General features: G+C 40.6%; 2 protein-coding genes across 12 annotated transcripts; both read left to right on the top strand.

Annotated features, from left to right (window-relative positions):
- Positions 1 to 22,383: 22,383 nt before the first annotated feature.
- LOC143511746 (interferon-induced protein 44-like) lies at positions 22,384 to 47,511 on the top strand. Of its 10 annotated transcripts, XM_077001347.1 has the most exons (12): positions 22,433 to 22,450; positions 33,816 to 33,894; positions 34,283 to 34,439; positions 35,146 to 35,178; positions 35,539 to 35,571; positions 36,733 to 36,999; positions 37,368 to 37,398; positions 43,396 to 43,591; positions 43,747 to 43,890; positions 44,369 to 44,540; positions 46,506 to 46,606; positions 46,708 to 47,511. In XM_077001347.1, the coding sequence occupies exons 4-12, from the start codon at positions 35,163 to 35,165 to the stop codon at positions 46,882 to 46,884; spliced, it is 1,137 nt and encodes a 378-aa protein (XP_076857462.1). In that variant the 5' UTR covers positions 22,433 to 22,450; positions 33,816 to 33,894; positions 34,283 to 34,439; positions 35,146 to 35,162; the 3' UTR covers positions 46,885 to 47,511. The 10 variants fall into 10 exon arrangements, with proteins under 10 accessions (XP_076857465.1, XP_076857471.1, XP_076857472.1 ...); XM_077001356.1 differs by lacking the exons at positions 33,816 to 33,894; positions 34,283 to 34,439; positions 35,146 to 35,178 and having other exon boundaries at positions 22,394 to 22,450; positions 36,733 to 36,761; positions 36,861 to 36,999; XM_077001355.1 differs by lacking the exons at positions 22,433 to 22,450; positions 33,816 to 33,894; positions 34,283 to 34,439; positions 35,146 to 35,178 and adding an exon at positions 25,861 to 26,643 and having other exon boundaries at positions 36,733 to 36,761; positions 36,861 to 36,999.
- An 18,992-nt stretch (positions 47,512 to 66,503) lies between these two features.
- On the top strand, positions 66,504 to 79,371 carry LOC143511557 (interferon-induced protein 44-like). 2 transcript variants are annotated; one of them, XM_077001159.1, is made up of 7 exons: positions 66,504 to 66,793; positions 67,152 to 67,182; positions 75,535 to 75,730; positions 75,874 to 76,017; positions 76,262 to 76,433; positions 78,948 to 79,048; positions 79,158 to 79,371. In XM_077001159.1, exons 1-7 carry the CDS (start codon positions 66,676 to 66,678, stop codon positions 79,329 to 79,331), a joined length of 936 nt encoding a protein of 311 aa, XP_076857274.1. In that variant the 5' UTR covers positions 66,504 to 66,675; the 3' UTR covers positions 79,332 to 79,371. The 2 variants fall into 2 exon arrangements, with proteins under 2 accessions (XP_076857274.1, XP_076857273.1); XM_077001158.1 differs by having other exon boundaries at positions 66,508 to 66,826.
- The last annotated feature ends 51,876 nt before the right edge of the window (positions 79,372 to 131,247 follow it).

Genomic DNA, 131,247 nt, shown 5'->3' on the forward strand with positions numbered 1-131,247 from the left:
CCAGACAAAAATAAATAAAAACTGCTCAACATCTCTGCTTTTGTAAAACAAAATAAAATGTGTTCAAAACTAAAAGGCACTCACCCCTACAATGCACAATGAGACCAAACTAGGGGTGGGCATAGATAAATTTTTTTAATCTAGATTAATCTCACTGAAATCTTGAAATTAATCTAGATCAGGGGTACTCAACTGGCGGACCGCGGTCCGGATCCGGACCCGAACGCAGTCCTGTCCGGACCCAATCTCATTCCTGATTAACCGGATACGGACCAAAACAAAACCGGAGCATTTATTTCAGGGCTTCACGAGCGGCACGAGGGTCCGCGCGGCGAAAATGACGTAAGCGCTGTGGCTCCGCACGCTGTGCCTCGCACGCTGTCGGTTCGCGAGGTAGTGCACCTCTCACGTTCACCCCCCCCCGCTCAACAACTTACGTTCGCCACCCCCGCCGCACCGGACCTCAGGTCACAGGTATCTGCCAAAATTGGACCGCGGACAAATTTAGTTGAGTACGCCTGATCTAGATTAATCTATATTAATCTATATTAAAATGGCTCATATGCGTGCTACCCAAGTAATGACTAAAAGTCAGTTTTTGAGATAGGGTTTCTTAATACAGAGGGTGCATTAGACCAGGGGCTCATCTCCTGTTTCCAAAATGCATCAATGACTGCTTGAGGAAGCTGTTCTACTTTGATACTTGAAGAAAAAAACATGCTCAATAAAATGTAGGCTACTCGTTTATTCGGTTAAACATGAATTTGTAAGCCTACATACTGTACATTAAAAGGGGTTGATAACATGTTTATTCAGCTAAACATGATATTTAAAATGTAAGCTAACATTTAGTACATTTAACCTCACGGACGTAATTTGGGGGGGACTTTTTCAAAAGCCGGTTTTGGTCCTCTGCAGTTTTAACGGTTAAAAAGAAATATTTAACGGAGTGTCTATTTGCACCCGGGTACAAGTAGCATTTGCCACACAGCGAGGCTATTTTCACCCCTTAATAAAAAAAAAGCGAACCCATCTGCGCATGTCTACCAATGAATGCGCGGGAGCGAAAAGGCGCAAATTCAAAGGAACCGAAACGGAGACAGTAGGAAACGGTAAGCAGAATTTGGTTAATAGTTATGTATAAAGGTCCATCACTCAATTTAACTTTACATTTTAAGATATATATTTAAGAAATAGTGTGAGAATTATTATCCAACGAACACTGATATATTTTTGAGCTAATAGGAGCATAATAGTGGCGAACGTAAAGTGTTACCGGGTGGGGGGTGTAAAATGGACACAGCGAGAAAAAAAAGACAGATTTCAAGTGTGCAGAAACAGTCTAAATAGTCGTTTGAACTAACCTAGTGAAAACCGGGACATTAAATAATTTTTATTTTTTGCCGCGACCGAATATTAAAAAGAAGGAAAACCGGGACAAACCGGGACAGCGACGTGAAAACCGGGACAGGTGGCAACACTAACTGGCGCTACAGAGCTTGGAGGCGGACACAAACGCTGAGGAGAGCGAGATTTATTAAGAGGAATGATCATGATCAAAGTCGTTCAAACAGGCAGGGGTCATAACGGGCGAGCCATCCAGGTTTGACAAATAAACAGGCATGACGATACTAAGAATTAAACTAAGACACCGTACGAACACTTTAAACCAAACACGGGGTAAACGCATACAAACTAGAAAATCAGGCTACAGAAAACACAGACGACTGAGCAACGAAATGAGTAGAACTCACAGACCAGGAAGCGTAGAACACTGAACAAAGAGCATGAATAACGAGCACAACACGACCAAAGAGCATGAATAACAAGAGCACAACACGACCAAAGAGCATGAATAACAAGAGCACAAACTAACCAAATAGAACAAAACAACCAATAACCGATAAGTGAAACACTGGGACTATAAATACACAGAACTAAACTAGACACACACAGAACTAAACTAGACACACAGGTGAAGACACTGATGACACGGGCGTGTCAGACGAGGGGAAACCATGGAGACAGACACGCAGGGAACAACACAGACACAAGGACAGGAACAAGTGACAGAGAGGGGGGTGTAGCCCTACGTGACAGTCGCATTGCTATCTTACAAAAACAATTTTGTCCAGTCTATTTTTTGAGTTTTGTGTAAAATTATATAATTTTGTCTTTTTGTTCTCTATTTTTGTGTTGTTTCAGTACACACAAAGGACATGAATGTGTATAACAAAAGATGTACAGTCCTTTTGAATTAAGGTTTTTGCATGACAGAGTCAATATGCCAGACTTATAATGTAATGACTATTTTATATAAGCTAATATTTGTGTTTTCTCCCAAGAAGGAAGAAAAGCTAAAGAACATTTGTGAAGGATACTCCTTCGACAGTTGTGAGGAATTCCAGAGAGCACTGAGATTATGGAGTGAAGAGGGCTACCATCCAATGCACAAAATTAAAATTTATTTAAACATGATGTAAATAATAAAAACCCCAATTTATTTCTTTAAAAAATGTACAAACCATCCAGAAAAAATGAATTAAAAAATCAAATCTGTCTTCTGCATTCTGTGAAATTAAATAAAATGAAAGAGGCTGATAATGTACTGGCAGGAAGAATATTTGTATACATCATACTGTAACGCTGGCGACTGGGTGAAGGACGAGACACAGAATCCTGTTCGCTACAGACGTTACTTTATTTGTCTTTACACATATAGCGCAGACAGTGCACGTTTAACACTCATATAGAGACACGTAGACTCAATCAACGACGAGCACAAGACACTGCGCGAACGCACATTAAATAGACAAACTACATAAACCCCACATGATGACGAGACGAGCCACAGGTAAAACGAATTATCACAGGACGCAACCGCACCCACGGAGATCCACTGACGCAGACGACATAAACACACGCCCAAAGGGAGGGGTCGGGGACCATAACGTGACACATACAATGTGGTGTACATATCAGGGTGCTACAGACAGATATTAACTTGTTACATTTTGTTTTAACATTATTTATCACTGGCAGTGTATATTACATGTAGTATTTACCATGTGATTACTGCCATTAGCGGTAAGCGACTTAGGATAATTAAATTGCTATTTAAATTCTAAGCATGGTAAAGAAAAAGACTCACAAGTGAAAAACAAAATTCAAACAGGTCTACCCCATAACCCCAAATAAAAGTATCTTCACTTCTTGTAAAATAATTTGTAAGTAAAATGGAACACAAAAGAATAGTACTAATCTTTGATAAATCAAAATGTTGGGTGCAAATAGCACACACTGCTGCATATACCCGGGTGCAAATAGCACACACTGCTATGTACACCCGGGTGCAAATAGCACACATTGCTGCATATACCCGGGTGCAAATAGCACACACTGCTATGTACACCCGGGTGCAAATAACACATACTGCTGCATATACCCGGGTGCAAATAACACATACTGCTGCATATACCCGGGTGCAAATAGCATCTGCCAATATTTAAATAGCGACGAATCTATCACTAGGACCATGCAGAAAACGACCGCTCCGAGCTCCGCTCCGGTAACACTTTACGTTCCTAAAAATGAATTTTCCATGAAGCAAACCTGGCGACTTCGTGGCCGTATCCATGTAAACACACGAACGATTTGTAATTCACAGGTTTGAAAACTCGTTCTCGCCTCTACTGTGCAATTTGGTTAGGAATACAGCCAAACTAAACTATCAAGTTGAAAGTCCCATTTTGACCCATTTCCCAACCCAACTTTAAGAATAGATTAACAGCGATAATTTTTATATCGCCCGATAAGAGTATCAAATTAACGAACGCCGTTAACAGCCCACCACTAGACCAAACACACATCACATACACACAAAGCTGAACGTATGTGTCAAGTCTGATGTTATTTCCTCTCACTATCAGAGAACCCTGTCTCCAGACTTCTAGAGACTTCCACTCCTCAGCTGTTCGGCATTCCCATATTTCTAGTAACCTCTCTTTTGCTTACCTGTGTATCATTTATTCTTTGCCTGTCTTCTGGTTTTTGCCTCTGGCCAGAATACTCGCATAGCTCATAAGAGAAAAAATACAATCAATGAAATGAACAGTTAAACAGGCAGCAAAAGAAAACAAACAAACAAAAACGAAGGCAAACCAGTGGCAAGGAAACTCCGGTATCAGTAAGACTCCACCTGGTAATCCACCATTAACATGAATATTTCGTTAAGACATGATACATGTCCCACCGAACTACCACCAGCCTCTGCCGAATTACAAAACAAATATCCATTAAGCCATACCAACCCCCAAAATCATAAAACCCCTCCTATATACCTTTTGTACCGAACCAGTGCTCTAGCCAACAATTTATTATCTGACCACCGACAGCCTCAAACCAAGGCACACAATGATAGATCCCGAGCTGCACCTAGCTGTCAAACTCAGTGAGCTTTTGTTCTTACGACCAAATTGGTAAATTCTGTAATTACTCACAGCTGTACACTGACAGCTACCATAACAGCTATGTCCAAGTAATGTAGATTAGTTGCAAACAAACCCCATTATGAATGGCAGAGACAATCTGCTGGTTAGACCTAGTTTGCTGGATTACTCTACTGTTACCAACCATGGACTCTTGTTTAGTATTTTTGCCTCCTGTCTTGCCCCACTTGTGCCTGTCTATTTAATGGATTGCTCTCCTGTTGCTGACCTTGACTGTCTTGGTGTTTTTGTCTTTTGCCTTTGCCCTAGCATGTTACTATTATCTGCATATGGATCCTCATTCTCGTTCTGAGCACACCTTGTTACAGTAGGCAAGCATTACCACTAGCATGGTTGCCAACTTTTCAAGATCACTTGGAGTGAGATTTTAACCTGGAGGGGGTGGCAAACATAATTTGTTGACGGGGGGGGGGGGGCGTAAATTGTTACACCGGGCGGGGTGTAAAATGGACACAAATTAAGTATTAAATCGCGATTGATTAATCGCCAGTGGATGGCGCCAGAGCAAACTAGTAACTCATTGAATCATAGATGTGGATCAGAGGTAAATAAACTAGATTTTTTTCCGGCGTGAGATATCGGAAGTGTGGCGTGAGAGCGTGTGAAGACGGTCAAAGCAGTACAACAAATCACTCAGTACAAGTTGCACACACAGTGCATTCACTACAAGACTTCCAATAGTCGTTGGCTTTAGTGTTCCTAATGTTCACAGTCTTTGTGTTGTGTTGCCACCACCATGGCTGTCTGAATGCAGCCATTGATTCCCTGGGCTTTGACTTTCAGTTTCATATTGATCAGCCCACCCCCACCCCACCTCCGCTTAGGCATACAGTGTAGAGCTGAACATAAATGAGAAGAAACATTTAGAGACAGACAGAGAGGTACAGACACAGAGCAGCCGAGGAAGGAACAGTTCACTCTTCTTACAAAGGTAAGAGATGCTGTGTGTTGGGTTGGAATTAAGACTTCACAAGTGGACTAACGAAATGGGTAATACATGTGATACAGGTCCCTGAAGCTAAATCCTGTAATAAAAAGATATGTCATTGATGGGACATTAGAGTTGAAGAGGATTTCTGATGCTGATTATTAGAATCCAGATTCCACAGAGGTCCGTGCATAGCACCATGTTTTGCAGCAATGTTAGCCAGAAAATTCTCAGCCACTTCAGGGCTAGAATTAGTGTTCTCCTGATCCTTGACATTAATAATATCCAAGCTAGATGGCAATGCACATGCCATATGAAAAAGCTTTAGGAAATCTCAACAATGAGATATTGTTATCAATGTAGTTACTGAATGGTTGTGAAATAACCGGTTTGGCTGCTTGAGCAGAGTGATAAGGGAGATAAAGGAGTGGTAACACAGCATAGCTGCATGGAAAGAGAAACAAACAAACAAACAAACATTATGCAGTTTTGGGCAAGAGGCATCTAGAATCCCATGTTTGGTTGTTGAGCCTCTTGTACTAGTACCTTTCACACTAGTTATCTCAAGTTGTACATCTACAAAAATGATCATTCAGGACTCAAACTGAAGTAGACAGTTTTGCCAAAATACTGATTCACCTCCATGCTTATATTTCTATAATTTTGGTTCTATTTGAAAGCCACTAATACAGAAGAAAATGTCCAAAAAAGCAGTTTTGACTTTGGGGATGTACAGTGTGTACATTGTATGTACATTGGTGATGTGGATCATCTCTGATTCAATAGGATCTTGTCTGATAAAATAAAAAATATTGAGCACATGCAAGTATTGAAGAGTTACACAATTAAATGTCCCAAGGAATGTCCATAGTACCACACCCTTGCCCAATAATGGCACACCTTGATCCAAGACACTGGTAAAATGTGTCTTGTGTACTCACAGTTTCAGTCTACTGTGAATGTGTTGGACACATCTCGACCATTCTCGCAGTCCAGTAGCAGTTATTTTGCGGCTTTTGGTGCTGTGGATCAGCAGTTGGTTGCAAAGCTTATGACGACCTCTAGGGCAACGACATGTCAACTGGATCCCATGCCAACACAATGGGTGAAAGCTTGTTCTCCGTCTGTCTGTCCTCTTATTACCATAGTCATTAATGCTTCACTTAGCTCAGGAATGGTTCCGGCATGTTTGAAGCTGGCAGCCATCACTCCAGTTCTCAAAAGACCTGGCTTAGATCCCGAGAATTTGGATAATTATAGGCCCATTTCGAATCTCCCATTTCTCAATAAACTGTTGGAGCAAGCAGTAGCTGTGCAGTTAAAGGAACATATTGAATCCTGTGATCTGTTTGAAGTCTTTCAGTCTGGTTTTAGGAGAAACCACAGTACTGAAACTGCTCTTGTTAGGGTGGTGAATGATTTGTTGATGGCGGCTGACCAGGGACTGGTTAGCTTGCTTATTTTACTGGACCTGACTGCAGCATTTGACACAGTGTGCCATAGCCTATTGCTATCTCGGCTTAAAAATATGATTGGCATAACTGGAACTGCGTTAGCATGGTTCACTTCCTATCTCTCTGACAGGCAGCAGTTTGTTTCTATTGGAGGTTTTAAATCTGAAATTTGTTCTGTGTTACATGGAGTCCCCCAGGGCTCAGTCCTTGGACCTTTGCTGTTCATTTTGTACCTGCTTCCTCTTGGTGACATCATTAGGCAGCATGGGCTGCAGTTTCACTGCTATGCTGATGATGTGCAGATTTATATCTACACAAAACCTGCCCATAGCTTGCCTCCTATTGCCTTGTTGAGCTGCTTAACGGATGTTAAGGCATGGATGATGGAGAACTTCCTGAGTTTGAACCATAGAAAGTCTGAGGCCATCATAATTGCTTCTCCTGCTACAGTTAGGAGACTTGGGGACACCCATGTCAGTATTCCGGGTTTGGTTGTTTCTACCTCTGCTGAGGTAAGAAATCTCGGAGTCACGTTTGACTCTACGTTATCCTTTGAGTCACACATTAAAAATACATGTAGGGCAGCCTTTTTCCATCTTAGGAATATATCTAGGATTCGCCCTTTCCTTTCTTTTGCTGCTGCTGAGACCTTAATTCATGCATTCGTCACTTGTCGACTGGATTACTCCAATGCTCTGTTGTATGGCCTCCCTGCGCGGGCTTTGAGCAAGCTGCAGTATGTGCAGAATTCAGCTGCAAGGGTGCTTACCCATAAAAGATCTTGGGAGCATATTACTCCGGTACTGTGTCACCTTCATTGGCTTCCAGTGCAGTATCGCATCCAGTACAAACTGCTAGTGTTGGTTTTTAAATCCCTGCATGACCTTGCTCCTTCCTACTTAAGTAGGTTACTCCAGCCATACTCCCCGATACGTACGCTTAGATCCTCAAGCCAACACTTGCTTGTGGTTCCGCCCTATAAGTTAAATTCCACGGGGAAAAGAGCGTTCTGTGTCGCGGGTCCGATGCTGTGGAATGGGCTCCCTGATGAAATGCGGGCTTGTTCATCTTTAGATATTTTTAAAGCTGGTCTTAAAACTCATCTTTTTAAAGTGGCTTATGGGTGAGATTTGAAAATTGTAGTGTTATTCTATTTTTATGCATATTTATTTGTATTTATATTGTATTTTATTTTTCCTGTGTGTACAGTGTCCTTGGGTGTCCAGAAAGGCGCTTTACAAATAAAATGTTATTATTATTATTATTATTATAAAATGATAACACATGATAAAAATCATGCAACATTTTTTTTTTTTGCTAAAACAAAACAACATTGGACGTCTTACACAAATACCAGAAAATTCCAAATTATAACATGAAAGTAGCAGACATCCCAAGTCTCCCGGAAGCTGCGGGAGTCTCCCGCATTTCGGTAGTGTCTCCCTGATACCCGCGAGTCACATATAATCTCCTGGAATTCAGAACGAGTGACCCACACAAACGCGCACACAGGCGACAGACTTTTTTTCTCTAATCGCGAGTGGGAAGGAGAGAGAGGGAGTTCTGATTGGCCTGTTCTCCACTCAACAACTTACTTACATATTACTTACATAATAAATAATAGGACAAGAGATGTCCTGGAGTCCAAGATGCTAACTAGCTAAGTTTATCATCTAATATTTAGGTGATATTTAGTATGAATTATCTTATGCACAATTGTTTATTTATACACAAACGAGTCCTTCATAGATCTTCGTAGCTGTTGTTCATGCTAACTTCCGGTTGTCACGTTACGGTCCCCGACCCCTCCCCTCGTCTGCGTCAGTGGATCTCCGTGGGTGCGTTTACGTCTTGTGATAATCCGTCGCACCTGTGGCTCGTCTCGTCATCACTTGGGGTTTATGTGGTTTGTCTATTTAACATGCGTTCGCACAGTGTCTTGTGCTCGTCATTGGTTGAGTCTGCACGTTGTGTGTGTGTGCAAAGTGTTTTTCGTGCGCTATATGCCAGACGTGTGGACTCGAGTCACATGACTTGGACTCGAGTCCGACTCGAGTCACTAAACTGATGACTTGTGACTTGACTCGACAACATCACTGAAGACTTGCGACTTGACTTAGACTTTACCTTTACCTTTACTGACTTGGACTTGAATCGGACTTGAGCTTTAAGACTTGAAAAGACTTGAAATCCTTATTTTACCATAATAAATAAGTAATATAGAATCACATAACTGGAGCATTTTTATTAAATGGTGCTGTAAAATGTGAACTGCTCAGCTCAGTTTATCCATAACCTAGCTACAGGTGAAGTTCTGCAGCTGATCGGGGGAGGGGGGGCAGCAGCATTGAATTTGTGCAGAGGACAACCAAAATGCTCCCAAAAATTATCCTGTTCAATTATAAAGATTATGCTGTTGTGAATAAAAGAACTGCGACCTGCAAGACATGTGGAGTCAGGATAAGAGATGGAGATGCAACCACTTGTTCACATGTCTGCTATATGCGCTTCATGTTAAATAAAAAGCAGTACGTCAGTGCCAGTCGGAGTGGTATTGTGCCTCGTCCTTCCAGCAGCACCGAACGTCACACCGGTAGGACGCTGTTCCCAAACAACTCGACATGAACTCCTGTCAAAGTAAACCTTTTCTTTTCTATAATGTTCAAAAATATATATATTCATAATATAAACTAAGAAAAAAAAATAGTTATTTTAACTTTCTTTATTATCCATGCACAAAACAAGACACATTGTGGACCTGCTTTTGCAGTAGTTAGAATGTATAAGAGTGCAGGACAAAGTGAAATGAATGAAAGAATGAACTGCTAAACATCTGTGTAAAAACGTGCCTAAAAGGCATAAATGTCTCAGCTGACCGTCCTGTCCAAAACACAAGAGCAAAGGCAGTAAAAGAATCCTTTTTTGTGATTGTTGCTGGCTAAAATGTTTGATGTTGGTGTTTTTCAGAAAAATTGCGATGCAAGTTGCGGTGTGTTTTTGGGTTTTTGTGATTACATTGCAATAGGGAGTAAATGTTGTATGGTTTCCTCTATTTAGAAGTCCATTTTAATTATCTATTTACCTATTTATTTCAGGGTTGCCAACTTTTCAAGATCACTTGGAGTGAGATTTGAACCTGGAGGAGGTGGCGAGTGTAAATTGCTGACCGGGGTGGGGGGGTGTTGGTGAACACAAAAAAAAAAACACAAGACTTTTGTAAGTCGCTCTGGATAAGAGCGTCTGCTAAATGCCGTAAATGTAAATGTAAATTGTTGACGGGCGGGTGTAAAATGGACACAAATTAAGTTTCATATCGCGATCGATATAACCCAGTGGTTGGCGCCAGAGCGAACTAGTAACTCCATGAAACATAGATGTGGATCAGAGGAAAATAAACTAATTTTTTTTTTCGCCATGTGTCACGTATGGCTACGCCCCCTCTCCCCACTGTCACTCCAACGTCTCTGTTCCTCGTGGTTTTGTTATTCCCTGCCTGTTTATCCCGCCCAGCTCGTTGTCTCTGATTCCTCGTTGTTACCACGCCCCTGTCGTCATTGTTTGCACCTGATCCTTGTTTGGTGTTCTGTGTATATATAATCCCTGAGTGTCCCTTGTCGGTTGTTTTGGATGTTTGGATGTTGGTGTTTATTCCATTTGGATTGCCGTTCGCCTGTGGTTCGTGTTCTCTGTGTTTCCCTGCCTTGCTCGTGTTTGCCTTGTTTTCGTTATGCCCGTGTATTTATGTTATTCGGACTGCCCCCCCGTTATGACCCCTGACTGCTTTAGTGACGATGAATATGGAATGTCCTGCAATAAATCTCGCTCTTCTCAGCGTTTGTGTCCGTCCCCTCGCTCCGTGGCGCGAGCCACGTTACATAACAACCGACCTAACAAGGACACAGCGAGAGAGCGAGACTCTGGTAAGTTCAACCGCTGTAATGAGATGTTGACTGGTTTAATTCGGTTCGACTCTCTGGTATTACAGCGCGAACAAACCAGAGACAGGAATTCCCCTTGCGCTGTGGGTACAGGGGAGTCTCGTCGCTGTAAAAACAAAGCGAAATCACTTTCGGTTTCTGGCTTTAGCGACGAGCTCCCTGATAAGCGCTATGTGTCTGCCCGACTCGATACACGCTATAGGGAGGAGCAACCTGTAGCGCGAGATTCGGGCAGACGGAATGAATGTGCAGACGAGCGTTGGCTTGGCTGTCGGTTGGCTTTCTAAAGCCATTGTGAGCTCCCGATACCTCCGACGAGGCGGAGTCACAATGAAAGCCACCGAGAGGCAGTTGTGTCTGTATGTTCTTCCAGGCGCAGACCAGACCGGGGAAGGAGGAAGACCACGCCCCCGGTTCAGAGCCCTGCTGCCACAACGCATGAGGTCGTCGCCTACCCTGAGGAGCTCCTCCCTCCTTCGATCCTGCCGGCCTCTCCCCTAGAGACGCCCAAGAACTTTTTGGGGGGGGGGTAGTGGTCACTCAACCCAAGAGTGGCCGGCTCGGACCCTTGATGACGTCAGTATGGCGGTCCCGCCCCCCGGTGACGTCAGCCTGGTGGTTCCGCCCCCCGAGGACGTCAGCCCGGTGATTCCTGTCTCCACGACCCAGGGGAGGTTGTCCACGCCGGCTCCTGTTCCCGCTGCCCGCCAGCCGGCTCCTGTTCCCGCTGCCCGCCTGCCGGCTCCTGTTCCCGCTGCCCGCCTGCCGGCTCCTGTTCCCACTGCCCGCCAGCGGACCCCGCCTGTTCCCGCTGCCCGCCAGCAGACCCTGCCTGTTCCCTCTGAGACTGTGCTGCCCTCTGTTGGGCATGGACTTTGTATGCCTCCTGCTCCACCCCATGCCTCTTATGTTTCGCTGCCCATGTTCCCTTTGCTCCCTGGTCCTGTCCCTGGTTTTGTTTTGGTCCCTGTCCCCGTGGTTGTGTCTGTCAAGGTCTGTGTTCCTGTTCCCGTGTGTGTTTCTTGTGGTGTCGTCTCTGTCCCAGTCCCCATGTCGGTTCCCCAAGTCCTGACCCACTTTGTTCCTGTGCCGGTCTCAGTCGTCCACGCCGTGTTTGCCTCTGTCTTTGTCTCTTCCCTGTCCCCTGGCCCCACTCCCGAGTCTGTTCCTGGTCCTGTCCCGTCCTGTCCTGCTCCTGTACCTCACCCTGGCCCTGTCCGGTCTCCTGATGTTCCCCGTCATGCCGTGTCCCAGTCCAGCTCCTGGCCAGTCTCTGCTTCCCCTGTCTCTGCCGTGTCCCGGTCTTCTTGTCCTGTCTTGTCTCATCCTGTCCCTCTGGTTGGTCCGGTAATGTCCTGTCCCGTGTCCCCTGTCCCTCACCGTGCCCCATGGTTCCCCGTCCTGTCCGAGTCTGGTTCCTGTCCTGTCTGCCGAGGGGGGGTACTGTCACGTATGGCTACGCCCCCTCTCCCCGCTGTCACTCCAACGTCTCTGTTCCTCGTGGTTTTGTTATTCCCTGCCTGTTTATCCCGCCCAGCTCGTTGTCTCTGATTCCTCGTTGTTACCACGCCCCTGTCGTCATTGTTTGCACCTGATCCTTGTTTAGTGTTCTGTGTATATATAATCCCTGAGTGTCCCTTGTCGGTTGTTTTGGATGTTGGTGTTGCTCGTGTTTGCCTTGTTTTCGTTATGCCCGTGTATTTATGTTATTCGGACTGCCCCCCCGTTATGACCCCTGACTGCTTTAGTGACGATGAATATGAAATGTCCTGCAATAAATCTCGCTCTTCTCAGCGTTTGTGTCCGTCCCCTCGCTCCGTGGCGCGAGCCACGTTACACCGTGAGAAATCAGATGTGTGGCATGAGAGCGCGTAAAGACGGTCAAATGCGTGTGTCTCACGCTCAATGTGTGAGAGTTGGCAACCCTGTTATTTACCCATGTAAATGCAATGCAATAGTTACTGATTCGACTATAGTCGACTATACCCCCTAGTCGTCATAGTCGAATGTACCATTCTAACTGCATGGGGGTGCACAAGGATGCTACTAAGAATTGGTTGTTACATGAAATGTCTTTATTTTCATTATATATAGCCCTTTGTCAAATAAAATCATCCTAATTTCTGTTAATAAATATTTTTAAATGATGTGTGCGCATTAACAATAGGCATCTTCCTTACGACACATTAATAAATCACACCCTGCAGTTGCACAGTCCAAATGAGCGGAGCTGAACACACTACAGGATCAGCATCTGCCGAGATTATAATGTCTACTAAAAAACTTCAAAAGTATTTTGAAAAAGATAAAGATTAATCAAACAAAGTAAAGTGCAAGTTATGTCATCAACGTCTTTCATTTCGCACGACAACAACCAACATGGCATACAATTTAAAACGCGTAAGGCGAAAAAAAAACAGTTCAGTTGTTTGTCGTTTCGGTTGTGTCGTCTCGTCGCAGTGCGTCTCGACAAGTAGGCCTATAAAAATTTTTTGTTGTTGTTTGCTTTTTAAACCCCGTTACTTGAACCTTTACTTATAATTTTTTTATGTTGCGTGGCAGTTTTTTTTATATTTTCAAGCAGGCACATTTTATTTAAAATATTTTTGACATTTTGCAATGTGCCTGACTGACAGTTCGATATGCACACTGTGCACTGACGGTTAATGTTCTCTAGCGTTTCATTAAAAAATAAATAAGTAAATAAATAAAAGCTGAATAAAGCCAACCTACCATGTTTATTCATTTATCTGAGTGTTTTAGGTTTTTACTTTGAAGTAGAAAAATGTCCTGAATGAGAACGAGATTCCGTTTAAGGTGCTCAAGATAAAAATAAAAATAAAATCCGATTCGACTATTAGTCGACTAAAGGGAAAATCTAATTTATTGTCCATTTATTTATTTATTTGGATCTCCCTATGGGTATTATGCTTCTTATCCTGTGTTTTACCCCTGGTTTTAACACTTCAAGCAATGATTATTTCTCTTACTCTTGGGCAGGAATGATCCCTCTCAAGTTTTGTATGCCCCGCCCCCTGAAACACAGGTCTTGGGACAGAAAATGCACAATGATCCCTCTCACTTTCTTGAAATGATCCCTCGAAGTGCAACAGCTCCGTGGCACAAATGGACTTTCCATCTCTTAAAAGACTATGAAAAATCACTTGGAGTGGATGGGCTGGTGCTAGAAATGTTAAAAATATTGGAAATACATGAATGCACTGAGAAATTGTGTTGGAAATGTATGAACCCATCATTGTGAAACAATAAAACACTGAAATGAAAAAAAAAAACAGTTTATCCCCGCTTTCATGTAATGTACCGGGATACTGCTTTTCCCGATCTTTTGCCGTTATTTTTGTCGGCAAGTGTGAAACGTTCGCCTCGCTCATGCTGCTTTTAGTCTGCTCCTCTTGAACGTATGCACGGAAGTAAGGTGGGAGTTTGTCGACGTCACATCAAGACGACATCAGTGATCGGTCAAAGTTGCGGAGATTGGCTGAAGTTGCAACACCGCCCTGAATTTGCGGGGTTTGCTTGAATTTGCGATGAAGTTGCAAATCGCAACATCGCGAAAGTCTGTTAAGTGTACAACAAATCACTCTGTACAAGTTACACACATATAGCAAACTGCATGAATAGCAATAATCATTGTCTTTAGTGTTCAAAGCATCCATGGACCCTGTAGTATCAAACGCTATATGCTGTGACTAGATCACTCTGTACAAGTTTCATACATTGTAATCTAAACATGAGCACAATATTCAGCAGATAAAGTGTTCCAATTTGTTATGACTTCAAACTTGCCGGCCACTTGCTCTATAGTGTGATTGCTTTTGTGGACATCAGCCAATCACACACAGTGTCAACAATGTCAGGACATGACATGTAAATAGAGAACACCACCACCTTGGCTGTTTGAATGCAGCCATTGATTCACTGAGATTTGACTTTCACTTTCATATTGACTATCCCACCCGTTTACACACACACACACACACACACACAGTGTAGAGCTGAGAGTGAAAGTGGAGCATTTAGAGACAGACAGAGAGGTGCAGACACAGAGCAGCAGAGGAAGGAGTAGCTCACTCTTACAAAGGTAAGAGATGTTGTGTGTTGGGTTGGGATTAAGACTTCACAAGTGTACTAAGGAAATGGGCAATACATGCTCTTAATAGAGAAATACTTGCATGTTGTTACTACATACACAAGTATAAGAACTGGGTTGCATTTTTCCTTTTTGTTCTAAAATGAATGTGCAGTGAACAAATAGGGTGTTCTAGATTGTAATACAGATGAAGATGTTTTGAGGGTGAAAATGAGAAAAACGATGAGCAAGGTTGGTTAACACTGCCAAACTCTTTTGGTTTCAGATTCTCAGAAATTATTTTATTAGACGCATAGAAAATTGTTTCTATTTTTTTTCTAGAAAAAAAGTTTGTCTAAGCTATACACCTAAACTGAATCATAGTTTTAAAATATTTTTCAATTTTAAAATTTGTATATTTAAACAAAAATCAAAGACAGGTTTAACTGTGTTTAAAAAAGTTTACTGTAAAGTTGTGGGAGGGACGAGGGAGGAAATTTTTATGGAAACGCAACCCAAATTGATAGGCAGGTCAGGGCAAGAACTGACAAATACCACTTGATACACAGAGCTAAATTCATGACCATTAACAAGACACGCGCGGCACATAACAAGGACAAGTATAACTTGACAAGTATAAATTACAAGGAGAAACAAAGCAGAGACATGGCAGGACGGAGGGGGCCGAGGATAATCAAAATGTAGACTAACAAAATAATGAATGACTGCATCACTTTTGCCAAATGTAACGGGTGTGTGTGTCGTGAGTCCTGTGACCGTCATACACAGTCCTGACACACCCGTAATACTTCTGCGTTGTGTTCTGCGTGTCCGTAGTAAGTGAAGGGGAAGAATGAACTCTGAGGAGATCAGTGCTGTAACTACTGCTGCTTTACTTTGATGGTCTGTTCACAGAGAAACAATAAACAACAATTGAAGACAATGTGTACAGCGTGTTTTTTCCACACAGGCGAGCCGTCGGCAGACACACTCAAGTACCAAGGTCTACAGCTCCCTCCTCCTCTCAGCTCGTAACCCGCGGACTGAGTTACCATTACTTTAAGGACAGTGTACACAGTTCCCTTCAGATTATGGGAATGAAATAACATTTAAAAACACAAAATATAATTTATGCAAATGCCCAACTAACAGGAATACTTCCTTTAGGGCAAAAAAATACAGTATGAACTAATACAATACACCACTTATGAGACAACACAGAGTTTTAACATACCTGTTGACAGAAACAATAAACAACAATTGAAGACAATGTGTACAGCGTGTTTTTTTCCGCACAGGCGAGCTGTCTGCGGACACACTCAAGTACCGAGGCCTACAGCTCCCTCCTAGCAGATAACGCACATGGAAAATTAGCTCGAGCACATGTCTGACAGAAAAACTAGAAAAGCAGCGCTTTCCCCTCCATTTACTCTTATATGACAAACATAAAATATGTGTCACACAGTATTTCGAATGATTTAACATCAAACTAGTTTTAGAGTAATTTCAGGTCTTACAAAACACCTTTATATGGAGAACATGAAGAAACACTGACCTCCTCTCAGCTCGTAACCCGCGGACTGAGAGGCTAAGCAGAAAAGCCGTTACATCTAGCTTTCTCTTAAAGAGACAGTACAGGTATTGGGCAAACTGGTCTGAAATGAAATTATAATGTTGCAGTGCATTTACCAGGATTTGGTGGAGTTTCATCACATTGTAGTGTTAGTTTTGATTGGGTTACATTCACCCCTCCTGAAATCCACCAATATCCTGATAAATTAAATGCGGCACTGACCACAAACCAGCAAGAGACTAGTGAACATGACAGCACAAGTAAAAGTGAAGACCTAGTTCACGTCGACTTAATAGTCACCCCCTACAAGGGTTAGGAGAATAACGAGATTGATCAGGTCACGAGATCCCCTCAGAACAGTATGATGCCTGTTACACTACACCAGACTTGGCTCTACTAATCATAAGTCACCTTACTAATGGGCAAGAAAAAAAAGAGAATGTTACCTACTTTAGGATAACCCATGTAAACTATCAAAGTCAGATTAATAACTGAACACAAAATGCTTGCTCTTCTGCAAGGGTTTCTGAACCATTGAATCATTTAATCTATTAACAGACTTTACCAGTCTACCTGCACGTGTTCTTACAGAACCCTCTATCTGTGGAACTGAATTAGTGGGAACGGAGTCATCTGGTAAGACTGAAGTGTCCGGGTGTGCATGTATGTTGGCACCTGTATCTGCGGCTACAGCAGAGACTGAGTCTGGACAGGGTCGAGCTCCCACGAGACCAGGTGCTGGATCATCCATGCCCTTTGTAACTGAATGATTTTCAAAAGGTGAAGTGAAAGTCGCAGACGTTCCACATGGCGTCTCACCAGTACCATCGTGTTATGCGTCAGGGTCAGATCGGATGAATCTGATTCAGGACTTGAGAATGAAACATCACCACTCTCTTCCAGGACTGATTCGCCACCAGAGTCATCTTGATCAGCATTCTGAGCATCCTGGAGCTGGACAGGTAAAGGCAAGAAATTAACTTCCAACAGTAAATTCCGGTGTATGACACTCGTTCGTCCAGAAACATCCTTGACCCGGTATACATGTATGTCAGGATTAACTTCAACGACTGTGTACACTCCATCTTCCCATTTATCAGCCAATTTTTTCTTACCACGCTCAGTCTTATTAGCTACCAGGACACGGTCACCTAATTTGAGAGAGAAGCCTCTAACACGCTTGTTGTACTGCTGTGCCTGGTGCTGCTGCTCGACACAGGAGTGCTTCTGTGCTATCTCCATGGCATCCTTCAGAGTTGTGATCAGGTATTTTGCATACGAGTCATAATCAGTCACTCCGCGGTCACGCAAAACCTGCTTGAATAACATGTCTACAGGTAGTCTGGGACTGCGGCCAAACATGAGAAAAAACGGAGCATAACCTGTAGTCTCATGAACCGTGGCATTGTACGCGAATGTACTTGTCTGAATCTGCTGTGGCCACCTGTGCTTTTCCTTTAAGGGCAGGGTGCGGAGCATATTCCCGAGAGTACGGTTAAACCTCTCTGTACCCCCGTTACCCATGGGGTGGTACGCTGTGGTGTGTGATTTTGCGACGCCTGCCAGGCGGAGGAGCTCTGCTATCAGGTTACTCTCAAAGTTCGTGCCCTGATCTGAGTGGATTCTCTCAGGAAACCCATAAACACAGAAAACATTGTCCCATAACTTTTTAGCAACCTGTTTGGCAGTTTGGTTGGTACAAGGAAATGCGTGGGCCATGTTTGCTGAAGTGATTATGGATGACATTATGGATGGGGGGCTCCGCGCTGCTTGGTGGTCACACTGAACCTGGGTCTGGGAGGTGATCTTAAAGACATCCTGCACCGCATGCTCCTGGATTCCACAGGCTTCATTCAAAAGCGTGTAGTAGGGCTCACCCAGTAGCCTCTGACTGATGGGCTTTGAGAATGGATCACGACTCAGAGCATCTGCAACCACATTACTCTTCCCCGGCAGGTGCTTGAGGTCGAATGAATAGGAAGCGAGCTTGGCAACCCAACGGAGTTCACAAGCATCAAGTTTGGGCTTGGTTAGCAGGAAGGTGAGCGGATTGTTATCAGTCCAAACGGTGAACTCATGGCTCTTGAGCCAGTGACTGAACTTCTCGCACACACTCCACTTTAAAGCCAGGAATTCCAGACGGTGAGCTGGGTACTTCCTCTGTGCTGCGTTCAATGTCTTGCTGGCAAAAGCAACTGGTCTGGCTTTGGTCTCTCCTTCCGGTACCTGTGCCAGAACAGCACCGAGTCCGTCCAGAGACGCGTCGACTGAAAGTATGAAAGGCCTATCAAAATTCGGATGTGTGAGTACAGCGCACTCCACTAGTGATTTCTTCAGTTCCTGGAAGGCTTTGAAACAATCATCTGACCAATCTGCGGGGGTAAGTTTGCGGAATCTGCCCTGGAGCTTCTGAGCCCTGCCAGCTTTTCCCCTTCTCTTTTGCCCTCCAGTCAGAGCAAACAAAGGTTTAGCAATGGCGGAACACTGTGGAATAAAGTGCTGATAGTAGAACACCATGCCGAGGAAGGACTTTATCCTGTGGACTAGGGGTGCACGATATGGACTAGAATTGCGATGTGCGATAACGTTGTTGGATATCCCGATATCGATGTGAACCACGATAAATTAAGATTAAAATACAGAAATGTAGTGTCTCTCTGAACAGCAGCACGTTAATTTGTTTTGTTTTTTACTGTGTAATGAATCCAGAATAATTCCAAATATTTTGCAGGTTTATTCAACAATAGATTCAATCTAGGTTTATACTTTCACGAGTGAGCGACTCCGCACACCTCGTTAACCTCCGCGAACGGCGGAAGCGTTTAATCTTGCCGTGTCACATTCTTTGCAGTGTTGTCCGAAACGATATGTAGGCCTAGTAGTATAAAAAAACACCCCTCAAATACAGGGGAATGAACTTTTACCTGACCAATTTTAATGTTGCTTTGTGTTTCAGGTTTGAAAAGTGCTGGAATTTAGGCTAAAGTATTTGAAAAGGCTTGAAATTGTAACTACTTCGTTTCACAACAAATATCTGTCTGACTGAACAATTATCTTGTATTACGTTAACATATACGAGCCTCTTGTAATTCCAGGACGAAACTTGAGAGAACGTGAAGACGTTAAGATTGACCTGTATTTTTGAAATTTTGAAGGGCGTTTTGAAAATAAATATCCATTAAATAATGTGATAAAAAAGCGAATTATTTCGAATCATTTAGAGTATATGTATAAATATTTAATTCAATAACGTGCTGGGAATTATTGAAATGGACCTTGAAAGTGACATACAAGTGCTTGAATTCCACCTTGTATAGTTGTATGAACCCTGCAAACATGACTGTTCTCATTGCGCCGAGATGCGGCACGCGCGAACTTTAAATAAATAATAACATTAAATAATGTGATAAAAAAGCGAATTATTTCGAATCATTTAGAGTATATGTATAAATATTTAATTCAATAACGTGCTGGGAATTATTGAAATGGACCTTGAAAGTGACGTGCAAGTGCTTGAATTCCACCTTGTATAGGTGTATGAACCCTGCAAACATGACTGTTCTCATTGCGCCGAAACGCGGCGCGCGCGAACTTACAAAATTCGAGAGGTGCACGACCTCGTGAATCGACAGCGCGCGAGGCAATTGCACACGGGCGAAGCCACCGCGATTACGTTATTTTCGCCTCCCGGACCCTCGCGCCGCATCAAGTGTAAACCAGGCTTAAACCAAATCACGTGTCTGATGAGCGTGTTCACCCCACTCCAGGGTTGCCAGGTCCTACAAAAGTTTTCCGCACAAAATCTGCGAGTGTAAGTTGTCGGCGGGGGGGGATGTTGCGAGTGTGAACTGGAGACAAATTGAGTATTATATCGCGATCGATTCTTAGTGTTGACTTGTAACTTCCGCAGTAGCCCAACTCAAAAGTAGCCCAAAAAACTGCACCCCGCGGCCCCAGAATTTTTACCCGCGGCTGGATTTTCAAACAAGCCCAATTTGGCGTGAAAACCGCGAACCTGGCAACTCTGCCTCACTCTGCCTCTTGCCTACTTACGTCACGTGATCATAGTCTGCAGCGCGAATAACTCCCTCTATTGCTGGACGAGGATAACGCAATTTGAGTTTGCTGTTATTCAAGGAGTTATCGTGGCTCTTTCGATGTGTTTATCGTGAAACTTCACATCGCGATAACGATAAAAATACGATTAATCGTGCAGCCCTACTGTGGACAGATGGTGTAGATCCGTCATCCTCCATCATATCGTGCACTGCCAGCTTTGTGATGACATCCACTTTCGCAGGGTCGACTGACACACCTCCACTGTTGATAATATGACCAAGGAACCTCACCTGCCTCTGCATGAGATGACACTTTTTGGGTGCCAACTTCAGATTGTTCTCTCTCAGCCGCTCAAACATCATGTGAAGACCATCACCACTTGCACCATATGTCCCGCTTCCTGCCATTGTGACATTTGTAAAGGAAATAAATGCTTACCTATTCAAACAGAGCAAGAAATAGATGAGAAAAAAACAGTGCAAATAAAACCTTGCTTAAAACTTAATAGGACCAGAAAGACATAGAGTGTAAATTGTTTGCGGGGGGTGGCGAACGTAAAATGGGCACAAATTAAGTGTTATATCGCGATTTATCGACCTTGAAGACGAGTCTTTCACACAGATTGCATTCTAAAATCAAACTGCTGCAAAATCCGTGGTCTGATATTAATTTTAAGCCCTGTACCTACACAATGAGGACAAATTAATCCACTAATTAGCTCAAAGGCGCTTTACTGTGCGGTGCATTTTTCCGCCCCGCAATCTAAAGTCTGCTTATTTCAGAAGGACAGCTTACGCATCGATGCACTGTGTGCAAGCATTTCATTATCTAATTATCTAATGACTTTGCATAATTGTTGGGTATCATATGACTTTCGTCTAGTGGTTTTTCCAGCTTAGAGTACCTTGTGTTCAGGACTATCTATACTACCTTGGAGATTCCAAGCAACTACGTAGCACTTTTGTAAGTTGCTCTGGATAAGAGCGTCTGCTAAATGCCATAAATGTAAATGTAATTGATTTATACGTTTTTCCTTGCATCTTCTTGCAAGTGACAATTGTCTTTTCTGAGAAGCTGATAAAAGTACTACTTTCGGCATTTTTTTATTATAAAGATAATGAATAGCGAAACCAGGAAGTGTAAGCGCATGTGACCACGTGACGCATCTGAACGAATCACGTTCTCAGAAATCGACACCAGCCAATGAGATGTCAAGCTTGCGTTTAAATCACCCTTTTTTCTTCCACGATTGGTTTCTGATAGAAAGGAAGTGACCATAATTGGATCAGATATACTTGTGCAGGAGAAAGAGAGAGAGAGAGAGAGAGCTTTACAACAATACCTATGATGACAGGGTACAGATTACAGGAGCGGTGGTTAATGCTCCAACTTTTCATGAATTTAGGAAAAATCTACAGGCGCATCCAGACAAAGTATAGATAAATAAACACCTAAATATTAATTTTGGACATTTTCTTTCCAACAGTTTGAAAGAAGACATGTTACGGAATCAAAATAGCCTAAAACCTCAAAATAGACCAGTGCATGATAAAACGATGTTTTTGCCTGCCGTGTCTCGCCTTAAACACTGCGGGCCACTAGCTCTACAGTGTGGCTGGTCCTTATAGATCGACTCTGTGGTCATCATCCAATTGCACACAGCCTCAACAATGTCAGGACATGATAAGTTCAAGAAAGAACACCAGCACCTTGGCTGTTTGAATGCAGCCATTGATTCCCTGAGATTTGACTTTCAGTTTCATATTCACTACCCCAAGCCCCCCCCCCCCCCCCACCCCTTATACACATAGTGTATAGCTGAATATAAAAGAGGGGCAACAGACAGAGAGGTACAGACACAAAGCAGCAGAGGAAGGAGCAGCTCACTCTTCTTACTAAGGTAAGAGATGCTGTGAGTTGGGTTGGGATTAAGACTTCACAAGTGCACTATGGAAATGGGTAATACATGCTCTTAATAGACAAATACTTGCATGTTGTCACTACATACACAAGTATAAGAACTGGGTTGCATTCACTTCTCTTTTTGATATAAAATGAATGTGCAGTGAACAAATAGTGTGTTCTAGATTGTAATACAGATGCAGATGTTTTGAGGGTCAAAATGAGAAAAACGATGAGCAAGGTTGGTTAACACTGCCAAACTCTTTTGGTTTCAGATTCTCAGAAATTATTCTATTACACACATATAATTTTATCAGTTTTTCTAAGCTTTTTAAAAATTCTAATATTTAAACAAAAATCAAAGACAGTGTGCTAAAGTTTAGAAAAAACAGTTTTTACTGTAAAGTTTACTGTAAAGTTGTGGGAGGGGTGAGGGAGAATACAGAGGCAAGAGTGTTTCTTTTAGGTTAATTTTAGGAAACACGCAACACGAATTGACAGGCAAGTCAGGACAGGAACTGACAAATACCACTCAACACACAAAGCTAAATTCGCATGCAATGCAATATGTGCAAGGCAGAACTTCCCTTCCACACAGCACAACCGCGATGCACAAGCACCTTAAAGGAAGCATGTTGTGGCTGATTGTGAAAATGTCAGTTTTAGTGAGCTGCTAAAATGAGCTTAAACAGTGATAACTTAGTACTTACTCATCTTGATGGCTGTAAAAGTTAACATTAGCGATGGCGATTTGTTTTATTAGCCTTAGCACGCATTCATGTGTTTTCTGTAATGTTATAACAGTGATGTGTTTGAATAGGAATGCTAATGTTTTCTAACATTATGTTTCAGTGCTAAAATAGTACGTTCTTCTTCAATGGACAACATTGTTACAAAATCAGCTACATGCACAGCTCAGCAAGCAAATGTCCTGACTGAGTCCATACTGAACATGTTGGTGACGGATGAGACCATTGTCCTTGGTAGATGATGAAGGGTTTAAAAACATGATTAAACAATTTAACCCGGATTACCATGAAAACTACCTACCAGGCAGATCTCACTTTTTGACAGGCAGTTTCCCCACACTGTCAAAGCTATCTAAATATAAAAAATTGTCCGACACATCACCTGGACAGGCAATTACCCCAGTGATCTCCACAGAGCAGTCATGTCTATGCAAAACAAAGGAAATGGTCTCATATTATTAAAGTGAAATAACCTGCCAACATGTAAATGTAAAATCTTTTCTGCATCCATCACTATAATAGCAGCTTTGCCACCACAAGCCAGAAACCCTTGTGCAACAGTGTCGAGTGTCTTAGACAGATACACCACGGGGCACAGTCCTATCCCACCACTGAACACCCCTCCGTACTCATGAATGTACATTTTAAAAGGCTGATGGTCCAGTAGGATCAGTGCTGCGGTCTTGTCTCTTGCAATTTAAACAGTCAAATAGTCAATACTCTAGCAGTGACACAGGCCATTTCATGGGGAGGCAAAGTGTTGTGTTGTGGGCCACTTCCGTTGAGTTGTGGCTGGATTAGCAACATTTCTGAATTTGCAGCGCGTTTCCAACATGTAGCGTACGTGTTCTCATTTTGATGCATTTGCTTTGCGTATTTGCAGTGTGTTTTTTTTCCCTTTTGTAGCGTAATTGACATTCAGGGCCACCATATTTAATTTAATTTTATGTTTGCCCCAGTACACTATTGAGTATATATACCCTGTGTTCTCAGTTCATGGTCGCTGGTCATTGTTTGAACAGCCCATGTTGTATGTTGCCTCTAGCATCCGTGTGTTTATCACCTCTGTTTTTGTACAGTTGTGATCAAATTTATTCAACCCCCACTGAAATAAAGTGTTTTGGCCAGTTTGACATTGATTTTGATCATTTCAGTCATCTTATTTACAATTATATCAAAGAGGCACTTATAAATTAGACAAACATAACATAATATTTATGATGGAATAACCACAAATGTCTTTACTGTGCTCACATCATTATCAGTTTTATTCAACCCCCTAGTGACATTATTTTTTAGTACTTAGTACAACATCCTTTTCCAGTTATGACAGCTTTCAAGCGTGAAGCATAGCTTGACACAAGTGTCTTGCAGCGACCTATGGGTATCTTAGCCCATTCTTCATGGGCAAAAGCCTCCAGTTCAGTCACATTCTTAGGCTTGCGCACTGCAACTGCCTTCTTTAGGTCCCACCAGAGGTTCTCAATTGGATTTAAGTCTGGTGATTGCGATGGCCACTCTAGAATGTTCCAGCCTTTCATGTTCAACCATGCTCTAGTGGACTTGGATGTGTGCTTCGGATCATTGTCCTGTTGGAAGGTCCAACGTCTCCCAAGCCGCAGGTTTGTGACTGACTCCATCACATTTTCCTCCAAGATCTCCTGGTACTGAAGGGAATTCATGGTACCCTGCACACGTTGAAGCTTTCCTGTACCATTAGAAGCAAAACAGCCCCAAAGCATAATTGACCCCCCGCCATGCTTCACAGTAGGCAAGGTGTTCTTTTGTTCATAAGCCTGGTTCTTCCTTCTCCAAACATAGCGCTGGTCCATTGTCCCAAACAGTTCTAATTTAGTTTCATCTGACCACAGTACACTGTTCCAAAACCTTTGTGGCTTGTCCACATGACTTTTGGCATACTGCAGTCGACTTTTCTTGTTCTTTGGAGTCAGCAAGGGGGTGCGTCTGGGCGTTCTGGCATGGAGGTCTTCGTTATGCAGTGCGCGCCTTATTGTCTGAGCTGAAACTTCAGTGCCCACATCTGACAGGTCTTTTTTCAGTTCCTTAGCAGTCACGCGGGGATTTTTCTCCACATTACGCTTCAGGTAGCGCACAGCAGTCGCGGTCAGGATCTTCTTTCTGCCACGACCAGGTAACGTTTCCACTGTGCCCTTTAACTTGAACTTGCGAATGATACTTCCGATAGTGTCTCTTGGAATATTTAACAACTTCGCAATCTTTTTATATCCATTGCCATTCTTGTGAAGAGCAATAACATCTTCTCTTGTCTTCTGGGACCATTCTCTTGCCTTCACCATGCTTGGAAACACACCAGTAGATGTCTAGAAGGAGCTGAGTATCACAGTCCTTTTAAATCTGCCTAATTGGTGCTTATCATGCTTGATTGCTGCTCGTTGACATCCACAGATGTTTTCAATACCTGATGGAAAACACTGGAATGAACCTCTGTTCTTAGGAGTGGTAGTCGTAAAGGGGTTGAATAATTGTGTCAATGAAGAAATCACAAAAAGGCCATTTAATACTTTATTGACAAAAAAAATTGATGCTATCTTAGTTGCATTTAATTCTTTAACAAGTCCTTGTAAGATTTCATTATGAACACAATTACAAATGTGCACTGAATTCCATAAAACCCTTCGCAGCATTGGGGGTTGAATAAATTTGATCACAACTGTACATAGTTCCGTTTCTTGCCTCCATGTCTGACATACGTAAACCATTCAAAATTCAGGATATTAATGTTTCTACATTTGGCTGGGATGGCGATGACAAACTAGACACAATTCGTTTAATTGTGGTGGGAAAGTGAAAGACAGAGTGTATTCAATTTAGTAATGCAACATGCAGTAATACTCCGTACTGACACTAGTCTGCTGCAAATGTCATTAACAACAGAAGAAGAAATTACAGGAAGTATTTGTGTATCTTGTTGGGGAAAAATAAATTTTCCTTCCGTAGACCCAGACGGGCCCCAACACCGCCCCGATGGACCGATGGGTTGTTGAGTGGACGATTCAAATAAAGTCTTGACACCAAAAGTTCTTTTGTATTCAATTTGTATTGTATAAAACCAAATGCAGATTAATCAGAGTATACGAGTATACGTGGTACAATGTATCTAGTGCACTAGGGCTAGTTGCATAAGTCTACCAAAGCCAAGTAAGTCATATAGCAGAGTCTGAGCAAGAAGCCCCGAGCTGGGCAAACTCTTCCCTTTTATATCTTTCTTTCAGTGGTTATCTGTTTGTTCTTTTCCATGTAACCCAAGGTCGCACAGAGGTTACAGATGTCACCTACCCACGCTTTTTCCTCTGTACTGGTTCAACGCTCACCCTAGCCCGACATCAACGCTTCAGCGACCCTTCACCTCCTAGCACCTCCGTCTTTGGCATGTGCCCAAAATAAACTCGCCCAGAGCCAGGTGCATTGAGTTAACCACAAGTACATCGAAAGGTCAAGTGCACTTGTAGACTGAGGTCTTCCTTTGTTAACACAGGTCACTCATGTTCTCAGAACATATGTCTGTCGGCCCTTTCTTGAAATGTGATGCACAGTTTTAATTGTTAGCTTTATGCTTAGCAGTTGATTAATATAGTAATGCTCTTTTCAAATTATTTTTCCAACAATCTTTGAGTTAGAAATAAAACAATATATAATGTTGTGGGCTTTAAACTTCTATCAACCGCTTTAGCCCAGTGCGTTCATTTACACAGGGGGCAGTCCCCTGAAGATCAGGGGCGCAGATGGCACTGGGGACGGGGGGGGGGGACATGTCCCCCCCAGATTTATATTGACCCCATCCGAAATCTAGCATCTAGATTTCGTGTCCCCCCAGATTAATATTGAGGTCATCAACAGGCGGACCACGGTCCGGATCCGAACAAATTACGTTCGCTCGCCACCCCCCCCGCTCAACAAGTTACGTTCACCCCCCCCCCTTCCCCTCAGCACATTAAATTACGTTCGCCAAGTCGGAGCTATCTGCCAAATTTGGCTTGCGGAAAAATATAGTTGATTACCCCTGATCTACAAGCATAAACGTATATATTGTACAGCTTGGTCTCCCTCACTTCAGAATTTCCATCTGCGCCCCTGCTGAAGATCCTGGTGAGACAAACATTTTATGGCTTCACATTCAAATCAAAATCAAATCAAATCTATTTGTATTGCGCTTTTCACAACATGTTGTCACAAAGCGCTTTACAGGATTTACAAGGTTAACAATACTATGGGTCCAGAACCCTAATGAGCAAGCCAAAGGCGACAGTGGCAAGGAAAAACTCCCTAGATGGTGGGGAATAGGAAGAAACCTTGGGAGGACCAAGACTCAAAAGGGAACCCATCCTCCATTGGTCGGCCCGTTAACATTCTGTTACATAATAATCATCACATTGGTGCCAATTTTAATAATAATGCAGAAACAAACAAAAAACTAATAACAATAAACCAACAATAAACAAAGTCAAATAAACAACGTTAAACTAGGCGTTTGACGTGCCCCAGCTCTAGTGTTATTTTTGACTCGTGGTTTGAGAGCTCCGTATCTCTGCGCGCTCAATGGTTCTGATGGTCGGCACTGGCTGAAGTGATGCCACATTTCTCCTTTGCCCTTCAATTGGATGGCGTGTGATATCTTCTCAATGATTTGGTGACTGGTAGATCTGCTCATGGCGTTGATTCTGACTCATCCTTCCACCTGGACAGAATAAGCTTCACAGACAGCTTTTTAGTGCATTTTACCTTCTTTGTACGACCCCGTGTAACCTGTCAGGTTTCGCAAGCGCATTGGGGGACCCCCACTGTCATGAGCTCATACAGAATGAATCCTGTAACAAAATTCACTGAAGATCTTCTGGCCAACAATACAAACACATACATTTGTGCACATATCTTTTCCTTTATCCTTTGTTACCATTTATCCTTTCCACTTTACCCTGAGATTGAGAATGGTAAACCAACCCATATTTGTGTCTCAAACCCAAATTTTGTTCCACAAATTTTAGCTCCTAGCTAGTGAAGTACATCCCATTATCTGAGTACACTTAATTTAGTAAACAATGGTGCAGTATCCAGTAAGTTTATCAACATTTTGCAGACCAACTCAGAGTCCTCTGGCCTGGTGGGAAATGCTTCTACCCAACATAAGAATTTATCCACAGTCACTAACAAATACCTTAGTCCCCATACTGGTATTAACATGTCAGTGTAGTCAGTCTGGATCTCCTCTCCTGGCTCCTACTGCCCAGGAAACTTGCTTAGACCTGGTCTTAAAACACAAGTTATGTGCATTACAGATATTCACATTTTCAGTCCAGTCTGCTATTAGGTCAGTTAAGTATGGATGTGACCAGTAACACATTTTCCTTCATTTTTGCTGCCCCTTGTGCTTCAGACAACACTGATTTAATCAATTGACTTGGTAAAATCGGTCTCACATTAGGTCCTTTCCAAACATCCTTACCCCATTTACCACCTTTGTTTAACCACAACATTTTTCCTGTAGTTAACGTAGCTCTGAATCCTATGGCAGAGGAGACCACTGTCCTCTGCCCTGCAAACCATCTGATGGGCTCCTGTAACCTGACAGGCAGATGCAAACACTAATAATGCATGAACATCTATCATACTTTCAGTAATAACCAGACATCAAAACAAACTAAGGATAAGGAGGCTAGATGAACCAGTAAAAATCCAATACCGGCAAAGCTTTTAAACATTTACCTAAACAAACTTATGACCCAACTGACCAGAGTAACAGAGGTAAAAAACACAAGATCACAAACACCATGTTAACATTCCCTTACTTATAAATTTCTCTTCCTTGCATAGTCACAGTGGTCCTTCATATTCTTAGTGTTAAAGTGAAGTTACTAGTAACTAGTAACCAGTAAAAATCCAATACCGGCAAAGCTTTTAAACATTTACATAAACAAACTTGTGAAAAACACAAGATCACAAACACCATAACCCACTATCAGAACATATAAAACCAGGAACTAAAACCAGACAATAATGAGATATAAACTAGAAACAGCTGAGATGGCAAATGAAGGCAGAACTATACAATGAATGTATGACAGTGCATCAACGTGCTACCACACCTCTAACGTCTCCCAAAGCCAATATCTTATCAAAACTTATCTAGTTTAATTTGCCAAATACATCACCGTTTCACTCTGGCATGTCTACGTCACTTACTCACTTCGCTTATCCCGGTGTGTGCGCTATCTATAATTATCTCCACCCAGTCCCTTCTAACACGCTGTTAACACTTTACCCCATGGCCTGACTTACTTTTATTGTCTATTTCCCTTTTTCTTGGTCCCTTAACACTAGAAGTCCCAGAGAAGGGTCTTTCAACACTTCTACTATCGGAACCCAGAGAAGGGTCGAAAGAACTGAAGGATTTTAGCTAACACCCTATTATCAGCTGTAAGCAGGCACTTTTGTTCTGTAAATAAGGCCATTACTGGCGCACCACAGGAGGGGGCATGCTTCAGCTCACAACTAATTGTTGTTTTTCATTGAGTTTGGCCATTTAGTTTCTAGTTAGTTCTATTCAGTTTATTGTATTTTATAATATAAAGGTTATATATATTGTATTTAGTTTAGTTTTATCTGAGCAACAAAGCACAAACAATAAATTATTTTTTTATATTTTAAATAGAAAATTAGAAATTTTATAGCCAGGTACATGTGAGTAATGACCAGAAGCATTTGTGTCTAAGTCAGGAGGACTGAAATTTCAGCATGAGAAACATACAAAAGAACAACTGTTATGTTTCCATGCTTTTTTATGTTCCATGCTTTTTATTATTGCCATAAAATTATACAAAAAATACAAGGAATAAAACAATTCCACACATATTTACAATAGGCTGCAGTGCAGGGCTGTGTGTGTGTGTGTGAGTGGCATGTCCTTCTTGTGTGACTAGCACTTTAGCAGTCACTCAGCAGTCTGTCAGAACATGCCTGGCACTGCCAGGGTATCTCCCTGGTACATTTGCCACACGTGTATCTGTAGCAGTCCACACATCTCACATTTGCACAATTGTTCATGAGTGTTCTCATCAGAGCATTCACATACAACTATCTACCCAGTTTGCCAGTCCCTCATTTGGGGAGAAAGCTACAGTATTGTGGCTATTCCCACTTTAGTGACCCCATTTTGTTTCTCTTTCACTCAGACAATAAAATATTCCAATACAGTGAGGACATGCACCTAAGACGAAAATTTCAGACCCCTCCATGATTAAAAATTGTCTAAATTGTCTAAAGTTGGGAATAGCCACAATAGTGTAGGTTTCTCCCCAAATGAGGGAGTGGCAGACTGAGTGGATAATTGTATGTGAGTGCTCTGTTGAGAACATTTCAACTTTATTGTATATATTTCTAAACTTACATCATGTCCTCTGTAGCTTCTGCTCTCAGCCAGGCCCTCTGACTGCCTCTCTCACCTTATGCATGTCCCCTGCACAACAATGCAGCTGGGGGATGGGCAGACACACTCAGGACCAGCTTACACACTTTTGCATGACCTTTTTTGAGGTGGATCAACACAATTAATTTGGTAATTTTTTTCAAAATTGTTATTTTGAACCCACTTATCTTTTTTAGAAGAAAAACATTACTAACATTACTACATTTCTACCTGAGCCTGCCAAAAGCCAGTGCTGAGGTATTTTGGATCATGAGGCCATGAGGCCATCTTTTGTCATGCAGCCACTTCTAGGTAGACGGGGGATGGGTGATAGTGTGAGCTATGTTGATCCATTGACTCAGACGGAGAAGAAAAGACCCTTTCAGAGAAATCTGAACTTTAGCTATTTTGACCAATAATCATGTCACCTTTTGCAGTGAGAAAAAAATCCAAAATTAGTACAAAGGAGGCAGACTTGAGATGTTTTGGAATTATAGTTCAAATAATGTCTGTGTCAGTTTTATAATAAAGAGAAAGATGACTGTAGCCACCTACATGTGGATGAAAATTCATGTCACCACACATTTCACTTACTCTATTGACTGAGAAGCAAGGATAGCAAAGGTACACAGCAGGCTTTGGACATGATCCTGGAGGGGCCGTGGGCGGGTGGGGTTCCCTGGTCTTTCTCTGCCTGCCTCTGGCCTCTGGGGCCTTGCTAATAAGTACATTCTGTACATTTATCCTATGTTGCACTTACATAAACACACACACTCACACACACATACATCAGTCATTTGTGCTGTATGTCTTACTTTCTGCTCTTCATTTAGTAGCAGCAGTTGGTGAATCATTTGAGCTGTTTTTTCTGCTCTTCTGTCTTTTCCCTTTTTAGTTTCTCTCCCCCTCTTTTCTCTCCTGTCCTGTATGGTTCACCTAACCCCAATTGTTTTTATCACTATTGTACTGTATTATACAGAATTGTTTTCTTTTGATCCTTACATGAAAACAAAGTTGTCCTCCAAAGGTGAAAGGGTGGAGGTGGGCCAAAAAAAAAAGTTTGAAAAGCCCATATGAAGCAATTTTCAAGCCTAGGGTCACAAACATCACACACAACACATTGTTAGTTTTCAGAGAGTAGTGAAAATCTGTAGTAGTGATATCTCTTTTGGTAAGATTTCCTAAATTTCCTATTTTCGTTTGCTGGTTATGGCTGTATTTGGAAGAGACACACATGCGAAATCTTGATCTTGAAGTTAAAATTGCTCAATAATATTATTCTATTTCAAGTAGCTGAGGGTTTTTTGTATACATTTATGTAAAAACATTTTTACCTATTAGCAGTTTTTCAAAAGACAAAACTACTTAAAATAAGGTTAAAAATATCAGAGCCATTTTGACTAATCAATATGCCACTTATATGCCATTATAATTCAAATATTATGTTTGTGTCAATTTCACATTATTTCAACCTTTCACAAATCAAATCTCAAACATATGGTTCTGTAGATGAGGAGACTTCTTGCAAGAGATCTTGCACAGTCTCATATGGCAGCCAAGGAGGTGCAAGCTTTCAGCAGCAACCACCCATACCTGACACACGCCTCATTTACATAACACTGGAGGCAAGTTCAGCTCTTCTCCCCCCTGCTGATTCCTCAGGCAATGGGCACTTTTGCAAATGAATGGATGTTAATTGGAGCCACCAGAGGTGTCAGTTTGGACTAAGGTTCTTTGGACCCTCTTTTGGGACTTCAGGGGGGTGGTTGAAATTTCAGGGACTTCTAGTGTTAACTCCCTTCTCTGTCTTTCCTAGTTTAATTCTTTTATCAGGATTAGCACATTCTTTTATTTATTTTATTTGTATTTATTTATTTTATTTTATTTTTTTTTTTACCTCTGCTCGTCTGCCTGTCTTCTGTGTGCAGCGTGTTCTAATGTTGTTCACCACTTCCTCTCTGTCAATCTCTTCAGAGTGCTCAGACTCACTTCCTGAGCTAGCTTCCTGTGAACTGTCCCAGTTCTCCCCCCTCCTTTTTTGCTCTCATCTTGTCGAATGACTGAATTTGCATGGGTTTTTTACACTCTTTATTGGGGGTTTTAACTATTTGGAACATGGGTTTTTTACACTCTTTATTGGGGGTTTTAACTATTTGGAACATGGGTTTTTTACACTCTTTATTGGGGGTTTTAACTATTTGGAACATGGGTTTTTACACTCTTTATTGGGGGTTTTAACTATTTGGAACATGGGTTTTTACACTCTTTATTGGGGGTTTTAACTATTTGGAAAATGGGTTTTTACACTCTTTATTGGGGGTTTTAACTATTTGGAACATGGGTTTTTTACACTCTTTATTGGGGGTTTTAACTATTTGGAACATGGGTTTTTTACACTCTTTATTGGGGGTTTTAACTATTTGGAACATGGGTTTTTTTACACTCTTTATTGGGGGTTTTAACTATTTGGAACATGGGTTTTTTACACTCTTTATTGGGGGTTTTAACTATTTGGAACATGGGTTTTTACACTCTTTATTGGGGGTTTTAACTATTTGGAACATGGGTTTTTTACACTCTTTATTGGGGGTTTTAACTATTTGGAACATGGGTTTTTTACACTCTTTATTGGGGGTTTTAACTATTTGGAACATGGGTTTTTTACACTCTTTATTGGGGGTTTTAACTATTTGGAACATGGGTTTTTTACACTCTTTATTGGGGGTTTTAACTATTTGGAACATGGGTTTTTACACTCTTTATTGGGGGTTTTAACTATTTGGAACATGGGTTTTTTACACTCTTTATTGGGGGTTTTAACTATTTGGAACATGGGTTTTTTACACTCTTTATTGGGGGTTTTAACTATTTGGAACATGGGTTTTTACACTCTTTATTGGGGGTTTTAACTATTTGGAACATGGGTTTTTACACTCTTTATTGGGGGTTTTAACTATTTGGAAAATGGGTTTTTACACTCTTTATTGGGGGTTTTAACTATTTGGAACATGGGCTTTTTACACTCTTTATTGGGGGTTTTAACTATTTGGAACATGGGTTTTTTACACTCTTTATTGGGGGTTTTAACTATTTGGAACATGGGTTTTTTACACTCTTTATTGGGGGTTTTAACTATTTGTACTGTTCTTGTTTCTACATTAACCACTGAATAGATTCCTTTTACTTCTCCCTGAGTTTTGGTGGCACTCTCCTGTGAGGAAGCTGTGGGCATTACCGGGCCTTGATTATAAGGTGGCACATTTTTCTGACTTTCATGTTGCACTTCTCACTTATTCTAATTTGCAGAGAGACTGTGATGATTTATGGTCAATGATGTCACCTAACGACACACGGTCGTCACCTGCCTGTCTTGGTCACCCATACTTTTAATGTCTCATAACATTAGATGTATGAATTACTTTACAAGTCACAGTCATTTGTTCCTATAAAGTTCTCCACTCACATAAACCAACACCGTAAACCAACCATTTTACATAAAACTTTTGCATACATTTCGCATTTCCTCACCAGCCATTGTTGATAAAAAAAACTGGTACTCACCGGAAGTTGTCTTCAACTTTACTTACTAGACTGAGGGTTCTGTTGACACCGTAAGGTTTACCACCCTCCATCAATACAGGTTCTTGGTCCGAAACTGGGCGATTTTGGGGGTACCTCAGGTCCCCGGGACGCCTCCTGACCCAGCTGACTCGAGAACACCGCTCGGACTTACCGTTGCCTCGTCAGGCAAACGGGAGGGTTTGCCACACCCCAGGAAACAAAAAAATCACTTATCGGTACATGTATACTTTACGCGATTTGCCTTATTTTATTCCTTCTTCCTTTTTCTTTTTAAACCATAAATTTTACCTTTATTTCCTTGTTACCTTTTAAACCATATATTTTATCTTTATTTCCTTGTTACCTTTTAAACCATATATTTTACCTTTTAAACCAAACCAAAAAAGATAATAAAAAATTTAAAAATTGCCATTTAATTTAGCATCGACCAAACACCATTAGTTCATCACAATTTGGTATTATACAAATGTGCAGAAATTTTGTTGTAACAGGTATTCTGCTTTACCTTTAATTGAGCCGGCTCGGACGAACTAACGGTATTTTAGAAGACCTGTTCCAAAAATCTATCTCTTCCCATCACGTCGGAAGGTCACCAATTGTTGAGGGCTTTAAACTTCTACCTACCACTTTAGCCCAGCGTGTTCGTTTGATGGGAAAGGAGATAGCAGGAACAACCATACCAAAATTATAGCAATACCAAAAAGGCCTTTATTAAAACAGAGATATCTCTGGGGATCTCACATTCTAACATTTACCTCAGAGAGACCCAACAAGTGTGTGTGCAAGCAGTCTTTATATACGATTTCCCCACACCTAAAACGCTCAGATCTTCTTCTATACCTTACATGGTGTTGTTGTTCGAGCAAACATGATTTTGCTGTTCAAGCAGACATGACTTTTCCATTTGTTTCAACATATTAGAATATCTGTTCAAAGGGATGCTGTCATACACCGGTATGTTGTACTTCTCCTTTATCAGTCTAACACTGTAGTCCTCAACTTCCCGTTGACCGGGTCATCTTCCCTTTGAACTGCCTTTGAACTGTTACACAGCATGACTTGCAAGGCCCTTCTTAGGGTTCACAGCTTAAACACATCTAATGCAGTAGTTATATTTAATTTCTATATTATGTTGATGGTAAGCAAAATATATTGTTGCTAATGCTAGTGCTAAGCAAAAAACCCAAAATCACAACAATAATAAGTAAACTAGTATTCAATGGCCTGCTTTACAAAAACAAACAAACAAAAAAACAAAGCATAACAGCTATTACAAATAACTACATGGCATATAGTTTGTCTTTATTTCCATAGATTCAGTCATGGGATCGGCCCAATCAAAACCAGGTGAGTTTAAATTACATCTTATATGCTTACATTTTAAAGACTTTAAATTAATCTGCGTTTAATATCTAATTTAGTGTCACATTTGAAAAATCTTACAAATGGAAACATTTCACAAAGTATATTGTATACCAGATACAAAATGTAGCTATAGTCTACTTGAAAAGAATGAACAAGTAGGACAACAGAACACTTATAAATATTGCACCATCCCAACTACATGCAAATATAGAAATAGTGTTTGTCTCAAGAAGTTCCCATAGCAATGGGATAAAACTCATTCTTGCAGCATGAGGCAACCTGCACTGGTTGGTATTTCTGTTTAGATATCATCCAGTGTTACTTAATTTAGACTAGTTGTGCTATTGTTTTATATTTTGTTGGATGTTGAATAAATCTAGTTAATTGTGTAGCCATTGTCTTCCTTAGTTATAGCTGTACTGGGACAGATGAGCTCATTATTAGTATCAGGTAAAGGTAATCAATGCTAACACCCATTCTCTATAAAGCTTCCCATTTGCTGCACATGTTTATGTTGAACCTCTGACAAAGCATAATATTGATAATAGCAAGGAACTTTATAAAGTTGTTTAGGTATATTTTATACCCTGGGCTGAGCTATTTCAGAAGAGTTCCTTTCCATTCTTACCAAATATTACTTAACAATTAGTCAAATATTTTATGTTTTTATGCATGTTAATCCTTCTCCTGCACCTATTTCCATCCTTGGTTGTAGGCAAGCAGGTAAGGTAGTTAATATAATGACCCTACACCATTAATAAACAGATCATAATATGGTATTGTACGAGTGCCTGAGTATCATTTTAGCTTGAGAACTATCACACATTCTGTATGCATTCCTGTGGGAAAGGTTATGGACTGTGTTTTCTTTCCAATGCACTGATTTTAACTGGAGTTCAACTGATGGCAAACACAAGGGGTCTCAGCCTCAGGTCCTGAAATCTTTAGTATTTCGGATCTTTGTATTAAAAAAAAAAAAACCACACACCAAACTCATTTCATTAGTGCTGTGGCACTAATGACATGACACTGAGGATCCTGCTTTAGTTGAGGGTCAGTGATATTGCTCTCTATCCCGAACTGCACAGAGAACACGTGAATAAATATTTTTGTGAATTAATATTGTCCTTCTCTTTCCAATAGAATTCATCACAGTTTTGGGTGATAAACAAGTGGGTATTGGGAAAGAAATCAGCCTTTCCTGTGAGACAAACACAGAAGGATTAAAAGTGACATGGGAGAAGGATGGAGAAAAACTGATTTGTGTGCAGGACAAACACATCATGAAACAAGATGGTACAAAGTGTTCCTTGAAAATCCTGAACGCTGATGAGCGAGATGAGGGGAATTATACCATAAAACTGAAGAATAAATTGGGTACTGACTCCTGCTCTGCCATGGTGCTTGTTGGTACGGAGTGACTTTTTCACCCTCTAACATACACATATTCTTTCAACTTATTTTTGATCCCTTTAAATGTATAAAAAAGTATCTTTATGATGATAGTGAGAAGATTATGAAGAAACCATTATTGAATTACCTATATAGATAGAAAAATATAGCTTTCACAGACTTGGAATTAAACAATCACTGTTTAGACCATTACCTTTAATATTATATGCTGCATTCACGAAGCAAAAAGTGTTTCTTAATCGAGGTTGGGAACTCAACAAATTTCATGATTTCATCAGTTTAGAAAAACTCAAAGACAATGTCATCAATGTGCATCCCTTCAAGTGCTTTGCTTGCTCCTGCTACAAATCCTGTGTCTCTTACAGAACTCAAGGAGTGGAGGACAGTACAATGGAAGTAAGTCCACAGTCATTCTGTAATAGGCAGCTGTTTAAGCATTTAAAAACAAACACATCTATCCTCACATCCAGCTCCGCCCGCTTTCCCAGTCTCATGTAGTCTGCCCTAGCCCCGCCTTGTTCCCCCGTTTCCTTGGTTTCCCTTCTGTCTGTCACGCCCCTGTCCTCAGTGTTTCCTGAGACCTGCATCTCATTTCACTTCCCTGTTTCCATTTATTTAATCTCCTCTGTTTTATTCCTTGCTTTGGTCTTTGTGTTTTTGTAAGGTATTTCCTGTGTCATATTACTTGTGTCATATTTCCTGTGAATTGCTGCCTTTATGTTCGTTCGGTTTGACTGTGCTGTTCAAGTTGTATTTGTGTAATGCTTTTGTGGTTGTTAGTATGTCCGTCGTCATAAGTAAAGTAGTCTTTCATGTAGTGTGTTTGCTTGGTTGCCGTGTTGTCACTCCTATTTTCGCTTTAGTGTGTATCCCCTTTTCCCTCCTTTGTTTCATTTGGTGTTGGTTTAATTTAATAAATTATATTGATTCCTGTGTTTGCGTCACACCCGCCCCCTTGATTCGTTACACCTCATAAGGCAGGTTACTAAGACACTAGTTAGAGAGCAATTATATCAGAACTTGTTCTTGTCCAATGTGTGTGAATGATACATATTTACCTCCGTTGCCTCTGCGTTTCACAATCAATAATTTTATTCATCACATAAATTTGTAGTTGGTACAAATCAATAGTGAAATGGAAAAATTATCCATATACTATGCAGAGACACATAAGTAAAAAAGTATAAAAGTAAATAATTTAATATACATACTTTAACATGGCATGGTTGCCACACCCCTGTTACTTTGCTTCATTTGGATTTTACTGACTGTAATGGCCTCTCACTGCCAACGGCCACCTCCAAACAGGGGTCTTGGCCGCTGGATTACTTCTAACGTGGCATCTCCAAATATTATTCCATCTATTTGGTCATACTGTACGCCTGCTTCTCTACGTCGACATCACAAGACATCTGCAAACCTTCGTCCTCTCCTACAGAGCATTATAACTTGAAAATGCATTACAGCATTATAACTTGAAAATGGCTTTACTTAATATTCGGTCACTAAACACTAAAAGCCTTGTCTTAAATGATTTTATATCTGACAGTAAAATTGATTTTCTTAGTCTCACTGAAACATGGCAAAAACCTCTGGACTATTTCCTATTAAACCTGGCAACTCCTATGGGGTATTCATATATGGATAAACCTCGTACGGAATGGCGAGGAGGTGGTGTTGCTGTAATCCATCGGACTGATATTAAAACTATGACAATTTCTATTCCTGCTGCCCTCTCATTTGAACACCTTGCCTTTAAACTGTCCGACCGTACTCCTCTGGTTATTGCTCTTATCTATCGCCCTCCCAAGCCTAACTCTTCCTTTCTAGCTGACTTCTCTGACTTTCTCACTCATCTAAGTGCACTGTCCTCTTCTGTTCTTGTTATGGGTGATTTTAATATTCATATTGATGACCTAGACTGTAAGTTTGCTGTTGAGTTTCTGGATCTCATACAATGTTTTAACTTTACGCAGCATGTTAATTTTCCAACTCACACTAAAGGCCATACTTTAGACCTTGTCTGCTCAACAGGTGTCATAATCAACCAGCTCTCCAACCATCAACTTGGTGTTTTGGATCATCTGACAGTCACATTTGATATCGACATTCCTGCACCTATTATTAAATCTAAACGTAAAATTTCATACCGGAATCTTAAACAAATCTCCCCCTCTGCTCTCTCAGACTCTCTAATCAGTCATATGTCTGTCTCCCCTACCTCATCTAATAATCCATCAGTTCTTGTTGATTATTATAATGACACTCTTTCGTCCTGTCTTGATCAGCTGGCTCCCCTTAAAACCAAAGAGGTTTCATTTACCCACTCTGCACCTTGGTACACACCAGAGCTTCGTCAAATGAAAACTCGAAAGCGCCAGCTTGAGAGACTTTATAAGAAATCTGGCCTAACAGTACATCATCAGGCATACTCTAGTTATCTTAAACTCTATAAAGACGCTCTCAATATAGCCCGGACTACATATTATTCTGACCTTATTCATGCTGATTCTACTAGTCCCAAAGACATTTTTTCTACAATAAACAAACTTCTCAAACCAATAGATAATATCTCAAATACCTTTACAATTGATAAATGCAACTCATTCATGTCATTCTTCCAGACAAGGGTTGAGACTATCTACAGTTCCTTGAACATCCCTTCTGTTCTTCCAGTCCTTCCGTTGATCACACCTCAATCTACCACTCGGTCTCTCTCCCAGTTCTTACCTGTATCTCAGGCTGAGCTGTCTGAGATCATGACGAAAACACAAAGCTCTACCTGTATTCTTGATCCTGCTCCAAAAAAAATAATATAATAAAAATAATATAACTGTTTTCCAGTTATATTATCAGTTGTATCAGATATAATAAACACTTCCCTTTGTTCTGGTTCAGTACCTCAGTCCCTTAAAATTGCTGCTCTCACTCCAGTCCTTAAGAAACCAGGGCTGGATTCAGATAATTTGAGTAATTTTCACCCTATTTCTAATCTTCGATTTCTATCTAAAATACTAGAACGGGTAGTTGCCACTCAGCTTAATGATTACTTAATGTCCCATAGTCTGTTTGAACTATTTCAGTCCAGTTTTCGCTTCCAACACAGCACCGAATCAGCCCTTATCAAGGTTACAGACTACCTTCTTCTTTCCTCTGATTCTGGAAATCTTAGTATTCTCATTCTCCTTGATTTAACTGCGGCCTTTGACACTATTAACCACTCTGTTCTTCTTTCTAGCCTAGAATTGTATACCAACATCTCTGGTCCTGCCCTTGAATGGCTAAGATCATATCTCACAAACCATAAACAGTTTGTATGTATCAAAAACTGCAGATCACACATTGCTCCACTGTCCCAAGGTGTTCCCCAGGGTTCTGTGCTTGGTCCTCTTCTGTTTGTTCTCTACATGCTCCCCTTAAGTGACATCATACGGAAACATGGTCTACATTTCTACTGCTATGCCGATGATATCCAGCTTTATATTTCCACCAAATCAGTCATCACCATATCTCTTGCCACACTGTCAAACTGCCTCACTTAAATAAAATTATGAATGGAAACCAACTTTCTCAAATTAAATTGTGATAAATCTGACATGGTCGTAATAGGTCCCAAATCCCTCACAAAAAACATACAAAATGTCTGCCTGACCATAGACGACTCCATTCTGTACCCTTCCTTGGTGTTATTTTTGACAGTCATTTATCATTTGAACAGCATGTAAAGCAAGTCATTAAAACTGCTTTTTTTCATTTAAAAAATATTGCTCGCCTTCGTCCATCACTCAATTTCTCTGCTGCTGAAACTCTGATCTATGCTTTTATTACATCACGAATTGACTATTGTAATAGCATTCTCTATGGCCTTGGTTCCCAACCTGGGGGCGCTAGAGATCACAGGGGGTCCGCGGAGCTCTAGCTGCTTTGAGGTTATAAAATATTTTTGAGCATTTTTTATACACACATTGAATTCTCTTCTACTGCAATGTTTATCAATTAAATGAAACATTCAGGTCCATAATTAAATAATATTTAGCTATTTATGACAAGCAACTTTTTCACCTCTGAAACTCAGATTTGCTAGCTAAATAAGCTGCTGCGCACCGCATCACGCAGACACGCACTTTCTGCCAGCAGCACTAAATATGGCTGAGAAACGTAAATGTGTACATGAGTCCTCCTCGTCATCAAAAAAGACAAGGCAATACCTTGATGGCCTTATGGAGGGACAGGACAAAACTAAACCAGAATGTGTCATTTGTGGTGAGAAGCTAGGTAATGACAGCATGAAGCCGAGCAAATTAAAACGACATCGTAAACGAGTTTACGCGCCATATGAGCCTTCTGCGAGACGAGATTCAAAGCCGCTTCGCTGACATCGATGAGTATTTATCCAGAGAAGGATGAGTGTTGGACCCATGCAATAAGAAAAGTTATTCTCCCATTTAGCACTATGTACCTGTCGGAGTCAGCTTTCAGTGCTCTGGTAAAAAACAGACTATGTTCACCAGGACTTTAGACTGGCTGTCACAACCATCAAACCAAACATCGCATCCCTGGTCAAAGATATGTAAGCCCAAGGTGCCCATTAGTTTATAAATGAACAAATTTGAAGTGGGGAAATTTTGTACGTAACGAACGTAAGTTGTTGACGGGGGGATATCAAACATAAATTGTTCAAAAATGGACACGAATTAAGTATTATATCGCGATCGATCGATCGCCAGTGGTTGGCGCCAGAGCGAACTAGTAACTCATTAAATCATAGATGTGGATCAGAGGTAAATAAACTAGATTTTTTTCAGCGTGAGAAATTGGATGAATGGCGTGTGAAGACGGTCAAATGCGTGTGTCTCACGCTCAATGCATGAGAGTTGGCAACCCTGTAATGACACAGTTTTGAAGTTCAAATGTTTTTTTTTTCATTGTACGCCTGTTGTAAATGGTACACTTGTTGCCTTTTATTCTTTATTGTTATATAAATAAATGTTAATTTCTAATCCCTTTATTCTTTGACATGTTTATATAGGCTGGGGTTAGGCTGGGGGGGGCTGGCTTTTTTTGGACTTGAGTAGGGGGGGCTCCAAGGAAAAAAGGTTGGGAACCACTGCTCTATGGTACACCAAACAAAATCCTAAATAAACTTCAGTACATTCAGAACTCAGCTGCACGTCTTCTCACCCAGTCACGCTCCCGTGAACACATCACACCTGTTCTTCAACAACTACACTGGCTCCCTGTCACACAACAGGGATATTCAATATATATTCAATACATATTCAATATAAAATTCTTTTATTTACTTATAAAACCCTCCACAATCAGGCACCTCCCTACATCACTGATCTGCTCCATCACTATACTTCCTCTCAGTCGCTTTGCTCCTCTGATGCAAATCTTTTGTCCATACCATATAGGACCAAACGTACCTGGGGTGATGGGGCCTTTTCAGTGACTGCACCCACTCTATGGAACTCTGTCCCCAAACACATCCGTGATTCTTCTGATCTTTCCACTTTTAAATCTCTTTTAAAAACTCACCTCTTCAGATCCGCTTTTAATTTATGATGCTACACATTTCTTTTTCTTATTTGTTTTATCTAATACTAATTCTCTTTGTTTCTTATAATGTTGTTCTATATTGTAATGTATTGTACAGTCATGTCTTTGAGTGTCCTGAAAAGCGCTATACTAAATAAAATGTAATATTATTATTATTATAACAAGAACTAAAACAAACACTATTAAGTACAGCATTGTGTAATGTGTCATGTAAAAAATGAGTATAGTGCAAGTGAAATTTTTCAAAAGTGTCTATGTAAAATGACAGTAAATGTGACTTGAGCAGAATGGTCCATGTGCTTAGGTGTTTAGTAATTTAATGACTGAATGACATGAGAGTAAAAGTAAACACAGGGGCTAGTTGGTCAGCACATATATTGGCACCTCCCAGACATGCCATCAGGACCAGCTGCCTTCCTGCGGTTTACTCGTTTCAGAGCTCGGTTCACGTCAGACTTTGAGATGGTGAGAGGGTCTTTCTCACTGATCGGGCTAAGCTAGCGCTAACTTTCCTAACACTGTTTACATTGACATTAACGGTGCTGACCTTGAAACGTGCATAAAATTTCTCATTTTTCTCAATCTCATTTTATACAACTTCATTTTGTACAGAGTCACTCCAGGGTTACATCAAATTATCAGACTTGCATCCCACCACTTATACGTAATCTCAGATACATTTGCCCTTTCTTTAAACATTGCTGACAGTGTGTTTTTGTCCAATATCCCAATCACTTCATATGTATGGCATAGTTGCTGAATTTGACACTTTTATTACTATGGACTATTACTGCAAATAAAGGGGTTTTTTTTTTGGTTGTTTTTCTTAAGACAAAATGCAATGGTCGATTCTCTAAAGGAATTTAAAATGGATAATGACCAAGTCAGAGAGCTTAACTTCCTCCTGTTTGGACCAGTTGGAGCAGGAAAATCCAGCGTCATAAACACCATCAAAGCCGTTTTTGAAGGTCGTTATTGTGTCATTTGTCCAGTAGCAGCACAGTCTACTAAGAGTAATACTAAAACTGTGAGTACATGTTGTAACCCTGCTAATCTGTTCAGAAATGTTAATATGTGAGATGTCAGTGGCTGTACCATAATTTTTATTAATTTTGGTATTTCTATTGTTTTTGCTGGTGATGTTTTATTATTATTACGTGGTATTTACGTGGTTTTTTTCAGTATGAAAAGTATAGTATTAGGAGGGAAGGTGTGATACCTTTGGTCTTCTATGATACAATGGGTGTAGAAAAACAAGAATCTGCAGGAGTTCGCACTGATGACATCATCAATGCCTTGAAAGGACACATAACAGAGGATTATGCGGTAAGATACAAATAACATTCACACCACTGTACAGTATGCTGTGTAACTGAAATAACATTCATGCAGAAGCTTTGGGGGAAAAAAAGATATAAACAAAAGTGAATGAATGTAGTATGTATACCAGATATCACCAAATGGCGGACCGCAGTCCGGATCCGGACCCGAACGCCGTCCTGTCCGGACCCAATCACATTCCTGATTAACTGGATACGGACCCAAATGCCAAAAAAATTTTAACGGGAGACTATATTTTAAACCGCAGAATTTATTTTCAGACGAGTGTTACGTTCGCTGCCCCCCCAACAACTTTCGTTCGCAACCCCCCCCCGCTCAACAACTTTCGTTCGCCACTGCGGACCCGGACCTAAGGTCTGAGCTATCTGCCAAAAATGGACCGCGGAAAGATTGAATTGATTACCCCTGATGTATACTATCCAAGCCAGTATGCCATGTACTTTACTTTGTTTTTCTCCATTAGTTCAACCCAATACTTCAAATTCTCGAGGGAAACCCACAATACCGCATGAATCCCAGCCTGTGTGATAGGATTCACTGTCTTGTCAATGTGGTGCGAGCGGACAAAATCGCACTGATGGATGAGGAATATATCAACAAAATGAAGAAAGTTAGAGAAGCTGCAAGAACAATGGGTGAGTCTCAAGTTTGTTTTTGATTCAGCTTCCCAGCTATCAGGTTAATAAAATATTTTGTCCTGATATAACTGATTTCACAGCAGTGAACGATATGAACATCGACCACCATTTCCACATTTGAATAAAATCAATGGTCAAGATCTTGTAGGATCTTTGAGGTCTTGTAGAGTACATTTATATTTTACCAGTGTTGCGAATAACGCTGTTAAAAATAACGGTGTTAGTAGTAATTTTGTCAGTAACGGGATAATATAATTAGTTACTTTTCCTCTTGTTACAACGCCGTTGACATTACTGGTCATTAAAAGCGGTGCGTTACTATATATTGATATACTAACAGTAATGCGAGCGGACCGCTGCCCAGGCTAGTGAGGAGTAACAGATCTCGATAGGTCACAGTTCTAGGTGTGACACCTGTTTAACTTAACAAGTCAGTAAGCGATTGGCTAAGGCAGCGTTATGGTATCCAATCAGAGCCAGTGTTTTGCACACACGCCGAAGCACGCCAGTTACACAACACAAACGGAGAAGAGACCGAAATGGCGTCAGGTGCAAGCCGAAGAAAAATTTGCATTTTCAAGGCAATATAAACATTATTTAAGAAAATACTTGAAGTTCCTGAACGTCTACCAGACTGGGTATTTGATTTATTTAATTAAGAATAGAGGTTTTATTGTTAAGTTTACTTCTGTTGTAAACAAACCAGTTGTGTCAGGTTGAGAGAATTTAATTTAATTTGATAGATGTAAATGCACTTTATGCTTTTTTTTTTTTTTTTTTTTTTTTACAAAGATTTGGGATTTTAAAGGATTTTATCCTGCACTGGTCTGTTGATGTACAATATCAAAAGTTAAACACCTTTCTGATCTACTCATTTCAACTGACTGTGAAAACTGCTTTTTCAAAAAAATCCTTATTCATTGGCATATAACCTTTTTTTAATTGTAACGCAAATAGTTACTTTCCCTGGTAACAAGTTACTTTTATTATAGAGTAATTCAGTTACTAACTCGGTTACTTATTTGAACAAGTAGTGTCACTACAACTAATTACTTTTTTAAAGTAACGTTCCCAACACTGTATTTTACAGAGATCAGGAGCCAGACACATTTATTATTCTTCAAAAGTCAATTTCTAAAGTTAATTTACTGAAACTGAAAACAAGACAACACAACAAACAACAGGCTACTGTGACGCGCGGTGCAGGGCGAGGGATGAGACACAGAATCTGAGTGTCACTCACGGTCACTTTTATTTTAGCAACAAGTATCGCAGTATGGGCACAGATAGACACTGACACTTGACACAAACGTGCAGACTCAGACAACAACGAGCACAGGACACTGCGCGAACGACAAACCACATAATCCCCACGTGATGACAAGACGAGCCACAGGTGAGACGAATCAGCACAAGACGTAACTGCACCCACGAGTAGACGCAGACAACGTTAACACACGCCCAAAAGGGAGGGGCCGGGGACCTCACCGTGACAGCTACAAAAGAACTAAACTGCAAGCAAACAAGCAAGCTACATTAAAAAAACAGACCTGAAGATAACATTAATGAGGCTATGTTAAAAAAGAAAACAAAGGCTAACAAATACAAAAATACAAATACAATGAGCTAGTCGTATGGCTGCGTACAAAATGAAACCAAAAAAACAAAGCACGTGAAGAACAAAAACACATGTGCCATATGTGACAAAGATTATTACTTTATTCAACCATTAACAACATTCGTTGCATGTCATTATTTTTTTTACACACAATGCTTTACACAATATTTAAAAATTGTTAGTTTCCTAAATTATTTTAGCATAAACCATATCTGCAAATTCTTTTTCTTCTAATGCCAATTCAGAAGAACGTCGCTCAGTAAATGTGTGTTTGTGCTGCAGGGATGAGTGACCATTAGTCAGTAAATGTATTTAATCTGTGTCTGTCTGTCTGTGTGCTGCAGGGATCCTTCAAGTGGTTTTTATGACTGATGTTGATCTTGCCTGTCCTCTGATAAAAGACAGTTTGCGTTACATCTACAGAAGCAGAAAGATCAAAGAAAATGTGAGTAAAATTGCTACTGGGAGCTTGTGTCCGCACTTATGCAGAGATTGTGTATTATGGTGGTGTTACTAGCAAAACTGTGTGTGTGTGGTTTTGTCCAGATGCAGAAATGCAGTAATTTGCTGGGTGTTCCAGTGAACTGCATCTTCCCCGTGAAGAACTACCATGAAGAGACCGATTTGAATGAGGATACAAACTGCCTGATGCTGGATGCCCTAAAACGTATTATACCCTCGGCTCAGGAATATGTGGTCAAATGCTCCACCAACACAACATGATGAAAATTCACAATGATGAAAAATCTTCAATGCTGTTTAATTCAACTTGGTTAATGCCACTTATAGGCAGAAAATGGATACAAAACATACAATTATGTTGAAATATTGTAGTTTTACAGCATAAAAGTACTTATGATCACATTAAAACCATGCTATAATTGAATGAATGAATGAATGAATGAATGAATGAATTAATTAATTAATTAATGGATATGCCAAGTGATTTTTTATGACATGACAAATTTAGCCACATTTCTGATGAAAGTGTAATGGAAATTTTTTGTCCTTTCTACTAACACACACACACATGGATGTAACAACCATGTGATCTATGAGTTCAATACCATATGATGCCTGTGCTGTTCTTTCCTCATCCTTCTACTCAATGTATGTGGGCACCATTTGTTAAAGTAATCATGTGTAATCATGTAATCGTTGGCAGCCTGTAGAGAAGACATGCATTTCTTATGTATCTAAATGACAAAAAAGCCAGTAGTTTTTAGTATAGGCCTAATGGTTCATGATTACAGAGGGGAGGCAGCTCTCTCGGAGTCGCTTTGAGTGTATGTAACACAGATCTCTGGATCGATCTATCTTTAATAAACTTTATTTTACTTTAATATCTTACTCAAAGGCTTCTGACTTTTCTTGTTCACCACCAAGTTTCAAAATTTCAATGACAAAAGAAACCATTTTGAATTTGTGTGTAGTATTTGTGTATAGCATGTGCAGATGATGTGTGCCACTGACTTCTCCAGCTTTTTCCCACTATTTGTTGTGTGAGTGACTACTACTGTTGTGTTTGTATACTGGCCTTCCTAATGTAGTGGATGGTAAGAACCACGATGTAGGGAAAGCTATATACTGTTACCTCCAGTGAGCAGGGAATTACAGGATCAGGTCCTGTCCCCACTGCCCAACTCAACTTTACCCATAAACTATACTGCAAGCTAGGAATTTGAGCTTCAGGGTTTGTTTTTGATCGTCACGGTTTACCTGAAGGAGGATTGTTTGATGCTACCCACTTCGCAGCAGTATTAAGAGAAAAGCTGTCCCTACCCTGGAGAACAGTCATACATCAGACAACGCAAGTACTGAAAATTCAGTTTACTAATATGCCCCAGATTTATATTTAAAGGAAATAATCATGTATAGTAAACACCCAGATAAGTATTCAAAATAAGATGGATAATTAGGTTATTTAGTATAACTCCCAAATTTAAGTCACATAAACCCGGTCCAGAGGTTGCTGTACTAACAAAAAAAAAAACAAACTAAAACTGCATATACATCTTACAATTACCCAACACACGAGAACAAATCTTTACCAGCCCCTACGTTCACTTAACCCCACATATTTTCATGTTCATCTAACAAAATTATTAAGTTAACCAGTGTTATACCATCACAAGTTAGGAACACAAATAGTGAATAAACATTTACGATTCAGAGTAAGTACCGATATGCAGTCTTAGGGTAGGAATCAACAGACGAATGCACAGTTGGCTAGCGCTTTATGATGAGCTGATGCAGACGGAATCGAATTTAGAAGCGCATGGCGTCCACAGCCATTGCTCACGGGAGAGATGTTTACATTAGTTGTCCTCGGCGATTACGTTGCACAATGTAGAGAGATGGTAGTGGAGAGTCTCAATTGGCAGGTGAAACAGAACGCATTAGCGCAAACAGCTGCTCAGCTGCTGTTTAAGTCAGAGGTGAATGGCAATCCTCTGGTTTAACAGAAGCCCCGGGTACGGCGGCGTCGTGTTATAACTTTGGTAACAAAACGGAAAATAAACCGACTGGCAGTGCCAGGTCATACGTGACCCGCAAACAGAACTCTGATTTACTGCTCTACAAAGAAAAGCGCGAGTTCCACAACCCGCAAAATTATAATAACTAACTCACGCACTAGCAGCTTATCCGTCCCAACTCGGCCCGCTCTCTTCAGACAGTCGTCTCGAATCTTCCTCTTCCTTCAGGAATGGTAGACCACACTCTCCGGCACACGGAAGCCGCTATAACGGACGAATCGCGTTGAAAACGTGTATTATTATTTCTCTCCGAAACAAAAGAAAACCGCCGCCATCATAAGTCTCTCCTTTCTCACCAACTTTTCGCGCTTCTCGCTCCCTCTCGGCTGCTCGCTTGCGCTCATTGGCTGACAGTTCACGTATGTGTACGTAATCCACAAGCAGGGTGAATCAATCAGTCCATTCCTCTTTAGACTGTGCATCCACACTAAGTCCAGAGTTAAACGCTCACTTATTCAAAAAAACTTCCGCAGATCCAGATATCGATGGTTCCTCTGCAACATTTGTTTGTTTTTAGTCTTTCGTTATGAAAATAACTACATGCCTAATTACATAGGTATATGCAGCTATCTGAAATGTAATTCTGTAATGTTGATTTCAACAAGACTGCAAAAATGTGGTTAGAATAAAAATAATAATTTAAAGAACAGTGCAAAAATGTTAGTGACCCCACTGTAATGATGGATTGATGGAAAAATCATGACCATTGCTGGGAAAAGATGATCCCTAATTTAAACTGTTCTTTAAACTTTCTTTATTAGCATTTAACAAAACTAGACCTTTGCAGTAGTTAGAATGTATTTTAGCCCAGTGCAGTTATGAAACTGAGGCGAGTTTCCCGAAAGTGATTGAACTTAGCAATTTACAACTTTAAGAACGACATAACTTTAAGAATGCTGTTCTTAAATTCTTAAATTTTAAAGAAAATAAGTGCCTTTAGTGCATACAAGAGATCTGCAATGGACATACGTAAAAATGGCATGACTTCGCTAGTCATGCAAAAAGAAAGGGAGTGGAACTTAGGAAAGAGAGGGCTAAGAGAGGGTGGGGGTCAATCATCTACAACAGCCCTCACACCAGAAGAGGAAAAAGCCCTGGGAATACTGGGCCCAACTGCAACCCATCACTGGGGGGATAGATGTAGCCTCAAATGAGTTCCCGACTACCCCACCTCAACCTGCATCCCCTGTGCAACCTTCTTCTCCCTCCAACAGTCCTGTCCCATCTCCTGGTCCCTCCTCTGCACCATGTACTGAAAGGCCTTCACATGCTCCTGGAAATGAATGTAGATGCAGCGAGGAATTAATTTCTATTGAAAGCCAAAGGCTGCAGATAGAAAAAGAGCGTCTGCAGCTAAGACGGGAAAAGATGCAACAGAGGGAGAGGCACCGTATGGAACTGGTGGAACTAAAGAGGGCAAAACTTGAGATATTGTCCAAGCAACTCCCAATGGCTGAGTTCCAGTTATCCAGGCCCTCAATTTCTGTGCCAATCATATTGCCAACTGAACAAGGTAAGACACTTTGCCATGTAACCATAGTGAATGTAAATGGAAGTTACTGATCTCTGAAATATAAAGAAAATCTAATCAATCTCTAATAGTTAATTTATTATATCTTATTTTTCAAATCCTTTAGTTTTGTGGCAGTTTCATTAATGTTAATATTTTTCTTTCAGACTTCAGTTCTTTTATTGAATTTCGCCTTCCATATTCCTCCCCCTAATTATTGTTGCATTTAATTAGTGGAGTAATTCTCCCCCAATTCCTGGTAAGATAGCAGGAATGTGTACTACTCTTTCCTCATCTTTCTCATCATCTTCCTCAATGTCCTCATCTGGAACGTGCAGCCTGCACTATAATGTTATGAAGCATAGCACATACAACTATTATGGCAGAGCTTTGTGCTGGTGAATACTGAAGCCCCCCTGATGACATGTGAAGGCACCGAAAATGCATTTTCCAAATGTTCAACGCTCGCTCCACAACACTGTGTGTTCTCCGGTGTCCCATGTTGTTGTTCTCTTCAGCCTCTGTCTGGGGATTCAAGACAGGAGTAAGTAAATAGGTGCGGAGTGGATAACCACCATCACCCAGGACGTGTCCACCAGCAAATGTACCCTCAGTTGCCATCTGAAATACTCCTGAATTTGCCCAAATGAAAGAGTCATAAGTACTTCCAGGCCACTTGGCCACAATGTCTGTGAAGACAACATTTCTTCTGGTGCCTCTTGCTAACTCCTCCTGTATGAGACCAAGGAGAGTCATGATCTCCTCTCTAGGCAGGCGACATTTGTCACACAGTTCATCATCAGGGAGATCAAGTTGACCCACACTTAGACGCCAAACTGCGTTAACGAGCTGAACGAGCTGGCTGTCCACGTTGATTACGGCATCTTCTCAAACAACGTCTTTGATAATGGCATAACCACCATTGTCAGCATTTCTCTTAGTTACTTTTATGTGTAAGTAATTAATGAATGAATTTGATTGGTTAAGAGTTAACAAGCTTAGAAGGCCAATTTGTAACCATTGCTTGGGGAACAATATATTATCTGACTTCTACGACTGTTCCACTGGAAAAAATAGCATTTATGCCATTTATATGTGTATATTAATAAATAGTATGTTGTATTTCGTAAAAACAATTATTTCAATTTAGTATGTATATTTATCCACAGTATTGAACTAAGGACATTGGATCTAATTTATGCAACGCAATTACACTTTCAAAAGTACATTTAACTGCTCGTGGATTGGTACACACAAGCATGCATAGTTTGGAGCATTTTTAAAGGGATAGCTAAAGCTAACCAGGGATAGCTTTAGATAACCAGCGGCCTCTATCGTTTTTCAGACCGAACTGCACATGAACTTCAGGTTAAGAACGATCGTAAGTACAAGGTTACGAAGTACTTAGCGTTAAGAACGTTTTGGGAAACTCACCCCTGCTTAACATTTCTGGAAAACTTTCCTAAAATGAAAGTCATAACAAAGGGACTACAACAAAGCCAACGGTGTTAAAACCTAAAGACACTCACCCCTACAGGGTGAAAAAATCTGAACTTTAGCTATTTTGACCAATCAGCATGTTTGCGAGAAAACAATCCAAAATTAGTACAAAAGAGGCAGACTTGAGATGTTTTGGAATTATAGTTCAAATAATGTATTTGTGTCAGTTTTATAATTAAGAGAAAGATGACTGTAGCCACCTACATGTGAACGAAAATCCATGTCACCACACATATTTCACTCACTCTGTTTACTGAGAAGCAAAGATTGCAAAGATTTACAGTACACAGCAGGTTTTGGACATGATCCTCAACCATGTCAACCCCTGTGACTCCGATGGAGAAGAAATAACTCTTGATCAGAGTAGCGGGGTGATCACCCTTAGTGGGGTGGCTGGTCTCCCCCGCGGGGCTAGGTGGCGGGACCCAGGGCCCAGTGGCTGGGAACACCGACCCCGTGCTGGGGCACTGCACGTGCGGGGGGACCTGCGCCACTGCGGGCGCACCGCTGGGTGGGGTGGGTCGGTCTGCCTTGTGTCGGGCGTCGGGTCTGGGCCTTGGGGCTCTGAGGTGCCTGGGTGGTGGGGGTGGGGCGTTGGCTGTTGGGGGTTATCTGGGGTGGGCTTGGGGGCGCTTGGTTTCGGACTCAGACCAGCTTATCTTCTATCCTGTTGATGTCTGTTGTTGATTGTTGTATGATTGGAATGGTTAAGTATATGAGGGAGATTGTATGTGGGTGTATATGTGTGTGTGTAGATGTATATATGGGTGTAGGTGTATGTGTGGGTATATATATGTGTTGCACATATGGGATGAAGGTGTGTGGGTGTATATGTCTGTGAGGGTGAATATATGGGAGGAATGTGTGTGGGTGTATGTGTGTTTGGGTGAATATGGATGTCCAATGTTGTATGATTGGTATGGCTGAACAGGCTACTCTCTGCAGTGGGGGTGGTGGGGGTCTGGGCTTGGATGTGGTGGGGGCGTGTGGTGTCTCCCTGGTCTCCCCGGGTCGACCTCTTACTGCCTCGAGCTGGGGGGCAGTGAAACGCTGTGCCTAATGAGCCAGCTAGTTCGCTGGCTCTCCTCTTCCAGAGGACTATTTCTTCTGGACCTGCGTATTCCCACCCCACCTCCACCCCCCCACACATACAAACACACACACGCAGGCATGTTACCCAGAGGTTGACGAGGTGGGCCTGCTGTCATGGCCTCACCCATCTCCTCACCACTGTCTGTCCCTCAGTTTTTACTGCACTTTAGACATTGAGGGCTTTTGAGGGGACGGTGTGGACAAACACTGACCAGTGGGAGGGCTTTGCCCACGTTTGTCCCAGCACCTACACACAACCCCGCTGGGGCGGGCATGCGGGGGTCACTGGGACCTGCGGCCCTGGGACTCCACGGCTCCTGGAGGGGCCGCAGACGGGAGGGATTCCCTGGTCTCTCATATGGCAGCCAAGGAGGTGTGTAAGGAAAACTTTCAGCAGCAATAGGCCGTATGGTGAACCAGCAAATGCTGCTTATAGAGTGATTTTCGTTCCCACGTCTGGGCACTACTTTTTAAAAAAGTTATCCGTAAAATATCCTGCAGTTTTTTGTCACAGTGCATAAATGTATATACATGTGAATAAAAAAACCCAAAATTTCTATGCTGCTGGTTTTGCTTGTAAGTTAATTTATCTCCATTTTCACAACCTAAAATATATCTCAAACTGTCCTACACATGTACCTAAACATATAAGTAGTATATTAATGCTTTAGTACACTCAAGTGTGAATTTATATTATGGAATATTGGTATCTCTTTGATCTTATATACAGTGCTGTGTAAATGAAATAACAGTCAGCAAAAAGGCATGAACAAAAGGGAATGAATGTAGGCCGTATGTATACTATCCAAGCCAGAATGTTGTTTGATTTTCTTTGTCTGTTTCTTTTAGTTTGACCCTACATTTCAAATCTCTGAGCAACACAAACAGTACCACAAAAATCCCAGTCTGAGTGACCAGATTCACTGCCTAGTGAGTGTTTTTGCAGCAGACAGAATTGAATTAGCTGTCTAGTCATGTCGGGTGAGTCTAGTCATGTCGGATGAGTCTAGTCATGTCGGGTGAGTCTAGTCATGTCGGGTGAGTCTAGTCATGTCGGGTGAGTCTAGTCATGTCGGGTGAGTCTAGTCATGTCGGGTGAGTCTAGTCATGTCGGGTGAGTCTAGTCATGTCGGGTGAGTCTAGTCATGTCGGATGAGTCTAGTCATGTCGGATGAGTCTAGTCATGTCGGGTGAGTCTAGTCATGTCGGATGAGTCTAGTCATGTCGGGTGAGTCTAGTCATGTCGGGTGAGTCTAGTCATGTCGGGTGAGTCTAGTCATGTCGGGTGAGTCTAGTCATGTCGGGTGAGTCTAGTCATGTCGGATGAGTCTAGTCATGTCAGCTGATAAACTTGTTGCTTTTGCTTGATTCCCAGCTATCAAGTTTGAACACTGAATAAATTATTAACTTGCTGTAAAAACAATTTGACAAAAGAAAATATTTTGTTCTGATATAATTGATTCGATTGCATTTTTATAAGCAAAAGTGAAGCTTTCAATATCAAGTCATTCATTTCACACTTTAATAAAAATCAGTGGTCATGATTAACCCATCTTTTAGAGTATATTTACAATTTACAAAAACAGAAGGGATGTATTAGAAAAGTGTTGTTAGCTCAACAGCATGCAGTGTCATTTAGGGAAATAGAAAATAAAAAGTATAAAAAATAACAAACCATCATTGTTTAAATTGAACAAAAAAGCAATCTCTTCCAGCTATCCTTGCTAGATAACATTAAACTTCTTTCTTTTAGTCTGGTCTATGCAGACAGATTATTATAGTTTATAATGTTTTTTCAACCATTAACAATACACATTGCATGTCATCTCCTTTACACAATACTCAGAAATAGTTTCCTAATGTGCTTCATCTGTCTGTGTGCGTGCGTGCGTGTGTGTGCTTGTATGTCCAGTGGTGGATGGTGCTCTGCCACTAGGGTCTGTCCTCTCTCCTCTTCCTGCACCCCATTCAGTCCCCCAGGGGGCTGTGGATCCCGGTAGAGAGTACGCTGTGCGCAATTGGCTGCCGCTTCTCACCGGTGTGTGTGTGATTGGTTGTCTGTGAATTGTACCTGTGTTAAATTGTAAAGCGACCTTGGGAATTTGGAAAGGCGCTATATAAAATCGAACATTCATTCATTCATTCTTTCATTCATCATAAACCAGATCTGTAGATTATTTTGGTCCAATGCCAATCCTGAAGAACATCACTCAGTAAATGTCTGTGCTGCAGGGATACCGCAAGTGGTTTTGATGACTAACGTTGACCTTGTCTGTCCACTGACGAAACAAAATTTGCAGCACATCTACAGAAGTAAGAAAATCAAGGAAAAGGTAAATAAAATTGTTTGTATTGGCACTTATACGGAGATTAACCATTACGGTGGGGTAACTAACTGGCACTTATACGGAGATTAACCATTACGGTGGGGTAACTGGCACTTATACAGAGATTAACCATTATGATGGGGTAACTGGCAAAAAAACAGTACCATTGTATTTTTTTCCAGATGTAGAAATGCAGTAATTTGCTGGGTGTTCCAGTGAACTGTGAACTATCTTCCCTGTGAAGAACTACAATATAGAGACTGTAATGTACACTGTAAAAAAAAACAGTTTTTTTACAGGTTTTTCCCAATAAATTTTACAGTTTTTTCCTGTATTTTAAAATGACAGGGAAAGTGTATTACAATTACCAGAACAAACTGTTTATTTAAAAATGTCATTGATTTTTAAATTTAACAATTGATTTAACAAGAAAAATCTGTATAAATTAAATACATTATAAATCTGTTTTTTAACAATTCTTAGATAATAATTTTAACTAAACAAACTGTAAAAAGAAAGTAATATTGATTAATCTTAATGAGACAAAGTAATAGAATCTTCTGGAATTAATTTCAAGGAAATATTACAAGACAACATTGATGCATGTTTTAATTTAAGTTTTGACATGTTAAATATGTGATTTTCATGTTATAAAAGTGAGTAAAAAGTAAAATGTTCTTGACTGTGATTTATTTTTATATTTATAACATACATAAAGAGTTAAGGCGTTCCAGATCCATCTCATTTTCAATCCACTATTAAATATGCACTGTATCTGTATCACTGTATCTACACTGTAAACCCGGATTAGGTTTTAATAAATTATTTTAGTAATCATTAATTATTATTTCATGTTTCATAAAAAATATTGCCATTACTAAATAAAACTAGTTGTTATCATTATTGAGCTGAAATAGGCATTGCAATGATCATGTTAAGTAAAGATAACTGAATATGTTAAGTTTATGATTGGTAGGGGTGGGGCCTGTTTGAATCGGACCACTGCACAGTGTGCATGAAGAGTTGTTCTGGTTGTGCATATTGTTTGAAGAACCTTTCGTTATCACCCCGCTGCAGCCCAAATGCATGAGTTTTGAAATCAGTGTTTCTTCAAATGAGTATTTGCAACGTCAGCTTTCAGTGCATGTAACTTATTTAGTTAACGCGTAATATATTCTTATCGGTTCATATAGTGCTAGAACATGTGTCTGGCATTCCTGTCCGATCATAGTTTAACTATAACCGTAGCGTTGAAATGTGTGTTCTGACGGTTCGGAGTTTATGGCTCATTTTAACTATTAATGTTATATATATTTTTATATTGAAGCGTCGGTCCAATGGGGGACGGCTGTAACGTGGCTCGCGCCACGGAGCGAGGAGACGGACACAATCGCTGAGAAGAGCGAGATTTATTGCAGGGCATTCCACAATCGTCATCGTAGTGGCAGGCAGGGGTCATAACAGGAGAGCCATCAAGGTTGGACAGGTACAGGGGCATAACGACACGGAAAGCAACAAACGACAGCAGGGCAACACGAAACTGAGAAACACATAAACGGTCAGACATCCAAAACAACCGACAACCAGACTGGGGAAATACAGGGACTATATGAACACTGAACTAAACTAGGAACAGGTGGGGACGATTATGACAGGGGCGTGGCGGACAATCAGGGAATCTCAGAGACAACGAGCGGGGCAGGGTAAACAGGCACGGAACACAGACACGAGGGAACCCAGAGTGGCAGCCACGAGAGGGGGCGTTGCCCTACGTGACAACGGCGCTACTTCCCATGAGTCTCTGCGACTCCGGTATCGTTATCTGTTAATGTGATGTCTATGCATGTGTTGATTAATTGTGTACTTGATTATGTGCATTACTTGGTTTAAGTCCCCCTTCATCAATTTATGTAGTTGTACTGTGTGAATTATTCTATGCCATGTTTGTGTAGTGTTGTCGTGTTATTGCCGTTCTCTCATGTTTTGTGTCTAAATTAAGTCTCTTCTGCGTGATCGTGGGGTCTGGCGTGATTATGTTGTTGAGGCAGTTTGAATTTAAAAAGCCTTGTGCTGCGGTGGATCTGTTTGCTACCTCTCCTTCCTACACCACACTGCAATATTGTTATAATTGAATGTGAACTAGAGTAAAGACCACATTCAATTTTAGGAATATTTCCTTTAAAATGACAGTGTTGCATGTTAAGTGTTATAATCACCGTTTTTTTACAGTTTATGTATGTTTTTTAATTTACAGTACTTATCTGTTTTTTTACATAAACTGTAAAAAAACGGTAATTTTCTGGAAACGGGGGCGCCAGAAAATTGCCGTTTTTTTACAGTTTATGTATGTTTTTAAATTTACAGTACTTATCTGTTTTTTTACAGTAATTTTCTGGCGCCCCCATTTCCAGAAAATTACCGTTTTTTTACACTTTTTTTTTTTACAGTGTATGGATCCATTTCTAGTGTTAGTCCTGTCCATGTCTTTGGTTTTACCCTGTCTGGATCCGCTCCCCAGTAAGTCCAGTCTGTGTCTTCTGTTGTTCCCTGTCATGCCCCTCTCGTTATTCATTCCCAGCCTTGTCTTGTTTGATTCCCCTGTAGTCAGTGTTTAAAAGCCCCATGTTTGCCCTGTTCCCTGGTCGGTTGTTCTTGGTGTGTTAACCCAGTAAGTCTATGTTATGTTTCTATGCTTCTATGCTCCCTGTGAAAATAGTAGTGATGGGCAAATGAAGCCTCTTGAAGCAATGAAGCTTTCCAACCCTTTGCTTTGCAAAAAGGTTCATTACTCGAGGCTTCATTCATCACTCACTAGTGACATCTGCTGGTGAAACTGTAACAGCCTCGTCATTCAGTTGGATCATACTTTCAAAAAATTGTAAATGCAATATTGTCACAGTTTCTAGTAACAGGAGAATAAATTAAATCATACTTAATTGTCATGTTTTAATTATTAAAATGATTTGTAGCCAATCTAATCCTTGACCATCCGTGGTTGTGTTGGGTTTTTTTGTATGTCATGGACTTATTTGACAATGAAGATATGTTGAACTTTACTATATTGGGAATTGAGTGATTGTTGAGGCAGACTGAATATTTTGAGTTAGAAACTGAGTTAAAAAAAACAGAATGTGTTTAAAATAATTGCTTCTTGGGGGTTCTAGATCTGGTTTTGCAGTCATGGCCTGGTAGTGAGGGAAGGGAAATGGTTAGGGAACTGGTCTTGTGACCGGAGGGTCGTGGGTTCGATCCCCAGACCTGAGGCCATGTCTGAGGTGCCTCTGAGCAAGGCCCTTGACCCTCAATTGCTCACTTGTATAAAAATGAGATAAAATGTAAGTCGCTCTGGATGCCAAAGGTGTCTGCCAAATGCCATAAATGTAAAATGTTTTTAACATTACAAATAAGGTTTGCCTCCTCCAATGGTTTTTGATGTGTGAATCTGATGTACATCCTGATCAAACAAAAAGAATTTAGAAAGTTCCAGATTTTAAATGAAAATTTAAATTTAACCACCTACTACAACCCACGAAGTAACAGGGTTCATTGCGCTTTTATTTTGAAAAACGATACACAAAATGAAGCAATGACGTGGCCGATGTTATGCGAGGCCTCGTTTGTTGCTTATCACGTGATTTTGCTCAATATGACACAAGCTCCGAAGCGAGGCTTCATCGGACATGCCCCCTTTTTACTCGGTACATGCCTCGAAGCCTCGCTTCAGATGTCCCATCACTAGAAAATAGCCTTAGATGTTTTCCTGTTCTGTGTATTTTGGATTTGCCTTTTGTCTGTTTTGTTGATCATTGTTTGCCCTGTCTTAATCTCCACCAAGTGTGTCCTGTACAAATCATAGTTTTTATTAAAAGACTCCAAAGATCCGCGTCTGCGTCCAGCCTCCAGTTCTCAAACGTAACAGTAACAACCGACCAATAACTATGGACGCAGTGGACTCCTCTGACCTCCCTCCACTCATCCCACCAGTGTCTCCTAAAGACCGCAAAGAATTTTTTTGGGGGGAGTAGTGGCGGCTCTCATCAAGAGTGGCCGGCCCAGCCCGAGAACGTCAGTATGGCGGTCTTGCCCCCTGAGGATGTCAGTATGGCGGTACCGCCCCCCGAGGATGTCAGTATGGCAATAATGCCACCTCCTGCGCCTGTCCCCGTGACCCGGAAGGGGTCACCACCTGTCCCCGCGACCCGGAGGGGGTCACTGCTTCTTCCGCCTGTTCTCGCGACCCGGAAGGGGTCACAGTCTGTTCCCGCGACCCAGAAGGAGTTGTCGATGGTTCCTGGTCCTGCTGCCCAATGGCAGACCCTGCCTGTCTCCCTGGAGACTATGCTGCCAACTAGTGGGTGTGGACTGCCTGTACTGTCTGCTACAAAAATTGATCCTGTCTCTTTGCCCGTGTTCCCCTTGATCCCCAGTCCTGTCCCTGGTTTTGTATTGGTTCCCGTCCCCGTGGTTGTGTCTGCCCAGGTCTGTGTACCTGTTCGTTTGTCGGTGTCCGGTGGTGTTGTCTCTGTTCCTGTCCCCATGTCTGTTCCCCAGATTATGACCCGCTTCGTTCCTGTGTCTGTGTCCGTCATCCTGAGTATATTTTCCTCTGTGTTTGCCTCTGCCCTGTTCACTGGCCCCACTCCAGTGCCTCGCCCTGGCCCGGTCCGTTCCCCCTTTGTCTCTTGTCGTGTTGCGTCCACGACCAGCTCCCGGCCTGCCTCCGCGTCCCATGTCTCGGCCGTGCCCCATGTCCCGCATCCTGTTTTGCCCAGTCCTGTCCCTCTAGTCTGTCCTGTGGTGTCCTGTCCCTTCCAAGAGTTCCCCATACTGGTCAGTCCGAGTCTCCCCCAGGGCCCTTTGCCCCATGGCCTTGTGTTGCCTCATGTGGTTGACTGTCCTGTCGTGCTTCCCAGTTCCCCATAGTATGCGCCGTGTCTGCCCCTGTTTTGCACCCTTTGTAGTTGTCCGTGCGTGCCTCGGTGTGGCACGCTTTGAGGGGGAGTAATGTAATGTATGGATCCATTCCTAGTCCTGTCCATGTCTTTGGTTTTACCCTGTCTGGATCCACTCCCCAATCAGTCCTATCCGTGTCTTCTGTTGTTCCCTGTCATGCCCCTCTAGTTATTCGTTCCCAGCCTTGTCTTGTTTGATTCCCCTGTAGTCAGTGTTTAAAAGCCCCATGTTTGCCCTGTTCCCTGGTCGGTTGTTCTTGGTGTGTTAACCCAGTAAGTCCATGTTATGTTTCTATGTTTCTATGCTCCCTGTGCAAATAGCCTTAGATGTTTTTATGTTCTGTATATTTTGGATTTGCCTTTTGTCTGTTTTGTTGATCATTGTTTGCCCTTTCTTAATCCCCACCAAGTGTGTCCTTTAGAAATCGTAGTTTTTATTAAAAGACTCCAAAGGTCTGCGTCTGCGTCCAGCTTCCAGTTCCCAAACGTAACAGAGACCCATGTGAATGAGGATATAAACTGTCTGATGATGCATGCCCTAACACACATTGTACCCTGGGCCCATGACTGTGGTCAAATGTTCCACCAAACTAACACACACAGAATAATCTACAATGACAAACTACAATGCTGATTAATTTGACTTTATTAATTAATAATAATTTGGCATTATTGAGGACAAACGTGCACTCACTAAAGCACGCTCAGCATACCTAGCCTCACTGAGAGAAATAAAAACAATCCTAGATTTCTTTTTAATACTATTTCCAAACTTACAAAAAATCAAGCAGGCACAGAACCTCAGATTCCAGTAAACCTCACTAGTAATGTATTTATAGATTTCTTTGATAATAAAATAGAGAATATTAGACAAAATATAAAACCTTTTATTAGCAATACAACTGGTGTGTCATCTGGTTTGGTTGATATTGATTTAAATTACATACCAGGAGAAAAACTTGATAATAATAATAATAATCTTTATTTGTATAGCACCTTTCATACATACATGCAACTCAAAGTGCTTTACAGTATAAATAAAAGAAACATAAAAAGGAGAAGACAAAAAGAAAATGTAAATAACAAAATGTAAAAAAGTAAAGTAAACAATATAATAAAAAAGTAAAGTAAGTAAAACTAATTAAGATAAGTAAATATAAGAAGATAAAAATAAAATATTTAAATTAAAGATAAAAAGAAATAATTAAATAAAGTGACAAATTATAAAATAATAGACTAGAGTTTCTTAACTAAAAGCAGATCTAAACAGGAAAGTTTTGAGACTGTTCTTGAAACTATTCAGGGATGAAATGCCTCTGAGCTCTTCAGGAAGAGAATTCCAGAGCTTTGGGCCATAGTGGCTAAAAGCACCCTCACCATACCAGTCGGCCATTTTTAAAATTCCTCAGATGTCAGACATAGTCCAATTTAAAAACTAGATATCTCAAGTTGTACATATATATAAATTATCATTCATGGCTCAAACTGAAGTAGACAGTTGGGGGAACATATTGATACCAAGACATATGATATTGAAATGTATTTTTGTTTTTTGAGCCTCTATCGCAGATGCTAATATGCCAAGAATGTCAGAAATGCACACTGGAATTTGAAGTATCACAAGCATGTATATTCACATAGTTATTCAAATCTCTTATTGGAAATTGCAAAAAGTTTCGCTATGGTCTTTTCTAATAACACAGAAAAAATGAAGCAAATCCATGCAAGCATTGCAAAGTTATTCCACTTTGTTCCAAGCAATGTCAAGGTCACCACACCCTGTCCAAATGTGCTAAGTATGTGCCACACCCTGTACACACCCGTAGCCAACCAAGCTAACATGCTAACAAATTCCATACACGAAACCGATGAGCCATTTGAAACAACAACGCTGCACATATTACAGAAAGACCAGAAAATTCCAATGACTAAATTTCATGTCCAAATATGAACGTTATGATATCATTGTCCAATATAGTCCGACAGCATAAGCTAGGTTACCGTAGCCAACTCCGGTAGCATCCGACACGATACAGAGTGCTGCAGCACTCAAATGCTCTAAAACTGTTTATAATCTAACGCTTAGTTAATGTTTAGTATTAGAATATATATATTGTACAATATCGCTTATGAAAAATTATCCATTGTTACTCACAGTACGTAGAATCGCGTCGTAGCCGGTGTACCGTCTCACTTCCGGGTTGGCGAAAATTCCGAAAATTGCCCATATATTCCACACAAAGTAATCCATTTATGTTCAAAAGTAATCCGTTTATGTTCAAAAGTATCCACAATTCGCATAAAAACGAACAAAATAATCCATGGCTGCTTCAGTTTCGCCGAAGAGTGTGTTCTGGGGAGCTTAGCTTAGGTTAGCAAAGGGTTAGCTTATGTTGCTATGCTAGCGGCCGAAATTGGAAATGAAGCGCCAGTTTCCGAGGGCTCAATTTAAAAATATACTTGACCAATCATGTCATATGAGGGCTGGTTAGCTTCGGAAGGAAGTAAACTATTGGTTAGGACAGCTTTCAATCACTTCTGAGGCTCCAGCTTGTCTCTGTGGGCTTATTGGTTCACCCTCCCCCCCTCCCCTTCGCACCTCGCCGGGGGAGAGGTTGTAAAACCTGTCATTCAAAGTCACTACCCCACTTTAGACCAATAAAAACCACTCAAATCAAAGCAGAACCGCTGCAGCTTTGTAATGAGGGGTCAAATCAGCGTTAAGAACGCTTCTGTGACGCTTAGGGGGCAGATTTGTCGGAGTGTCTCATTCAGGAAGCGGATTTCGGAAAATTTTGCAGTGAGGTGAGCAAGCTTTTTAAGGTACTTAACCACAACGGATCTACGCTGTTAAGGTCTTAAATTAAAGCCTTATTAGTAAACGATTTTTAGGTGACAAAACATTAAGAGATTTCACAACATAAATATGTTTTGTAAACGGATATGTCGGGAGACCCCCTCGCGGGGTGCACTTTTGTGGTCAACTTCAAAGCCGGATATCTCGCGATCGGCTGCACGTAGACATCTAAAACTCAGTAGGCATGTAGATGGGATAGGAAATTTTGATTTAAGCGCTTTTGTTCGGAGATTCATTAATGTTTAATATGTTTTATATCGCCGTAAAGGAGCTGGGGGTGCTTCTGCAGAATAGGAATCACCAGTAGATTACTGTTTGAAGACCTCAGAGACCTGAGGTCTCAGAGACCTCAGAGACCTGACTGGATGCTTTTCATCCACTCCCACAGTATTGATCCCACATCAGAATTAGAGAAAATAATTTCTTCCTTAAATTGTACTACCTGCACACTAGACTCAGTTCCCTCAAAGTTATTAAAAGAGGTATTACCAGCTGTAACTGAACCTCTTCTAACTATAGTTAACTCATCCATTACAATAGGTCACATGCCCAAATCATGTAAATTAGCAGTTATTAAACCTCTGATCAAGAAACCAAATCTTGATCCGACTGTCCTATCTAATTATAGACCCATTTCTAACACATCATTTATATTTAAGATCATAGAAAAAGCTGTTGCCCAGCAATTATGCCTATATCAAATCAAATCAAATATATTTGTATAGCGCTTTTCACAACAGATGTTGTCACAAAGCGCTTTACAGGATTTACAAGGTTAACAATACTATGGGTCCAAATCCCTAATGAGCAATCCAAAGGTGCCCGTGGCAAGGAAAAACTCCCTAGATGGTGGGGAATAGGAAGAAACCTTGGGAGGACCAAGACTCAAAAGGGAACCCATCCTCCATTGGGCGGCCCGTTAACACACAAATTACACAAAAACAAATTATACAGATGAATACACAAGTCACAAACAAATCACACAATCAGGCAAAGTATAAGGTAACTAGAATGAAAGTTCTGGGTGTTGATATCATCAATGTAAATGATGTTTAGGAAAAATTGAGGCCTGTGTAAGAGATATTAAATGCTGGATGTCTCTAAACTTCCTCCAACTTAATGAAGACAAAACAGAAGTTCTGCTTCTGGGCCCTAAGGCCTCAAGACAGAAAATACCAGATCTAATGCTTAATCTCGCAGACTACCCCATTACACCTGGTACAGTAGCCAAAAACCTAGGCGTCATACTCGACTCCGACCTATCATTTGATAAATACATAGATAATACTACTAGGATAGCTTTTCTACATCTCCACAACATTGCCAAATTAAAAATTGCATTATCACAGGATGATGCAGAAAAATTGGTGCACGCCTTTGTTAGCTCTAGATTAGACTACTGCAATTCACTACTGTCAGGATTTTCAAATAGGAATCCAAATAAACTTCAAATAGTTCAAAATGTCGCAGCCAGAGTTCTGACCAGAACTAGAAAATTACAGCATATTAGACCAGTCCCATCAACCCTGCATTAGCTCCCAGTTAAATTCCGTATTGATTTTAAAATTCTATTATTAACTTATAAAGCACTGCAAGGGCTTGCTCCTGAATACCTCCAGGAACTTATTTCCTACTATGAACCCCCACGTCCACTAAGATCACAGAGTGCTGGCCTTTTATAAGTTTCACAAATTAACAAGGTAACAGCAGGGGGAAGAGCCTTTTCTTATAAGGCCCCCCAGCTTTGGAACAACCTGAAACAAAGAATGAACAAGTAGGACAATGGGACACTTATAAATATTGCACCATCCCAACTACATGCAAACATAGAAAAATAGTGGTCTATTCATTCTTCAACTCATTCTTCAAGCATGAGGCAACCTGCACTGGTTAGTATTTCTGTTTAGATATCATCCTGTGTTACTTAATTTAGACTACTTGTGCTATTGTTTCATATTTTGTTGGATGTTGAATAAATCTAGTTAATTGTGTAGCCATTGCCTTCCTTATTTATAGCTGTACTGGGACCACTGTTGCGAATAACGTCGTTAAAAATAACGGTGTTGGGTAACGGCGTCATTTTGTCATTAACGGGATAATATAATTAATTAGTTTTCCTGTCGTTACAACGCCATTGACGTTACTGATCATTAAAAGCGGTGCGTTACTATATATTGATATACTAACAGTAATGCGAGCGGACCGCTGTCCAGGCTAGTGAGGAGTAACAGATCTCGATAGGTCACAGTACTCGGTGTAACACCTGTTTAACTTAACAAGTCAATAAGCGATTGGCTAAGGCAGCATTATGGTAGCCAATCAGAGCCAGTGTTTTTACACGCGCGCCGAAGCATGCCAGTGACACGACACAAATGGAGAAGAGGCAGAAATGGCGAGTCAGGAGCAACGAAGCCAAAGAAGAAAGCCAAAGAAAAATTAGCATTTTCAAGGTGGCGATATAAACATTTAAGAAAATACTTGAAGTTCTTAAATGTCTACCAGACTGTGTATTTGATTTATTTAATTAAGAATAGAGGTTTTATTGTTAAGTTTACTTCTGCTGTGAACAAACCAGTTGTCTCGGGTTGAGAGAATTTAATTTGATAGATGTAAATGCACTTTATATAGAGTAACTTTACTTTTGCTTTTTTTTTTTTTTTTTTTTACAAAGATTTGGAATTTTAAAGGATTTTATCCTGCATTGGTCTTTGGATGCGCAATAAATATATCCTTATTAAAGTTAAGGTGACCAGTTAAACACCTTTCTGATCTACTCATTTCAACTGACTATGAAAACTGCTTTTTCAAAAAAATCCTTATTCATTGGCATATAACCATTTTAAACTGTAATGCAAATAGTTACTTTCTCTGGTAACGAGTTACTTTTATTATAGAATAATTCAGTTACTAACTCAGTTACTTTTTTGAACAAGTAGTGAGTAACTATAACTAATAACTTTTTTTAAGTAACGTTCCCAACACTGACTGGGACAGATGAGCTCATTATTAGTATCAGGTAAAGGTAATCAATGCTAACACCCATTCCCTATAAAGCTTCCCATTTGCTGCACATGTTTATAGATGAACCTTTGACAAAGCATGATATTGTTTATAGCAAGGAACTTTTATAAAGTTGTTAAGGTATGTTTAATACCCTGGGCTGAGCTATTTCAGAAGAGTTCCTTTTGATTCTTACCAAATATTTTGTATTTTTGGAGTCAAATATTTTGGTTTTTATGCATGTTAATCCTTCTCCTGCACCTATTTCCATCCCTGGTTTTAGGAAAGTGGGTAGGGTAGCTAATATCATAACCAAAACCCCTACACCATTAATAAACAGATCATAATATGGCATTGTATGAGTGCCTGAGTATCATTTTAGCTTGAGAACTATCACACCTTCTGTATGCATTCCTGTGGGAAAGGTTATGGACTGTTTTTGCTTTCCATTGCACTGATTTTAACTGGAGTTCAACTGAAGGCAAACACAAGGGGGTCTCAGTCACTGAAATTATCAGTACTTTCAGTTGAGTGTCAGTGATATTGCTCTCTATCCCGAACTGCACAGAGAACATGTGAATAAATATTTTTGTGAATTAATACTGTCCTTCTCTTTCCAATAGAATTAATCACAGTTTTGGGTAACAAACAAGTGGGAATTGGGAAAAAAATCAGTCTTTCCTGTGAGACAAACACAGAAGGATTAAAAGTGACATGGGAGAAGGATGGAGAAAAACTGATGTGTGTGCAGGACAAACACATCATGAAGCAAAATGGTACAAAGTGTTTCTTGACAATCCTGAATGCTGATGAGGGAGATGAGGGGAATTATACCATACAGCTGGAGAACAAATCGGGTACTGCCTCCTGCTCTGCCATGGTGATTGTTGGTATGGAGTGACTTTCACCCTCAAACTTATTTTTGATCCCTTTAAATGTACAAAAAAGGTATCTTTATGATAATAGTGAGAAGATTATGAAGAAACCATTATTGAATTTTCTATATAGATAGAAAAATAGAGCTTTCACAGACTTGGAATTAAACAATCACTGTTTAGACCATTACCTTTAATATTACATGCTGCATCCAAGAAGCAAAAGCTGTTTCTTAATTGAGGCTGGGAACTCGGTTTAGAAAAACTCAGCCACTGTCATTAATGTGCACCCTTTCAAGTGCTTTACTAACTCCTGCTACATATCCTGTGTTTCTTACAGAACTCAAGGAGTGGAGGACAGTACAATGGAAGTAAGTCCACAGTCATTCTGTAATATTGGGTCTGTCCCAAAACCCAGTGAGCTGCTTAAGTAGGCACTGATTAGGCAGCTGTTTAAGCATTTTAATACACATCTATCCTCATGTCACATCCAGCTCCGCCCGCATTCCCAGTCTCGTGTAGTCTGCCCTAGCCCCGCCTTGTTTCCCCCGTTTCTTTGGTTTCCCTTCTATGTCACGCACCTGTCCTCAGTGTTTCCACCTGCGTCTCGTTTTAGTTCCCTGTTTCTATGTATTTAATCCCCTCTGTTTTATCCCCTCATTGTCGGTCTTTGTAAGGTTTTCCGTATGATCCTGTGCTCTATTCCCTCCGTGTTCTTTAGCCGGTGCTCCCTCCTTAGTTTTCACCTGTCTTGCGTATTTCCCTTTGTCTATTTGTTATTAGCTCTGTTTTACATTTCAGCGTCTGTATTGGTTTCCATTCTGTCTCGCTACATAGTTGTAGCATAGTTGTAGCGTAGTTGTAGCGTTCGTTTGGCATTTCTAGGTTCTTGTGTCATATTTACTGTGCGTTGCTGCCTTCATGTTCGTTTGGTTTGACTGTCCTGTTCAAGTTGTATGTGGTTGTTAGTATGTCCATCGTCATAAGTAAAGTAGGTTGATGGGGTTGCAACTTATCCCTATAACTCCATTTATTTCCCTTAACTTTTCCCTTAAGCTATTCTCACTTTATACGACTCCATACGACTCAAATTATCACACTTATAAGTAATCTCAAATACATTTGCACTTGCTTCTGACAGTGAATCATATCTATAATATATGACTGACAGCGTAATCTAGCAGCCAGAATTTGCACATACTGAAAAGAGCAGATGGTTCTGTTAGGGATACCAGTGAGAAGGGAGGCACAGTAAAGTGGGACCAGTGGGACAATGTGAGCATGAACCAGTATCTCATGAAGAGTAATGGGTGAAGACAAGTAAAATTGCAGAGATGGAAAACAGAAGTTTTGTCTACATCCCTCATGTGAGATTAGAAATAAAGGATATAATCACAAAGTATATATGGGTTATGAACTATCGTTAAAGGATTTACAGTGACACCACCTAAACTGAGTGTGAAGTTAGTCGAGTTTAGTCTCCTCATTGACTGAGGTATTGAATGCAAGATGTTAGGGCAGAGGGTGGCAGTGGTGTGCTCCTCGTCCCGGTGTTCAGGTGCCAACTGCACACACGGATAACGTAACAACTAGTTCAAAGAACTACGACTTTAATTTAACTTTTACGACTTTAAAGGATAGAAGAAACACCAGACCATCTTCCAAGAACAAAACCGAGAGTTTATTTTTAACTGCAGCCGAAACTGAGCGGAACTTCAGCAGTGCACCGGTAAGGCAGAGCAATGGCTCTGCGTTTCTAACGGCAACGGAGTAGCAGCGACCGGACAGTTGTTAGCAAGCGCTAACACAACAAAACAACAAAAACAACAAAATAACGGTGCCGATACATACAACTGACAACAGACAGACAGACGGTTAAGGACAACATCACCCAAAAATGAAAAAAACGGCAATCCGTTAAGTAGAACTTGCTTCCCTACCCAGTTAAGTAGAACTTGCTTCCCTACCTACCAAACCATTGAGACTGTGTCTGTTAACCGTGGCAGATATAGGAATAACAGGGCGATATGTTTTAAAAATCTAATTAAAATTAAATTATCAACATGAAGTGAGCAGCAATATTAAGCTAAGGCTAGGACTTCTAAACATTAGATTGCTTGCATCAAAAGCTGTGATAGTAAACGGAATAATCTCAGATAACAGACTAAATGCACTCTGTTTAACAGAGACATGGGCTAGAGTAAACGAATATGTAAGTTTTAATGAAGCAGCTCCTCCTAGATACAGTTATGTTCATCAGCCCCGTATCATAGGGCGTGGAGGTGGAGTAGCCACAATATATGACACAGACAGCCCCGTCGACAGGGGGGGATAACCGGGTCTGTTGTCCCGGGCCCCAGGGCCAGGGGGAGCCATCAAAGAGCCCAGCAATAAATTTTTTATTTAAAGTCTATAATTTTTAAATAATCTTGAAATCTTTCATTAATATAAAATTCTGTACTCAAAATAAGCTCAATGGCTAAAATATATATGTTTTTTTACCTCAGGCATGAAAATGGGTCAGGGGTTAAAAAGGTGAGAAGACCGGGGGGGCGGGGCATGTGACGTCATGGGGATACGACGACGGGGCGTTGACATGTGACGTCATGGGTATACTGCGGGGGGTGGGTTGGGGGTGGCTGCTGGTGTACGGGGATACAGCGACAGGTGATGCCAAATATTACGGAGCTCGTAAGGTGACGTCATGTAAAAAATATAATAACGCGTGGCCACGACATACTAACGCATGCGAATGACTTACTATCTCATTCCCACGCGATAATAAGTCGTGGCCACGCGTTATTTATTTATTTTTTACATGATGTCACCTTACGGGCTCCGTAAAATATAGTAAAATCCATAAAAACATTTTTTTTTTGACTGTCATGTCAATGGATTCAATATAAACGCAATCCGTAAACGCAAGAAGCCGCTTTCGCCATTCCGGATGGCTCAGTCAAAACCATTACGTCTTAATGAACCAATACATACATCAGCGGTGAAAATTATTGTAAAAATACCAGGTTTACGTGTTTTTATTTTCTAACATGAGCTAAAGCACAGGGTAGACTCAAACGACAAGAGTTTACAACTTCATTTTCAACCTTTTCAGCCCTGGTGCGAATGTGATCCTCACACGTCCCTGGATTCACCAGTTACAACTACAGACACACTAGAAAAAAATCTTGTTTCTTATTTTATGTCACCGTTAACTACACGGGGTTGACGCGAACTTAAATAGGTAGATAGATGGGCCTATTATCACAAGAGCTTGTGGTTAGATCTGACAGTGTTCAACGCTGTAGCGAACGGCAGTAACTTTGTTTTACCGCAAAATATGAAAACGATTGAAACCATTAATAACCCAATTAAATCCACCCAATTAAAAATGTACGATGTGGTAAATGTAGTGGTAAATGTACGATGTGGTAAATGTAGTGGTAAATGTACGATCTGGTAAATGTAGTGGTAAATGTACGCTTTTCTGACTTGTCCGCGGTATAGCACTAAGTCCTGCTTCTCGTCCCGCTTAGCAGTAAATGAATAACATGAATGAAGAACGTTCGTATGATTGAAACGCTATTTGGCCTCTATGAAGGTTCTGGGCGGAAACTGCTAGCCACTGTCATTGAAATAGCCAATTTCGGAAGTGCTCTGTTTGCTAATTAAGTCAATATGATAATTAAAATATAATCTCCCGACCCCCCCCCCCCCCCCCCCAAACAAAAAACTCATCGGATCTACACGATTCACGTAGGTCACCCTTTTCAACTTCAAAACGGCGAATTTCGCCGAAAGGTGACAGATTTTCATGCCTGTACCTATCTGCATATTTTCCATTAAGTGCATACACCCCCGCCTCCCACTAGAAAATGGTTTGATCCAGCACCGACCGTAACCGGCTGGTACCCGCCCAACAGCGGGAAATACAGTGGTGGATAGTTAAAGTAAATACAGAAATCTGGAGCGCAGAAAAGAAAGTAAAAACATTTACCTCACGAATTTAGGCTAAAGTACTTGAAAATGTTTGAAATTGCAACTACTTCTGAACTACTGAACAGTTCTCGTGAAGACGTTAAGATTGGGCGTTTTGAAAATAAACAACCATTAAATACTGTGATAAGAAGCGAATTGTTTCTAATCATTTCGATTATATGTATAAATATTTAACTTAATTAAGTTTAACGTGCTGGAAAATATTGAAATGGACCTTGAAAGTGACGTACAAGTGCTTGAATTCCACCTTATAAAGGTGTATGAACCCTGCAAACATGACTTTGTTCATTGCGCTGAGGCGCGGCGCGCGCGAAGTTACAAAATTCGAGAGGTGCACGATCAACAGCGCGTGAGGCCACTCGCGCACGGGCGGTACGACTGCGATTACGTCATTTTCGTGCAAACCCTCGCGCCGCGTCAAATATAAACCAGTCAGCTGTCAGAAACAGCTTTGATGTGTGGCTATATTATATACTATATGACCTAACTCAAGTATTGTCTGCATGACGTGCGCGCGCGGGTGGGGGGGGGGATGACATGAAGCTTTCTTGTCCCGGGCCCCAGCAAGACTGTCAACGGGCCTGGACACAGATATAGGTTTTACTGTAAAACCAACCATGTACGAAAGACTAGCACTGAAGCCGAACCCCGCCCCCTTTCGCGGGCAGTTTAGTCAGTTTTGTACGGAGCATAGAGCATACGTTCAGCTTTGCTGCTTCATGCAAGTTATTGCTTCAGTTGGCTAGATCACAGCTTTAAGATGACAGCATGTGAAGAGTTGTGTGCGTACATTCTAACCAAGTAAGTGTTATTAAGTGTTTAGATAACTAGCTAGTAGGTAGTTCCGAAGTTTATATGTTGTAGTGTTGATGTGCAACTATTGTTAGATTGGCATGCTAATCGCGATTAGCATGCTAAGCAGAAAACCGCAAGTCATGTTAATTCAGTATGTTGATTAGCCTTATTCTGTGTTCACAGACCACACACACACACACGCACAAACGCAACTGAGACTCTTACTCATGTAATCGAAGGGTGAAGTTTAATAAAGAGACAAAAGGAAAGAAGACAACCGCTTCGTGGTGTTCTTACCGACACCCCCCATACAACACGCATCCTAAGATCAGAACCAGCACATACAGTCCTTTAAAAGTTCTCAATTACAAACCACCTCTATCAACTCATTCGAAGCTTTGATAGGTGAAATAGGCAATAATCTCATAGGCAATAAAACAAAGCTTAAACTAGTGACCATCTATCGACCACCGGGTCCTTACTCAGAATGTCTTAAGGAATTTGCTGAGTTTCTTTCGGAATTAGTCCTGACAATTGAAAGATTTGTAATTGTGGGTGATTTCAACATTCATTATTATGTAGGTGCTGGCCAAATTTATTTAGTAATCAGTCTCATAAAATTACCTACGAAATGGAGGGAGTTCAGACCGTGTTAAATTTACCCAAATTTTATATAAACTCATTTAACTAAGGTCGCCACTAATTGTGGTCAACTCCCGTAGCCCAAATTGTTTGATTAACAAACTATGAATCTGAAGGTTACAGTTCAAATAATAGTTCTGGCTTCAGGTTGTAACAGAGAAACGACGACTCAAACCATCAATCAATCAATCAATCAAATTTTATTTATATAGCGCTTTTTACAACAGTTGTTGTCACAAAGCAGCTTTACAAGTGCCCACTGAAAACCACGTTCGATTCCATCCTAGACTCAGTAGGTATAGCCCAAAATGTGACAGGACCTACTCACCGCTGTAAACACACCTTGGATTTAATACTTACTTACGGGTTAAACATAGAACATTTGGCAATTATCCCCCAAAATGACGCCATTTCAGATCATTCCCTACTGATATATGAAATAGCTTTACACGATCTACATCAGATGCACCATACAAAAACCACATGCACTTCCGACACCGCAGCAACATTTATTAACATACTACCAGAGCTACCGAGCACTATGCCATTGCAGCCCAATGAATTAGAACAGGCAACACAACAGTTTTATTCCACACTCAGCAATACCTTAGACAGTGTAGCTCCAGTTAAAACAAAATTAATTAGGGAGAAAAGGCTTGCACCATGGTATGACGACCACACTCGTCTTCTAAAACAGGCAGCTCGAGCAGCGGAGCGCAAATGGAGATCCACCTCACTAGAAGTGTTTAGAATCGCATGGAAAGACGCCGTAGTCAAATATAAACATGCCCTAATAAAAGCTAGAGCCTCATGTTATTCGACACTAATAGAAAACAACAAAAATAACCCTAGATTTCTCTTCGCGACTGTATCAAAACTAACAAGAAATATCAATGACACTAGTTCTAATACGGCACTTACACACATTAGTGATGAATTTTTAAACTTTTTTAGTAATAAAATAGATATTATCCGACTACAGAGTCATAATACATCACAGCCTAACCTCCAATCCAACCCCAGTAGTATAGGTATTAGTAACTACGCATCCGAATATATTACTGAGCTAAATGGCTTTGACCCTATATCGCAAAAAGAGCTCACAACACTAATTCATTCGTCTAAGCCTACATCATGTATATTCGACCCAGTTCCAACCCGTCTATTCAAAGACCTACTCCCAACTATTGCAGGGCCCTTACTTAATATGATTAACAGTTCCCTTAATTTAGGATATGTGCCCAAACAATTAAAATGCGCCGTAATTAGACCCTTGATTAAAAAACAGAATTTCGATCCACAGATTCTAGCCAACTATAGACCAATTTCTAATCTCCCATTTATCTCTAAAATTCTAGAAAAAGCAGTTTACAATCAGCTAAACCATTATCTCCAATCAAAAAGTTCCAATCAGGATTTAGACCGAACCACAGCACTGAAACAGCTTTACTCAGGGTAGTGAATAATTTACTGATATCGTCAGATAATGGGCTCATCTCGTTCCTTATACTGTTAGATCTTAGCGCAGCTTTTGATACTGTAGACCACAACATTTTGCTGGATCGACTAGAAAACACAGTAGGTATTAAAGGAGTTGCACTCTCCTGGTTTAGATCATATCTGACCGACCGCTTCCGATGTGTAAGTGTTAATAATAAAACATCTAAATCTGTTCAGGTTAAATATGGTGTCCCACAAGGGACAGTCCTAGGACCACTTCTATTTACACTTTACATGTTACCCTTAGGCGAGATTATGCATAAGCACAACATCAGTTTCCACTCCTACGCAGACGACACTCAACTATATTTATCTGCTAAACCCGATGATTTAGGTGTAAACAGTAAAATCGAGAAGTGTGTAGAAGAGATAAAACATTGGATGGCGTGTAACTTTCTAGCACTAAATCCAGATAAAACAGAGCTAATAATAGTTGGGTCTAGGGCAGCGAGAGACAAGATACGTACTGTAGCACTGAATCTACATTCCTTTACTATAACCCCCAGCGCAGAGGTAAAGAACTTGGGTGTCACAATAGACCCAGATCTCTCGTTCGATACACACATTAATAATACAACTAGGGTAGCATTCTTTCACTTACGCAACATTGCTAAAATTAGAAATATAATAAACACTAGTGAATAGTTAATTACTAGAATTAAGAACTAAGATTAATTAAGAACTAGTGAATTGCAATAGTCTTCTAGCTGGATGTTCTGGTAAATCGATAAACAAACTCCAGCTTGTTCAGAACGCAGCAGCGCGAGTTTTAACAAAAACTAAAAAATTTGATCACATTAGTCCCGTACTATCGTCATTACATTGGCTGCCAGTTAGATTCCGTATTGACTATAAAATACTTTTATTAACATATAAAACACTGCGTGGCTTAGCTCCAGAGTATCTTAGTGAACTTATTGATCATTACAACCCAGTGCGTTCACTTTGTTCACAGGATGCAGGCTTATTAACTGTTCCTAGGATCAAAAAGATCACAGCAGGTGGAAGAGCCTTTTCTTTTAAAGCTCCACAAATGTGGAATAATCTTCCTGCCTTTATTCAGAACTCAGACACAGTCTCAATGTTTAAAATTCAACTAAAGACTTATCTGTATTTTGGCCTTTGAATAATCTGTTACATATTTACCACATCACATGTCTTTCTTCTCCGAGGTTCACTTGGGGAGTAACACTGGAGTTGGAGCCTAGAATTCCAGTATCATCGCTCAGACACTTAATGAAAACCTGGCGTTCATCATAAGACATTTACATTGACAATATCAACACCCAGAACTTTCATTCTAGTTACCTTATACTTAGCCTGATTGTGTGATTTATTTGTAACTTGTGTATTAGTCTGTATAATTTGTTTTTGTGTAATTTGTGTGTTAACGGGCCGCCCAATGGAGGATGGGTTCCCTTTTGAGTCTTGGTCCTCCCAAGGTTTCTTCCTATTCCCCATCATCTAGGGAGTTTTTCCTTGCCACTGTCGCCTTTGGCTTGCTCATTAGGGATTTGGACCCATAGTATTGTTAACCTTATAAATCCTGTAAAGCGCTTTGTGACAACATATGTTGTGAAAAGTGTTATACAAATGTATTTGATTTGATTTATAAAAAAAAAATCGTTTAAACATTGCTGACAGTACAGACAAGGAGCATTCATTTTGTGTTTTTGTCCAGTATCCCAATCACTTCATATGTATGGCATAGTGGCTGAATTTGACAATTTTATTACTATGGACTATAACTGCAAATAAAGGGTTTTTTTCTTTTGGTTGTTTTTCTTAAGACAAAATGCAATGGTCGATTCTCTAAAGGAATTTAAAATGGATAATAACCAAGTCAGAGAGCTTAACTTCCTCCTGTATGGACCAGTTGGAGCAGGAAAATCCAGCATCATAAACACCATCAAAACCATTTTTGAAGGTCGTCATTGTGTCATTTGTCCAGTAGCAGCACGGTCTACTGAGAGCTTTACTAAAATGGTGAGTACATAACCCTGCTAATCTGTTCAGGAATGTTAATATGTCAGATGTCTGTGGCTGTACCATAATATTTATTAATATTGGTATTTCTATTGTTTTTGCTGGTGATGTTTTATTATTATTACGTGATCTGTTTTTTTCAGTATCAAAAACATAGTATTAGGAGAGAAGGTGTGGTACCTTTGGTCTTCTATGATACAATGGGTGTAGAAAAACAAGAATCTGCAGGAGTTCGCACTGATGATGTCATCAGTGCCTTGAAAGGACACATAACAGAGGATTATGCGGTAAGATACAAATAACATGCACATCACTGTACAGTAATAATGATAATCTTTATTTGTATAGCACCTTTCATACATACATGCAACTCAGTGCTTTACAGAATAAAAAAAAACATTTCAGTATACTGTGTAACTGAAATAACATTCATGCAGAAACTATTGGGGGAAAAAAGGTATAAACAAAAGTGAATGAACGTATGTATACTATCCAAGCCAGTATGCCATGTACTTTGTTTTTCTCCATTAGTTCAACCCAATACTTCAAATTCTTGAGGGAAACCCACAGTACCGCATGAATCCCGGCCTGTGTGATAGGATTCACTGTCTAATCAATGTGATATCAGCGGACAAAATCGCATTGATGGATGAGGAATATATCAACAAAATGAAGAAAGTTAGAGAAGCTGCAAGAACAATGGGTGAGTCTCAAGTGTGTTTTGATTCAGCTTCCCAGCTATCAGGTTTGTAGACTGAATTATTAGCTTATATTATTACAATAATTATTATTGTAAAAACAATTATGTGACCAAAGAAAATATTTTGTCCTGATATAACTGATTTCACAGCAGTATGTGAAGATATGAACACCGACCACCATTTCCACATTTGAATAAAATCAATGGTCAAGATCTTGTAGGATATTTGAGGTCTTGTAGAGTTTTAAAAAATATATATTTTACAGAGATCAGGAGCCAGACACATTTATTATTCTTCTAAAGTCAATTTCTAAAGTTAATTTACTGAAACTGAAAACAAGACAACACAACAAACAACAGGCTACAAAAGAATTAAACTGCAAGAAAACAAGCAAACTACATTAAACAGACCTGAAGGTAACATTAATGAGGCTATGTTAAAAAAACAAAAGCTAACAAATACAAAAGAGCCACAGTCGTATGTATGTGTACAAAATGAAACCAAAACAACAAAGCACGTGGAGAACAAAAACACGATATGTGCCATATGTGACAAAGATTACACTATGTAACAAGATTTCGGAGGTAATTGAAAACTCTTGACTCCTTATCTAGAACCCTGACAAATTGTTTTATGAGCCCCAACTTGATGTGTAGTGGTGGCATCAGCACCTTGCGTGGGTCCACCAGTGGCTCCCACTTTACATTGTTCTTCCCCACAGTGAACTCTGTCCACTGAGGCCAGTCCCATCTGTGGTAGTGCGCTTTAGTATCCCGGCTGTCCCAAAGGCAAATAAAGCAAAGATACTTAGTAAAACCACCTTGGAGGCCCATCAGGAATGACACCATTTGACACCAGCAGAGTACTTTTTCGCTCTTGTCTTTATAAAATGGCCACATACTGTACATAGCAAAATGCGTCTGCTGGATGTATGCAACCTCTTGATGCCATCTAAATTGACTAAGTTGCTGTGTACTGTAAGGAAAAAGGATGTCTCTCCAAACTTGTTAAAAATGGTCAATCTTTATTTGTGGGCAGTCATGGCCTGGTGGTTAGGGAACTGGTCTTGTGACCGGAGGGTCGTGGGTTTGAGTCCCAGACCTGAGGCCATGACTGAGGTGCCCTTGAGCAAGGCACCTAACCCCAACTGCTCCCCGGGTGCCGGGCTAGGGCTGCCCACCGCTCTGGGCACGTGTGATCCACAGCCCTCTAGTAATCACTAGTGTGTGTGTGTGTGTGTTCTAACTGCACAGATGGGTTAAAAGCGGAGGACAAATTTCGATTGGGGTGTAAAAATCACAATTGACAAAATATGGCACACACACATTTATTCCATGCAGTACCAAAGTACAAGAGTGTACTGAGGATTCAGCAGAACAAGATTGATCACCCAGTAGCAGAGTAACACACAATATATACATTTGAAAGTAGTGGTCCTTCCTAAGCTCCTCCTGTAATGGGTGTGGGGTGAAGTGTGAATACTGTTGTTATCAGAATCTGAAGATACTGAATTCACACCTGTCTGTCTAGGTCAATTCCCCTTTGTCTGTGATTGCTGTTGCCCACTTACTATGCAATCCCAATCAATTAGATCAGGGGTGGCCAACCCATCATAGACCAAGAGCCACTTTTCTTACTGTGTTACGGCAAAGAGCCACATCGTACATGGGCGAGTGTAATCTGTTGAGCGGGGGGTGGGGGGGGGGGGGTTGGCGAGTGTAAATTATTAGCTGTGAAGACAGTCAAATGCGTGTTTTCCACTACGCCGGTTTTAAAAGTATTAGCGGCTCGCTAGGCTTGTAAACTAACCGCGCACCACGAAAATGTAGCAGTGTGTCGCCCCGTTTGTGCAGGTGAGCTTGCGGACTGGCTGGGGAGCCGCATGAAACCAGCCAAAGAGCCGCATGCAGCTCGCGAGCCGCAGGTTGGCCACCCCTGAATTAGATCATGTCTCTCTGTCTCTCAGGAAGGGCTATAGTGGCCCTATATAACTGTAGTTATACAGCTACCTACAATTCTGTACAGTCCCAGAAAGTTGTAGTTAATTCTGGACAGTTCTAGAAACTTCCAGAAGCTTCTTAAGTATCTTGAAATATGGCATAAAAAATGAAATATCCTTAAAAATAGATAAATTTCAAAATATCATTGTGCTGACCACAAAAGCAAAGTTTACAGGGAATAATAACTTTTTTTCTATTCATTTAGGGTACAATCAATCAGGAAAACACACAACAACTGGGAACAAAAAAAATCTTGAAAATTGTTACATGGTGTTATTATACTTTTTTAAAATCATTAACAATATTCCTTGCATGTCATTATTTCTTTTACACACAATGCTTTACACAATATTTACAAATTGTTAGTTTCCTAAATTATTTTAGCATAAACCATATCTGCAAATTATTTTTCTTCTAATGCCAATTCAGAAGACCATCGCTCAGTAAATGTGTGTCTGTGCTGCAGGGATGAGTGACCATTAGTCAGTAAATGTGTTTCATCTGTCTGTGCTGCAGGGATCATTCAAGTGGTTTTTATGACTGATGTTGATCTTGCCTGCCCAATGATAAAAGACAGTTTGCGTTACATCTACAGAAGCAAAAAGATCAAAGAAAATGTGAGTAAAATTACTACTGGGAGCTTGTGTCAGCACTTATGCAGAGATTGTGTATTATGGTGGTGTTACTAGCAAAACATTGAGACTGTGTGTGTGTGGTTTTGTCCAGATGCAGAAATGCAGTAATTTGCTGGGTGTTCCAGTGAACTGCATCTTCCCCGTGAAGAACTACCATGAAGAGACCGATTTGATTGAGGACATAAACTGTCTTATGCTGGATGCCCTAAAACGTATTATACCCTGGGCTCAGGAATATGTGGTCAAATGCTCCACCAACACATGATGAAAATTCACAATGATGACAAATCTTCAATGCTATTTAATTTAACTTGGTTAATTAAATGGATACAAAACATACAATTATGTTGAAATATTGTAGTTTTATAGCATAAAAGTACTTGTATACTTTCATGCATAATGGATACAACATGAAAACCATGCTATAATTGAATGAACAAATGAATTTTATTTTTATTTTTATTTTATTAGATTTATTCATTTCATTATAAGCAAATTAAAACTTATGCACAAAAGAAGAAAGTATACAATTCACTAATAAAATGAAAGGCAGCAGAAAGAAGAAAAAAATCTTATAATATCTGCCCCTTATTTCCCAAGAATAGTTTCAACTATAATATTTTGTAAAAAAAACAAAACAAAAAACAAAACATAACTAAACATAACAAAACAAAACTAAACAAAAAACAAACCAAAATCAACAATCTAACAACAGCTTATCACACTATTTCATATTTTTTAAACAAACACACTTTTACCATTCTTTTAAACATACATATAGATCTAGCATTTTTAACATCACTATTCAAGTTATTCCATAATCTTATTCCTTGTATCACGGTACACTGCTCCTTTAAGCTAGTTCTAAATTTAGGTTTTTCAAACAATTCTATCCCTTTTAGGTTATAACTGCTCTTTCTCTTTACAAATTTTAATTGGATGTTTGATGGTAATATGGTTTTATGTGCTTTATACATTAACAATAAAATATTCAGATCAACCAAATCATTTAACTTCAATAATTTTAGCTGATAAAACAGTGTATTTGATGGGTGACTGTAATGTTTTCTGGTGATTATTCGTACAGCCCTTTTCTGTAAAGTTATTATAGGATTGATAATTGTTTTGCATGCTTTACCCCAGACTTCAATACAGTAGTTCAGGTGTGGAGCAATTATTGCATTATACAGCATATACAGAGCTTTATCATTAAATAAATCCCTTACTTTGTACATCAATGAAATAGATTTGGCAATTTTTGTTCTTATATGATTTATGTGTGGTCTCCATGTTAGCTTTTCATCAATGATGACACCCAAAAACTTTACCTCACTAACTCTACGTACCTCACTAACTCTACGTACCTCAACACTATCAACTCTAAATGGAATATCTATAGTTTTCTTTCTATTACTGAAAATCATATAATTTGTTTTATCCAAATTCAATGATAATTTATTGAGTTGAAACCAAGTTTGTATTTTTACAAATTCTTTCTGTGTCATATCCAGCATGCGTTCTATATCATTCCCTGAACATAAAAATGTGGTATCATCTGCAAATAATATGCATGTAAACAGTCTTGATACATTCACCAAATCATTCACATATAAAATAAATAGCTTTGGACCAAGTACGGAACCCTGAGGTACTCCACACGTAATATTGCAAAGTTCAGATCGTATATCATTTAATTGTACAAATTGTTTTCTATTTTCCAGATAGCTAGATACCCACAGTAGTGCTGTTCCTCTAATCCCGTATTTATTCAATTTTCCAAGAAGAATATTATGGTCAATGGTGTCAAATGCTTTCTTTAAGTCAACAAATACGCTAACACAGTACTGTTTTTGATCAACAGCCGTTGTTATCTGTTCCACCAGCTCAATGAGGGCCATTGATGTTGAATTATTTGTTCTAAACCCATACTGACTGCTACTTAAAATATTTTGTCTATCAATAAATTGATCTAACCTTTTCACAAATAATTTCTCTAAAATTTTTGAAAACTGTGGCAACAATGATATTGGTCTATAGTTTTCAAAGAGAGATTTGTCACCATTCTTATAGAGAGGAACTATCTTAGCTAACTTCATATTATCAGGAAATATTCCAGTTGAAAATGATAAATTACATATATATGTAAATGGCTCTATAACACAATCAATTATATCCTTCACTAACATCATATCCATGTTAGCCCCATCTTTTGATCTTTTATCTGTAAATTTTTTAACAATGCTTAGTATTTCCTCTTTATCAGTTTCACCAAGAAAGATGCTGTTGACACAACCCCTGACTGTGTGGCTTGTACTATTATCATCTTTTGGTATTTTATCTGCAAGACTTGGGCCTACATTCGCATAGTATTGATTAAATTCATTCACAATTTCACTTTGATCGAATATTTCTTTATCATCCTTTACAAAATACTGTGAAACATCTGAAGTTTTATGATTTTTCAAAACACTATTACTCCCCATGCTGCTTTCATGTTACCTTTACTTTTATTTAGTAAGGCACTATAATGTTCCTTCTTATGTTTTCTTAAAATCCATGACAACTTGTTTTTACACTTCTTGTATCTCTCTTCTGCTTCTTTTGTTCTTAATTTCAGGAAGCATGAATACAAGTAATTCTTTTTCTTACAGGTGTTTCTTAATCCGTTCGTCATCAACAACATTTCTCTTAACACAAATTTTTTGCATACAATTTTTTTCATACAGTGTTTTCAGAATATTCATAAACACATCATATGCTCTATTTACATCATTAACATACACATCTTTCCAATTTTGTTTTTTTAAATCATCTTTTAGTTTATCCATAGCTTTTTTGATCTATTTATCATTTGTTTCTTAATTAAAACTATCTCTTTGCTGTGCTGATTATTTTTACAAATTGTAAACACTGGCAAATGATCACTTATGTCAGCTATCAGGATCCCACTTAGCACCTCTTCATTTCTTATATTTGTAAAGATATTGTCAATCACTGTATCACTGCGAGTTGTAATTCTTGTTGATTTGGTTATTAAAGGATAGAGTCCTAAGCTATACATTGTATTGATAAACATACTAATATTATTTGAATCATTTTGACTTCTTAGATCAATGTTAAAATCCCCACACAGAAAAAGTGTTTTATTACAACTACTTTCCAGGAGCTCAGTGATTTTGTGTGTAAATACGTCAATATTAGAACCAGGTGACCTGTACACACAACTAATTATTATATTTTTGGAATTGTCATTTATTATTTCAACTGTAATCATTTCCATTATACCATCAACACTTATCGACATTTTTTTTCTAATTTTACACTTCAATTCAATATCAATATATAACGCAACCCCCCCACCTCTTTTATTGCTCCTATTCATATAATATAGTGTATATCCTTCTATTTCATAATTATTTATATTTTCTTCATTGAACCAGGTCTCTGATATTGCTATTATACTGAAGTGTCTGTTTAAATGTTTTAAATAGTCTGTTATTTTTGAAAAATTTGAATTCATACTTCTACTGTTAAAATGAATGATTGAGAAACCTCCATTTACCATTTCATTGTCATTGAATTGCTCCTCATTATAATATTGACAATCTTCAATCACTGGAAAAAAATCTGATTCACCCATAATATCAGCATCATATATTTTATACTCTGATTCTCGATGAGTATTCATATTTTATTTCATTTTTATATTTATCTAAGTTTAATAACACAGTACCATATTTAATTTTTTAAAAGAAGAATGAGGGGAAAAAAATGAATGGTTGTGTATCCAACTACTTATCATCTTCTAACTTATCTAGTTGCACTAAGGATCTAATCCATAGACCCTTAGCATTCTCAGGGGCATTTTTTGTTTTTATAAAAACTTTACAGTTTGTTGTCCATGTTGACTGGATTTTATTCTGTTTCTTTAGTAATCTGGCTTTCTTAGCAATGTCTGCATTCTTTTTGGTGAGATGTTCATTAATATATACATTTGTACCTTTCAGATTTCTTCCCTGCTTCAGTAAATCAATCTTATGTTTTCTGTTATTGAATCGAATGATTATTGGTGATACAGCAGACTTTCCTCTCTGACTTTTGGTTGATAGAGTATGACAGGCTTCAATATTCTCAATTTCAATGTCAATGTCTTTACTCTGCAGGAATGTGACAACCTGCTACTCTGTTGTACTTTCATGTTCTGAAATGTTGTCAGACCTGTTTCTTCTCACAGCCTGTGAATAGTTCCGTGGTTTTATTACTAGTCCTGTTATTATGACATCATTCACTCGGGAATACTGCTCCAAATCAGCTACTCTGTTTTCCAAAGACTCTATTATTTTAGATTGCTCCATGTTTAGCATTTTAAGCTGCTTGATTTCATTTAGTAGTTCAGTTATAATTGTCTGTTGTTTAGTCAGTGTAGCCAACTCACCGGACATCATGTTCATGGAGTCTTTTAGTTCCTCTATGTCTTTTTGTATCACTTTCATAGCCATGATCTCTCTCACTCCACCACGGGGATCGCTGCACCTCACCGCGGGCCGCTCTCACTCCACCACGGGGATCGCTGCACCTCACCGCGGGCCGCTCTCACTCCACCACGGGGATCGCTGCACCTCACCGCGGGCCGCTCTCACTGTTTGTCCTAGTATGCTGGCAACCTCAATTGCTGCAGCGCTTCAACAGCTACTTGCAAGGAGCCCCTTTCCTTTTGGGGTGGAGGTATTCCAAGCTCTCAGAAATGCTGGATGAAGTTCTAGACCTGACCCACTCTTGGTCTCAGGAGCAGCAGACTGCTGAAGAAGGAATTCAGATAAAGCTCCAGGAAAATCAATGTAGTGTTGACTTTAAGATGTCCTGTGCTAACAACAGTGCCATTATACGCCTATAGCTTGGGAGAGAATTAATGAATTACATGGATATGACGAGTGATTTTTTATGACATGACAAATTTAGCCACCTTTCTAATGAAAATGAACAAAGTGTAATGGAAAATCTTATATTTTTGTCCTTTCTACTAACATAGCTGTCGTTAGCCTACCGCCGCTAGCTAGTTTTGATTCGGCCCTTTGATGTCCTCATTTACATATTCCGCTTGCGAGAACCACGGAGCTGTGAAACCTTATTTTGTTTGGAAACTTATTTTGCTTAACAAGTTATCTAGTACAAATGTTATTTGAACGCACTACGTGCATTTCTAAAGCTATACATATATGGGGGGGGGGGGGGGGGGGTATAGCGGGCCCAGGTTTAATGGTCACGGTTCGCTACTGTCATAGACAGTGTAGTCAGGGACACCAGAAGATCAAACCCAGGAAGGAGAGCATGCCCTGCTTTGTAAACTGGGGGTTTAAAATGCTTAATGACTATCAAGAGGACAGCTGATAATGTCCAGATAAGTGACTAAGGGAAGTCAAAACTGAAGATTGAATCTGTTGGAGATTCCACGAACACTTGGGACAATCTAGTCCAAACATATTGAGCATATGTCTAAATGTAAAAGTGAATACTGAATAAGCAATTGAATATTAGTATTTCTCTAAAGTAGCATTTAATTCTGCAGCACTCTCACCCAATGGCTGGTAATGCCAGAAGACTCTCCCTCCCTCCATGGCCCCTTGGATTAGCTCAGAATCATTTTCACAAGAGTATATGTTTAGTATATAGTAATAGTTTAGTTATGCAACATGCAACAATACACTGTTGTCACCAGTCTGCTGCAAATCCCATTAACAACAGAAGAAGAAATTAACAGATTATATATATATATATATATATATATATATATATATATATATATATATATATTAGGGGTGGGACGCGATTAAAAAAATTAATCGAATTAATCGGAAGCTTTGTAATTAATTAATCGAAATTAATCGCATTTTAATCGCATTTCAGTATTTAACATGAGAAATATTAATTTAAGTTTGAATGATGAATGAATCAATGAACATAATCATAAACTTCAACATCTTGTTTATTTTTCCACCAGTCTACTACACAGACCAATATATGTGTAGTGTGCAGAAAACAGTTCAGAACATTGGAAATTCTGATCAAAAATGTTGTTTAATTTTGGGAGTTTTGCTCAGGATATTGGAAGAATTGAAGTAAATCAGAAGATGTTTTTTAATAGCATTTTAGCAATTTCTTTAATTTCCCAGGCTTCTGCCACAGGCATCTCCATAGTGCCTAGAAGTGGTCTTCTGCATGCTCAAAGCAAATGACTGGATCTTCATCATCTATAGATTCATCATCTGTATGAGCTGTCACACCAAGATAATTCTTGTTGCTAACAGAGGTCCAGTGATCCCCAGTCAGAGACACATTTGTGGCGCTCTTCACAATAACCTGTTTTACTTCTTTCCTCATCATACAGCTGCTGGATTTTCTTCGACATTGTCTTTCTGGGTTGAGTTTCCCAAAACGTTCTTAGCGCCAAGTACTTCGTTACCTCATTCTTACGTACGAGGTTAAGAAGTACTTGGCGCTAAGAACGTTTTGGGAAACTCACCCCTGGACGGTAGTTCGTAACTTGCATCAGTTGACGCAATGTGCAGCGCTTCTTGTCTTTATCTTCGACCACTGAGAGCGGACAACACAAATAATGTGACGCGTCATGTATAAACGCGTGCGGAGTCGCGCGCTACGGCCACTCGCGAAAGTTTAATCCAGTCTTAATGGTCCAATGAAGGTAATTTAAAAACCAGGACATTTCCTCACAGGATGTGAATCGGACACTGTGCGATTTTTGGCCCATTTTCAGCCGATTTCTCACTCGTTTCGGCTCAATCGCGTGTCGTGCATCGTATAGTTTACACAGGTATACGAGGAGCGATTCACAACTCCCGATCAGAAATCGCAGCGTCGCAAGAATATTAAACATGTTTGAAATTCAAATCGCTCCTCGTGAGAGTATCGCACTGTTGAAGCAGCTCCACGAGCCGACTCTCCCTGCGATTTAGTCGTACAGTTTGAGCTGGAGCCGAGTACACGATTTAAAATATCACACAGTGTACGCCCAGCTTTAGCCGCAACATGTTTTGCGTTGAGGTGGTAACGAAGAGTGGAAGTGCTCCTGTGATAAGCGAACTCCTTCCTACATAAAGTGTAAATAACACTATTTTTGTTTGTAGCCTACTTCCATCTGGAAGTTTATATTTAAATTTCCCATCCACCAGCGTAGCCTCTTCAGTCATATCCATCATGATCTTATTGTGCGTCCATATAATCTGTATGTCTGGAACTCGTGCACTATGAAACATTCCACGGTGCAAAAGTGTCTCGCCCGTTAAATGCGTTAAAATGCGTTAATTTTTTTAGTGCGTTAATTTTCCTGTAATTAATTAATCGAAATTAACGCGTTAAAGTCCCACCACTAATATATATATATATACACACACACACACACACACACACACACACACACATAATGGTTATTACAAATAATTACATGGATACAAGTTGTCTTCATTTTCATAGATTAAATCATGGGATGTAAGGCCCGATGAGTTTAAGACTTTTAATAAATAAGTTTAATGTTTAATTTATGTTTAAGGTATGTTTCAAATAATGTCATACCTTTTTCGACCTTTTTTTTCATTTTAGTTTGAGTATATCACTTTCTGTATGCATTCCAAATAAATAATAAATTGGTGTCACGTAGGGCTACGCCCCCTCTCCTAGCTGTCACTCCGGGTTCCCTCATGTCTGTGTTTCTTGCCTGTTCATCCCGCCCTGCTCGTTTGTTTCTATATGTAGCCAGCATAGCCAAGGCGACGCTTTCTTTGTTTTGGTGCGCACATGAAGGATGACGTCCTAGAGTAGAGTAGCACCTGCATTGGGTGAGCCATTTACAGGTAGGCATATATAGGGACACCTGTGGGGTCCTAGAGGATAGCGTGGTGGCTAAAGCGCATGCAGGTGGCGGCGTCTAGAAGAAGCGTGTCTGTAACAGCGAGTCCGAAGGTAGGATTAAACATGGTTTGGTTTTAATTAGTGTGGGGACGTGAGGATAGGAGTGTTCAGGTGGAGTGGCCGCAGGTCATTAAGGTAGCAACAGCCGGTGTGTGTACAGAGTACGAGGTATGCGAGTATGGTAATCATGCTCGAGCTTTAGTCGCACCCTTTCAGACATACGGAGTAAAGCTCCTTTGTTTATTTTAGTCCGTTGGTGACACGCCACATCCATTCTGTCTTCTACTGACTTACGAATGATCGGTTACCAGGTACAATTAGCCACCGTGCATTCTCTAAAGCTTTATAAACACCTGAAAATGTTTTAGTATGCCTAAACCAGAGGTTTCATATGGTTTTTTAATTACACTCTGTATATCCAGTGTTCTGTGACAAGCTGCTATCCTGTCCATGAGTGAAGTTGGTCAACCCTGATGAATGTGGTATGTTTCGTCTTTTTAAATCATATTCATAATGTTGAACGTAGTCAATGTTTTATTGACTGAATGTAATGTTTCTTTCTGTTTTGTGTATATGAAGGGCCACAGCTTCAGTGGGTGTCAGTTGCTGTTTTCTACCGTTTTGTTTTATTTTGTGTTCTTTTATCTAAAAGATCCTACCATAGCAAATTATAAAGTGGTCTTTTAATGATATGCTGCTCAGGGGTATTTAAGTGACCCGTTGTTTTAAAAAACCCTTACTCTTGTGTGACTACCTGTATGTCTAGTTATTGGTTGATGTACCTTTTTTTAACTTGAGTCTCTTGAGTATTCTGATCCAGTACTATTTAGATGTGGCTATGTTGAGACTGAGATAGAGGCAGACATATCGGGTGCTGTGTTCACTTTAGAGTGTGATTTGGAAACATTTGCAGTGTGTGGCTGAATTTTAGAGATTATTCACGAGTGGTATTGTCAATTGGCTGTCTTTACCTGTTTGTGGTTTGGAGACTGAGTAGTGTTAACACCTCTTAGATTGCTTTTGTTTTATTTAAATTAAACTGACAGAGTCTATTGTCTTCAATAAAGACTGTATTTTTGCATCACCGACGTTTGTCTACTTTCTTTAGAGTTCCCCTTACTCTAAGTAAAAAAGCACTAATTAAGGGGTGGCGTAGTTTGGCACTTACTAACTAGGGGGCGCTACATATAGTTTCCCATTGTCTTTCACGCCCATGTCATCATTGTTAGCACCTGGTCCTTGTCTAGTTCTGTGTATAATAGTCCCTGTGTCTCCCATGTCCGTGTCGGTCTTTTTGTTCACTCCATTGTTTCCTGTTCGCCATGTTGCTGCCGTTCAGTGAGTCCTCCTTGTTGCGTTTTGCCATGTCTGTCCGTATTTCGTGTTCTGATCGCCTGCCCGTTATGACCCCTGCCTGCTACTACGACTCTGCCTATGGAATTCCACTTAATAAATCTCGCTCTCCTCAGCGTTTGTGTCCGCCTCCCTGCTCTGCGCTACGCAGAACGTTTCAATTGGACTGTTTTTTCTGTCCTGTTGCACTGATTGTGCACTTGAGCTCAACTGATGACAAACACAAGGGGTCTCAGTCTCAGGTCCTGAAATCTTCAGTACTTCAGATATTTGTGTTTCTCTCCACTGTCACAACCAGGGGTGCATTTCCCAAAACGTTCGTAACTCTAAGTACTTCGTAACCTCGTACTTACGAATATTCTTAAATTTATGAATATTTATGAATTCTTAAATCTTTGTAACTTACGTCATACTTATAGTACAGTATATAGAATATTCGGACCCATTCGTAACTCACTCTACCTCCAAAAGGATAGAGGCGCTAATTTCACTCACACTGGTTTTAAGCACGGCATTACAACATTTGCGTTTATATGTATAATTAGCCTAGTATTTTCTTTTGATGTAATTACATTGCATATACCACATTAAGTGTCAACAAAAATCAAATGTACTATTTTGAATTATTTAGTATTAGATGATATGTTCCCAATATTTAATTGAATCTCTCCATTCATCATTGTGCTGTAATGGCGTATCAGACTTTCACAATTAATGTATTCTTTGGAAAGAAATGGCTACAAGTTGGTCTATTAAGCTTGTTTTAACTTAACCAATAAAGTTGATTAATCAGTAGCACATATAAGTAACTTGGATTAAGGCTAGCAATTGTGCTTGTGTGATGAACATTGCAGCTCTTCAAAGAATATTGGCTTTGAATAGAAGACATAATTTAAGACAACGACGTTATCCACAAAGCCACGTAGTTCGCCTGAATGCAGAATTTTGCCCTTAGCCCCACGAGGCAGTTATTGACAGCCCTCCGATTTTATGACACAGGTGGGTTTCTGCAGACTGTTGGTGATTCCTACGGACTAAGTAAAGCTGACGTATCTAAATGTGTGCATGCTGTTACTAAAACTTTGCTTCACCATGCAGCAAAAAATAAAAAATTTCCAAGGACTAAGGATGGAATACATAAAACCAAAATTGGTTTTCATGCAATTGTAAACATTTCTGGAGTTGTTGGTTCAGTGGACATCACTCTGATCCCCATACACACTCCCAGCCTCTTGAGCCCAATCTAGATCTGCCGTAAAGGCTTCTCTGCTTTGAATATACAAGTAATATGCAACCACCAAGGCCTCTTTACGGACATTGTGGCCAAGTGGTCTGGGAGTACTCATGACTCCTTCATCTGGGCCAATTCTGGAGTGTGTCAGATGGCTAGGGTGCATTTGATGGTGGACATGTACTAGCTGACAGTGGGTATCCACTCTGAAGCTATATGCTCCTGTATCAAATCCCCTGGTATCCCTTCAGTAGCTGTGGGCCCCAGTATTCCCAGTCCCTTCTCCTCCTCAACAGTAAGGGAACTTGTGGACATTTGATCTCCACCAGTCTTAGCCCTCTCCTTTCTGAGTTCTGCCCCCCCTTATTTTGACTACAGAAGTCGTGCCACATGCCATGCCTGATCTTTTAATTCCACTACATGCACTGATATTCTTGGCAATATTGTCCCATTTTTGTTTTGTTTTTTTCTTCTGAATTTGAGGAACTTCCTCGAGCTTTTGAAAACAGTATACATTTGTGTTTGGCTCAGTTCATTCAACAGATAGTTTCATTTTCCCTGCTTCTTTGTCTTTGTTTTGAATAATGTGTGAAAGGTTAATTGGGTGCCCTATTTATAGTATATATATATTGGGTGCCTTGATAAAAACCTACAATTGGTCAGAACTGCAAAGGTAATAATTTGAGTTCTACTCATTTTTTTCTTATACTTGACATTTCAACACTTAGCTTTTATGATTGTAATTTTGCCAGTGATACTTTTGCGTCATAATAATGAAAAAAATTATCCAATTCAGTGGTTCGGTTTTCGACTAGTGGAGTTTTTTTCAGTGAAATGCAGAAGCAGAGTCGGCAAAGATCTACTTAGAATTTGTTTGTAAATTGGGAGACTAAGAAGGCTTTTAGGAAACACTTTTTGGCGTTCTTAAAGTTACGTCGTTCTTAAAGTTGTTCGTAAGTTTCTAAAATCGTTCGTTATTGGGAAACGCACCCCAGTTCAGTCCATAAATGGTTTGAAATGAAATGTGCCATATTTGTCTTTTGTGATTTTTCACTGCAGTCGAAATTTGTCATCCGTATTTACCCATCTATGCAGTTAGAACACACACACACCTAGTGATTACTAGGGGGCTGTGGTGCACATATGCCCAAAGCGGTGGGCAGCCCTAGCCCGGCGAACGGGGAGCATTTGGGGTTAGGTGCCTTGCTCAAGGGCACCTAAGTCATGGCCTTAGGTCTGCGAATTGATCCCATGACCCTCCAGTAACAAAAGCAGTTCCCTACCACAGGACCATGACTGGCCCTAAATAGTTTAGTCATTCATAGTGCTGTGAGGACTTGATTCAGATGTTCTTGCCATAACAGGGTGATCACTGCATTGTGCATAAGTGAATGAATAACTCCATTATTCTTTTTATCACAGAATTCATCACAGTTTTGTGTGATAAACAAGTGGGAATTGGCAAAGACATCAGTCTATTCTGTGAGACAAACACAGAAGGATTAAGAGTGACATGGGAGAAGAATGGCCACAAACTGAATTGTGTGCAGGGCAAGCACATCATCAGAAAAACTGATAAAAAATGTTCTTTGGAAATCCAGGAAGTTGACGAGCAAGATGAGGGGAATTATACTGTAAAGGTGAAGAACAAATTGGGTACTGCTTCCTGCTCTGCCATGGTGATTGTTGTTATGGAGTGACTTTTACATTCACCATCTAACATACATCTACTTTATTTTAGATCCCTTTAAATGGACAAAAAGTTCTCCTTAAGATTATTCAAAAATCATAGACAGAGCTTTGATAGACTGGGAAATGCACACCCACTCCAATAGACCATTTTTATCTTGTAACATCCTGCATCCAAGAAGCAAATTATTTTATATCCCTTTAAAGTATCCTAATGATGCCAGTGAGAGGACTATGAAGAAAACATTTTTTACCTATATAGAGTAACAGCATTCACATACATATATATTACATACTAGCTGGGCGCAATCAGCGGTATCAGCTGGGATCACTGCTGATTCATTTTGCTATCATGGCGTCACGCTCTCAGCCTTCTCTCTTTTCTACTCCCGAAGTTGCATTCCCGTGTGAAGGTGTCTTGCCACCTTACTTTCTCTTGCCCTCTCTCTTCTCTACATTTTACTTTTACTTATTCGAGTATCTACCTCCTGCGCCACTTCTGGCCCATCTCAAGTTTTCCTCCAGCCTTATCTCTTTGTCAGTTACTCTTATTTTGGCAAGGGTTTTTGTTTTGTTGCAGCATTCGCCTGCTGCCAGTTACTTCCCCTGGGTTCCTTAGTTTCGTTTCATGCGTAGTTTTTTCCGCATTCTTTTTATTGCCTTTATTATTTTCCTCCCGTGTCTATACGGTTGAGTTTTGCTTTTTCATGTGTTGAGTATTCCACCTTGTTTTCTGTTGGTCCCCCCCCCCCCCCCCCCCCAATGTTCTACGGTTGTACTTTATTTTTACGCGTTGAGTTTTCTGCATCCTCTTGAGTTTCATTTTTTTTATCGTGTGTATGCAGAGTGGTTTTCTGCTGTGCTTTCTGTATGTTCACGTGTGTTTATTTTATACACACAGTCCTAGTTATGAGCTTTTATCTCTATTGGTTTCTAACGACATTTGGGTTCAGTTCTCCCTTCATTTTCTTACGCGGTGTGCACTGGTTTGTACACCCCGCATTACATATTATGTTTAAACATGCCTGATTTAGGCAGTATGTATACTATCCAAGCCACTATGTCACGTACCTTACTCTGTTTCTTTCGTTTAGTTCAACCCTACAGTTCAGATTCCTGAGGAACATCCATTCTACTGCAAACATCGCAGCCTGGGTGACAGGGTTCACTGCCTAGTGACTGTTTTTGCTGCAGACAAGATTGCAGTGATGGATGAGGAATTTATCATTAAAATGAAGAAAGTTAGAAGAGCAGCAAGCAGAATGGGTGAGTAATCTCATGTCAAATGATGAAATTGATGTTTTTGATTCAGCTTCCTAGCTATGAAGTTGTACTTGTTGTTTGTCTTGATATAACATTTATTTTGCAGCCAAAAGTGAAAATTTAAAAATTAACTTATTAATTCCTCACTTTAATTAAATCTGGTCAAGCTCTTGTATTAACAGATTACTCAGGCATGTAGAGTACATTTACATTACATTACATTACACAAGGTGATCTGGCGCTTTAAGAGTTTATGTGGTCTGTGTATATATATATATATATATATATATATATATATATATATATATATACAGACCACATTTTAACATTAACAAAGTTAAGCTAGATATTTTGTTCAACAGTTAACTGAATTGACTAGCGACAGCTAACCAACTCCTAGCATGTAACCAACATTATTACTCTTGTTAAATTGAACAGATTAATACAAAATTAACATCCACAGTAAAATTGTTTCATATTACAACACACTACATTAATATTTACTCAGCAACATAGAGTCTGCTCACCTAACAGGAGGGTGAAAGAGCACAATTAGCACGACGGTTGCACGACGGTTCTCAATTCGCGCCGAAAGTAATCTGACAGGCGCGCTTTGTCCTCCAGTGACGTTCTTTCCAGTCTACCGTAACGCAATCCCCATACTCGCAAACTGCACGAGTATACAGTAAACTGACGCAAAGTTCTTAAAGGGCCAGCATCTATTTAATAATGGCCTTGATCATTTCTGATGAAACTCCATGTAGGTTACACGGTCAATGAGTCAATCAGTACAGATACAGGATTTTTTCTCTCCAAGACCCGATGGTCCTATATTCTTCAACTATAATCCTAGGGTAATGAATCAGATGAGGAGGGTTCCTCAAACCTGTGGAAGAAAGGTCATTCCAGCATTGTGGTTTGTGGGTCACCCAGGAAAGCCGTGACAAGAGTGGATATAATTGGCATTCTCCACTACAATATGTTTCCTCTTTGTGTGTCTATGCTACAGAAATCCCTCAAGCAGTTTTTATAACTAGAGTTGATCTTGCCTGCCCACTGACAAAAGGAAATTTGCGCTACATCTACAGAAGCAGTAAGATCAAGGAAATTGTGAGTAGAATTGCTAGTGGGCACCTACACAGATGTTATGGTGGTGTAGTTGGCAAAAAAGGTCACACTGTGTGTTTTTGTCCAGATACATACATGCAGTAATTTGCTGGGTGTTCCAGTGAACTGTATCTTCCCTGTGAAGAACCACCATGAAGATAACGATGTAAAGGAGGATATAAACTGTCTGATGATGGATGCCCTAACTCGGATTGTACACTGGGCTCATGACTATGTGGGCAGATGTTCCACTCCACACAAAGAAGGATAATTCACACAATGTCACATTTATAGCCATACAATGGATGCAGAACAAATACAAATATGTTGAAATATTCCAGTTTTATAGTATAAAAGTAATTTTAAATGCAATAAACACCATAATCAAGCCAGGTTATAACTGAATGAATAAACAACTGTTTGCATGATGTCAAAGGATTGATGAATGAATGGATGATGTGAAAATGTTTCCTTGAAGTGAAAAGGAAATATTTATATCAGATGATGTGCCTCTGATTTTTTTGTTTTTTTTACTGTTTGCTCTATGTATGTTGATTACTGCTATGGTGTTTGTACTGTGGTTGAAATTCTGTAACTCTTAAATGGTAAGCACAATAAAAGTCAGAATGTCACATTACAGCCCCTGACCCCTCCCCTTGGGGTGTGTGTTTATGTCATCTACGTCTAGACGTCTGTCTGTGGATCTCCGTGGGTTTGGTTGTGTCTGAACGTGTTCATTGGTCTCACCTGTGGCTTGTCTCGTAATCACTCGGGGCTTATGTGGTTTGTCAGTGTCATACGTGTTTATAGGCATCATTGTTTTACGTGCGCTGTATGCGCTTATCTGTGACAAATAAAAGTAACGTTAGTGCGTTCAAGACTGGACTCGTGCCTCGTCCTTCTCCTTGTGCCTATCGTTACACAGAAGCAGTTTGGTAAGATAATAGAGTAAAATTAATTTATTAAGAACGTATGGATTTACTAAGCAAGCACGGATTAATGAAGCAAGTATGGATTAGTTCCAGAGACCCCTGCTACAAACTTACAAGGCGTCTGCCACCTAGAGAGCCCATTCCCCTCTCCAAACTCATCTTCTATACTTTAATTATAAGCGCACACGGTGTCCACGAGGTGAACATGATTAACAGAATATGATTGAATAATTAACACATGATTTGACAGATGTATATTGGCCCCTCCCCTCACATGCCCCATCCACACTCAGCATCCTCGTGATGGCATGATGGACTGAGTGCTGCCGTGGTCCCTTCCAAATGGAGATTAGGGTGGACCGGCTGGCATCTCCAGCAAGGTCAGTTTAGGAACACCAGAGGAACATCAGATTAGGACTGAGCCAATTCAGTGCCATGATTAACTCACATATATACAAAGAGCCCTAACATACACATCTAATGTGTTTAATATATACTAAGAAAATCATAAAATTTCCATCACAGTACTGTCTACAAAAACATGGTCAAGTCTACTGGCAAAGCACCCCCAAAGAAAATCAGGGCACAAGGGTTGTGCTTGATATGGCTGAAGGACTTCATGGGCATAATATTACAAGTTATATATATTTTTTCACATCTTACACTCTGTGTAACCGCTCAATCAAAAGGAAGGTTACAAAGCTGTCCTCTGAACCTCTTGTTGTCAAGAACAGGTAACATCTACAGTGTTTGCCTTCACTGATAAAACTTTGGTGTCCTGTAGTGGAGAAAGCATAATTTTTCCACTCCCTTGCTCTGAGGACCTACAGATCACAATCACAGGAAGCACATCCCCTCAAAGTGCAGAAATTAACCATCATGCTGCAGGAACCTTAAAGTTCCTGCAGCATGATGTGAAAAATGCCAATAAAGGCTTTCTAGCCAGCACCCTTCTGCTGGGGACCCAAAGTTCATAATCCCAGGAAGGACGGTCCCTGTAGCGAATGCAGTAATAAGCAAGCATTTTGTTTGTGTAAATTTATTCATTTTCTTTTAATATCCATTCATATTTGTATATTTCTTTATTAAGTATACTTTGGAGAATTGCTTAATTAATAACATCACCTAACCATGTCAGCAATGAGGTCACCAGTTGGTCATGTGGTGCACTAGGGGGGAAGGGATGTAAGTTTCATGAATAGTTAGTCGGCATGTGCAAGTGGCTTATAAAAGGACAAAGAACTGTGAAGAAAATGGACTTCTAGCAATACCTAACCTTCTGGTTGGAGGTGAACACGGTACGATCATTTGAGTGAAATATTCTTGTCTGTATGTGTGTGTAAATTAGGTTGAAGAGCATTAGCGTTTTATGTAATAATTCGTTAAATAATTCATAGACCGGAACATGATGTTTTCGTTGACGTGTGTTGTATTTTATTTCAGTGTTCACGGTGGTCTTGGAAGTTGTGAGACAGAAAACGTCTGTAATAAAACTTTAAACCATCAGTCGGAGCGTGGCACCTTTTTCAATTAGTGAAGAAAAGGTTGTGATTAGCTATAGTTCCACTTACAATTTAAGAAACTAGTCTTATCTTGACTCACTCTGAAATTAATTGATACTCATCTCCAAAGAGGCAAACATTTCAGAGATTCTAATAACTTTAAGCTCCAAGACAGACACTGGATTATAATCTAGTCCAGAAGACATAACTTTGTGAGACCAGTCTAGGTATACCAAAATTGCCATCATTCTGACCAGGGCAAGGATCTCCATCATCAATGGAGAATATAAGGCTATCAAGTCTTATTCAACCGATGTCTCCTTTACAGCATATAATTAAGAACGTTGGACTGAAGACGATGTCCATGTTAAATCCTGTGTCTATACCATCTGAACATTAGCTAAATGATTTGAATTTGATGTAAATGCACAGCTTAGGATCCCTCATGTTAGGTTTAAATAGATCCAGTCTAAGTATAATAATTTGTTCCCCATGCATTACTGTGGATATGTGAGCACATGCTATGTTATTTTAGATTTATGCATATCCAGGTATCCCTGTATTATTTTAGATTCATGCTTGTCCATGTATTATGTGCAGAGGTGGGTAGAGTATTCAACAATTTTACTTAAGTAAAAGTACTGTTACTTGAACCAAAGTAAGTAAAAGTATACATCCAAAAATTTACTTGAGTAAAAGTTAAAAAGTACTTTGATTATAAACTACTCAAGTAGTGAGTAAATGCAGAGTACTGGAAAACATGATGTAATTTTGAAAACAATAACTTTTAAATGGTAAAGAAAATAATTTATTATAAATAAACAAATATTTTATTATAAATAGGATTTTTTTTTGTTCCTAATTATTAGGCCTGTGTAACTTCAATGTGTTCTACAAAGGCACTAACTGAGGAGACTGTCAGCCAATACGTGTAGCTACATGCCAACTGAATCAATTTGTTGCAAACTTTGGTTCAACTTAATCATCATATATTGCTAGTGTGTACACTCAGAGTTTGAACTGGTTTTTAGTATTGCAATTAGGCCTACATCATACAAAATTATGCCTCCAGTTGAAACAGAGATACAGCATTACACAAAGAAGTAAAAATTATACATATGGCAAACTTACCGCAACATGTTTCCTCAAACTTGATGTGGAGTTCTTGTAGGCTGAAATGCCTATAATGTCATATAATATAATGTCTATAATGTCTGCTAAATGCCATAAATGTAAATGTCCACATGTTTTGGCAGACACAACTGACAGCGCAATATATAACTGTCCTTTTTACACGTTTGTAATGTGAACATTGGCTGTATGTGAGGCCAGGGATGCTCGAGAGGGTTTTCTGTCATTCTGTAACAATCTGACTAACTCAGCCATTACTAATAAGGTCTGAGGTCTAATTGGGTGAGTATAAACCAAGCAAACACCAGACTACAACAGAGAATGTTCCGGTTACTCTTTACTCTGCATTTCTTCCCCCAACAGAGCAACAGCAACAAAAAGAGTCCCCAAGCTCAGAACATTAATAACTACGACCAGTCCAAGGCCTGAATGTGTGGCAGTCCATTGATGAGGCCAGTAGAGAAAAAAAAAAAAAGTCCCAAACACCACCAGCAGTTCCGGCTTATAAGCAAAAACCCAAAAAAAGAAAAACAAATGGAAAAAATGGAATGAGCTTACCCAGTTCCTTGATATATTTCAATGTGCATCCTCTTTAAAAGGGCAATCCACACTTTAAAAAGGGTAATCCACCGTTCAAGGACAAGAATCAGAGTGTAAGAAAAAGGTAATCGTTTGATGAGGCCTCCTCAGCAATGCTCTCCAGGCCTCCTTTCCCCTAAACTTTTACCATCCCAAAAATGGCTGCTCCACTTCCTTTTCCTGTTCTCCAAACAGGGTTTACTTTCAAAATAAAAGTCTCCCTCTATGGGTATTACAAGAAAGTGTCAAAATGCATATGGTTATATACACATACCCTCATATACATGCACATATACAAAGGGAAAACCAGACACAACCAAAGAAAAAACCACACTCCCTCTCAACGTGTCTCAATGAACAGTCAGAGACAATTAGGGACTTTACTCTGCCAGGATAACCTAAACCAACACTACCAGGAATTGGTGCGAGTGTCAATAACCCCTAAATATCCCACAGGTTCCCTTATGTGGCAGTGTCACAATACTTTCTTGCTACCGGTGGAGAAAGTTTGCATATGAGATCACATGACTGACCGGCTTCATTTGATTGGTCACAAAAACTCAGATGACGAGACGTTGGTCAGTCTTCTCACTGAAAAGACGAATTATTTACAAAACTAATGTAACGGTAGCGCGCGGCACAAATCCGATTGTAACGGAGTAAAAGTCGCATTTTTCTCACCACATATTTACTCAAGTAAAAGTAGAAGTCTCTCATATTAAACCTACTCTCACAAGTAGTGATGGCAAAAGTGGGGCTTTTGGGAGATCAAATCAAATGAAGCAATTGATTTGGAAAATGATTTGATCTTGTGAAACGTTCGAATCATCACACGCCACAGTGACATCTAGTGGGCAACCAGGGCCTAAATCCACAACTTTTTCTTAACAGAAACAGAAGTAATGTGTTTTTAATGAAATATGACATGAAATATTCCCCCATACCATATTGTGTACCTAAATAAATTTTAGTCATGAAAACATATTTTGCAGAGAACAGGGTTGTTTTAATGTATGTATTTTTTGTTATGATACACCAGAGGTCACTAACAGGCTTGAGGATTAATGAGATGAGGAGACCAGCGATCCATCCTGAGCCAGCCACCTCCTGCCTAACCGGATGCATACATCATGATGGACATTATTACATATTTTTCCTTTTCTTTCTCTTCTTTCTGTCTAAATTGTTGTTGTCATGGTGACCGGTGTCGGCCAGAGGAGGATGGGTTCCCCCCCTGAGTCTTATTGATAACGCAACCCTGGCGCGCGCAGGCTCCGCCCCCCCAGTGTCACTTAAAGGGCTAAGACACCTTGAGGGGCCAAGTGTCTGTCCGTTAGGGAATTCACCTTGAGGGGTAGTAGTGGCTACAGTATCTCCTGACATTACGTTTGTGTTGCTGCTTGGTGTTATTTGTAAATTTATTTGTAAATGTAATACTGAACTGTTCAGTCAGGCAGCTACTTGTTGTGAAACTAAATACCATTACAATTTCAAGCATTTTAAAGCTACGTTAGTCAAAATTCCAGCACTTTTCAAACGTGAAACACAAAGCAACATTAAAATTCATCAGGTAAATGTTCCTTCCCCTGTTTTTGAGGGGTGTTTCTTTATACTACCACATATCATTACGGGAGGACACTGCACAGAATGACTTGTAAAACGCGCTCACGCTCTCACAGGGTCGTGCACAGCGTGTGGAGTCAAGGGCTACGGCCAGACGCAAAAGTAGAACTGAGCCAAGAAGAAAGCAAAAATATATATTTTTACTAGGGAAAATAAAAATAGTAACGCACAGTTACATGGATAAGTAACTTTAATTTTAATAAGAAAAATAAAAAAAAAGAAAAATAAAAAAAATTAAAAAAAAGAAAAATAAAAAGAGAAAAAAAAAAATAAAAAAAAATAAAAAAAAGAAAAAAAAACAATCCTAGATTTCTTTTTAATACTATTTCCAAACTTACAAAAAATCAAGCAGGCGCAGAACCTCAGATTCCAGTAAACCTCACTAGTAATGTATTTATAGATTTTTTTGATAATAAAATAGAGAATATTAGACAAAATATAAAACCTTTTATTAGTAATACAACTGGTATGTCATCTGGTTTGGTTGACATCGATTTAAATCGCATACTGGGAGAAAAACTTGATGCTTTTCATCCACTCCCACAATCAGAATTAGAGAAAATAATTTCTTCCTTAAATTGTGCTACCTGCACACTAGACTCGGTTCCATCAAAGTTATTAAAAGAGGTATTACCAGCGGTAACTGAACCTCTTCTAACTATAGTTAACTCATCCATTACAATAGGTCACATGCCCAAATCATGTAAATTAGCAGTTATTAAACCTCTGATTAAGAAACCAAATCTTGATCCTACTGTACTATCTAATTATAGACCCATTTCAAACACATCATTTATATCTAAGATCATAGAAAAAGCTGTTGCCCAGCAATTATGCCTATATCTGCATAGGCATCACATATTTGAAAAGTTCCAATCTGGTTTTAGGCCCCATCACAGTACTGAAACAGCATTAGTTAAAGTAACAAATGACCTCCTCCTTGCTTCAGATCAAGGTTATGTATCGCTGTTAGTGCTTCTTGATCTTAGTTCAGCTTTCGACACAATTGATCATAGGATCTTGCTAGAAAGGTTAGAACGCTGGGTTGGAGTCTCTGGCACAGCCCTTTCATGGTTTCATTCTTACTTAACAAATCGCTATCAGTTTGTAGAGCTCAATAATATTCCATCCAAACGTACAAAAGTTAAATATGGGGTCCCGCAAGGCTCCATTCTAGGACCACTATTATTTACATTATATATGCTACCATTGGGCACAGTTATAAACAAACATGGTGTCAATTTTCACTGCTATGCAGATGACACTCAACTTTACATATCAGCCAAACCTGATGACAAACTCAGTTTAAGAAAAATTGAGGCCTGTGTAAAAGATATTAAATGCTGGATGTCTCTAAACTTCCTCCAACTTAATGAGGACAAAACAGAAGTTCTCCTTCTGGGCCCTAAGGCCTCAAAACAGAAAATTCCAGATCTAATGCTTAATCTCGCAGGCTACCCCATTACACCTGGCACAGTAGCCAAAAACCTAGGCGTCATACTCGACTCTGACCTATCATTTGATAAATACATAGATAATACTACTAGGATAGCTTTTCTACATCTCCGTAACATTGCTAAATTAAGAAATGCATTATCACAGGATGATGCGGAAAAATTGGTGCACGCCTTTGTTAGCTCTAGATTAGACTACTGCAATGCACTACTGTCAGGATGTTCAAATAGGAATCTAAATAAACTTCAAATAGTTCAAAATGCCGCAGCTAGGGTTCTGACCAGAACTAGAAAATTTCAGCATATCAGTCCAGTCCTATCAGCCCTGCATTGGCTCCCAGTTAAATTCTGTATTGACTTTAAAATTCTTTTATTAACTTATAAAGCATTGCACGGGCTTGCTCCTGAGTACCTTCAGGAACTTATTTCCTATTACAAACCCCCACGCCCACTAAGATCACAGGGTGCTGGTCTTTTATTAGTTCCAAAAATTCATAAGGTAACAGCAGGGGGAAGAGCCTTTTCTTGTAAGGCCCCCCAGCTTTGGAATAATCTTCCTAAATGCGTCCGGGACTCCGACACAGTCACAATCTTTAAGTCTAGGTTGAAAACCCACTTATTTAGTTTAGCATTTGATAATTAATATCCCCCCTTAGATAAAAGTACAGATCCAGGGGTTCATAGACGAAGGGTTTTATGGTAGACTGGGGCGCTGGTGCTGTCGTCCTGTCACTGCTCGTGGTCACTCAAGTTTGTTGACAGTGCAGTGGACGGATGCCATTGTCTCAGAATGCCCCCAAGCCTATGTTACCTTCTGGTTCTGCCTTTTTAGCTAGGCTGTAATAATTTAACTATTTAATTTTAAATATAATATTTAATTAATTTAACTAATAATTTAATTTGCTGCCACACTCCGGAAATGTTTATAATTTTACCTGTCCTGTATATGTCCTCATACAGAGGTAATTTTCCCTGTTTCATTTCTCCACATGGCTGCCCGCCTGCTTGAGGAATAATGAGATGAGGAGACCAGCAATCCATCCTGAGCCAGCCACCTCCTGCCTAACCGGATGCATACATCATGATGGACATTATTACATATTTTTCCTTTTCTTTCTCTTCTTTCTGTCTAAATTGTTGTTGTTGTTGTCATGGTGACCGGTGTCGGCCAGAGGAGGATGGGTTCCCCCCCTGAGTCTTGGTTCCTCTCAAGGTTTCTTCCTCATGCAAAAAACTAGGGAGTTTTTCCTTGCCACTGTCGCCCTTGGCTTGCTCACTGGGGGCTAGGACTCGGCACTTGTAAAGCTGCTTTGTGACAACAACTGTTGTAAAAAGCGCTATATAAATAAAATTTGATTGATTGATTGATAATCTGATTACTGGACTGGAAATAGTAGCACGCTATATTACTCGTTACCGAAAAAAGTGGTAAGATTAGAGTAACGCGTTACTGACATCACTGTTCGCAACACTGATCACAACTGATTACAAGTAATCAGTAAACATTCTGATCTCAGACCAAGCAGCTGGGGGCTATTCCACGAAGCGAGCTTATGAAAGCGGCGCTTATTAGAGTGAGCGTTGCTTGAGTTAGCCAAACAGTTCACTTCCGTCTAGTTCCGTTCCACTAACGAAATCCAGACGCAACCTGTTCCCATTAATTCAAGCCAGGCTTTTGAAATCGGCGATCATGCGCGTGCACACAGTATTTACACAGCCTCACTAATCGATATTCGAAAAGGCAAGAAAATGTCGAAAGAGCTGAAAGAACGAGCAGCTTTTTTGCTTCTTCTGCTGAACATGAGCTACTTATACGTCTGTATGAGGAATATAAATACATTATTATGAAGAAAGGCAACACGTCCTGTTTTCATAAAGTCAGAGAAGCTGTCTGGCAAAATATTGCAGACAGACTAAATGCGTGAGCATATAATTTAATCCATTCATTGGCATTTTAAAAGTGTTATAGTAAATTAATAATGTTAATTAATAATTTCCTGATTTAGAAGTAACATGAGCGGGGTTAAGAGAACGTGGCAGCAGGTCAAGGTGAAATATAAAAATATACTCCAGAATGGTAAGTACAGCTGATTAGTCCAATGTGCAGGAAAAGGTAAAACACCATTTTAAATAACTGTATAAAATATTTTAGCAACCAGAAAGAAAACTGCTACTGCTGCTACTGGTGGTGGGCCTCCTGTAGCAGCCCTCACTCCTGCAGAAGACCTTGCTTTAGAGCAAAACAGCAGACGCCCCATCATTGTGGGAATTGAAGGAGGAACATCATCTGATCCTGTCTGTCCTCATGATACACAGCCTTATGTTAAAGGTAGGTTCAGTTGTTTCTCAGATTTTACATTTTTATTCTTACAGGCTACAATGTAGTATTATTATATACAGTTGTGATCAAATTTATTCAACCCCCACTGAAATAAAGTGTTTTGGCCAGTTTGACATTGATTTTGATCATTTCAGTCATCTTATTTACAATTATATCAAAGAGGCACTTATAAATTAGACAAACATAACATAATATTTATGATGGAATAACCACAAATGTCTTTACTGTGCTCACATCATTATCAGTTTTATTCAACCCCCTAGTGACATTATTTTTTAGTACTTAGTACAACATCCTTTTCCAGTTATGACAGCTTTCAAGCGTGAAGCATAGCTTGACACAAGTGTCTTGCAGCGACCTATGGGTATCTTAGCCCATTCTTCATGGGCAAAAGCCTCCAGTTCAGTCACATTCTTAGGCTTGCGCACTGCAACTGCCTTCTTTAGGTCCCACCAGAGGTTCTCAATTGGATTTAAGTCTGGTGATTGCGATGGCCACTCTAGAATGTTCCAGCCTTTCATGTTCAACCATGCTCTAGTGGACTTGGATGTGTGCTTCGGATCATTGTCCTGTTGGAAGGTCCAACGTCTCCCAAGCCGCAGGTTTGTGACTGACTCCATCACATTTTCCTCCAAGATCTCCTGGTACTGAAGGGAATTCATGGTACCCTGCACACGTTGAAGCTTTCCTGTACCATTAGAAGCAAAACAGCCCCAAAGCATAATTGACCCCCCGCCATGCTTCACAGTAGGCAAGGTGTTCTTTTGTTCATAAGCCTGGTTCTTCCTTCTCCAAACATAGCGCTGGTCCATTGTCCCAAACAGTTCTAATTTAGTTTCATCTGACCACAGTACACTGTTCCAAAACCTTTGTGGCTTGTCCACATGACTTTTGGCATACTGCAGTCGACTTTTCTTGTTCTTTGGAGTCAGCAAGGGGGTGCGTCTGGGCGTTCTGGCATGGAGGTCTTCGTTATGCAGTGCGCGCCTTATTGTCTGAGCTGAAACTTCAGTGCCCACATCTGACAGGTCTTTTTTCAGTTCCTTAGCAGTCACGCGGGGATTTTTCTCCACATTACGCTTCAGGTAGCGCACAGCAGTCGCGGTCAGGATCTTCTTTCTGCCACGACCAGGTAACGTTTCCACTGTGCCCTTTAACTTGAACTTGCGAATGATACTTCCGATAGTGTCTCTTGGAATATTTAACAACTTCGCAATCTTTTTATATCCATTGCCATTCTTGTGAAGAGCAATAACCTCTTCTCTTGTCTTCTGGGACCATTCTCTTGCCTTCACCATGCTTGGAAACACACCAGTAGATGTCTAGAAGGAGCTGAGTATCACAGTCCTTTTAAATCTGCCTAATTGGTGCTTATCATGCTTGATTGCTGCTCGTTGACATCCACAGATGTTTTCAATACCTGATGGAAAACACTGGAATGAACCTCTGTTCTTAGGAGTGGTAGTCGTAAAGGGGTTGAATAATTGTGTCAATGAAGAAATCACAAAAAGGCCATTTAATACTTTATTGACAAAAAAAATTGATGCTATCTTAGTTGCATTTAATTCTTTAACAAGTCCTTGTAAGATTTCATTATGAACACAATTACAAATGTGCACTGAATTCCATAAAACCCTTCGCAGCATTGGGGGTTGAATAAATTTGATCACAACTGTATTCATGTTGAACTGCATAACTACTACTCACTTGCTCTCTTGTAGAGGTGTGAGCTCTGGACATGGAGGCCTGAGGGTCTTCTCTCTGTTCTTCCATTTCCTTTAAACACAACACAAATCATGAGATCACACAGCACATTAACAGACAGATACATAGACACACACGCCTTACAGCTGGCCTTTCTGAACAGGCAGACACTGTGTCCTCATCATCCTGTACCATCCTGGATGGTCCAGCAATCTCCCCCTGCAAACAACAAATTAAGACACATAAATGTTAACGGTCCTCAGGGTTCAGCTCTCATCATTGTCAAATACAGGAGGGTCCAAAAGAGTCAGCACACCCCCCACCATTGTAAAATTTTAGTCATCAAGTACAGTTGTGATCAAATTTATTCAACCCCCAATGCTGCGAAGGGTTTTATGGAATTCAGTGCACATTTGTAATTGTGTTCATAATGAAATCTTACAAGGACTTGTTAAAGAATTAAATGCAACTAAGATAGCATCAATTTTTTTTGTCATAAAGTATTAAATGGCCTTTTTGTGATTTCTTCATTGACACAATTATTCAACCCCTTTACGACTACCACTCCTAAGAACAGAGGTTCATTCCAGTGTTTTCCATCAGGTATTGAAAACATCTGTGGATGTCAACGAGCAGCAATCAAGCATGATAAGCACCAATTAGGCAGATTTAAAAGGACTGTGATACTCAGCTCCTTCTAGACATCTACTGGTGTGTTTCCAAGCATGGTGAAGGCAAGAGAATGGTCCCAGAAGACAAGAGAAGAGGTTATTGCTCTTCACAAGAATGGCAATGGATATAAAAAGATTGCGAAGTTGTTAAATATTCCAAGAGACACTATCGGAAGTATCATTCGCAAGTTCAAGTTAAAGGGCACAGTGGAAACGTTACCTGGTCGTGGCAGAAAGAAGATCCTGACCGCGACTGCTGTGCGCTACCTGAAGCGTAATGTGGAGAAAAATCCCCGCGTGACTGCTAAGGAACTGAAAAAAGACCTGTCAGATGTGGGCACTGAAGTTTCAGCTCAGACAATAAGGCGCGCACTGCATAACGAAGACCTCCATGCCAGAACGCCCAGACGCACCCCCTTGCTGACTCCAAAGAACAAGAAAAGTCGACTGCAGTATGCCAAAAGTCATGTGGACAAGCCACAAAGGTTTTGGAACAGTGTACTGTGGTCAGATGAAACTAAATTAGAACTGTTTGGGACAATGGACCAGCGCTATGTTTGGAGAAGGAAGAACCAGGCTTATGAACAAAAGAACACCTTGCCTACTGTGAAGCATGGCGGGGGGTCAATTATGCTTTGGGGCTGTTTTGCTTCTAATGGTACAGGAAAGCTTCAACGTGTGCAGGGTACCATGAATTCCCTTCAGTACCAGGAGATCTTGGAGGAAAATGTGATGGAGTCAGTCACAAACCTGCGGCTTGGGAGACGTTGGACCTTCCAACAGGACAATGATCCGAAGCACACATCCAAGTCCACTAGAGCATGGTTGAACATGAAAGGCTGGAACATTCTAGAGTGGCCATCGCAATCACCAGACTTAAATCCAATTGAGAACCTCTGGTGGGACCTAAAGAAGGCAGTTGCAGTGCGCAAGCCTAAGAATGTGACTGAACTGGAGGCTTTTGCCCATGAAGAATGGGCTAAGATACCCATAGGTCGCTGCAAGACACTTGTGTCAAGCTATGCTTCACGCTTGAAAGCTGTCATAACTGGAAAAGGATGTTGTACTAAGTACTAAAAAATAATGTCACTAGGGGGTTGAATAAAACTGATAATGATGTGAGCACAGTAAAGACATTTGTGGTTATTCCATCATAAATATTATGTTATGTTTGTCTAATTTATAAGTGCCTCTTTGATATAATTGTAAATAAGATGACTGAAATGATCAAAATCAATGTCAAACTGGCCAAAACACTTTATTTCAGTGGGGGTTGAATAAATTTGATCACAACTGTAAATACTTCTCAATCTTGACTATACTTCTGTCTTGAAGGAATCTGAGATTAGTGAGATCTACAAAAGGTACTTAAAAAGATGTATTTGCAAAAATGTCTCACTTTAATATGCTTGTTTTTGCAAGCCAAGTAAATCAAAGTTTCTTCTGTCCACAGGCTCAGCAAGACAATCAATATATTTATCTTTCCAAAAAAAGGTGTCTTGTTTTGTGTTAATGAACAAATGCAAACAACATATTCCCTTAACTAAAGTAAGTGTTTGCATACATGTCCCCCACAGCTCTACAATCCATGTCTGCAATTAAAATGTTGTCTTCCCATTGCTCCAACTGCACTCTTGGCATTACTCCTTTTTGCAGTATTGCCACATTGTGCAAAACTGCACAGGGTGCTATGATATCACAGGCTCTCTCAGGGGTGACTCTGAGATGGCGCAAGCAGTTAAATATGCTCTTTAACTGTCCAAATGCCATCTCAATGCATGCCCTTGTCTTTGAATGTGCACGATTGAACCTCCTCTCTGCATCTGTTGTAGGGTCTGCATATGGGGTAAGGAGAAAAGGTTGGCAGGGGTAACCCCTATCCCCAAGCAGTAAGCCAGGAAAAGCACCTACGATTATAAGGAGAAGAGTTAAACACTGAGGCCAAATCTGCACTATTTTGTGTGGTTGGAGTATTCTTACCTTCGGCAAACCTCTGTGCCAGTGAGGAGGCACGAAATATTGTGCACCGAGCCGGGCCATTTTGCCTCAATGTTGGAGAATAGAAATTGGCTGGTGCAAACCATCTAGAACAATGGCAAAAGTGACAAAGGGTGAAAGTTGTTCAAACCGATGGAGCGACATGCTTTACAATTTCTGTTGGGTAGGCAAAACTTGCATGTACCTGTACAATGATGCTGTGAAATGATTTTCAGTTCACATAGTCTGCTTCCATGGGTCCAGATGGAGCCTTTATCCTGATGTGAGTACAGTCTATAGCACCAATGACATTTGGAAATCCTGGAGAATTCAATTCGTTTTGAATTGAATGAATTTTAGCATGAAATAGTTGATCAAGATGAATACAGAGCACTTCGGTAAGTGCTCTGGATAAGAGTATCTTTTAAAGTCATATAAATTTAACTCCAAGTTACTGCTGTTCTGAAAAAGCTTCTTTTATGGGAAGGATGCCTCTGTGACCAGGGAATTTAATGAATATATTAAGGAAGCGCTTAAGCGCAAGACAAACCTTTCGAATTTCGTGGCAGACTGTTGCCTTACTAAGATGTTCTGCATCCCCAACGCTGTATAGAAATGCACCACTGGCAAAGAAGCGCAAAGCGATACAGACCGTTTGGGGTTTGGTAAGAGCTTTACTACGTCTAGTGGTCTTCTCAATATATGGACCCAGTAATTTACAAAGATATATAATACTGTGTCTTTTGAACCTGTAGTGCCCAAATAAGTAGTCACCTGGAAAGCCCAGTGGATCTGTCCTGTCCTGGAATGACCTTGGAGCTGGTAGCATGAATGCTCTGTGCACTATACACGTTCCCTCGTCTACTGGATTTTCTACAAATGGGCATGCCATGGTCAATCAGCCTTCAGCCTTCACTGTTAGCTGTTCTTTTTATAGCTTACATTTTGGATTATTTGTATCACCTGTATGAAAATCTTGGTAAGGTAGTTGTCTGTATCCATTTCCTTTTTGCACCATTAAGTTAACCACACATTTACATTATTTATACTGAACATATGTGAATTGCGGAGTGATATGATTTGCTTGTAATTTGAACACAAAAGAGGAAGTGTGGGGATAAGTATATACCTAAAAGCAGGGGTGCCCACAGTTTTCAGCTTGCGAGCTACTTATAAGATGACCCAGTCAGAAAGATCTACCGGGGGTGGCGGCGAACGTAATTTGTTGAGCGGGGGGGGGGGGGGGGGGGGGGGGGGGGGGTTGGGGGGGGGGTGGCGGCGGCGAACGTAATATGTTGAGCGGGGGGGGGGGGGGGGGGGTGGCGAACGTAATTTGTTGAGTGGATTGCAGATTGGCTACCGTGAATGTCAATCAAAATACAACCGTCAGTGCAGATGTGCGATTCATCTACTACTATTTTATGTGACGCGATCTACGCACATTCCTTCGCGATCGACCGACACTTCCTTCGCGATCGACCGGTCGATCGCGATCGACGTAATGAGCACCCCTGCCTAAAAGTATCTTCACCTAAATTACTCAGTTATTATTAATACTCAGGTACAAAGAATTGTATTTTTGTGATAGTGTTTATGCTAATGTATGTTTATTGACCATAACTGCGATTAGACACTGTATTCCATTTTACACTGACCTGAATTTGTTAAGATTAAACCAATACATTAAAATGTGCAAAAACCTCACTGATTAACTCTGAAGATCGAAATATAAATTGCATTTGGAAATATAATTATTAAATTCTGATAATAATGACCTGCAATCATTCCAAACTAATAATTACAGTACTCCATTAAATGTATAAAAATATGATATGATATGCTACATCCACAGCAATTTAATGGATAGGATTGCAGCGGAACCTTGTTCCTCAATTTTGTTTCCCGGATGGCGAGACTGACATCACGCTGCTGAGCCAATAGAAGCGGTCCCGCTAAGCTAAGCCTCAACTCTAGCCTGGTACGGAGCAGGTTAGTTCAAACGTATATGTTGCTGTAGTAACTGAGCGAGGCTCAAGTCTAGCCTCTTTCGCGGAACCGAATTTGAGCAAAATGAGCCAGGCTTGTCTTAAAAAGCCTGGCTTACTGAGTTAGCTCGCTTCGTGGAACACCCCCCTGGTCTGGGATCAGAATGTTTACTGATTACTTGTAATATCATCGATGTGGGAACATGGCGGTCCTTCACGACATCCTCCACTCTCGTCTCTCTTGTTTCCCGCTATCTCAATCTGATTTGGACTACACATGCACGAAATTGAAAGTCATTTCGAATATGTTTCACAGCTGCTGGATCTACCTAGGATAATTTTTTATTGCATATAAATGTATCATTGCCTTCAGATATTATTTAAGAGCTTTAACAAGGTCATAGTTTTGCTGTGTATTTTGTTATGCTGTAAGTGCATTTTTTCTACTGTGGGCATGTAATAATGCAGATATGTGTGAGCAAAGGTAATATATATATAAAAAAAAGGTGTTCATTGAATTCTGTAGCCTCTTTTCAAAAACACATACACCACTCACATCAAGGGCAGTCATGGTCTCGTGGTAGGGAACTGGTCTTGTGACCGGAGGGTCGTGGGTTCAATTCCCAGACCTGAGGCCATGACTGAGGTGCCATGACTTTGTTAGTAATAATGCATTTTTAGGAATGAGTCCACATTAAATGGCTGTTTCATCAATGTTCAGCTGACCATTGATAAGACAACAGCTGCCTTAGTAAAATAGTAAATTCAACCTCCTGCCACCAAAGGTCTTCATCAGCAGGATTTTAGTGATTTGCTACACGCTATTTGTCGAGAAGAGCGAGATTTGTTAGGGGCAAACCATAATCGGGAGTCGTTCAAACGGTCCAGGGTCAGTTTACCAACACAGAGGGTTCCAGAGTACATGACGAACTGACAACACAAAGTAACAGCTTAAACAGAAACAGAATGAAAACAAAAAGCACATGGAAAATAAAAATAAGAACATAACTGGTACCAGAGGTGGGTGTTCCAGGTCCAGAAAGTAAAAGTCCTTCCCAGGATTTTATTCAAGCTTGCTGGATTTTCTAATAAGTGGCAAGTAAAATTAGTGGAATTAACACAATCCAGGAAGCCTGAGCAAAATCCTGGTAAGGACTTTTACTTTCTAAACCTGGAATGCTCACTTCTGTACTGTATTCTGTACCTGGAATGACACTGCTTGACTGATTTTTACTGGATAACATGCACTTCAGGGTATCTGCTACTGTATTATATAGCATAAAATAATGACAGGATGTAGAGGAAATATCTCAAGTAAAATAGTGTATGTGTATGTTGTTATATGTGAATACACACACACAAAATGCACATACAATACCTGTTCAGTATACACACACTCAGAAAGTGCATACATAACAGCTGTTCAATAAACACTCACACACATACACACATGCACACACCTCTTCAGATGCAATTCCAGAGCATCGATATTACTCTATTGAAGAGACTAGACATGCCTGTGGGGCTGATCAATACTCACGCGTTCTTTCACCTCCCTGTTTTCCCCTCCTTTCTTGTCTTTCAACTCAGCATCTGTCAAAGTGTTTACAAGTTACAGCTTGTTTTCAAGAATAAGAGGCTCATGCATTGCATGCGTATTTGTGACAGACAGAGGAAGGACCAGCAATGTACCTTAGTGATATTATGGTTTCCTATTTGCTATTAGTCAGGTGCGTTTAACAGACTACAACATGTATGAGTCAATATTGTCTAGAAAAAGAAAAAAAAATGTAGGGAGGTTTGAGTGATTCATGCTGTACTTGGTTGCCAGGCTGTAAATTTTTATATAGCCTACACATGCATGTAGCTACATCCACACATGCACATATACACAAACCACGCACACACCCTTGGAACATGCACAAACTCTTATGTCCACAGCACACAATAAATCCTGGAGTGCTAACAAGCAGGTTTTTGACCTGAATTAACAAACTCATTCTTAATCTGAGATAGGAGCACACTACATGCAGATGTCTCGATCGCAACCACTTTCTCCAGTGGGCCAGCTTTGGACGACCTTCTCTGTCAGACACTTTCTGATTAGATCCTATATCCATCTTCATCTTTTCCGTTCTGACCCTGGAGTCAGATCATTTCATCCTCATTCCGACACCCAAAATGCTGTATTTCTTTCATACTGCTATGTGCATTTGACAGATTCTTCTAAGCCTTCTCCAAAATCCACTGGGCTTTGGGAAGTTTTTTTGTTTTTTTTTTTTTTTAACTATGACCAATATGTCAGTAATTTGTTTCAATTGTCAGATGTCAAAAACTATAATAACTGTATGACTAACAGAGCCTATTATATGATATATTCTGGAAATAACATTCTAAGCATTTAAGGCTATCCTCTGTGATCTTTAACTGTAAAACTGTTCTGTTAATAAACTAATTAAATAACTAAGAAGTGGGTGATTCTCTGTGATCTCAGCCATCATGATTGGTCTGGTACCTGTCCAAGTTCCCCATTTGCTCTGGCAGTGGTTCTTCCAGAAGGTCTGGGTTCATCTGCCCTGCAGATGCCTGTTTGAATTCAGTGTGAACTAGCACTTCCAGAGGGCTCTGGGCTTACACCCAGGCCATGCCACTCGGAGTCCTCTGAGGCCATTTCTATTCCCAGTTTCAGAAACCATACTATTCAGTGTTTTCTTTTTTTTTCTTGTTTCCATGACAAAGCTCACAAAGGGCTACATAATTAGCTGATTAGGAGTATTAGATCAGGAAAAACGTGTGGATTACCTAAGGCTGGTATTGGACATCATTGTTTTAAGATAACCCCCATTACACATTTAAAGAATGGGTGCAACAGCTGACCAGGTTTATCGCATCCATGTTTAGCATGTGTGTTGTAGCCGTGCTCGTTGTGGACAGCAGGCCACATACATGTTTCCAGGATTTCAGAACTGAGTTTCCTTTTCTTTAACTGTGACACATAAGGCTTTGGGGGTAAACTGACCATGGGGAGCCATACAGACAGGCTATACAGACAGGCTATACAGACAGTCCCGTACTATCGTCATTACACTGGCTGCCAATTAGATTCCGTATTGACTATAAAATACTTTTATTAACATATAAAACGCTGCATGGCTTAGCTCCAGACTATCTTAGTGAACTTATTGAACAATATAACCCAGCGCGTTCACTTCGCTCTCAGGACGCAGGGTTATTAACTGTTCCTAGGATCAAAAAGATCACAGCAGGTGGAAGAGCCTTTTCTTTTAAAGCTCCACAATTGTGGAATAATCTTCCTGCCTCTATTCGGGACTCAGACACAGTCTCATTGTTTAAAACTCGATTAAAGACTCATCTGTTTAGTTTGGCCTTTGATTAATCTGTTACATAGTTACTACATCTCGTATCTTTTCTCCGAGGTTCACCTGGAGAGTAACATTGCAGTCGGAGCCTACAATACCAGCATCGCTGCTCTGACATGGAATGAAAGCCTGGCGTTCATCAACAGACATTTACAGTGACAATATCAAAACCCAGAACTTTCATTTTTACCTTTACTTAGTCTGATTGTGTGATTTGTGTGTGACTTGTGTATTTGTCTGTATTTTGTGTAATTTGTGTGTTAACGGGCCGCCCAATGGAGGATGGGTTCCCTTTTGAGTCTTGGTTCTCCCGAGGTTTCTTCCTAATCCCCACCATCATAGGGAGTTTTTCCTCGCCACTGTTGCCTTTGGCTTGCTCATTAGGGTTCTGGACCCATAGTATTGTTAACCTTTTAAATCCTGTAAAGCGCTTTGTGACAACATGTGTTGTGAAAAGCGCTATACAAATAAACTTTGATTTGATGATTTATTATTTCATGGATGCTCCTCTTACACATTGAAAGGATTAAAATGAGGACCCCGTAATCAAGAGATTACCTTCTACCATCAGACCCTGAAGTGAAGACTTTTTAAAATATTCTCCTAATACACTATACAGTAATAAACTTAGATTTTTGCTTCACAGTTGTAAGTGGAGTTACCTTAAAATTTCTCCCCAAAGTCAGCGTGTGAAGGACTTTGTATTCAGTTGAGTGGATGGACAGCAAGATTAAGTTAATGAATTCATAGTCCACTACATGGTTTTGATGGGAAGCATTTTGCTTCTTATTGATTAGACCCTCCAGCAATGAAAGTTTTGTGTTTGGTAAGCATCGCATTGCGTGTTTACACATGTATGTGTCTTTGAATGTAAGGCAATACACCTTAATGAAATTGCCTAATGATTTTTCCCAGTCTGCAGTTTGCCCATAAAAGCCGGCTACTGGCTGTTTTGTTTCCACTGACAGAGTGGCCATCATTAGAAACTACAATTATACAGAATTACCTCCTTTTTCAGAGGGGAGGAGGGAACAAAATAATGGAACTGCCAATATGTTTGCGGGGTTTAAGAGAGTGAGAGTGTGTGAGTGTGTGAGAGTGAGAGTGTGTGGGGGTGAGAGTGTGTGAGAGTGTGTGAGTGTGAGAGTGTGTGAGTGTGAGAGTGTGTGGGGGTGAGAGTGTGTGAGAGGGAGAGTGTGTGGGGGTGAGAGTGGGAGTGTGTATTTCTTTGTAAAGGGGATCTGCCATGTGCAGACCTGTGGTCTGTCCACCAAGCCGTCTCCGCCCCGTCTGACCTGCCGCTTCTCCCAGTGCTTCTCCTTGATTGACCTTGGAAGATCGAGACCCGATGTCAGCGTAGTGTCCGACCACTAGCTTTCCTCTTCCTGTCATACAAATTTAAATTCCGCCTCTCAGGAATGCTAAAAAAAAATCAAACAAATGAATACATACAAACATGAATAAAAGTGAACAGTACCTTACTGCTGGTACACCCCTCCAGAAAGCTGACACAGAATCTACAGCACCGTTGACGTCCCACAAAGCCAAGAAGCAGAAAACTGCTGTCATCAGAGGGGCAGAGAGGGAGGGGGGGGGGGGGGGGGGGGGGGGAGGACGGGTTGCAGAAGGAGCTTTGTGGAGACTCCTCCCATCAGCGTCTCTCATCATTCTCTCCTGCTGCTTCATCCATCTCATTTGGCTGCTGCCCTTTCTGTCTCTCCGCTTCTCACTCCGCTTCCTCTTCATCTGCCCATTCATCGCCCGTCTTGCTTCTCTTTGGTCCGTTTGTCGTCGTCGTCATTTTTCCCTCAGAGAATATATTCTTCTCTTTTCCATCTGATGTGCTGTTGTGCCGCTGGTTTTGCTCTGAGTTTTATTGATTTGCACACAACAGGTTGCACGGGCCAGTCCACAACGTGTCAGTGATTTTACACCATTCCCATGAGCTCCAGGATGGAGAGAATGCATATTTGGAGCATTTGCAGTAGTTTATTCCTGAGACAATGATGAAGGTAATGGTGACATTAAAAGTAGTGTGAGTTAATGAGCAGGAACAGAAGAGAAGGGAAACAAAAGCAAAACAAAGTGATATAAATTCGACATCGGAGAGTTAGGGGACTGTGCTGATTCTTAGATCCTCCATGTTCATTTGTATGTGTGGTGAAACTTTAGGTCAGTTTTTCTTACTTCTTTAAATAAAAAAAGGCTGCTAGTCTAACATCAGGCGGTCAGAGTAGCAACACAGCAGTGAGATCAAACTTAAGATGCAGGAGATTTTCAGCATGAGGAGAGACGGGAGGAAGATAGATACGCCTGGGAGAGATCGGCTCAGGGAATGTTATCTCCTGATCATGGTATCTCCTGATCATGGTGCGTGCATTCACCAAGGTGCACAGTGCCAAGACATGCAGAAAAAGGATACAATGGTAATGTACAATGATGTACAATGGTAATACAATGATGATGTACAATGGTAATACACAATGAATGAATTCCTTCACATGACAGACCTCAGGGACATAGGAGGGACCGGCCCCTCATTTACATATTTTTGCATAGTCCAGCCTCAGAAGGTTTTATAGTGAACAACGGCACAGATGTGAAGGTAAACATCTCTAAATAAAGCCCAGTTTAGAGGAGAGGAGCAGGCATAATAAAGAAAGAAACTGAACTGGAAGAAAACTTTTCTTCATTACACATAGGGAGTGATTGGAGACTAATACATACTGAAAATACTGCACCCAATAGTGATGTAGTACACACTGAAATTTTATATTAGCATCATAATTTTTTTTCAAGTTTTTTGTTTTTTTTTTTTGCAGTAAAACAAAATCCATATTAGCATTTAAATATACATTAAATGAATAAATGACAATCAAAGCAAATAATTAAATTCAGCTGGTTTACTAGCATCTCCACATATGAACCCCATGTGTAGTTTTCATACATACTTTTCTACATGCACATGAGAGCAAAATCCGTTTGAACTGAAGTAATAGAGCCATATAATTATCTTATCCAAACTGTAGCATGCACAGAGGACTGACGTGCACACACCAATTTCTACCTCTTGTACGAACGTGATAGCTAGAAGTGTGTCAGGTTTGAACATTATGTCTTGCCATCCAAGAGGGTGTGTGAAACAACATTTCCGAGTCAGCTGGCATTTGAAATGAATGCTCTGGTTGAGAACTGCTATAAATACATTTTCAAATACTTTGTGCTCGCCTTCTGTCCAGAGAGGCGGCTGTGCAGAAAGCTCACTGCACGAAAGAGAGCTCGCCTTAGCTGCTCTTGTTGTATTGATAAGGCTGAAAAGGCTGAAAACAAGGGCAGCACGCTGGAAACACTTCAAACTTCGCAGAGGATACACCAGTTATCAGCTACAAGATATACTGGCAGCCCATGGTAGCCCCAGGCAAGCACAAACAAAGCACAAGAAAAGAACCTCAAGACCACAACATCAAAACGCTGGATTTCAGCACCGTGATCTCTTATATCGAGAAAGTTCACAGCTGTCATAGGCTGTGTGAGCGTCCTTAAAAAAAGAAAGGGAGAGAGGAATCAAAGTTGCAGGTCAAGAGGGAGAAGAGAGGAAGACATTCAGAAGGTGTTCGAAGCTCAGGAGTGCCTGACTAATCTCTGTCACTCAGAGGGATTTTGCACAGAGCTTACGGGAAATACGCGTTGCAGTCTCCTGTGAGGTGCTGTTTGTGTGCAACTGTGTTTTGGCATCACTGGTGACAATATAACCCACTCATGTACGAGTTTGTTTTCTCTCATCTCAGACGACTTCCAGAAAAGAAAGCGTGAAACACATTTTTGTAGCAGAAAGAATTTCATAAAGTGTGGAATAAACCAAATCAGAACAGAGCAATTTGAAGCAATGATTACTTAGTCAGTCAGCCATGGGTCATGTAATTTAGCAGAAGATTTAAATTGACAGCATGCCTTTGCCATCACATTATATAATTTTATGCAAATATTTAAAGCACATTTTTAATAGAGCTCCACACCCAAACAGGACTGCTGGTTTAAATAAGGTATCTCCTCATATCCCAGCACCTGCAGGACCAGACACCATCTCCTGCTACTGATTTAGCTCTTTTTACATTATATCGCACATGAATAAACAGACCTAATTTTTCACTTCTCTTCCACTGCCTGAATGTGTGTGTGTATGTGTGTGTGTGTGTATGTACTCAGACAGCTGAGACAGGGTTATATTTTCATACATTAGACCTCCTTGAGAGAATGAAATCAAGCAGCATAGAACACATCTCACAGTGTAGCTCACTCAGTGCTCATCTGTATATTAAGTCCATATATCGCTAATATATTCTCACATGTATATTTACCTTGACCTTCAATAGTTCTCAATATCTCTTATTATTATTCTTAAAGTTGGGTTGGGAACTGGGTCAAAATGGGTAAGCAAACTATGATGACTTTGACCTTGATAGTTTAGCTCGGGTGTATTCCTAACCAAATTGCACAGTAGGGGGCGAGAACGAGTTTTCAAACCTGTGAATTACAAAGACTGCCACAACAAATCGCACATGTGCTTACAGGTTTGCTTCATGGAAAATTCATTTTTAAGAAGCTTCCTAATGGAGTGTGTGTGTTTGACAAGACTAAAGTTGTTTGCACCTTATGCAACGCAGAATTAGTTTATTGTAGGAGTTCTACCAGTCTGAAGTACCATTTAAACGCAAGCACCCGTTTGCTAATACTGCTGACGCTGGGTCAAGCACTGGTGCAGCCCAGGGGAAGAGTCACCGCCAAACTACTCTGAGTGCAACCGAGGCAGCGCAGCTCTATCAGACAAGTTGACCAGTCTCTTCACTCAGTGGACTGGCACTAGCTGCCGGCCCATAAGCATGGTTAGAAACCCTCTCAAAGACTGACTTTTAGTCTTTACTTGGGTGAGATTAATCTAGATTTTAAAAATGTATCTATGCCCACCCCTAATATATATATATATATATATATTATATATATATATATATATATATATATATATTTACAACAGTTTACAATACCTCCATAATATATTCATATGCATATATGTCCAACTCTGTTTATATTTTTATACACATATTTATTGTACATTCTACACTGCTGCTTATTGCATTTCTGGTTGGATGCTAAACTACATTTTGTTGCCTTGTACTTGTACATGTGTAATGACAATAAAATTTAATTTGAATCTGAATTATATTTAATGTAAAATTAAATATAATTATCTGGTCTTCTCATGGTCAGGTCTACACCAGATTTGGTTATGATCTGGTCTTCTCATGGTCAGGTCTACACCAGATTCGGTTGTGATCTGGCCTTCTCATGGTCAGGTCTAGGCCAGATTTGGTTCAAGTCTGTTGTGTGACATGAGGATAAACTTCAGGTTGAAGCTACAGTAGTTTGGACTGGCCATTAGCCGCAGACTTTGGAAAATCCCCCATTCCCATTCAGCCTTCTCCAGATAAGCATGCACAGTTTTTACCCAGCAGCCAGACAAAAATTGCATCTCAACCCACCATGGAGAACACCCAACCATTCATTTGTCAAAGCAAAACAACTATTAAGTTAATGTCTAATTTATACACACACATCTCATCAGAAAATGCCCATAATACTATATCACCGAGATGATACATCACACACACAAAAAAGGTTTCTTTGTAGCTGTACACTGACCAGGAACAATTGCAGGCCGGTTAATTGTTTTGTCATAATAATTTTTCAGCTAATAGGCTCAGCATCGATTCTTTAGATTGACTTTCCAGTGTAAATCACTTGGAGACGTTTTCAGCAAATGATGGCGTCGATAATTCTGAGAGCACTGCACTGATGCTGTGCACTGACTGTGGCTATGATGCCAGACATAGGCTACTCTGCATAGTTATTATATTCTTTGTTTGACTGAGGATACTTGCTGCTTTGAGAGGCATGTTTTGAATGCACTATTGGGACTGAGTACTTGCAAACTGATTCAGAACCTGTCCACCCTGCCCAAACATTACAACATTTAATATGGGGAGAGTAGTGGGACAGCTGGTCTCAGACCAGTGTAAAATTAAACTCTACAGACTTCACCAAGTAGTAATGGAGTCTTGTACCAGATAAATCGAGGCAGCCTTTCTTGGTCTGTTCTCTCAATAACCTGATTTTGACCAAAAATTTATAAATGACATTTATAAATGCATTAGTAATAAAACTAAAGGCGTAAACTGAGAGGGTTGCGTTATGCCTCTTATTTCCATTGAAGACTTCTTAGTCAGTGGTGATTTCTACGTGTGGAGGCTGTTGGCTGAAGAGTGTGTGTGTGAAGAATTAGTGGTGAGAAGAATTTTATTTATTCGATAGGGAAGTAGGTTCTATTTCATGCTTCCTCCTCCTAACCCTTCTCATTATGCATAACAGCAAAAACCAAACAACACCCTAAAACTATATTAAAATACATCACATGCTTCAGCTTTGACACAAACGTACATTTACATTTTACATTTTTGGCATGTCGCAGATGCTTTTATCCAGAATGGCATGCACAAGTGCTTTGTCATTTACTCACAGAATATGTCTTAGGCAGTATAGTAGGTTAGAGGACAAGATACCATTGTGCTAGAATACTGTTGAAATACAGGAATCAGTGCTGATACAGAATACGCTCTATATCAGACAATGATAAGTGCAATAACATAAAATATCAAACAATATCTGTTAGCCAACGGTAGCATGAATATCATGGGTGTATGATCAATCTGTCTTTTACGTATTCCTCGATTAAATTCCTTCAGAAGATTGAGGACTAGACTGCTGTGTTGTAGATCAGTTGTGGAGGTCTGATGTCCAATAGAGGAAGACCCGCGAGGGGTGAGGTGCAGTCTAGCTTTGAGATGACAAGAGACTGCACCAGCACCAGCACCTGGGTGGCTTCCTACCTAAAGTTCAGAAAAACCCAACCTAAAAAAATCAGGGTGGATGCCCAAACCCATAAAAGGAAAACAGGTTATTATGCTGTAATAAACAAATATTAGATTCTTTGAAGTAAATTGTGTGTCTGAGTGTGTGTGTGTATTGAGAATGAATTCATATATAACACCTTTCCAAAATTATATTTGTTTTATAATCCATTAGATTAAAATGCCTTTTTTTACTATAAACATGCATTTAGTCAGGTCTGTCCAATTGTTTGAATGGTAGTTATTTTAAATGTCCCCAGACACAGTGCTAAAAGACAGCCTGTTTTGTAAAGCAATAGCGTGTGTGTATCTAATAAATCTAATACATGGGATCGTTTTTTTAGAAATGTAATGTCCAAGAAATGTTTTAAAAATTACCCTTTGTGCTCTTTATTTTAAGCACTATAATAACCGGTGTTCACTGTAAAATGGCCAATAATTCCACCTCAGCTCTTACATTTCAAAAACATGTGACCTCAAACAGAAATTCTTGAAGCCACAGCCATTCGGGACACAGCTAAGAGCTCAAGGCAACGTTTGCGGCACTGGCACTGACTTCTGAATGTAGAGTCTCAGAAAGCGGACCAAGCCACGTCTCCTCGACAGTGGTTTTGTCTCAGCTCAAACTCACTCACCAGCTGACTCAAGCCATCACGCAGTGGCTGCCAGGTGCCGAGTCCTTAATTAGCCGCTCAGACGCGCTGCTCGACCGGCTGGAAGAAAAACGTGAAGCGTCGCTGGGAATAGCTCTGGTGAAGCAGACCTGCCTCTCAGTCTGGGCCCGGAGCTGCTGGGCTGCTCGAGTGTTATTTTCGCCTGACTTTGCTGTTTCGCTGAAGTAGAGCAGAGCAGCCAATGGCGTCGCGCGGCAGATGAAGAGTGTCCTGTCCTTGTGGTCCTGTCCTCGTGGTACTTTAGTCACCTTCTGTCTCTTTATTCCCCGGCATTTCCTTTGTGTTATGTTATTTTAACATCTGTCAGTGTAAGGGGGGACAACCATGTGACACAGTGGCTTCTATCTCTGAACGTGCTCTGTCCTCTGTCCATCCTCACACACACACACACACACACACACACACACACACACACACACACACACACACACACCATAAGTTCCCATGTGGGCCCTGAGGAGAGGACTTGGGGAGGTCATCATCAGCTTGTAGCATATTGCAGTGCAACCTGCCTCTCTCTCTCTCTCTCTCTCTCTCTCTCTCTCTCTCTATATATATATATATATATATATATATATATATATATATATATATATATATATATGCACTGCTATGTATGGGGGACTGCAGTCAGTGGTCAGCGAATCACTGTGCGGCGAAGTTTACGACCCATGCCTCTCCACCTGTCAGACCCCCCACCCCCCCCTCCCCCCGCCCCCCCCTGAACTGCAGCCGGTGGTGAGAAGAGCTTTCGTCACATATGATGCAGGAGGCATGTGGGGCGGCATAACGGATGAACAGACTCCGTATGATATTTACAGCAGAGCATGTTTGAAAGGGGAGAGATGGGAGAATATGTGTGTAAACATGTGGCATCTGGCGTCATATGGACCCAAGCGTAGAGGGCGTGAGAGCATGGAGACGAGGAGCGAAGACAGCGGAGATGTTCTGATGTTCTGCTGAGGAGTGTGGACTCAGCACTTCTCGTGTCCTGGTTTATGTCCCTGTTTAGTAGATGATTTATTCCAATGGCAAAGCATATGGGCTCTACAACTGGGAGTTCAACCACACCAGCATGTGTACACTGGCCGTGCAACCCCAGTACCACGCTAACTGGCAAGCGATGTACTGCGCTCCACTGGGTGGCGCCCTGTGAGAGATGAACACGCAGTGCTTTCTCAGTCAAATGACCTTCAAATGACCATCACATGACAATATTGTGGAAGACTAAGGGAGATGGGGACCGTTTTTTTTCATGCCACTGCAAATGACATATTGCAAAATTTTGTATTATAGGCTTATCACAATTCATTTCCTTCCACGAAATACAGCAGGGATTACCTAGAATGAAGAAACTGCTAGAAGCTACAAAAGCATGGCTATTATAAATGAATTATTTGACTTTGGTGATGTTTGTCCCAAGAAGTGCACAACTCCCACTAGCAAAAGTTTAGCTTCACAGTCCTGTTTGATTGTATGATTGATTTATTTATTGCATGTTACTAGTGTTGGCCGTGAAGAAGGCAGCTTCAGGTGTGTTTTTGCTTTGGTCTTTATCTCTGCACTGAGCTCATGATGTTTGCTTGGCCCAGTTCATGACAAGGTTCGTAAAAGATTTATGCGTGGTGAATGACGGCTAGCGTGTTTCTAGGGCGGCTGCTAGGCAAAGAGGTAACAGGAGGTTCAGTGGAGCCACGGAGGACAGATCTCAGCAGTCTGGGCTCTGATTCACCTCCTCTCATCTGTACTCTCCTGGCCTCTTGCTCCACGACTTCTAGTCTTGACAATGACTGGCGATGAAAATTAGCAAGTCACAGTGCGGGATAAATTAGCCCTGACCAGCTGCTGTTTGCTTGTGTGAGGAGGTGAAGGGTCAGTGTGGTGATGACTGCTCATGAGGAAGTCTGAGATTAACAGCTAACTTAATGTGCAGTTTCAGGTAAGGGTGTGATGATTTTGGATTTCAACGTTTTTTTCTTTTTTTTTTTTGGATATGAGTTTCCGATGCTGATTGCAGGCTAATTTGCCTCCTTTATATGTTTGACACATTAGGATCATAGATAAAGTACAAAATTAAAGCTGCAAACTTTATACTGGAATGTCTCTGGTGAGTAACTACACTTGATGGTTGTCACGGTGAGGCGGCCCCCTACCGGCCGCCTCCGTCCACAGCGGCTGTTGTTGTTGTTGTTTGGTGACGTCATGTGCGTCCCTCAGGTGGGCGGAGCCCGTGATCCGTCTCAACTGAGGGTCGTTTGTTTGCCTATATATGTCTTGTCTTTGTACCAGTTGACCGCTGGTCATTATATCTTTAATTTGGAGATATTGCACGGGTTTTAGGTTTGTACACTTTCTATTAAACCATCCTTTTTCCCTGAGACTTGGCGTGATCGCTTCCTTTTTGTTGCTCACCCCCGCCCGTCACAATGGTGTTGTGATGTCAAGGTTCTGATGTAGTGATGTATTATATGGGATATTACCTCAGAGTCACAGTTGTAAGATCCAGTTCAAACAGATTTGGGTGCGAATAGACAAGGCAGATAGAGGAGTGGGGTGAGATAGCAGAGGCCAGGGGCGTGTGTCTGTGATCACTCGGCCAGGTTAGACTGGGCTACCCCTCAGAGAGAGAGAGAGAGAGAGAGAGAGAGAGAGAGAGAGAGAGAGAGAGAGAGAGAGAGAGAGAGAGAGAGACAAGGTGAAAAAGAATAGAGAGAAGATGTCAAAAGAAAGTATGCAGATTGGTCCCTCCCTCCAACCCTCCCATTGCCCCTCCCTCTTACTTCCCACAAGCCTTCTCTGCGCCTTATGCCACACAATTTGTTTGAACTTATGTCTTTTTTTTTTTGCACATGCATAGCAGTCAGAAAGGGACTGGGCAGTGGTAAACATGCATCTGAGGGACCTCAGAGACATCAGAGGGACATCAGGGACATCTGGCCTCCTATCTGGGAGCAGATCTTGTCCTGCTCCTGCCGCTCCCTCCTTGGCCCAGTGGAGAAACGGCGTGATGCAGTTGGTCATCCTGCTGTCCGCGAGTGCTCAGGCTGACACGTACGGCAGCGCGCGTCTGATGGGAAACGGAGAGAGCGCTCTGATCCGGGGCGACGCCTGGAGCACTTATCACACCGTCCATACAGCCCCGGAGAAGGAGAGGGGCAGAAGTGGGGTGTGTATTTGTGGGGTGAGGGTACCGGAGGGGGGCAGGGGGGAAGAGGGGGTGAACACGGATGAGTATGAGAAAGAGAGAACATGATAATAGCTGGAAAGGGAGGAGGCTCAATGTTTGTGAAAGTAAAAAGAAACAGAGAAGAGAAAAGATAGAAGGGCAGAAGAAGCTGAAATGGAGGAGAGGAGGTAACTGGGAAAGAAAAAGAACTGGCAGGATGCATAAAAATCTTCACCCTTAATCCAGCGGGAGAGCGGACCGATTTCACTAAAATTGAACATTAGACAGAAATGTCATCCCTGCATATGTCATTTACCGCCTTCACCATTTGCTCTGCCAAAATGATAGAAGAGAAGGAGAATGAGAGGAAGTAGGGAAAATGAAGCGAAGAGAAAAATAGTGATGTTTCGTAGAAGAGACCCCTTTAAATTCAATGCATTTTTCATTACAGTAAAATGGGAAGGATGGGGCGAAAAATAGGATTAAAAAGATCTTAAAACTCAGGAAAATATAATTTCTTTTGCTTTTACTGAAGTAAGCCCCTCCTCCCAAACCACTCAAACACTCATTAGGAGACAGATGGTGAAGAGGATAAAAACTCTGAAATAAAGAATAAAACACTGTTCTCCGCTCTCTCTCTCTCTCTCTCTCTCTCTCTCACTTTCTCTCTCTCTCTCTCTGTCTCTCTCTCTCTCTCTCACACACACACACACACACACACACAAACACTTTCCCTTTCCAGCAGCTGCGCTTCTCTCTGTAATGAAATGTACACAAATGTAACAGCATATTTCAAACATTCAAACTAGCTTCAACCACCCCCCCCCCCCCCCCCCCCCCCATCCACCCCCAGGAAATGTTCTGTTTGGCAAGGTGTTCAGCAAAGATAAAGACTCAGCATCCAGCCGGAAAGAAAGCCATGTGATCGATACATCATCAATCAGCACGTTTAATGTGAGCCATGCAAGATGTGGGCTAGCATGAGAATAGAGGATTAGGCTGACGTGGGGAGCAACACAAGGCACTGAGAGGATTTGCATGCTAAAGCCCATCACTGAATGGGGAACAGCGTAGACGGAAAAGAGTAGATCGTGATCGATGAAGTGTTTGTGTGGGTGTGTTTGTGTGTGTGCCCACGTTTGCATGTTTTGAGCAGCTACAGCAAATTGTTCATCAATATCAGAGATGAACTCTAGGAACTGAAGAACTAGCAACTGTGGAAAACAAAGAGGAGAGAAACTGTACTTTAAACGCAGTGAGGGAGAACCGTCAATGGTCATCCATGTGCAATAAACATGTTTACCAGTACACATACTGTGCCACTGTACAGCACCTATTATTTGAAGAGTGTACATTTAATCTACACTAGCATTTGTGCGTTGAAGCCAAGCATGACAGATTAGTGGACGTAATTCTGTAGGAGATCGGATTTCCAGCTAAATGGCAAGGAGCTCTCTGTTAAAGCTCAGGTAGACCACAAGTCTGAAACTTAGGAACACACACGCTGAGATTCACCACGCGCTGGCCCTAGTTTTGCCAAGCAGACCATTAATCCGCAGGGATGGGAATAAATGGACCCATTAAAGATTTCCTGCTTAATCCTGTTTAATCTTGCTTCCTCGCCAATGCTAGGTCCTAATTGGTCGAGTGAGAGGGAGTGCCATAACGAAGGGGACTTGTGCATGGAGGGATGGAGGGGTGGAGGGGTGGAGGGGTGCAATGCTGTGAGAAGTAAAAAAAAAGAAAAACAAGCAGATGTGAAGACAACAAAAAGTGAAAGAGCTTACATGGCCTGCCGTTCCATCCCTCTAACAATCTGAGAGCCATTTGTCAAAGCCAGTAGGAGAAATAACCCAGCACTCTGCAGGGCTGCGTGCCAACGGCCAGCGCGCCAACGCCTGATTTATTGCCCTGCGGCTCCAGTTGGCACAACTGCCCACCCGCATCCAGCAGGGGCAGGCGCAGTGGCCCGATGGGCAAGAGCCCCTAAATGGACTTTTCTGGGGGAGTATTTCCCCTGACACACGCCTAACGCCACCGCCACACAACCGGCAAGAAAATAAAGACCCCTCAGCTGTGCCCCCGCCCAACATGAGAGGGATGTGCTGGATGGAATTATCCAACCGTACACAGCCATGTCACTCTTAAATATGCATTACAGAATTCCAGTGATACCTGCGATATGTGCAGGAATGTTCAACAATACCAGAAGGCAAGGGGGCCGTGCCGAAAGATAAACTGTAAATGTAAATAAATGTGCAATGATTTTAGTCTGTGTTTTCAAGATTGGCTGTAGGGAATCTAAACTCAGGTAGCTGAGGATTTGCTGTTAGGCCTGGTGGTCTTCTCTGGTCTTCAGCTGTTGAGTAGACCATGGGGTTATGTGGCCACAGGAATCGAATACAGTGCTGAAGAATAGCAGGAAGCTTCATAATAGAACAACAGCCTATCAAAACATTGGTTCTTTAAAGATGTTAAGTGTAACCCACATTTATTTTCAGCTGCAACAGGCTCTCTGTTGCAACCAATTCCTAAGATATTCAAATTGGCCTTAAATTATAGCATGCTTTTGTGTTTGCGTTAGTATTATTAAAGTGTAAATATCAATAGTAAATACAAATGACATTTAGAGAATGAGTCAAATTGGACAAACCAAAAGAAAAAAAATGCAGTCTACCTACTGTACTTTATAATTCCATCAGCTACACAGCGATCAGTACATTTACTCTGTAGCTCATGACAGCACACGACAAGAGATGGTCATTTCTCCGCAGAGATAAAAAGTTGCAGTTAATTAAAATGCTTCGGTGCTAATCACTCGAGCCCAGGCTCTTTAAAGAGAAATAGCACATGCCTTGTCAAAAACTGAGAGAGAGAGAGAGTGAAAGAGAGTTTGAAGACCTGCTGTGTACATCTCCAATTTGGGATTAATTATTTAATCAAAGACAAATTTGCTTGGCAAGCTTTGCCCAATCAGATACCCAGTCATGGTGCTAAGGAACTAAACACGGCATGGAGTGGAAAACTTTAATACGCTAATGTGAGTAACACCGGAATCAGTCTCACTGATAACAAGAACTGAAATTTTCGGTTTTACTTGAGTGTTACTGCTAATCAGATCATTCTTTTCACCCTTTGTGAAATTACGCTTCTGAATACCTTTTGTAATAAAAGGGTTACTGACACTACACAAGCCACTAGTGCCTATCCTGCTCATATAGTTTTACTATCCTGTAATGTTGAGTTTTTGTCATAATCCTCCACTGCTGTATTTATGATTCAAAAGTATTTCACAGCCTTGATCAGCTGTAACAGTTGTTTTTAATGAGGTTTAAATTAACTCTGTAATGCTGGACTTGTAGCCCCTCCCCCAACTCCTAGTTTATTTATTATGTAAATGTATCCTTTGCAAATAATGTTGTAAAGTAAAAAACATAATGACAAATACATTTGAGGTTTATTGTTCATTAACAACCTCTTTTGCAAGTTCATAAGAGAGAAAGCTTCCATAGGATGTTTGAAAGTCAAGTTTTTGGGCTTCACTGGACCCCTTAGTACAAAAAAAACGGAATAATTTTCTAATCCAACGGCAACTTTCTGATGTGAACATGTATTGTTCAGTGGTCTTTTGGAAAATAACCATAATAAAAAAAATACAATCTAAAATAATACAGAATGGTTTTGTCCACAGTGGGAATGAGAATGTTTGCTTCCTCAACCTCTGCACACACTGAAATGAAGGAAAAGGATCTTAACAGCTGCAGAGTAAAGGCAGGTGATATTACCACTCACTGCTTCTTGCCTCTGACCCCACCTGTGAACCTACCTGTGATCCCACCTGTGAATCCCACCTGTGAATCCTGTGTCTGTGTGCGTGCGTGCGTGTGTGTGCTTGTGTGCCCAGTGGTGGATGGTGCTCTGCCACTAGAGTCTGTCCTCTCTCCCCTTCCTGCACCCCATTCAGTCCCCCAGGGGGCTGTGGCTTCCGGTAGAGAGTACGCTGTGCGCAATTGGCTGCCGCTTCTCGCCGGTGTGTGTGTGATTGATTGTCTGTGACTTGTACCTGTGTTAAATTGTAAAGCGCCTTGGGAATCTGGAAAGGCACTATATAAATCGAACATTCATTCATTCATTCATTCACCTGTGACACCACCTGTGAACCTCACCAGTAAACCCACCTGTGAATCCACCTGTGAACCTCACCTCTGACCCCACCTGTGATCCCACTTGTGAACCTTACCTCTGACCCCATGTGTGAACCTGGTAACACTGCAGTTTAAGTTTAACCCTCCCAAAATTCCCATAATGCCCTCTCACCGGCCCTCCAGAGGGGCTCTAGAATCCCATGGAGTGATGGAAGATGAATGGGTGATTATGTCCACATTTACTAGAGACCAAGGGCCAGTCATTGCCCTCTAAACCAGTCTTCTCCACTGCCATTCATTTATAACGAAAGCTCTTGTCTGGTTTCCCTGATTTCCCTATTCAATCAAGCTCATTTCAATAACACCATGAATGAATAGACAGCCAGAAGCAGAGGTTGTCAAGGGCTGTTGGGGAAGTGGGTGGTGGGAATTAAATATTCTTTCATTTCTGATGATTTTCATTTTCTTGATTGTGCAGTTCATGATATAATACATTTTTTTGTTTTTTTTAACTCACCACTGGTAACACTGCCCTGTTTAGCAAGCCCTGGTGTCTCATTCACGGACAAGAACTATTCATTTTCACATTTAATGAGTCCTTTAATTACCGTTCTATGAAATGATAAAGGCCGTATGAACTATAATTCAGCAGAAGGTTTTGTCCTCTGACCATTTTATGCTTTTTGGGATCATTTATAACCGTGTCTTGATTTCTCGAGTGCATTCAAGTGTTGCTTCGCTGAAAGTGTTAGATAGCGAGATTGTGTTACAGTCATATTTACCATGACGGATGGTTTATGCGCCCTGACATCTCATTTCCTGTGCTCCGATGCTTTGATTTAACACAGCGCGTTGCCACATTTGCGGGTGGAGTACTTCTTATGTTACACCACCTAGCTCCTGACCTCACTGCAAAAAAACTGTTTCTTCTCACAGGAATGCCATCGCCAAGTCAGATGGTTTTGCCTCAACATGCAGATTAAAAATAAAAATTTAAAATTTAAAAACCCCACGTAAGTCCTTTTTGGCCACAATCCCTTTTCCCATGTCTCCGTTGTGTTTTTGGCAGTAGGCCCACCATACACAGTGAACCGTTATCAACAGCTCATTAACGTGTAACGAATGAGTTCTTCGAGCATAGAAAGGGGCTCAGGGCGATAACAAAAGCGCCACGGACGCTAACGTCGCGCTAATAAATCACGCCGACAGATGTAAACACGCGAGTGCTCGGTCTCACATGCCGTTCACGAGTGCCACTTACCACTGTCCCCGAGCTTCGTCTTGAGCGCTAAAACGGTGACCTCTGACCCGTGTGACTGTTTTGCTCAAGCACACAGTGTTTGCAATGGAAAAGAAAAGGCGTGACTGAAGAGTAAACCAGGAAAAATCATAACAAACCCTTGACAAGTGTGTAAGGAAAGCTAGAAAAAAAAGAAAGAAGCCTCATTTGACATCCTCAGTGTTTCCATGGTAATCAAGATAGATGTTGATAATGGTGTATAACTTCTCCAAGTCTTCCAGGATTGTGACTTCTCTCTCTGTTTAGTGCCAGAGGGGGGAGCAGCGAGACGCCATTACTTATCACCTCTCAGTTCGTCTGCTAATTAATCATCGAATGATTATTGAAAAGGAGATGGCTGCTCTGACTAGCCTCCTCAGTCGTGGCTCCATTTCTTGGCCTTCCCTGTTTATGTAGTGTCTGTTCATTTGCTAAAAATTAAAATTCAGCACCATCTGGTCTGATTAGACCCTCTGCCCCGCTTTTGTCTCTCATCCAAAAGTGGAGCCATTGATATCATCAACACCTCTTGGAGGAGGAAAAAAAGGCCCTAAAATAGCAGGTCCAAAGTGATTCCTCGTCCTACTCTCGTTCAAATATTATCATACGAATGTGAGCCCAAACCTCCACATTTACCCACACTCCCTGATGAATGGGACAGGTCAGGGGTCACGTCAAATCACGCATCACCATTGTCCACCAATCAGGCAATTGAAGTGAAATGCTGAAGGTCTTGCTGTAATGTAAAGGCTGTAATTGAAAAGAAAGCCCTCATCGTGGTCACACTGTAGGTGAAGTAGCCACCAGCACTCAAACGAAGTCCCTTCACATCTCATTGGCACTGTTGTGACCGCGACGTCAACGTTTGATTGACTTATTAAACACTAGCGATTAGCCCCTGACTAGTCACTCGCCGAATTACATTTTTACATTCCACAGTGATTTACAAGCATTATTTAAACATTAGCAATGCAAGTTGTCTTTTTCCGTGGTGGCTAACTAACTCACGCTGGTTAAAATGAGTAATGGAATTTAATCAAAAGCACAGAAATATACAAACACACAAGATACAGCATTAGTAATTTAGAAAGATAATGTGTATAAACTTGCATATGGATGGTACTGATAACAGGCAGGCTTGTGTTATGTCATCTAGCAGTCACTAACCGGGCATTTCATCTTTTGCTTCCCAGTAATGTCACTACTCCAGCACTGTTTTGCCTCATGAAGAGTCAATCATTTGACAGGCATTTAGCGTTGAGCCCCTAAGGTTCGTTCTGCTTGGCCATGAGATAACACGGTTTTGGAGAGCTGACTGAGATCTATTTGGTGACATGTGGAGTGTGTTTGACAGGCTTGTGCTTAAACCTCTCTGTTAGCTCTCACCGTGTATTGGTACACAATCAGAGTAAGCTACTTTGTGCTTAGACAACAGGCAGCTAGGCAAAATTTACTGATGTGAGGTCATTCTGTCCTGTTGGTTCTGTTTTACTCAGTCCTGCCTTTGTGTGGATCCTACAGTCAATTTGGTTGTCGCATGCCCCGAAGACAACTGATGAAATGGAGGATGAAATGATACCTCCATGGTGGCTTGTAGTTGGATCCTAATCAAGCTCTGGCAAGCCTATTTGTGTGTGTGTGTGTGTGTGTGTGTGTGTGTGTGTGTGTGTGTGCAGATGATCCTGGTAAGCTCTTCAGCCAAACGTCTCTTCCCCGTGGATCATAAAGGTACCTTGTGTGATAATGTGAGTGTCGTTCTCCACAGCTCCCAGTCGCAGGGCAGGCGGCCTGGTCTCGGCTCAGCCCTCCTCCTCGACTGAACTCATCCCCCTCCGTACCATCCCCATCCTGGGCTGCTCTCCAGGAGAGATTCTGGATCTGAAAAACAAAACAGAACAGAAACAGAAACAAAAACTCTGTAGCATGTATTAAGATAGTTTATCTCTTGGGTGGATCTCAGGCATAGATCAGTGTGTGTGTGTGTGTGTGTGTGTGTGTGTGTGTGTGTGTGTGTGTGTGTGTGTGTGTGTGTGTGTGTGTGTGTGTGCACATGTGCTAAATAAGAAACAGGGAAAATGAGCAAAATGAGTGGCTGAGTTAGTGAATGAGT

The sequence above is a fragment of the Brachyhypopomus gauderio genome, chromosome 4 (assembly GCF_052324685.1).
Source record: "Brachyhypopomus gauderio isolate BG-103 chromosome 4, BGAUD_0.2, whole genome shotgun sequence".
Classification (NCBI taxonomy): Eukaryota; Metazoa; Chordata; class Actinopteri; order Gymnotiformes; family Hypopomidae; genus Brachyhypopomus; species Brachyhypopomus gauderio.

Bases quoted from the DNA above. Each gene is read 5' to 3' on its own strand.
- LOC143511746 (XM_077001347.1), top strand. The intron at 35,572-36,732 runs GTGAGTTTAAAT...TCTTTCCAATAG, and splicing joins ATCGGCCCAATCAAAACCAG to AATTCATCACAGTTTTGGGT. The intron at 44,541-46,505 runs GTGAGTCTCAAG...TGTGTGCTGCAG, and splicing joins AGAAGCTGCAAGAACAATGG to GGATCCTTCAAGTGGTTTTT.
- LOC143511557 (XM_077001158.1), top strand. From the start codon at position 66,676: ATGTGTGTGCAGGACAAACACATCATGAAGCAAAATGGTACAAAGTGT. The intron at 67,183-75,534 runs GTAAGTCCACAG...GTTTTTCTTAAG, and splicing joins TGGAGGACAGTACAATGGAA to ACAAAATGCAATGGTCGATT. The intron at 76,018-76,261 runs GTAAGATACAAA...TTTCTCCATTAG, and splicing joins ACATAACAGAGGATTATGCG to TTCAACCCAATACTTCAAAT.